This window comes from Spea bombifrons, chromosome 8 (genome assembly GCF_027358695.1).
Source record: "Spea bombifrons isolate aSpeBom1 chromosome 8, aSpeBom1.2.pri, whole genome shotgun sequence".
NCBI classification, from domain to species: Eukaryota; Metazoa; Chordata; class Amphibia; order Anura; family Pelobatidae; genus Spea; species Spea bombifrons.
The window spans coordinates 22,418,990-22,563,168 of NC_071094.1; the positions used below are offsets into that span (position 1 = coordinate 22,418,990).

Below are 144,179 nucleotides of genomic sequence, written 5' to 3' on the forward strand. Positions count from 1 at the left end.
TGTGTGTGTGTCTGAGTGTGTGTGTGTCTGAGTGTGTTTGTGTGTCTCTGAGTGTGTGTGTCTCTGAGTGTGTTTCTGGTGTGTCTGGCTGCATGTATGTCTGAGTGTGTGTGTCTTCGTGTGTGTGTGTGGCTTAGTGTGTGTGTCTGAGTGTGTGTGTCTCAGTGTGTGTGTGTGTCTGAGTGTGTGTGTGTCTGAGTGTGTTTGTGTGTCTCTGAGTGTGTGTGTCTCTGAGTGTGTTTCTGGTGTGTCTGGCTGCATGTATGTCTGAGTGTGTGTGTCTTCGTGTGTGTGTGTGGCTTAGTGTGTGTGTGTGTGTGTGTCTGAGTGTGTGTCTCAGTGTGTGTGTGTGTGTGTGTCTGAGTGTGTCTTACTGTGTGTGTGTCTGAGTGTGTGTGGTTTCCCAGATAGCAGTGATTCTCATGAAGTTTTTTTTTGTGCTTTTTCTTTATTCTTTATTTCTTTTATTACATTATAATAAATGTTATAATGTTATAAACATTATTCCAACATTAAGTTCATAGCTTCCAAGTTTAAATTTATTTTTTCTTACTCAAATTTCCTTGTTAAAATGGGGGTGCGTGTTATACACCAGTGCGTGTTATACGCCGATAAATATGGTAATTAAAAAAATCTAATAAAGGGGGTATTTCTTTCCCAAACATTTATAATTTCCATAAAGCAGCAATGCTAACACATTTTTTAGCATGGGACAAACTATCTAACAATTTCCCGATCTCTACTCTTTATTTTGAGTTAATCTTCATCCGATAAAATAGATAATTAATCTGAATCGCATATTTTATGATACTGCTAGGACTATAGATAAACCTCAAAGGAAATTTAAGATGAATAAATCCCTTTTAGCCTCTATTCCTATTGATGCTATACAATATGCCATTAGATACATGGATTTAACTAAGTGGCAAGATCATGGTATATTACGCCTTGAAAATATTTTAGTTCATGATAATCTTATGTCCTTTCACCAGATTAGAGTTTTTCTTTACCAATCTCTGAAACATTTACTTACTTATTGATTAAGAACTATATCAACCTGAAAAAACAGGGATAAACCTAGATATAGAAGATTTTCTTAATTTACATAAAAAACAAAAACAAATCTCGAGATCTACCAAATTGTTACAAGCTACTATCAGAGATGAGAAAGATCTGCCGTTACTAAAGTGGGAAAGGAACCTGGGCATAGAATATTTGTTGGAGGATTGGCGTCAGGCTCTTCTCCTGACTAAAAAAACATGTACACTGAGTAAATTTAATGGAATTGTATCTTAAGATCATCTATCGCTGGTACTTAGTACCAAGCAGACTTCATAGAATTATGTTCCGCTTCTATTGGAACATTTGCCCACATCTGGTGGGAGTGTCCTCATCTAGATAATTTAAAAACCAACACTTTACAATTGCACAGTTTGCTTTTCCATTATCAGGGCCAACTCCATACGCAGACGTTTTAGTTCCATCTGGGCTTAAAGGGGTCTCAGATATCCTAGAAGAGCCTAATTGTTCACATCTTTCTTGCCGCAAAGATTTGTATAGCTAGGCACTGGAGGAAGATAGGCTGAGTTAGCTGGAGGGAAGTTACTGATCAAATACAATTTCAATGTCTAATGGAAAGAGGAGTATACCTTAAAAACGAGAATCTTGATAAATGTAATAAAATCTGGCAACCTTGGCAACTATATTTAATGAGGCTAATTGGGAAAATGATAACGATGATTGAGCCTAAACTATAGGAATGATTTATTCCCCTTTTAAGAAGGTGGAGTTTAAGATCTGTGCATCACAATAAGCCATAAGTAGTCTTAGCCAGCCTCAACGAGATTTCCTAATTCCTCCGCCAGAGGATTGTATGATGATTGGATGGAGTATGAGAGTTGAACATCTATAGATAATAATATTGAATGATAAGATTTCAATAAATTTGTACAAGCTTCTGTTTGTATATTTAATTTGCGCTAAATTAGGTGATCTTGGGAAGAATGTATTTTCAGTTTACATATTACAAGTGTAATTTCAAATTACATACTTAAAATTATAAAAATCATAAGGAATTGATTTGTTTGTAAAAATATTTTGAATTAATTAATGAAAAAGACAACAAAAAACAAGCTCCCCCCCCCCAAGAACAGACAAAGCTGATCATCTGAAAACACAATAGGGTTTTATTGGCTAAATAGAGAGTTGAGGACATAATTATACTTCCCTGCAGAGCCACCAGTCAACTCCTACGGACATGATCTCATATCCTCTGTTTTGCACTGGCCAGGAGCTGGCTCCTCGCTGGTAGAAACAATAAAAGAGCACTCAAACTGAGTGTTTGTTATGTTGGAAAGGAATCAGCAGTTCTGGCATTCAGCGCTGACACCACAGGAGAGGTCACTCAATATGGGAGAGTCCCTGCTGGGGTAACTGATTATGTCTTTGCTGCTGGTCATACATACTGTGATCAGCTAAGCAGAGCTCTATTTCCTCATCACAGTGTGAACAGCAGAATGAGAAGAGGGGGAACAAAGTCATTCCCCATTAATTTGGCTTACCCCCCTAGTCACAAGAAAAATCTTTGGTCATGTCGCAATACACTCTGAAAGAGCAGTGCAAAAAAAATAGAAAAATTAAAGACCCTGTATCCTGAGCAGAGAAAAGTATTTGTGTGTAAGGGAGCATTTGGTCATATTACTGTACTTGCAAAATGTTGCTGAATATAAATTCAACTCCTCTTCTGCAGTTATACCTATGGATTGGTCGAATTTGTTTTTTTCCATATAAAGTTAAAGCCTTGTTTTGAGATCACATTTTCAGAGACTTTTCACATATTGATTTCACCCTTTTGTAAAGCTCAATTTAACTTTGGCACCTGCACCTGTTGGTCATCACTGGCCAAAGTGAGTTCTACATCCCTTTGATTAGCAAAGACCTAATGGTCTGGCCAGCCTCTTGGCTTTCAAGCCTTGGTATTAGGGTTAGTGAGTTCTGTAGGGGGCCAGCAGGTCTGGGATCAAGTGACTCTGCCAGCACGGCCAGGGGTCTTGAGAGTTTCACCACAAGGTGACAAACACAAACATATGTTACATGTCAGACAAATCTACAGTAATATAGAACTGCTAAAGAGATGCCGTTCTGTAGTATCAATTAGGCTAGAAAGCCTTTAATGTACTTACATTAATAACAGCTATGCCTCATCTTTGGCCTGTCATGCTGGGGGACTCTGAACCACCTCTTTGGAGACAAGAGCAAAGACTAATTGCAGGGTGTTCTTGCATGACCTTCCGATCTCCATTTGAACTCTGTATTTGTGGGGTGCCCTACCTTTTCCCAGTAGAAGCATTTGCTACACAGTTTTTTGTTCATTTTTATAGATTTAAGTGTTTGTAAACTTGTCTTTAAAACACTTTCCTCACTGTTTTTGCCTCTAATACTTCTGCTGGAATGCTGTTCCATTTATCTTCCACCTTCTTTTTAACTCTGTCTTTATTCCCCACATATTGTTTTATTTTTTTTAGTTTGAAGGTGTTTATCTACAAAATGCCAACATTTTCTTGTATTTGTATCTGCTCTTAAAATCTCGCAGCTGTGAAGTTATTACCGCTCTTACATCCTAAGACAATTCTGCTTATTTGTAGTAAACACCTCTTAATAAATCAGGGCACAATTAAATGAAAACAAAACAAACATATAATCATAGTGTAATACAGTAAGAACAGATTACAGTGAATGGAATGTTTCTCTATGCACTCACAGATCGTCAAGATCACAGAAGCTCATCAAAACCAACCCTTTTATTCCTCTGTTAGCGTATATTGCACAATCCCATGTGCAAACAGCGCAAAACTGGAGTAGATGACAGTTCCTCAACACGTTTCCCTGGGTTCTACCCAGCTTCTTTAGGAGGCAAAGAGTGCTGTGCAAAAATATCCAGTTCCTGGTATCTGTATGTCTCTCATTTTGTACAAGCACTTTTGATCTTTGGAATTACTTGAATATTTACCACCTGAAGAAGTTGGGTACAACCCAGGGAAACATGTTGAGGAACTTCAGATGGTTGTCATCTTCTCCAGTTTATCTGTTGGCTGCTAGTTTTGCACTATTTGCACATGGGATTGTGCAATACACACACGCTGTAAGTGCCTCTTCACTGTTTGCAAAGCATACGTTATGATACTGTGCCATCTGGATTTTTTTATTTGTTTTTAGAACCGAGGAATAAATGGATTGGTTTTTATGAGCTTCTGTGATCTTGACAATTTGTGAGTGCATAGAGAAACATTCCATTCTCTTTTTTTTCGTAGAGTATTACACTATGATTATGTGTTTATGTTTTAACACTATTTGAGTCACTTGGGTTGTGGTGTCGCTAACGTTTTGTCAGTTATAATTTATAGTAAAGGCTACAAAGATATGTATTGTAGTATATACCTACAGCACTGCAGAACATAATGCTGTTATATGAATCAATAAATAATGCGTTGGTGATGCTATTATAAATCATGAACATTTGGCCAGAATTAGAGATGGTAGAAAGTACAGTTGTTATGAATTTTTTTTTATTATTTAAATAAATTTTAGTTGTTTTGTTTTATTTCCATTTTATTTAGTTCTTTTAACTTTTTTGTCTTTTGTAGAAGCGACTATTTAAATGTATTTGATGTCCTTGTCTTTCAGAGATCAGATGACCATTTAGTGCCTTCTTCTTGATACACAAGAGGAGGCCATCTCCAGGGTACTGAAAAAATCCCACTTATAGCCAACAGTTTTTCCCTATTTTTGGAAACACAGAGAAGGGCTATGCAATATATATAGTACAAAATTGCATTTCTGCCATATAGAGATTTATTTCAAATTTAGTTTTAAATTAAGCATGTGTATCATAGTGGATAGTACCATATTTTCTTGATTATTAGACGACCCCCCAAATTTTGAATATTAATTTAGGAAATAAAGAAAAGGCTTGATTATAAGACTACCCTATAAGAAAAAAGTTTTACTAGTAAATATTAATTCACATGTAAACTATCTTTTCATAGTTAATAAAAACTATGATTGAGAAAAATGCATTTTTTGTTTTTATTTCCTTTTATTTGCAAACCTGCCCCCATTTATGCCTTATACCCCCTTATATGCCACTCTGCCCACCCAGATATGCCTAATACCCCCTATATGCCACTCTGCCTCCCAGATATGCCTTATACTCCAATATGCCACTCTGCCTCCCTGATATTCCGCTTAACCCACTATATGCCACTCTGCCTTCCTGTTATTCCTTTTAACCCCCTGTATGCCACTCTGCCCCTTGCTAATCCTTTAACCCTCTATATGCCAGTCTGCCTTGATGATATTCCTTTTAACCCCCTTTATGCCACTCTGCCTCCCTGATATTCCTTTGAACCCCCTATATGCAACTCTGCCTGATACTCGTTTTAATCCTCTACATGCCACTCTGCCTCCCTGATATTCTTTTTAACCCCTATATGCACCCCTGTGCTTTAGATCCTTTGGTGTGTATTGGTGGCAGCCAGTGAAGGTCTGCGCGATGTGCGCAGACAACCTCTGCTGCTGCTGCCGGCACTTCCGCCGGGGCTTCTATGAATGAGCACCGTAAGGTCATGTGACGCCGGCGCTCTGCCATAGAAGCCCCGGCAGCAGCAGAGGTTGTCTGCGCGCATCGCACAGATCTCCACCAGCTGCCAGAGAGGAGGATCGGGGTCCCCTGCAGCGCTGTGGGGGATCTTAGTCTTGTAGTCAGGCCTCTATTTGATTATAAGACAATGGTTATTTTTCAGAGCTCTGAAAAAAACTTGTCTTATAATCGAGCAAATATGGTAATAGTGGATATTGTGCAAAGCATTGTAAATTTAGTTTCATAATCATAAGGTTAAAATTGTTATCGCTTCCTTTAAGTTAATCAAATTAGAACTAATTAATATGATCAAGGCTATATTTCATTTTATTAACAGAATTTCAGTGTCTTTTAGTTTACTTCTTCCATTGTGCATTGTTTAATTTAAACACATTTAGGGTTATGTACAAAAACTGATTATGCTGCAAAGTCTGATTAGAGCTTTTATCACCATGGAATGCTGTAGTCAGCAGACATATTCCATTGACTAAGTAAATCTTGTTTTAACATAGTTCTTCATTTACAATAGCTAACATAAGGTATACAGTAATTGAGTATTGAGGGGGTCCCGTGTCTGTTTATATGACAGTTTCTATGGAATGTGGAGAAAATTCTAATACACTGAAGCTGAGTTTTGTTCCACAGAAAGCTCCGCTATAAATGTTACCTGACAGCTGGCATACATGGGCGAGCTGGTGCTAAAGCAAAGTGGAAAAGCAGTCAAGCAAGCACCAGGTCTGATTACTTTGGATAGTAAACAATGATTTTTGATGCAATATTAGCCAATTGTGGGCTGAATTCACCTTTTGTGTCTGATGTAACCTATGCAGGAAGGCACTTTTTGGAAAGGTTTAGGAGGGATTCCTTAAGAAAGAGGAAGCACTGGGCTGTAAGGAATTTACTGTAAATGCCACTTGGTCACATGTGACATTGTTGCTTTGAAGCAGTGTGTTGTTGAGCCAAACTGTAGGAACCATTAAAATGACTTTTGTGAGGAGTTTATAGACACCCTTATAGAATTTATATACTTAAATAGTTAACCGTTATATTTGCAGACTTTGAGCTAAATGATTCAGGTGGTAAGCATGAATTTGCAAGGCTAACTGTTTTGTAATGTAGGTGATATTAAATTGTTTGCAGAGAACCTGTTACGGCATCGCACCGCAACCAGACAAGTAAGACAATGCACCAGAGGAAATGTCAGCAAAGTGCCAAGCTTTGTAAACAGGGAGCGTCATGTCAGGTGCAGGAGAGGAGAAGAAAAAAAAACAGGTGATTGGGACAGGTTATTTCCTCCCCTGACACAGATCAAACGTGCGAGTTTCCCTCATGGCTTTGTTACTGGTAAAGCTTAATTACTCTGCTCCCTGACAATAGCAATGCAGATTAAGTGATGTAGCCTTTTAGATCCTTTGTATGAATTGTTTGGAATGTCACGAAAACACTCTGAATTTGTGCAATAAATGAAAAAAGGCCCCTCTGTAAAGTAGGGCCTCTGTAAAGTAGGGAGTTGATAGGTCAGAGTTAAGGACATTTTGCCCGCAGAAGCATTTGCACTGGTTTAAAAGTTGATCTTCTGTTTTAGCAAGGAAATTAAAAAGGTGCAATTCTTTTTTAAAGCCATGTACCTGTTTTTATCTAAGCTGGCAAATAATTATACATATTTTTTAAAAATTGAAATTCAGTGTTTGCAACCATATGTTACTTTTTTATTTTAGTTGATTTATTGTAAGCAAATAAGTCATCCTTATTTAATGTGTGTTGTGGAGACATCTCCAATGCTCTATGTGGTTTCTTCCTTATTGCCTTTTACCCTCTTTGTTTACTGAATGTTGTGGTTCTAGAACTCTATTGAGTTCTAGAACTCTATTGATGGTCTTTTAGAATTTAGATTTATTGAAAAATGGTAGAATTTTTTTTAAAACAAGCTTTTTTCTCACCCCGAAAGTAATATCCAAATCCTTCGCCACTTACTATAAATCTTTACATAATGTTGCCCAGTCACCTTATGCAACTCTGGAAATAGATAAATCTTTACAAAAATTAAATCTCCCCAAGATCTCAACCGCCCAAAAGGAAATCATAAACTCCTCTCATTAATAGAAATAAATAAAACTATCAAATAATTAAAACCGGGAAAGTGCTCCAGTCCAGATGGTTTTTCATCTTTTTTTTTCTTCATGTCTCCTTTAGATCATCTCCCCGGTACTATTGAGATTATTTTCTTTGATACCATCAATGGAACGGCTTCCACCGGAGTTACTTCAGGCCGGGATCATCCGGATTTTGAAGGATGGCAAGGACCCAAGCTCAACGCTTAATTAAAGACCTATATCTCTCAGAAATCTGGATATGAAAATATACTCGAAAATATTTGCACAAATATTAAAATAGGTTATTCCATACATTATACATAGGGATCAGACCGGGTTGGTTGAGGGCAGGAGCCAGAGGCGTATATAGGGTATGGCAGCCATGGCACGTGCCATGGGCGCCATCTCAAGGGGGCGCCGGTGAGGGGCTTTTTTTTTTATGTGGAGGAGAATGCCCCTCATTCTCCTCCACGAGCCCTCTACCCCCGTCCCCGTGCCGGCATTTCATGCAGAGCATATTGCGGCGCTCTGCATGAAATTCACGCCGCAATATGCCGGCATATTGCGGTGCTCTGCATGAAATGCCGGCACCAGCGAGCGGCTTTTAAACACTGATGTGGAGGAGAGAGAGGGGCGCCTAGCAACCGCTCGGCGCCCCTCGTTCTCCCCCGCATCAAAAAAAAGAAGACAGCGTTTAAAAGCCGCACGCTGGTGCCCGCTGCTTCACTGCTGGGCGCCGAAATATGACGTCATATTACAGCGCTCAGCAGTGAAGCAGCGGGCACCAGCGAGCGGTGCAGGAAGACAGCAGCCTCGTGCTTCCGTCGCTGGACTTCAAGGTGAGAGAGGGGGGGATATATAGTGGGTAGGGAGAGGGGTTAGAAAGTGATAAGGGAGGGGGTTAAAAATTGATAAGGGAGGGAGGGAGGGGTTAAAAATTGATAAGGGAGGGAGGGAGGGGGTTAAAAATTGATAAGGGAGGGAGGGAGGGGGTTAAAAATTGATAAGGGAGGGAGGGAGGGGGTTAAAAAGTGATGAGGGAGGGAGGGGGTTAAAAAGTGATAAGGGAGGGGGTTAAAAAGTGATAGGGGAGGGAGAGGGGGGTAGAAAGTGATAGGGGAGGGAGAGGGGGTAGTAAAGAGTGTGCATTAATGTGTGGATGCATTGAGTGAATGAGAGAGAGCATGAGTTAATATGTGAATGTATTATCTGAATAAGGGAGAGCATGAGTTTATGTGTGGATGAGTTGTCTGAATGAGGGAGAGCATGAGTTAATGTGTGGATGAGTTGTCTGAATGAGGGAGAGCATGAGTTAATATGTGAATGTATTGTCTGAATGAGGGAGAGCATGAGTTAATGTGTGGATGAATTGTCTGAATGAGGGAGAGCATGAGTTAATGTGTGGATGCATTGAGTGAATGAGGGAGTGCATGAGTTAATGTGTGGATGCATTGAGTGAATGAGGGAGTGCATGAGTTAATGTGTGGATGAGTTGTCTGAATTAAAGTGTGAATTAGTGAGTGACTGTAAAAGTGTTTGTGTATCATAGATGTATAATTGTGGAAGGGCAAAGATGGCACTAGCAGGAGGTTTGAGCCTTGGGGACCAAGATGGCACAGGCAGGGTGTATATGGGACAAAGATGGCACTGGCCGGACTGTTTGGGGACAAAGTTGACTTGTGCTGGGCTATTTGGGGACAAAGATTGCAAATCTTATGTGTGTAATCTGGGTGCTGGCCAGGTTCTATGTGGGCAGTGTGGACTCCAGGGCTGGCTTTGAGGTGTGCAACCTGTGATCTATGCCTGTAATTTAGGGGGTTTTAAATATACCTTTTAATGCCGTGTTTTTATGTGAATTCCAATTGATCTTTATCTGCAAAGCTGGGTTTTTGTGTCATTCTGTAGATCCATATCTGCTATGCTATGTTTCCATACATTATTTATGTGTACCTGCAAATACAGGGTTAATATGTCTTATTCAGTTGATCTATACCTGCAATGCTACGTTTCATATATTATGATTGTATACCTGCAAATACAGGATTTGTATGTCTGATTCTGTTTATTTGATATATACCTTCAGTGCTGAGATCACAAGTGAATTTCAATTGATCTGGGTTTGTGTGTTGATCTATACCTGCTATCGGCAGCAGGGTCTAATCAAGAGTGCATCTCCATATTTTAAAGCAGTTTCAACAATAAATTGCTCAATTTGTTTGGCAAAAAAAACAAGAATAGCTCAAAACATACTGATTAAAAAACCTCATAAAGGGGGTATTTCTTACCAAAATATTTATAATTTCCATGAAGCAGCAATGCTAACACATTTTTTAGCATGGGACACACTATCTAACAATCTCCCGATCTCTACACTTTATTTTTGGTTAATCTTCATTCAATAAAGTAAACTAATCTGAATCGCATATTTTATGATACTGCCAGGACTATAGAAAAACTGCTTTGTGTGCCCACTATGTAGGAGGTGAGAGTAGGTTCTCACCCTATTGAGAGTGTGCCTTGACGTGGCGGGTGAGCTTAATTATGCTTTGGCCAATTCATATAACCAAAATCTCTCATTTATATTATGTTTATATATTTGTTGCCAACTTTATTAGGGTAAGAAGCGCAGACAGTTTTTGTTTCTTGTATACATTGTACAGCCAATACACTGTTTCTTGCAGCATGCTTACACCTGTTTGGTAGGCCTCGTATTACATATTTGTATTATTTGAGCCTGTGACTAGCTTAGCGCACCGACATTTTTTCTTTTCCCTATAGATAAACCTCAAAGGAAATTTAGGATTAATAAATCCCTTTTAGCCTCTACTCCTATTGATGCTATACAATATGCCATTAGATACATGGATTTAACTAAGTGGCAAGATCATGGTATATTACGCCATGAAAATATTTTAGTTCATGATAATCTTATGTCCTTTCACCAGATTAGAGAGTTTTCTTTACCAATCTCTGAAACATTTACTTACTTAAGGATTAAGAACTATATCAACCTGAAAAAACAGGGATAAACCTAGATATAGAAGATTTTCTTAATCTACATAAAAGACAAAAACAAATCTCGAGATCTACCAGATTGTTACAAGCTACTATCAAAGAAGAGAAAGATCTGCCGAAAGGAACGTGGGCATAGAATATGTGTTGGAGGATTGGCGTCAGGCTCTTCTCCTGACTAAAAAACATGTACACTGAGTAAATTTAATGGTATTATACCTTAAGATCATCTATCGCTGGTACTTAGTACCAAGCAGACTTCATAGAATTAGTCGCTCAAATTCGGACAGATGTTGGCGTTGTTCTGCTTCTGTTGGAACAGTTGCCCACATCTGGTGGGAGTGTCCTCAAGTAGACAATTTAAGGTGGTCTCATCAACAGTTGTGGCTGTGACCGATGGGTCCGACAACCTGTGGGAGTTTTTCCTTAATTTTTTTTACTCTGGCCAATCAGCATTAAGGACAAGCATTAGGTATATTGGTGTGCTGACACCATTTTAACTTGTCAGGAGCAGCAGTTACAGACTGATGAGAATTGGAGTGTGAGACAGTGACAGCTTAGCAGAGGCTGAGATTGATGCTCATTGAGCATATACAATAGTGCAAGTTTATTAATAAAGTAAAAGTTAATTTTAGTGCAGAAGATTTTCTGTTGTGGGATGGATTGGCGAAGCTATAGTCTACTACTGTAGGGTATGTATATAATTTATATACATACATCTTCATTAATAAATATTGGTGGCAGGACTAGGCATTCCAGTGGCCTTGTGCACAGTGTGACTGTCTTTTAGTTGTTTCAAATTTGAAACCTGTTCCTGAGTAGGTTAACAGTTGTCCAATTACGCTACCAGCTAAACCTCTAATTTGTGGGCAAGTTGATTTCTTAATTTATTTTCATCATATTGTATATTATGAGTCATTATAATATGTATAATATATATTGGGGAAATTCAGTATTGCTCCAAGGGGCTTAATGTGCCTATTATCTGCCAGTGCCTGTTTGCTCAGACCCAGTGCCCTACTGCGGCTCCTCTCTCACCTTTCTTACTCTGGGGAATCAATTCTTATTTTTTCTAATATGGGGTGGCGGGTCAGTCTTGTGTCTGATTGCCAGTGGCTGGCCTGTGCCTTAATGCCCTTCCTTACTTTGGTGGATCAATTCTTGTTCTTGCTTCTAATATGAATTGGGAGAATTCAGTCTGTCTGCCAGTGCCTTCAATGTGCCCTGTCCTGCTCTGCTCTGCTTCCACAACTCAATTTCTTTCCTTACTCTAAAGGATGAATATTTTTCTAATTTTGGGGGAAATTCAGTGTCCTGTATGGTGTGGCTGAATATGTCCCAGTATCAACCTACTACCAGTGCCTTGTTAGTACTACTGCCGCCATATCACCTTCCTTATTATGAGGGATCAATTAATCAAACTGGTGCAATTGTGTTCTCTAGGTCAGCGACGCACACGCACCCGTGCCATCCACTTGATAAAAAAAAACCTGATTCATCAGACCAGGCCACTTTCTTCCATTGGTTCGTGGTCCAGTTCTTATGCTCACGTGCCCCTTGTAGGTGCTTTCAGCACTAGATGGGTCAGCATGGGCACCCTGACTGGTCTGCCCCATATGCAAGAAACTGCCATGCACAGTGTGTTATGAAACCTTTCTATTAGAACCATCATTACCTTTTTCAGCAATTTGAGCTACAGTAGCTTGTTTGTTGTATTGGTCCACTTTTGTGGACATCCCACAAGAGCTGCAGTTTTGGAGATACACTGACCCAGTTGTCTAGCCAACAAGCCATTGTCAAAGTTGCTCAGATCCTTATGCTTACCCATTTTTCCTGCTTTGAAGACAAAAAGGTTCAATTGCTGCCTAATATATCCTACCCACTCACAGGTGCCATAACAACAACAAGTATTATTCACTTCACCTGTCAGTGGTAAAACTGTTATGGCTGATCGGTGTATATATACACACACAGTAGTGTGAAAAAGAAAGTACATCCCTCTTTGAATTCTTTGGTTTTACATATCAGGACATAACAAAACTAAAAATTAGATAAAGACGTCAGATGAAAAACAACATATAACACTGTCATGATTTTTTCAACAAAAATAAAGTCAAAATGCAGAAGCGATGTGTGAAAAACTAAGTAAATATTTACTTGCTTCCGCAGGAATTAAGATGCTAAGTAGCAGACAGGTGCTGCCAATCAAACACCCTTAACATTGATCATCAGCAAGTATGACCACCTCTATAAACGTTTTAGCAGTTTGCTGGTCTGCAGCATTCAGGTGTGTGTTAACATAATGCCATGGAGAAAAGACATCAGCAATCGTTGCTGCCTATCAATCTAGGAAGGGTTATAAGGCCACTTCCAAACAATTTAAAGTCCATCATTCATCATTGAGAATGATTATTCAAAAGTAGAAAACATTCAAGACAGTTGCCAATCTTCCCAGGAGTGGATGTCCCAGCAAATTCACCCCAAGGTCAGAATGTGAAATGCTCAGAGAAATTACAAAAACGTCAAGACTTCCGAAACAATATCCTTTGGACAGAAGAGTCCAAAGTGGAGATATGTGGCCATAATGCACAGCGCCACGTTTGGCGAAAACCAAACACAGCATATCAGCACAAAACCCTATTACCAACTGTCAAGCATGATGATTTGGGCAAGTTTTGCAGCTACAGGACCTAGGAACCTTGCAGTCATGAGCTTCTCCTGTTTATCTGTCATGTTCTACCCAGGCTATGGAGCTGCATATCTCTGTCTTGCTATAGTTTCTCTGTTTTGCTTCAATCCATTCCTGGATTTCCTTATGCTCTGTTCTGACCTTCCATTCCTTGCTTCTAGTTCTGCTCTTTGCTTCTGCTCTGTTTCCTTCATAGGTGTGCCCCACCCGTTATGTTTGTCTCAGTCTGCAGTCTAAAGGTATGGCTCATTGCTATGTGTTTGGATTTCATGTTTGGTTTGTTTAGTACCTCTGTAAGCAGGGTTTAGTGTTAGGACCCACCGTCTTTGGAGTACTTTGGCGTAGTGGTGGGCTAAGCATACTATGGCCATAAGATGTGACGGAATCTCCAATAGTTATCATATAGTCCTAGGCTAGTTCCTGTATTTATGTGTGTCAGTCTGTGATGTAACCTGTGGTGTGTCCTATCCTGTCTTGTATCCCCGGTAGAGAGGTGTCCTGTCTTGTATCACCGGTAGAGAGGTGTCCTGTCTTGTATCACCGGTAGAGAGGTATCCGGTCTTGTATCCTGTCTTGTTCATGTCGGTTATTGAGTATTCCTTGTCTTGTTCCCTGTTGTGCCCTGTATTATGTATATCTTGTCTGGTTATGTTTCTTGCCTGGTCTCCCTGTCCCTTGCTCGCTATGATTCAGCTATTACTCTGCTTAGCTTCCACACTCCCAGCCTGCAGCATCCCGCACAGTATAGTGCTATGTCTCATGCCTGCCCCAGGGTGTCTGCAGGATATATCTTTGCTTCGTTCTGGACTACATTCGCTGCTCTATCAGGGCGCTGGTATGTGGCTGCACAACCCTAGATGCTCACCACCCAGGTGAGTGCAGTCGCCCTGCACCAGGCCCTGTCCTGTGACTCCGCTACTGCATACTGAACTCCTGAACTCCATCTTTGAGCACCCTGGGTCATTACAGTCATCTGTATGGACCCAGTTCCTGACAATACCAAACTATTCTACAATCAAGCATGAGGCCATCTGTCTGACAGATAATGCTTGGCCGAAATTGGGTCATGGATCAGGACAATGATTCCAAGCACACCAGCAAATATACATCAGAATGGCTGAAAAAGAAAATAATAATTGGTGTTGCAATGACCAAGTCAATGTCCAGACCTCAACCCCGATTGAAATGCTGTGGCTGTACCTTAAAAGAGCTGTGCATAAACAACTGAAGCAACATTATAAAGAAGAGTGGGCCAAAATTCCTCCACAACGATGTGAGAGTCAGAGAAAACGATTACTTCAAGTTATTGCTGCTAAAGGTGCTATTGAATCATAAGGTGTACTTAGTTCTTGCTTGCTTCTCCATTTTGCCTTTATTTTGTTTTTAATCATGGCACATTGTAATATATCATGTGTTCATTTGAAGTTTTATTTACCTAATTTTAGACCTGCTAAGGAACAGATGATTGTTATTATTTCCATAGAATTCAAAGAGTGTGTACTTTCTTTTTCACAGGTCTGTGTGTATCTATCTATATATCTCTATATATATATCGTTGTGATCAAAAGTTTGCATACCCTTGGAGAATTGGTAATCAATGAACCATTTTAAAGAGTGAGCAGGCAAAACACATTTCTTTTATATCTTATGGGATTCATATTCAACTGTAGATTATAACAGAACAGCAACAAAGAAAATAAATGAAATGACCCCTGTTCAAAAGTCTGTATACCCTTAGTTCTTAATACTGTGTATTGCTCCCCTTTAGCATCAATGAGAGTGTGCAGTCTTGTTAGGCTAGGTTTCCACTTGGGTTTTTGTCCGGCGTTTTTTTCTTGATGAAAAACGCCAGGAAAACTGCCAAGAAAACTGCCACTGCATTTACCTGCGTTTTGGCGTTTTTTCTGCAGTTTTTTCTGGCGTTTTAGCCTTTCTGTGGAAATTGCTTTTTTTGACCTTAGGCAGTTTTTCCAGCCTTTACAAGTTAGAAGTTTCACCCAGCTAAAAGGGATTAGGATAAATGGCAAGTATCTGCCCTCTCCTGATGTCATTTACTTGGTAGACCCTTTTGTCTCTTTTCTGTGGTTTGTAAGGCATGCTTTATTTCGAATGTCTGCTCCTCTGGGAAGATTGGCCCCAAATGATGGTGCAAATTGTTTGCTGTTGCTTTTGGCACGCAGGATCCGGTCGCGTATGTTTGTTTGTAATGGCATGTTTGTTCCAAATGGTGTAAAATTCAATATGAACCAGTCCAGGACTTTGTTTTGTGTGAAACTGTTTGTTTTCAGCCTATTTCTCGTAGGACACACAGATACTGGGTCCATCCTCTGCATTGTAACTGTGGAAAAAACGCCATAAAAAACGCCAAGGCAATAAACCCACATGGCTTTTTCATGGCGTTTTTTCTCTCCCGTAGACTTCTATTGGAGAAAAAAAGCCAAGATTTCTTGCAAAAAACGCCAGAGTGTCAACATGCTGCAGTTTTGAAAAACTGCCACAGAGCCCAAAAAGGCAGAAAAACGCCAAAGAGGACTGAAAAAACGCCAAACAGAAAAACGCCAAGTGGAAATTGCATTTTGCGATTTCCTATTGAAGAACAGCTAACATCTGGCTGCAGCCGTTTTTCACAAAAAAACGCCAGGTGGCGCTATTGGCGTTTTTATAGGCGTTTTTAGCAAAAAAAAACCCAAATGGAAACCAAGCCTTATAGTTGTCTATGGGCCCCAAATTCTTGCAGGTGGTATAGCTGCCCATTCATCATAGCAAAATGCCTCCAGGCCATGCAAAGTCTTAGGAGACTGATGCAACTCCAGAACCTTCACCTTTTTCTGCTGTAACCACTTGAGGGTCAACTTGGCCTTGTGGTTAGGGTCATTGTAGTGCTGGAAAGTCCAAGATTGTCCCATGTGCAGCTTTCGTGCAGAAGAATTCAAATTGTCTGCCAACATTTTCCGATAGCATTCTGCATTCATATTGCCATAAATTTTCACAATATTCCCTGGCCTTTAGAGCTCACCCCACCCCCCAAAAAAACAGTGAGCCACCACTATGCTTCACAGTGGGGATGGTATTCTTTTTGCTATAGACCTTGTTGACCCCTCTTCAAACATAGCGCTTGTACTTGTGACCATAAAGCTCTATTTTGGTCTTGTCACTCCAAATAACAGTGTGTCAGAAGCTGTGAGGCATGTCAAGGTGTTGTTTAACTGAATATGCTAACTGCAGATAATACTATTCAATAAGCTTTTTTTTTCTTCCAATAAATTAAATAGATTTTATTTAAAAAAAAATAAAAATACACAATATGCAAACAAAAGTAGAAAGAGTGACAGAAGTAGAGTTTATTACAGAAATATCATAAGACTGTATGGGCGAAATAACTATTTTTGCCTTTGGGTTCTATTGTTCTATCCCTAATTAAAAATACTTCTATCCAAATGGAATCAATTCAACCCTTAATCTGGTTCTTTTTGATATCTTAAATTTCGCAGATGGAAGCAGTTAAAGAGATTTCACTAACAACTCCAGAAAAGTCTGTCGAGGAATCGCCCTGGTTTCCTTTCCATGACATTCCTTTCAGTAACACTTATTCATGTGGATGAATAGGGAGAATACAGATTTATTTTGATCCTTAGATAAGGTAATTGATAAAGTTTGGGATTTTAAGATCAGGGGCTGGGATTGACTATTGAATATCTGTAGAAAATAGCCGATTCAAGTGTTTAAAGTGAATAGAAACTGTATTTAAGAATCAATATGCAAGGCTGAATGATACTTCATAGGGAGTATTTCATAAAATAACCTATGAATCCATTTTATGTTTTAGCAACTCCACTAATTATAAAAAGTAGACAATCCATAGAAAAGACAGAAAACTAGAAAATACCAAAATTATGAATGTATTCATAAACTGATTGGAAAGTCTAGGAAAGAACGCATAACTGAAAGATGGAAAATAAATTTGATATCAAACAGTTTAAACTGAAGAAATTTAAAATATCAAAATATTTAAATAAACCTATACATTTTGGAAAATTAAAATCCCCAAATCCAACAAAGGAAGATGTATATGGTGAAAAAAGAAAATGTAGTAAATGTGTGCACAAATAAACACTTGGCTAAAAATAAGAGAAAAAATACTTGTGTTCTGGGGTTTGTAATTAGTCAGATCCTTTCTAGCTTCATGCTTAAAGTGAACAGAGAGTAAAATAGCATGTTATATTTCTACATAACTTATAAACAATAAATGCTGAAAGAAAAAGCATATAGACGTACACCGATACAGAAGATGAACAAGTTTAAACTGAATAAATGTAAGAAAGAAAAATTTTGCAGGAGAATTAAAATACATTTGGAAACAAAATGAACTGTTTCACCACTTTCAAAGTAAAAAAATGATTTTTTTATATAGACCATTAAATTTGTAGCATACTTATTGATGAATGTATTAGTAATCTCATTGACATATTAACATTTTCAGTCATATAATTATTAGAAAGTTTATTTTGAACATACTTCAGTGAGTGAAATCACTTTAACTTTGATTTGTTATTGAGGGTTACCCTTTTGTTCTTATTGAGTGCAATGAGTGCGCAAATTAATCCGTGGATGAAAATTAGAAGTTACTTTACTTTTGCCAGACCTGGATGGACAGGCAACTCTTTTTCAGGTGTAATTCATGAAATGGGCTCTTCAGATATTTCCACCTATTCGACATGCAATACATGCTAGTGGCAACCTCATCAGCAGGTATTCAGCTTTAGATATTTAGGTGCTTTTTTAAATAAATATTTTGCAAGGATTGCAAGTTGTCATTCAACAGTCACACTCCTACTAAAGCAAAATATATATATATACATACATATAAACGAGCCATAGACAGCTACAAATTGGCAGTTTGTCAATAAACACAGATGATTTACAAGCAATTGAGCTGTCTACTTAACATTTTGCTTACAATAATATTTAGAAGAAAATCATAGGGGAACTCTCTTACTGCTGCATAAGATGCTAAATGCCATCTACTGGTAAAGTTCAGAAAAACGTATTCCTTACAAAACTAAATAAAACAATTTAAAACATTTGCTTGCTTAATAACAGAGGGTGGTAGTGCCATCCGACAGTTAAAACTGCTCCACATTTCCTACAAAATTTTACCCTAATATTATGATGCCATCTAGTGGTGAAATAAAGATACAATACAGCGCAATATAGGATTGCATTAAGTAGGTTATCATTAGACTTGGGCACCGGCAAAGTTTTTGCGTTTGTCTTCGTGGGGAAAAAAATCTTCGTATTCTACGAACATTCGCCCGTTCCTGTGTTCGGTTCGGGCGTATATTCGTATAAGTTCTTCGTGTTCATTTTCATCTTCGTTTTCATCAGTTTCCTAGCAGGAGTTAATTTACAGGGTTAACAAACACATTGCCACAGCAGATTTGGCGCCAGGATTTAAAGGTCCGTGTGTGCGACTCTATTGGTCACCAGCAGGGGGCATGTCTGGCATCAACTAATCAAGATGCCAGGCGAGCCCCCTGCCAGCGATCAATAGAGTCACACACACGGACCTTTTAATCCTGGCGTGATCCGAGGTGCTCCAAAATGTACCTTGTCCTAAAATGAAATCCCTGTTCCTCCCAGGCCAAGTTGCTCAGAGCAGTTGTCTGAGACTTAGACAAATGCTCTGAACAACTTGGGCTGGGAGGAACGTGAATTATCATATAACATCAATAGAAGTTGAATAAAAGAATAATAGGGGATTTTAGACCAATTTTACAAACCGTATTTGCTCGATTATAAGACGACCCTGATTATAAGACGACCCCCCAAATCTTAATATTAATTTAGGAAAAAAAGAAAAAGCCTGAATATAAGACGACCCTATAGGAAAAAAGTTTTACCAGTAAATGTTAATTCATTTAAACTATTTTTTTTAATAAAAGCTATGATTGAGAAAAATATTTTGGTTTTATTTCCTTCTATTTTCAGACCTGCCCCCCAGTTATGCACATCTGCCCCAGAAATGCCTTATACCCCCTTATATGCCACTGTGCCCCATGATATGCCTTTTAACCCTCTAAATGCCACTGTGCCCCATGATATGCCTTTTAACCCTATATGCCACTGTGCCCCGTGATATGCCTTTTAACCCTATATGCCACTCTGGCACTTAGAGGGTTAAAAGGGATATTATGGGGAAGAGTGGCATATAGAGAGGTTTAAGGCATTTCAGGAGGCAGAGTGGCGTATAGAGGGTTAAAAAGGCATTTCTGGAGACAGAGTGGCATTAAGGGGGTTAAAAGGCATTTCACAGAGCACCCTGCCTCCAGAAATGCCTTATGCCCCCATTTAACACCCCCCCCCCGCCCCACTTACTGGTACTTCTGAGTTCCGGTGCGGGGAACTCTGATCTTTGACAGCCGGGGAATGTCTGCGCGATGCACGCAGACAACCCCCGTTGCTAGCCACGCCTCCTTCCGGCTGCAGCGTGAGTCTACACGCTGCCCCAGCTACATGACAGCTGCACACCGGGGACTCTGAAGTACCGGTAAGTGGGGCGGGGGGGTTGAGACAGGAGGATCCACATCCCCTGCAGGTGCGGGGGATCTGGATCTTAGTCGTCTCATAGTCAGACTTTGAGGTCTGATTATAAGACGACCCCGATTATAAGACGAGGGGTATTTTTCAGAGCATTTGCTCTGAAAAAAACCTCGTCTTATAATCGAGCAAATACGGTACCTGGCTATAATTTGCAACTTATCTACAATGGCATACTTTCCAACAGCCCGAATATGACAGGACAGGACTGGAAAAAAAACAGTACTGTCCTGGAAAAATAGGGGCTGCTAGGTATGTGGATGGAAGAATGTGGGACAAAAAATCAAAATAAGCGTAGACTTATAGGGTTAATGTAAGGTTAAGAATAGTAGTAGCGCACTGGTTTTGTTAAAGATCTATTATTAATATCTAATTTTAAATTTAATGGGTATTAAAAATAAGGGGGTTAATTTCTTATATTTATTTTATTATATTATAAAAGTTGTTTTATTATATTTATTTGCATACTTACCCACAAGGGCATACTTACTTATCGAAGTTGACAGGATGCAAACAAGTGTACTTTTGGAAAATACGGAACGTTGGAAGGTATTTGATAGAAGAAAGGGGGACAAAAAAACTCCAAATATTATCTTAGAGTTATAGCGTTAATTGTAAACTAGTGAGTGTAGAAGTAACGGGCAGGGCAAATAACAGGAAAGATCCTTGTGAATTGTTTATATGTGTGTTATGTTTGGTTGATTGTGAATCAGATGGAAAAAAATGAAACGAAAGGAAAGAAAAAGGAAGATTTGCAAAGAAAAAGTAGATGATTGAAAAATGGAAAAGGTGAATGAGTGGGTAATTGACCCGCTCACCTGTTTCACCACCAGGGCAAAGCAACCAAACACTGTTAGTCCTTGACGTTTGGGAGCGGACTCAGCCAGGGGGGAGAAACTACCTTTACCATTTGGGACATTTTAGGCATGACTTTAGCCAAGAAGCGAACTGGCTGGCAAGATACACTGGCACCACCACCAGCAGAAGCAGCATTGGAAACGGAAAGGGTGAATCAGTGAGCAATTGATGAACCGCTCACCTGTTTACCCCAGGGCAAAGCATCCAAACACTGTTAGTCCTTGACATTTGGGAGCGGACTTCCAGAGCTCAAACACCAGGCCCAAGCGTAAATTGGCTACACCGGCAGTGGTAGCAGGTGTTGCCACACTGCAAAGAGATGCAGCCGGGGGGGCTACCTTTACCATTTGGGAAAATTAACTTTCCAAGCTAAGAGCTGGGTACCCCAACTTGGGCAGATTGAATTTAAGAAAGGCAATCTGCTCCATCGGATGAAGTGCCATGCGTGAGTGCTGTGGAATGTATATTTCCAGTCATAGAAAACACACGCTCACTTTGAATAGTGGTTGGCGGACATGATAGCAGTAGCAGCACAACCCATGATAGTGCGGGCCACACACTCTTCTTTCCATCCGAGTAGCTAAGAGGATCAACATTAGGCGCAGAAGGAACATCACAGAGGTAAAGTTTGACCATTTCAGTAGCACTCCTCTCCTTTCTACTGCTAGTTCTGTCAGTGGGTCCAACTATACTCCCAAGTGCCTCTTCCCAAAACGCAGCTGCTCCATGACTTTAGCCACAGGCAGCTGTGTTGTGCTGCTTGCGGCACTGCTGCTAATGCTGCTGCTAGGAGTAGCAGACATCATCACTTCTTCCTCCTGCACCTCTCCCTCCTCGGAGAGCATTCACCTTTTACGCTGCCAGTCACACACCTTTTGAATCAATTTTCCCCGGTAGCTACTAAGAACATTCAATTTGATTTCTAGCTTTCCCTTAAACCTTGGATCGCAAAGGCATGCTAGCATCATTTCAGGACTTTCTTCTATTCGTTTGCGAAGGCGTACTTTTAGGATGTAGAGTGCCACCTTGAACAGCCTCACAGTTTTCAAGGAACACATCCATCTTGCTGCCTAGATGGGAGATCACTGGGATTACCTGGCCCAGACTGGCAGTGTTTGAGTTTAAATTTTCAGTGGCATCCCTGAATGGTTTAAGGCAGGGCTCGACAAATCCCAGGCGCCAGGTCGCCATGGCGACAGTGCAGCGTTAACCCCTTCAATTCCACAATTGTGTATAACACACTTGTGGCATTGCAGGGGTTATCAGTCGATGCTGTGCTCCAATGGAACATCAGCATTGAAAGCATTAAAAAAAAATATCAAAAAATAAAAATAAAAAAAACAACAAAAACCAGCACTGACCTGAAAGTCCAGGGTGCTTCCAGGTCAAATGCTGTGAGTTTAGTAAGTGGGCTGATGATGATCAGACCACTCCTAACCAACTGTTAGTTTAAAAAAAAAGCCTGGCTCCTTTTTTAGCTGGCGCCTAGATTCACAACAAATTTGTCAAACCCTGGTTTAAGGACTGCCACTAGCTGACCCATCACTGTCAATCCTCCCTATTCAATGGAGATGTAATCCCAATATTGTGCTCTGATGTAAGATTATGGATTGCTCTCTGCTGCTCCAAAATCCTCTTCAGCATATCTAACGTGGAGTTCCACCGCGTACTCACATCTTGTCTTAGACAGTGTACAGGAAGACCTGCCCTCTCTTGCTCTTGCCTCAAATGTTGGCAAGCCTTAACACTGTGGTGGAAGTGGCGATCTTCCTGCAGCGGGACAGAACTACTGCTGCTACATTACTTCCTTCTGACATTGCTGACTTGACTATAAGATGGATGATGTGGGCTGCACAGTGCACACCAACAATATGACCATCTTGCAGCGCTTTCACCATGTTTGCACCTCCGTCAGTTACCACAAACCCAACTTCAACATTGGTGCCCGCCTCTGCTCCCGCCCACAGGCTGTAACAATCCGACGAGAGACGGGTCCCGTTTGCAGAATGGTGAGCTATCAGGACGAGTAGTTGTAGGAGGAATAGTGGGCCAACAGCAGGAAAGTTCAAACAGCATAAACAGGTTACAGTCCAAGGTCGAGGCAGACAGCAAAGAGGCAAAGTCCAAAATCAATCCGAAGTCAATCCAGGCGGCGATCAGAGAGTAGTCGGGAACAAAGCAGGAGTCAGAAAACCAGTAAATCAGAATATAACACACAGACAGTGATAACGTATGTACCACACAAGGGCTCAGATTAGAGTGAGCAGGGGGTTTAAATTTGGTGCCAAACAGCTGCAGCAAATAATTAGCCAATCAGATAAATAGCGGGAGGACCCGCCACCCTAGCGTGACATACACTGTTGTCGGGTATAGGATTCCCGGCCGCCATGACGACGTGCACGTGTGCGCACTTCCAGCACACCGAGGACGGGAGAAGATCCTCTCCAGGACCCCTGCCGCAGACCCCCGGCAGGAGAGACGGACGCCACGACGGCCGAGGACGCCGAAGAGGGTGGTCCCCGGCAGAGACCAGCACTGGAGGACCCGACGGCGGACACCATAGAAGACGTCCCCACCCGAGGGAGCGGGACGCTCCCCAATAACACAGCGTTGTGTTGAGTGCTGAGGTGAGGCTTCTTGGCAGCACTGGTGAAATGTCCGGATACTCTCCCTTTGCATTTTTGCTTCCCACAATGTTTGCACTTTCCAAAGCGCCCTTCTTCTACAATTTCATAGTGCTCCCAAATTGGGACGCGGAGAGCCTTGGACTGTGCACTTTTGGGTGCTGCTTCTACTGCTCTGGGTGGATTTGCAGGACTGGTTCTGCAAACACTGGGAGATGGCACATTAATCTCATTCTCCGTCTCTAGGCTCTCCACACTGCTACTAACAGTGGTTGTTCTTTTTGGCACAGTTACAGTACTGGTGGTGGCACTGGTAACTGTGCCAGTGCAAACAGGTGTACTGACCATAGAAATGCTAGCGGGATTGCTAATTTCTTTAATTCTACCAGATTTGGTAGGTTTTGCTGTTGGTGGTGATGATGATAGTAGTATCTCCTATTCTCTCCTCTACTTCCTCTGGCTCAGTCAAGTTCTTCATTAGCCAGATAAAATGGAATTCCTGCTGGGCTGGAGCTAAGACTGATATCATGACTAGTTTGACTACTAATACTAGTAGTACTAACAGGAAGAACAGAGAATAGGATAGTGATTGCTGTTAATCATATATACCATATTTGCTCGATTATAAGACAAGGTTTTTTTCAGAGCAAATGCCCTCGTCTTATAATCGGGGTCGTCTTATAATCAGACCTCAAATAGGTCTGACTATGAGACTAGGATCCAGATCCCCCGCAGCGCTGCAGGGGACCTAGATCATCCTGTCTTATGCCCCCTATTTAACCCCCCCAAACTTACCGGTGCTTCTGACTCCCCAGTCATGTAGCCGGGGCAGCGGGTAGACGTCTACGCGATTCGCATAGACAACCTCCGCTGCAACCGGAAGGAGGTGCGGCTGTCAGAGATCAGAGTTCCCCGCGAATCGCGTAGACGTCTACCCGCTGCCCGGACAACACGCACGGGGGAGTCAGAAGCAACGGTAAGTTTTGGGGGGGGTTAAATGGGGGCATAAGGCATTTCTGTAGGCAGAGTGCTCTATGAAATGCCTTTTAACCCCCTTAATGCCACTCTGCCTCCAGAAGTGCCTTTTAACCCTCTATACGCCACTCTGCCTCCTGAAATGCCTTATACCCCCTATATGCCACTCTGCCCCATAATATGCCTTTTAACCCCCTAAATGCCAGAGTGGCATATAGGGGTATAAGGCAGTTCTGGAGGCAGAGTGGCACATAGGGGGTCAAAAGGCATATCATGGGGCTCAGTGGCATATAGAGGGTTAAAAGGCATATCATGGGGCACAGTGGCATTTAGAGGGTTAAAAGGCATATCATGAGGCACAGTGGCCTATAGGGGGTATAAGGCATTTCTGGGGCAGATGTGCATAACTGGGGGGCAGGTTGGAAAATAAAAGGAAATACAAACAAAATATTTTTCTCAATCATAACTTTTATTAAAGAAATAGTTTACATGAATTAACATTTACTGGTAAAACATTTTTCCTAAAGGGTCGTCTTATATTCAGGTTTTTTCTTTTTTCCTAAATTAATATTCAGATTTTGGGGGGTCGTCCTATAATCAGGGTCGTCTTATAATCGAGCAAATATGGTATATACCGTATTGGCTCGGATATAGGCCGCACACGAATATAGGACGCACCCTTAAAGGAAAAATTTTTCTTAGTTAAAAAAAACGTAGAATAGATATGCTGCCACTCTGCACCCCCGAGATATGCTGCCACTCTGCCCTCCACCCGTTATATACTGCCACTCTGCCCCCCCGAGATACGCTGTCACTCTGCCCCCAAGATGTGCTCCCCCCCCACGACTTACCAAAGCAGACTCCCGTGTGTCTTGCGGGGCCGGCAGCACTTCCGCCGGCACGGGAGATTGTCTAAGCGCATCGTGCAGACGTTCACCGGCTGCGGCGATGCGCGTAAACGACCTCCGCTGCCGGCATGTCTGCACGATGTGCTTTAACAATCTCCCTTACCGGGACTCCCCTCGTGGGAATTCCCGGCAAGGGAGAATGTTAAAGCACATCGTGCAGATGTGCTGGCAGCGAAGCTCGTTCACGCTCATCGCCGCTGCCAGTGAACGTCTGCACGATGCGCCTAGACAAGCCGGCAGGGGAGGCTGTCTGAGCGTATCGGAGATTAGGATGCAGGTCCCCTGCACCGCTGCGAGGGATCTGTATCCTAACCCTGCTGCCTGCCCGGCGTGTTGGGTGCTAGACCCCGAATATAGGCCACACCCCCACTTAAAAAACTTAAAGTGGGGGAAAAAAGTTCGGCCTATATTCCAATACGGTATATTTTTATATATATATATATATATATATATATATATTTTGCTATTGCATTTTTTGTCCAATTTTGGTGTGTTACTTACTTTAAATAAAAATTGTTTAACACACCAAAAAACATTAAATAACAATATTATATATATATATATGATGTCGAACAGCATTCACACTCCTATCATGTCCAGGCAGCCAGCACATGCTGGAACCTGGGCATGATAGGAGTGTGATTACAGGCTCTCTATGCCATGCCATCCCACACACACACTCATATACTCATTCATTTACAGATACTCATTCATTACCTTAATCACACATACTTGCTCATACACCCTCCCCCACCCCCTTACCTGAATTGCAGATCTTTCTCAGACTACTGCTGGGGCCCTGCTGCTTCCTCTTGAACAACTTCTCTGGCCACGCCCCCAGGAAAGGAGTGCATTCACGTGACTACGCGAAAACAAAGACGAAGAAACGAAAATTATTTGTTTTGTGCGTCTTTGTCTATGGTTTGCCGCTGCCATGTTCGTTTCTTCATTATTCAGTTTGAGAAACAAAAACGCACTATTCATGTTCGTTTTCATGTCCGCCCAAATACGAATGCACAAGTCTAGTTACCATGTACCTATAGCAAACGTTTTCAATTTCTAAAACACCAGAAGAGCTTATGTGAAGTACTGCAAGAGAAGTGGAATAACAAAAGTCTGTGGTGTAACAAAAAACTCCATTGAAACCAATATAGAATAATGAAATATTATTTCCATGAGCAGAATGATGCTGTAAATCATTTTTAACCTTACCTTTAACTAGATAATACTTGAAATCATGTATGTAAAGGAAATTATTAAAGCTCAAGGAGTGGAGATGGACATATGGAAAAACAGAAAGAATAGATGAGCTGAAAGTCCTTATCTGCCACCAGAATGCTGTGTTTCTGTGTTTAAAATGAATAAACCTGATCTAAATTAAAGAAATGAAGACAAATTTGAATTGCCACGTAGAGGTGCTATTCTATTTAATCTATACATCCATTTTACAGTATGAATGGCACAATTATTGGCACCCCTTTAGTGAACTTTTTGTGTATATTTCAAACAATAAAGACAATTATTCAAAAGCCTTCTTTGCTCATATTTACCAAGGGTGGCAATATTAGTGGAGGGCATTGTAGTTGCAGTTTCAAAAGAAACTGAAAAACAAATCTATAAATCTATTTGTGTAATTAAATTAAATGAAGGTAATTATGATTGAACACAAGATAGGAAAATAGCAAAAACTCAATAATCTGGGGAGGTGTCCATGTAGTTTTGGTCCTATAGTACACATTGAAGAGTTAAAGGAACAGCCATGTAATTACTTTTTTACATGACTGTTTCTTTATATTACCCCCCCTCCCCAATCTTCTCTTTGCTCTGCAGAGAAGTTAAGAGCCACCACTTTTGGCACAATGCATAACAATCTAGCAATCTATTGAACACTGCCACAGAAGATACCATCTAGATCTGCCTCACCCCCAATTTAGCAGCAGCTGGGAAATCCAAATAAAAATATAATTACCTTTCAGTCTATTACAATATACCAAAAGAAGTTTAGATAATGCTTTAATTTATGACGGTCACAGGTGTGTAACTAGGGTAACATTTTTGCAGTTTGGACTTTGCGAGATTTCTTTAAAAAAAACTAATCCTGTTATAAATTTTATGGAAGTGTAACCTAGTATGTGAATAAACTTGGCATGCTTAAAGATCAAAGACATTCAAAGAAAAAACCGTGTAAACCCTGAGGGAACACTTAAATTAGATGTGAATATTATCTGGCAATTACAGCACATATGTCCTAAAGCATGTTATACATACACATACGTCCACAATGTAAGCTGGAGTACTTTGGAACAGACTCTGAGAACGTGACACAATTTCCCAGCCCGAAGCAAGGAATCCATGCAATCTGTGCGATCCCTCTGTAAACAGAAACCTTGCATTAATATGTTGGACACTGGACTTTCATCTTTTTAATTCCATAAGTGGCATCATTTCAACTAATTCTATTAACATTTTATCTGTATTTCTAATGTCCTTTCTCATTACACTGCCTTTCAATGTCCTTCCAAAAAGCCCCTTTAACCCATTAAGGACAGAGCTATTTTTTTTTATTGTTTGTAATCTTCATGACAATGGCGGTTTTAGCATTTCTGTGGTGCTCATGTTTAGCTGTAATTTTCTTTTCTCTCATTTAATATACCCACACAAATTATTTATTGTTTTTTTAGGACAAGAAGGGCTTTCTTTAGATACCATTATTGTGATCATATTTATTTTACTATAGAAGACATATAAAATGATGACAAATAGATTATAATATTTGTTCTGAGTTTAGAAACATCCAAGTTATAGGGCAATAAGTAGAAGTAGCATATTGCTATGTCAAACCTTTAAAAAAAAAATCTAGACATTCTGCCTCCATGCCCTACTTGGGACACCTTTGAAGCTGGTATGTTCAATTTCCACTACTAATCCTACCACCAGCCTTTGTCAAAAATTTTCTGTGTTTCCGCCACACTCATTGTATGTATTTACAGCTCCTGATATATGCCACATATATGGAGTGTATCCACTTGATCCTGGTAGGGTACTCGTACAACACTTTCCCTGCTGCTGTGTACTATACGTCCCATAATTCTCAGCCAGTATCATGGGGGACATTTACCTGGCTGAGCATCAGGGGGACATTAGGTTTTGCATTTTTTTTACCATCCTTTGTTGCTATTAAATTTACTTATGTTAAACCACATTTGAATCATATTTGCATTTTTATAATCAATATGCGTTAGAAAATCAGGAAAAGATGGGCTGATTCGGTGGCACAATGGGCCACTTTACCTGACTTGCCCCCCCAGGCCTCAGGCTGCCAGCCCTCCCCCTGCTTGATAGAGAGGCATTTCAACAACACCATTTGATTGCCTCCTAACTTTTTTAAAGCAGGCTTCTTGCACCATATTTAATATGGCGCACGTTGACATGCCACAATGGTTTGATACAATAGTATACTTTAAGAAACACTTGGACACACAGCATGTGCACCAGTCCCTGCTTTGGCTTGCCTATTAATTATTAACAACACAAATGTATTTTAATTTCCACAAAAATATGAGGCTTCACTCCTAATGTATTACTGAAACACTAAGGAAAATTATTTCAAGAAATGACACACTGCACGTGCACAGCCCCCCCCTTCCTGGCCCGGCTATTTTTTTTTTTAAAGCTTGCAATAGTGAAGTTGACTCTGCTGAACACAAGTACATCTGGAGGACCATTTGAACACACAGCGCATTCGCAAGATCTTTGCTTTGGCTTGCATATTAATAATTATTAAAAACAAACTTATTTTTACAAAAACATTAGGCTATTCTGGCAGTGTAAGTGTATTATTGAAACACAAGCCAGGATCAGTATTTCAAGAAATGACATACTGCGTGTGCACAGTCCCATGCCCTGGCCTGCCTCATTTGTTAACAAAATTATGTTGTTGTTTTTAAAAAAATAGGTTTTGCTAGTAGTGTATTACTGAAACACAACTTACGAACAGAATTCCAAGAAATGGCTTTTAGTTTTAAAATTAAACAGAGTCAAAATAATTATCTAACATAAAATGAAAAAAAAAAGCCTTCGGCTGCATTTCCAGTAGGACAATTTAATGAACTAGTAGTAGGTGTACAGCTTCTAAAATGTACCTCAGTTAATCTGCATTAATACACTGCCTGTAGAATGTGAGATAAGCTTCAGTCTTAGCTAAGTCCAGCACTCTCTGACACTTCTAACTCATCTGTTTCTAGCTGCTACGGAGTTAAAATGGCTTCTGCAAGCTTATATGTCTATGCTTGGCCATTTCCCCTTATTAAATATACTGTTGGATTTAACATTTCTATAAGAAGACAGATTTCGGTAACAAAGCAAATAATGCAAGGTAGAGGCAAAGAAAGGGGGTGGCTATATGTTTTCAAACGGAAATACTGATGGACTTTTTGGAGGAATTAGTAGTAGTGAATGTTTCCTGCATTCTGTTTCACGATTAAAATTACTTGAGCATGGCATGTTTAACTGCTGGGAAACCATTCCAACTATTTTCAACCACCATGTGTAGGCCTGTCAAGAAACCCCTCAAACAAAATATCACAAATTAATTGGCAAATCACAGGATAAATAAGATTTAACAGCGTTTATTAATGCCAGGTTATTCTCACAAATGTACTGAGAGTAATTCTGGTGAGCCACACTACCAATAGCAATTTTTGCATTTAGAGAACATCATCTTTGTACAAAGCTGATGTTCTTATACCAGGGCTCAATGAATCCCAGACGCCAGGTCGACTTAGAATTTTCTCCCGGCGCCTAGGTCAGGGGGGTCCAACGTGCGGCCCTGCTCACAGTGCAGCACGGTGCGTACACCGTGCTTTTGTGACGGGGAACCGTCAGCCAGCACCAATAGAGAGACAGGGGAGGGTTTATCTTGCCATCTACCATCTCTCTCATTCTCCCAGCCACTCCTCCGAGTGTCTCTGTCTTGACATGCCCCTTCCTTGCCATTCCTGGCCTGCTTCCGCTTGTCTGGCCCACCCTGTTTTGCATCTTCTGGAGTTTCTAGCTCTGCTCAAGGTAAGAAGAAGGAGGAGGAAGAAAGAAGCTGTCTGGGAGTGATGGGAATGAGGTGTAACAGCTGGGTACGATGGGCATGATACGTGATGCCTGGGTGTGATAGGAGTGAGTTGGGATGTGTGGCGGCAGGGTGTGATAGGAGTGGGTTGGCATGTGTGGTGGCTGGGTATGATAGGAGCGAGTTGTGATGTGTGGTGGCTGGGTTTAATGGCCATTAGATGTGCTGGCTGTGGGTCGTAGGAGTGGTGTGTGATTGGAATGAGGTATGATTAGAGTGAGGTGTGATAGGAGTAATGAGGTTCGGCAGGTCAATGTACCAGAGAGAACTTTATTAGGGCTGCAACTAACGATTATTTTCATAATTGATTCGTTTTTTTGTTTATTTAAAATAATTTAAATGAATAAATTGGGTGAAAAACAAAGAGCCGAATAAAAAAAAAAAAAAAAACTTTGAGAAAAATTAAATTTCTTGTTTTTATGCACATCTAAGCCCAAGCTTGCAACACTGCCTCCCTGATATGCCTTATTCCCCCCATATATGCCACTCTGCCCTCCAGATATGCCTTATACCAGGGCTCAACAAATCCCAGGTGCCAGGTCGCCCTAGGTCAGGGATGTCCAACGTGCGACCCGCCGGACTTCAGTGTGCGGCCCGCGTGAGCAAGGCCAGACTGGCCCTGCTCACGGTGCACCACGGCGTGTGGCAGCCAGCCGCCTAATAAAATTAAAGTGGTCGGCATGTACACATGGCGGTGTTACCACCTCACCCCGCGGCCGTACCATGTGAACGTTGGTCTGCAGACCCTGTGCCTCAGTGAGGCTCTTCGTCCCGGCGGGGAGAGGGTCATCACGTCGGAGGAGAGCAGGAAAAAAAAGAAAAGCGAAAATGTATTTTAAAAAAAAATAAGGGTTTGAGGTAAGTGGACCTATATTTAAGGGAGAGGGAGAGTACTCCTTGGAGACATCATTAATTTTTGTCTTTGAAAATAAAACTTTGTTAGTTAAAAAAAATCCTGGCTCCTAACTTTTTAGCTGGCTCCTAGATTCAAAACAAATTTGTCAAGCCCTGTCTTATACGTTTATCCATAATGTTCACCTACTAGGAAGTTATCTCTAATCTTGTAATCCATACTGTCCATTGCCCCAGATCTGCAGTGCAGCCAGGCATCACATGGAGTTCAGAAAGTCCACTGTTATCCCAAAGGTCCAAACGCTTGGTATCAACATAGCAAACATCAGAAAGAACAGTATTTACATTTACGTTAAAAATTTACGTAAAGTAAAAATGAACATCTTACGTGTTTATAGAGCATCATCTTTTCAAGATCTGGCTTCCCTAAAATGCATCCAAGACATGTCAGTTTGGCGTATACATTTCAGCATAAAATCACCCTGTCTTGCACAGCTTTTTTAATTTGCATTCTCTTGAGGTTCAATTGTGGCTAAGTTATTGGTATAAAACAGCGTGTGAAGCAGTAATTGATACTACTGGTCCTATACGCACAGAGCAAGGATGGAGACACAAATCTCTGGCTCTGCATTTGCAAGATGACAACTTGGTTATAGAAATCACAGGACAAAAAAGCAAGATGCCAGGGTGATGACTTATTTTGCATTGTAAACTTCTTTCAGAGCTATGCATCAAGGACAACTTGTCCGTAATAACAGGTGTATCAAAATGCTTTTACACCAATCTACACCAATCCCCCCCCAAAATAATCTGGCAGGCTTTTGGTAACGTTGCGTTAATAATATAATAATCAATGAAAGGTATGTGGACACAGACTGACCTTAGAACGTAGTTTGGAATGTTGATGAAAATGAAAGCTTTATTTGCAAGTCAAACACACTCAATTTACATAAACTTACATCCTAGTTTATATACACTATATATATATATTTACAGATGGGTGTCATAATGCTGATTTACAAAACAGCATTACTATAGCTTGTTCAGCCCACGAAAAACACAACACTGGAATATTTCACCTTTGTGGAAAATCACTACAGCCAGGATGAAAATCAAAGTGTAGTATCGTGCATAAAAATACTATAACACTATAACCCTTTATCAGCATGTCTACACAGTGGTACATTACAAGGCAAAGTTATATTGATATTAATATTGATTATACGTTATAATCAGAATTTTGAACTCATGTTGGTTTTGTGTTTTTACCTCTCCAAGTAAATATCAGTCTATTTCAGATGTTTAACTGCCTGTATGGTATCTTACCTGATGCATGGATGTTTTAAACCATATACATAATGTTTAAGGTCAGAAATATGCTTTCCTTGGCCTTGGAAATCATCTTGTAAATTTGTAAAGCTCTCTCAGATCATACATGTAGCAACAATACATTATTTATGTTCAGTCATCATCAACTTATAATAGAAAACATTAGTATTTTTTTGACCATCAATTTGTTTTACAAATTTTACAATTTCTTGTACAATTTAACAATTCAAAATACATTTTAAATGTTTTTTTTGTCATTTAATATGCAAGATGAGAAATACAGAACTGGTATGTAATTTTATCAATGTACTTTGTACAGAATGAGCCAATCAGTCCTTGTTTTGACTTCCCTTATAACAATGCTCTTTTATCACAGTAAAAGCACAATACAACAAACGTCTTTTCTTCAACAGAAATTTCAAGTTTCTAGGACTAAAAGGACACTGTCTTCATTCTTTGTTGCACCCAAAAACTATGTTTATTTTTAATGCAGAGGTTTGGTCCCCTTCAGTTAAAAATCTCTGCTATTACTAGCATTAAGAGCAAAATCAAACTATACGGCAGGATAAACTGTTTAACACTTAGTTCACCTACATTTCTTTATAATATTGTTACTACCACAGTTTGATAGAGACACACGCTTTACTATAGTTCACAGAAAAACCTTGTTTTAACATGCTTGTTAATTTTTAAATTATAATAATTGAAGGGTTAATCATTGGACATTTCAACTTACAGACTTAATTAAGCCCTGTATGATGCAGTCGCTCAAGTATCATTCTGACTTTATGATTTATAGGGGGGCAGGTCAGACCTTACAAGACATGCTGCACTACATTAACACCCACATTTCTTCCTCATCCTTTCACAAAAGGGGTGAAGAGGGGATCCTAACAAACGGAAAACAACCGTTGTCCATATCCAAAATGTGAATATATCTTGCTTTAATCCGCTAAAACATGACGCCTTTCACAAGGACAAAAGGCAGCTCTATCAAATATGTGGGGTTGAATAGCAAAACTTCAGTATTTCAATATACTAATATACAAGTGTAGTCTAGTGCACACACACTTTATTTCTGCTTACTCTTGAGAAGATATTTTAGGTTTCACATTCTAAACCAACCACATTTCATGTTTGTGGAAACACAAAATTGGTTTTCCCATCAAAATGTGTCCCTTTCTGACAGGGAAGAAAACAAAGCGAGATGCAAGACAGAGAGAGAACTGTAGAGGATAATTTAAAGTACCGTATTTGCTCGATTATAAGACTTATAATATATAATAATATAAAGACTTAAGTTTTTTATAAGTCCCCCCCCCCTCGTCTTATAATTTAGGCCGTCTTCTAATCAGACCTCAAATGAGGTCTGACTATGAGACTAAGATCCAGATCCCCCGCAGCACTGCAGGGGACCCGTATCAGGGAGGCAGAGTGGCATATAGGAGGGTATAAGGCATTTCTGGGGGCATATGTGCATAACTGGGAGGGCAGGTTGGCAAATAAAAGGAAATAAAAACAAAAAAATATATTTTTCTCAATCATAGCTTTTATTAAATAAGAAAACATTGTTTACATGAATGAATATTTACTAGTAAAAATATGTTCCAATAGGGTCATCTTATATTCAGGGTTTTCCTTTTTTTTCTAAATTAATATTCAGATTGGGGGGGTCGTCTTATAATCGAACAAATACGGTATATTTTAACAAATTCTATGTAGGTTTAAGTGGAACATCTTTAGTACACAATATGTTCTTTCATGTTCCAGGAAAAGACATTTTTCCTTAAACAAAAGGTCATGTATTTTTCTTACAGTGACGAATGCCATGCTTTTTGGTATGTGCTTTTAAGAGATATAACTGAATGATGCACAATTTATGTTTGATACATATGCCTCCGGGATTGCTAGGCATTTCCATATGACACACCTATATAAACAGGACACAAAATCACTATGTAATCCCTATACATTATTTTTTTTTAATGTTTATCTGATTGTTTATAGAGAAACACCAACGTAAAAACCAAGGGGTTCCATTTATGGTAGTATCTGTGGATAAATATATTTTTAGAAAAGAATAAACATTATTGGACCATTAATAATGGTTGGATGAATGATGTCCACTATACAAAGTATATTCGAATTAAGCACCATAAGAAATATTCTGGTATCGCAGAAAAATTGATTAAAATCAACAAAACCTAGTTATTACTCCAAAGAACATGCATGACCTTTTAAATCTCCTTGTGGAAGGATTTATGCCAAGAACATCTAATACTGCCATTTAATTGTTATTTTATGAGATTGTAACATCACGTGCACATATGTACCCAAGCATCGCTGTTTGGCTTCTTACCAGGCAAGTTTATTCATGTTGGTCCAAATTAAGTTGTTAAAAAAATAAATTAAAAAAAAAGCTGGCAGTCACAAACAAACCTGTCACTAGGAAAAAAATGCTTCTCTGATGGCATCTGAAATAATAATAAAAATAGGATATTTTGAGTTTTGTTAACATCATAGTTAAATGTGGTTCTTAACCCATCTCATAAATGGCAGCAGAAATAATTACAAAAATGTGTGATTACAATTGATAGAGCCTAATTTGATGAGGAGAAAAAAAATAAGACGTTAGGCCCCGTAGTTTATGTTGGGTACTGCCTTAGACTGGGACCTACCACTGCTTTTTACTGAGCACCATTAGACGCAGTGCTCTTCTAAGAAGGTTGAGATAGCGTAAAAGAGGCTGTGTTGGCTAAACAGAGACCTCCATAGTATAAATAGGCCAGTTGGTCGATTGGAGATTTTACCTGTAATTGTCAGTAGCACATCAATACAGTTGATGGCCATGATAGGTCCTGGTTTGGAGGAAGGTCTGCTGTCCTAGACTAGAATGTGCCACTCATTATTCCCCAACACATATAGTGTAAATTCTCATTTCTGTAGTGTATATATTAAGCACTTCAACTAAACATAAATTTAGCTTTTTCCATCTCTTTTTTTTCTTAATAATCACCAGCTTTCATATTCTCTTTGCTGTTGGTGACAGCCAACAAGTGCAAAAACATCCTAGTATGTCTTTCACTAAACAGCCCTGTGTCCACAGGAATAGTTCTGACCCACTGCTTTGAATGATTTCACTGTCATAGTTCAGTTGGAACACTGTAAAATAACCACAACTATCAAGTGTTCCTCTCTGTATCTTTGGCAGGAGTATCTGTATCTTCATATTCATCAACACATCGCACGGCTGTAAGAAGTCGACTGGCATTTCTCCTGCTGCATTTTAGCAAGCTCCAAAAACAACCAATGTGTTTCTAGCAACACAGTGCAGGTCGTAATCGGTATTATGCTTATGAGCCAGGTGCTTCTCCTAAACGGATGACTCCAAAGAATGTTGCATGTTTGTTCATGTTGATGGAGATGTCTGCGTGGACCATCTTCACTGCAATCTTCTGCTTGGCTTTTAAGAGGCAAACCCCGGCTGTGTAGCATGTATTGAAGTTGGTCTTTCCAGGTTCTATGCTTCGTGTGCACTGCAGGAAGGGCTTTTCATCCACAACCACCTCATAGCTGGCAAAATCTGTGAAGTTGATATAGTAAACCTATAAAGGAAAACAAAAAAAAGGCACCATTGAACATGCGTACTCTTGCAAGGCTTAAATGATCCCAGTTAGTATGTGGTATGACATTCATTAGGAAAGATGGTTTCAGATACTGAAGGCTAACATTTGCTAACAGATGAAAAGCCATGCTTGAAATAGAACAATGCTATTCTGTTCTGTTATGACGTGCCTTCACACCTTTATGTAAACTGGGTTGGAAATAAGAAGAAAGGTATCCTGGGTCAATCGTGTCAACTTTTTGATCTTCAGCACTGTGGATGTTCATAGACTCACGTGCCACATAACAAACATTATGAGTCTTTGTGCATATTAAACACAATGTTTAAGTGGATTAAAGAAAAAGGTTTGGAGCAAATGGTGGAACAAACAATATCTGCTACATTCATTGTTGAGGGGAGAAAAAAAACAGTCCAGTTTATCAACACTTTTTTTGTTCTGTGGAGTTACCTCCATGCTTGTAGACCCACAACAGTACAGTAACACCACAGAGCTCACAATACTGTCTTGTTTTTCATCACTTTGTGATGAAATTATGGTATTTGATAGATGTCACTACACAGAGCTATTGTTGTATATTTAAACTTAGACATCTGGTATGCCCTGCTCTTTTCCATTAGGTGGTGCTAAACTTCATGATGTAAATACACCTAAGCAAAGGTGCATTACCAGTCGAAACGTGTGTTTAGAAGCACTTCAAATTAATAATAATACTACTGATAAAAAAGACAAAAGCTTTACTGAACAGATTACCTGACTCTGGATACCATCAACTGAAGAACAAACAGGGGAAACAAAACAGATTTTCTTGATCAGAACTCTGCCTTGAGCTACTCAAAACTGCATCACTGTCACCAATAAAAAGACATGGTAAAAGTGTTCTCATTCACACAAAACAACTTTTCTCACTTTCTCCAAAACATGCTTTATGTATGTGTATCAAAGATGTATCAACTGTGCTGCTTGCGAGACTGACTCTCTAACATAGAGAAACAATGATGTACAACAAGTATGTTGACGTTTCAATTAATACTCTTTGGGCAACCTTTTAGCTGTAGAATGGCTACACTAGAAGTTTTCTTAACCATTACTCTATATTCTCATATTTAATGGTAGCAGAAATAGTTTAACCTGCAGTAAAACATCCATACAGGGAAAGACACACAGGGTTCTCCCAGGATCAGTTATGTGTTCAATAACTACATACAAATAGATCACTAAATGAACAAAAATCTTTAACATAGTTATCTACTAAATCCTACAGCCAAAGCTTCATTACGCATCATCAGAATACTTTTGAAACAGCATTCTTCATTTTATGCATTTATTTGTGTACCACTTGAAAAATCTGCACGGATCAAATAAAAATTGAGAATTTAGGGTATTTAACTGTGTTTAATTTTAATCAAATAAAAACAATGGTAAGGTCTTTCTTTGAACTTCGATTCTCAATGAAACCTTTGCTGTAGTAACCTCTGATTTGGTCTACGCACAATTGATGCAGATGAGGCTCTAAATTAGGGGCGTCCAACGTGCCAACCGGCTGCTTACCTGTGGGAGGGTCTTTTGTACTGCACAGAGGAAACGGAACCCAGCAGAGTTCACGTGTCATCACATGACTCTGCTCCAGTCCTGCTTCCTCTGTGCAGTACAAGAGAACGAAGAGGGAGGCCATGCCCCCTGCTGAAGTCTGTGAGCGGCATTGAGAGAGCTGCAGTGCAGGTAAGGGGGTGGGGGAGGGTGTTTGAATGAGTATGCGTGATTGAGGGAATGAATCAGTGAATGAATGAATTAGTGCGTGTGTGATGTGATAGCATGGATGTGCTATCACATCCATGCTGTTAGCAATCACACTCCTATCATGCCAAGTCAGCCAGTACATGCTGAAACCTGGCTAGCTGCCCCCCTTGTGTATTGATGCTGCCAGCAGTATGGGGTCTGCACATCAGTTACAGCCACCCTGTACCAGCATCTACGGGCTGACTTGGCATGATAGGAGTGTGATTGCTAACAGCAATCACAGTCCCATCATGCCTAGGTTCCAGCATTTACTGGTTGCCTGGGTATAAAAGGAGTGTGATTGTTAACAACCATCACACTCCTATCATGCCAAGTCATATTGTTGAATTTTTTGACCAATTTTGGTGTGTTACTTACTTTTAATAAAAGTGTGGTTAACACACCAAAATTGGACAAAAAATACAATAACAATATTATTTATATATGATTGTTGACAGCAATCACACTCCTATCATGCCCAGCCAACCAGTACATGCTGGAATCTGGGTATGCCTGAGATTGCTGTTAACAATCATAATATATATATATATTAACATTGTTATTAAATTTAAAGGTGGTGGTGGGGGGTCATTTTCAGTTTCGGCTAAGTGAACCCTGAATTTTCGGTTTTGGTCCAGAATTTTCATTTCAGTGTATCCCTAGGATAAATAGAACTATTTAATTTTTACTTATCCAGAATCCTGAATTTGTAGTCACAAAACTTTCTAGGCCCAGACATCAGTGAGAGGAAAAGTAAAGGTTTTGTGTCATTTATTTTACTTTATTTTAATCTGCATATTTTATTAAAGGCCATATTTTCTCACACAGAAAAATGAGTGCAGCCCTCGCACGTATAGAATTCTGATGAAGTGGCCCTGCTCTAAATGGTTTCATGCATTTTCAACTGTCTTTGGTAATAGGTAGATGACATATAATGTAACTTGTTAGAAATCCCAAAAGAGGAAACATTTGCAGCAGCTAAATAATGACACATTAGGTTCACATTTGGTTTAAAATTGTTAATTCAGCTCTCATTTCAAAAATGGTTGATATTAAAATCCTGAGGGGAAACATGCATGTTCTATCGGCCTGCTAAGTAATAATAATGTGATACAAAATTGCAGTATTTTCTGATTATCTTAACCTCCTTCATGACTAAGACTATCTTATATCCTAATGACCAGAGTCTTTTGGCATTTTTACAATGTTTGATTAACCATGAATCTCTCTTTTCATGGTTAAGTGCACCCACAGAACAGGGCAAAAAAGACTCTCCTTCGGTAATACATACATACATACATATATATATATATATACATATATATACATATATATATATATATATATATATATATATATATATATATATATATATATATATATATATATATATATATATATATATATATAACGATATTTAAAGCTGAAGTATACAAGTGGGATAATATAGCACATTTTAAAATTTTGCTCAGAATCTCCACAGTACGGTAATAACTCTCATGCATTTTTTTTAAACGTCCTTACTTTTTGATTGATGGAAGGGTATTTTTTGAAGTTTTTTTTATTATTATTGTATATTTTTGTCTAGATGGGTTATACAATTTTTGTGGAGGGTCTTTTATGCTTAATTTAAACAAGTAAATACAAATTATTATTTTTGAAAGAGATCAGTGCCACATGACTTGAGGTCCCAGGGATCCCTCTGTAAGCAGAGGATGTCATCACTGGGGCTTGTGCAACTACCTTACTCTGGATGCAACAGAACATCACAAGAGTGGGATAGCGTTAATCATGACAACCTTTTGAAAATGCCCTGAAGACATTACTTCAACACCAGGAACAACTAACAAAGATACTACAGTTACGATGGTTAAACAGAGATTTGTAATCAGACAGTGGCCATGTCCAACCAGCAACCAGACATTTGATGTAGGAGTGTGGTCCATTGCTTACATTTTAGAGAGGTTAAGGAATCTATGCAACACACAATCTTTCAACAAGACTGGATCCATGAAGCCTATTTACATGCAGAGAGATTTTGATGACTTTTTAAAAACTTGCTGAACAAATCGAACTAGAAGCAATCTTTAGAGAATATGTTCATATACATCAACAATAGAAAATATATTTTACAATAATTTAAACTAATAGCATAACAAATTAATGACATCAAGGAATCAAAACAAATGGCATAGAGCTGATCACATTTGGAAAATAGGAGCTGGGCCCAAGACCGTACTCACTTCTACCTGACTATAGATGAGGTAGGTACCATCCACTAGCACCTCCAGTTCACCACTGCGTGTATGCAGCTTAAACACCCTGTGATTCATGGCAATCCGGGACCAGTCATGTAGGATTCCACCTGAAAGATCTCAGTGTGAGAGAATGGCAGTCACTCAGTACGTTATCTATAACAGCTGTGATATCATTGCAAATAGGACATCGATGGCAGCACAAATGAGTATACAATTTGTACATGCAACATTAACATTAATGGGTTTTTTGTTGAATATTTGTTTGGCATGTTTGGCATACCTAGGGTGGTGCAGAGTGTGTCTTGAACAAACCCCCTCCCCATCTGACTCTACAGAATACCTACAGTTGTTAAGATGCTTTAATTTTTGACTGGACTGGACCTTTTATGTATACACACAGTCTCCCAAGGGAACACGATTAAAACCCTCATCAAGGCATTACATTAGATATAGTTACAGACACATACACGCAGTACTGTGCAAACGTTTGAAGCAGGTATGAAAGAAATGCTGTAAAGTAACAATGTGTTCAAAATAGACACGTTAATAGTGTCTATTGTAGTGTCTAATGTAATGAGTGAACAGAAAAAAAAAACTAAATCAAAGGAATACTTGATCTGACCATCCTCTGCCTTCAAAACAGCATTAATTCTTCTAGGTACACTTGCACAAAGTCAGGGATTATGTAGGCATTTAGTTTGTATGTATGGTTAAACAACTATACCAAACAGGTGATAATGATCATCAATTTAATATGTCAGTTGAAACATGATGTGTAGGAGGAATAAAACTGGTTGGGGAGCAGCCAAACTCACCAACAAGGTGAGGTTGCTGAAAAATGTCAAAAGTCATACACCATGGCAAGGCTGAGCACAACAACAATACACATACTGCAAGGTCTCTCTCAGACAGAAATTTGAAGGCAGACAGGGTTTCCAGATGTTCTGTCAAGGCTCTTTTAAAGCACAACGGGCAACGGTCAGCCAAGGAAACTTATTGCAATGGATAAAAGACACATCATGCTTACTCTTCGCAATCTGAAGATGTCCAGTAGTGCCATCAACTCAGCATTGGCAGAAAACAGTGGGATCATGGCACACTCATTTACTCTCCGAAGAAGTCTGGTCAGAAGTGGTCTTCATGGAGACTTACGGCCAAAAGGCCATACCTCCAACACAGAAACGAGAGCAAGCGACTTAACTATTCACAAAAACACATGAACTAAGGTGCAGAAAATGGCAGCAAGTGCCCTACACTAAAATTTTAAATAATTGGTTGTAGTAGGAGGCAGTTGGTTCGCCAAAGGGCTGGAGAGCAGTACAAGAATGAGTGTTTGTAGGCAACAGTGAAGCATGATGGAGGTTCCTTGCAAGTTCTGGGCTACATTTCTGCAAATGGAGTTGGGGATTTGGTCAGAATTAATGGATCTCCTCAATGCCGAGAAGTACAGGCAGATACTTATCCCTCATGCAGTACCATCAGGGAGGCATTTGATTGGCTCCAAATTTATTCTGCAGCATGATGACCCCAAACATAAAAAGTCATTAGGAACTATCTTATAAAGATAAAGAAGAACAAGGAGTCCTAGAAGTGTTGGTATGACCCCCACAGAGCCCTGATTTCAAAAATCAAGTCTATCTGGGATAGAGAGAGAAGCAACTGAGGCTGTCTAAATCAACAGAACTGTAGATGTCTGGTACAAGTTACCTGCCGAGTTACTTAATAAAGAATAAGAATTGATGCTATTTTGAGGGTGGTCACACCAAATATTGATTTGATTTAGATTTTTCTTCTGTTCACTCACTTTGCATTTTGTTAAATGATAAAAAAATAAACTATTAATATGTCTATTTGTGAAAGTATTCTTACTTTACGGCATTTTTTTCAAACCTACACAGTATACATATATAGTTTACACAGTTTATATATACTATATATAAATTGTAAGTATATAGAGAATATAGAAATCAAATTGCTTTTTGATTCTTACCATTTTTTACTTGGATTGCAGATCCTTGCCCCTGAAGGTGCACCACAGCAGGCTAAGTGAAACGAAACAAACAAAAAAGCGGAATAAGGTACATACTTTGTAAAGTTTAGCATATATATAGAAACAAAATAAAGTAGTGCATACTCATAAGGGAGCTTTCTATTACAGCACATTATGGATTAGTCCTCAACAATGCTGTTTGTATTAGATTGTTATATATACACACACATATATATTACATTGCCAAAACTATGTAGATGCCTGCTCAAACAGCTCAGTGTAATGTCATGGTCAACAATATGGATTTGTTATTCCTTTGCTGCTTTAACACAGTCCTCTATCCTGGGAAGAATCTCCACTAGATGTTAGATCACTGCTGCAGGGATTTCATTCAGCAACAAGAGCATTAGTGATGTTGGGCAGTTAGGTCTGCTGCACAGAAAACAGCGATGGGTGTGGAAATGGGTAAGTAATTATGGGGATATCATGGTAACTTAAGGGACCTCTCAGCTATCATATGCATTACAGTACATATGATAGGTGAAATTTCCCTTTAAGAGGGGTAGGGTTCACATATTGTGGAGTTCACTTACTGCTCATACACTCTTTATACGAAATCTATATTTTGCATAAAGTTGAATTAGGTATTGATCATGGGTTTGTTTTCTATTCACTATATGAAGATAAAGGAAACTAACCTGAGTTTCTCTGGGACCTGTCTTCTCTGTTGCACCTGAGGGGACAAATAAACTTTAATAAAGTCATAAGTAAGAATTTAACTGCTTGTTTGGTGGTTTTAAGACACGTACCTGTAGGTCCCTGAAGGCCTGGTGGGCCTTGAGGACCTGGCGGTCCAGGAGGACCTGGAGGCCCCATCACAGTTGTTCCTGGTATTCCTGGGATACCTGGAATTCCTGGAGGTCCTGGTGGTCCAGGAGGTCCTGGTGGTCCCGGTGGTCCCAGAGGCCCAGGAGGTCCAACTTTCTTGCCTGAAAAACAAAGGCATCTGTTCTGTGTTGGATACAATTTAAGAAATGAACACAGAAATAGGTTATGACTGAAGGGTGCAATCTAAACATAAAATGCAGTTTAAACCACATACGTTCTAGGGCACAGTTTACAAATTATGAACACATCAATATATCAAAACTTTGTTTTACTCTTTAATCACCAAAACAACATTAACAACTTAAATATTTTAAATATATATAGCATAGTGCTCATAACAACATTTCATTTATGGGACTATACAATCTTTAGCTTATAAAATGGGATTTCCTTCCTATCTACAGTTCCAAAATCTCAAATAGAAAGAAAAGAAAAAAAGGTTTAATAATCATCCTTGGAAAGCTCTAAAATGAGAAGAATTACCTGTACTCACAACTCAAACTGCAACATTTACTTACCTTCATCTCTGATGATATATGGGGATATCTCAATCCCACATTTGGGATTTGGCCTTTTATGCCTCATACCTGAGGCTTGTTTTAATTTTAATGGACACACTATGGTCTGATCATTCTCCAATAACATTAGCTGTTCAGGAACAATACCATACTACCATTACTATTTATTGTTTTATACAGTGCCATCATATTCTGCAGAGCTGTACAATACTAAGGGAAGAGGCCTATGGAAGCTCAATGAAAGCCTATTAACCAATCCTTCTATGAAGTTCTCTATTGAAAACCACCTTATTAATAATTTTAAATAGGAAGTCCCAAAACTTTTTTTTTTGACCTTGAGCATAAAACACTGTGTTGTATATAGGAATGTAGCTTAGCACCTACAAAAACTTGGCTTTTTCTCATTTTGCTTTGACCTGGAGGTTGTCAGAGCAAAATGGATTATCCTCAGTAGTGACATTTTAGGAGCCCTTACCTTTATGTCATTAGTAATGGAGTCCTGTCTGTACAATGAAATTATTTCTTCCATAGACTTTCATAAGTCTGAATGTCAGGATGGGTAAATTAACATTCAGCCATTCTATTTTTTACCACAAGCAATATGGTAAGGAATCCAGATTTAGAAATTCTTTCAGAGCATTAAAGCATTAAAGCCCTAAACCCTATTGAGCATCTGTGGGGCATCCTCAAATGGAAGGTGGGGGAGCGCAAGGTCTCTAACATTCACCAGCTCCGTGATGTCGTCATTGAGTGGAATAGGACTCCAGTTGCAACCTGTGAAGCTCTGGTGAACTCCATGCCCAAGAGGGTTAATGGTGGCCACACAAAATAGACACTTTGGGCCTAATTTGGACATTTCCACTTTAGGGGTGTACTCACTTTTGTTGCCAGGGTTTAGACATTAATGGCTGTGTGTTGAGTTATTTTGAGGGGACAGCAAATTTACACTGTTATACAGGCTGTACACTCACTACTTTACATCGTAGCAGAGTGTCATTTCTTCAGTGTTGTCTAGGGCTGCAACTAACGATTATTTTCATAATCGATTAGTTGGCCGATTATTTTTTCGATTAATCGGAAAAAAAAATGTAAATTTTTAACTTATTTAAAAAAATTTAATAAAGTAACGCAGGATGTTAAAAACAAATGGCAGAATAAAAAAAACTGATAAAAATGCATTTATGCAAATTTGAGCCCAGGCTTGCCACACTGCCCTCCCAGACATGCCACACTGCCCTCCCCACATATGCCTTATATACCACAGTATGTCTTATACCCCCTGATATGTCACTCCATCCTCCCCAGGTAAGCCGTATACCCCCCTGATATGCCATAGTGCACTCAAATATTTGCAGACTCGTTCACAGACACAATACTTTAATAAATAAATACAGGGTTAATCTTCACTACCTCCAGGATTTAGATCCCCCTTAGTTTGTCCTCCTTTACCTCTAACTGCACCTTAAGTTAACCTTATTAAATTAATTAAATTAACCCTCAGTCCTCAGCATTAAAATAATCCTGAAGAGAAGACCCCATCAACCACAACTGCCCCTTAAATTAACCCTGGAGACCCCATCAACCACAACTACCCCTAAATTAACCCATTAACTATAACTGCCCCTAAATTAACCCTGATGCTGTGAGTCACAAACTGATTATAAAACGAGGGGTGCTTTTGTGAAATACTCTATATCGAGTATGTTGGATGAAATTGTGGACACTGTTGGTCCCGAAAATGCGGGCAATGGTTTTTTTTTTTTTTAAAGACTTTATCTCTTTAAGACCAAGGCAATTGTAATATATTGGTGTCGTAGTAAATCACCTTATCCAAGTTGAGATGATATGAATAGAAATAAAAACTGTGTTGTGATGTATAAATAGTTCCGATATTTAAAATAGATCATGTAAAACAATAGATGGTCATGTGCCTTTCCTTTACATTCAACCCCCCCATACTCCGCAAAGCTTGCCTGCATAAAATACTAGGCAGAACAACAGGGTTCCCTCTCTATTGGCTTGATGACACATTGGTCAGATTAGCAGGCTATGGTAACAATGCACTGGGAGTCTATGAATGTGCAGGCAGTGATGGTGCATTGAAATTAGCCAGTACACATTTGTCATTTAAATAATGTTTAGATTCACTTATGAATCCCCAAAAATAAAACCCTTTCAGAGAAAGAAATATTTCTTTGAAGTTTTTTCTTAGCTGTTATTTTCACCTCTGTCTCGCTTGTTTTAATATAGATGTTTACAACTGCAATGCTCAGTAACTCAAGTAACAGCAGTTATATTGCCAACATCCCACCAAAAAGCAGTGTTTTGTTTTATGCAGTTATTTTGACTGTGATGGGGTCTGTGATACATTTCAGTTGCAAGTTAAACTGTAGGGCACCTCCTAGCAAACACTTTCTAATATTTCGCTTTTGGCATGAAATTAAATAAAAACCCATCAACCACAGACACGGACGATTCCACAATTATGACTACTTTTGAACACATGTTTTCTGCAGATTGTTATTTCTGAAAAGAAATATTGAATCTGACAAGTTCCAGTTGGGTTGCATCATTGACAATGCAGATGGGAAACATACTGATAATATCTAAACAACAGAATCATTTCCATTCAAAGAGGACTCTATCAGTGCAATTATATAGGGGAAGGGGACAGCAGGTCCACCTACAGCTTCAGGGATTTCAGCCTAAAAGAGTTTTAACCTAAGTATGCAGAAGCACAGTACGAGGCTTAAGATTTGAGTTTAATGAGTGCCAAAGTGTTTACAGGTAGACTCATCAGAGGAGGAATTTCACAACATCTGGAGGGCTGTTACGCTGGCCTGCCTGGAATTTGGACCACCTCCAGATTTTAATGTTCGCAAATACATGGCATTCTTGGCAATAATTAATTCATAACAAGGCAAGTATCACAGCAAACTAAGGCTGCAACTATTCATTAAAATATAAAGAAAAGTATAGTTAACTATACTTTTCTCATGTTTTCTCAACGGCTAACACGGTACCCTTTTATTAATTTTAAAATATAAAAAAAAATCAAAGCTGTTTAACCCCTTCAAATCCCCTATGGACGTACCAGTGCGTCCAAAAAACGCATTCCAAGAATCCCCTATGGACGCACCGGTACGTCCGGCCCTTCATGCAGCGTCAGGGACACATCCCTGCCGCTGCACAGGAGATCAGGCTGTCCTTTGACAGCCTGGACTCCCCCCTGACAGCAGAAGCCGGCATCGCCGGCTTTCTGCTGTCTGATCTGATGTAAGAGCTTCCGGCATGAAAGCCGGAAAGCTGTTACATAGTTATATAGGCTGAAAAAAGACATGCGTCCATCAAGTTCAGCCTTTCCTATATCTGTTAATTTGTTGCTGTTGATCCAAAAGAAGGCAAAAAACCCCAGTTTGGCTCTTTCCAATTTTGCACTAACCAGGGAAAAAATTCCTTCTTGACCCCAAAATGGCAGTCAGATTTCTCCTTGGATCAATAAGCCGTTTCCTCATAATTAAAGATTATATCCCTGAATATTATGTTTTTCTAAGTATCCATCCAGTTGCAGTTTAAACGTCTGTACAGACTCAGATAAAACTACCTCTGCAGGCAGAGAATTCCACATCCTTATTGTCGTAACTGTAAAAAATCCTTTCCTCTGCCTTAGACTAAATCTCCTTTCTTCCAGTCTGAACGCATGACCACGTGTCCTATGCATAGTCCCGTTTATGAACAGATTTCCACACGATGGTTTGTATTGGCCCCGAATATATTTATATAATGCTATCATATCCCCTCTGAGGCGCCGTTTTTCTAAACTAAACATATTTAAATTTGTTAACCTTTCTTCATAATTATAATGATCCATTCCTTTTATTAATTTTGTAGCCCAAATGTAGTTACACTTCAAACTGCCCGAGCGCGAGATTAGGCATTCCCTGCAGGGGATATCCTGTCCTCTGATGAGGCACAGACGCTGCGATCTCTATGCACGGCTTCTCATAGAGGACCTGCATAGAGATCACAGTGTGATCGGTGCAGGGGGATCACGGGGAGGGGAGTGAGAAACCATGTCTCTCACCCCCCCTCCCGTCCTGAAGGAGAAAAAAAAACGTTATTTATTTAAAAAAATAAAAAAATCATTAAAATAATAATAATATAAATAATAAAAAAAAATGATAATGTGAGCTAAGTGATGTCATTGTGACATCACTGGCATGTTCAGGCCAGGGGCGTAACTAGAAACCTCAGGGCCCCGGTGCGAGAATCTGTTAATTTGTTTAAACATTATCTCCCTTTCACTTGTTTATTACTATTTTATATTGCACCACCATATTCTGTAGCACTGTACAATGGGTAGACAAGACATAGAAATTTGACTTACAAAAATAAGTGAGGAGGGCCCTGCTCAAACAAGTTTAAAATCTGGGATTAGACTTCCCACATTTACATTTTTTTTTTTAAAGAAATCATACTTTTTGATTTTGTTCCATTTTTTCCTCACTATAATTTGGAAGCCAGAGACTCCAGTGGGGTCTTTCTTTTACTGACTGACTTTTTTTATGTCAGCTTTCATTTAAGTGCTGTCAACGTAAGGGCACTTGGGATGTCCAGCCTCAGCTTGTGGATGTCATCTTCAGGTCATGTTATTTGTATTATATTTAAAATAATTCCTTTCATGTGTATTTGAATATTTACATTAGTCTTTTGTTTAACATTTGTCATTTTACAATTAATTTTAAGAATATAAAGGCATAGCTAAAACTTACCTTTCTTTTTATTTCTGCTAGAACTTGGACCTGCAAAAACGAAAAAAGAAATGAAATTAGAAAATGTCATTAAGCTAGCTCACCCGCTATCAAATTTGCGAAGGCATCATTTAGGATTGAGGCATGCTATACATCTAAGTGAAAATTTCAATGAAATACTAATGTAAAGAGTTAATTTGGCTTGTTAAAAAATAAAAAATGTAACCACTAAGCCATTCGACCAATAAATCTAACAAAATTAAACAATTGCAGTAACTGTTCTTTGTTGCATACAAACAAAATTATATCAGTTAAACATTACATTATAATGGTCCATGTTTTGGGTTTACTACTTCATGACAATTTCATAACCCAAAAATCAAAGCTTTCATGATGTTTTTTTGTTTGTTTGCGGTGTGTTTGTTCAATTATATTTTCCTCCATCTGCTGTACTATATCCACACAAAACAAGGAGGGGTATTTTGATGCTACATTGCTATATGTATGTAACCTATAATTTAGTTTAAATAAAACAAAGTATACATTAAAGATTGGTAAACTGGCACTGTTACACAAATGGTGGTCTCAAAACTAAACATATTTTTCATAGCAACAACACCTCAGTACACCAATGCCCCACATGCACCACCTCTGACGTTTTAGGGAAGGTATGGGCTCTAGGTTGCAACCTACCAACCTAGACAGCAGATCAGTTGGGGGGCACCTCCTCTGTGGTGGACTACCGGCTGCTGGAGGAACAGGGCCAGTTGGGGATATCATGGATCTTCCTCTAACGAGTGGTCCACCTAACCACACTGCGGAGCACTGGGATAGAACATATGTCAGCACTCAGTGTTAATCACAGGCAGCTTTACTCCCTCGCGATGCTGCCAGAGATTAATGCTAAGCACTAGGATATGATATCATAACCAGACGCTCAGCAGTGAGGTCCGGCGCACCACGATGGAGCCTGCAAGAAATAGACATCCTCCAACCACAAGAAATTTTAATTTTTGCCCATTCCTCCAGTAGAGCATTTCTGAGGTTGGGCACTGATATTGGAGGAGAAGGCCTGGCTCCCAATCTCTGTTATTATTATCTTTTATTTATATAGCGCCAACAATTTACGCAGCGCTTAATACAATACATATATTCAAGGGGTATGTCAGACTACGACAAACCGATACATTAGGTGGAGAGGGCCCTGCTCAGAAGCTTACAGTCTTGAGGGATTGGGGTGACAAACATAAGGCCCAGAGAAAGGGTGAGAGGTAGCGTGGGGTTTTATCAGAGATACAACTTAAATATTGGGAGGAAGGGTGAATGCTGAAGGTTCGGTGGAAGTAGATTCTAGAGATACGCGGCAACCCAGAGTGAAATCTTGTAGACGGGAAGAGGAAGAGGAGAGCCTTAGCCCATGAGAAGAACATAAGGATCGAGTAGGAGAGTATTTGCTTTTGAGGGCAGAAATGTATGGAACAGCAGTATTATGAAGGGCCTTATATGTCAGTACCAGGATTTTAAATTTAATTCTAAAGGTAATAGGGAGCCAGTGGAGGGTTTCACAGAGTAGGGAAGCAGAAGAGGAGCGGCATGCAAGGAAGATCAGCCTAGCAGCAGCATTTAGGACAGACTGCAGAGGAGGAGAAGAGAGTCGAGCCAGTGGAATGCCAACCACACGAGTGTCGCAGTAGTCAAGATGGGAAATAAGTGAATGAACCAGAGTTTTTGTGGATTCTTGGGTGAGGAATTCCAGCATACAAGACATTTTGGACAATGTTATGCTTCCAACTTTGTGGGAACAGTTTCTATTCCAGCATGACTATAAAGCAAGGTCCATAAAGCCAAGGTTAGATGAACTTGAATGGCCTGCACAGAGTGCTGACCTCAAACTCATCGAACACCTTTGGGGTGAACTGAAATGGAGATTGCGAGCCAGGCCTTCTTGTCCAACATTTTGCCCACTCCAAAATCTTGTGGAAAGTCTTCCCAGAAGAGTGGAAGCTATTAAAGCTGCAAAGGGGGGGCCGAGTTCCTTAATGTCTATGTATTTAGAATGCAATGTCATAAAAGTCTGTGTTAGTGTAATGTTCAAGCGCCCCAATACTTTTGTCCATATATTGTTAGTGTTTATAGGCAGTGTGTTTATGGGCAAGCATTTATAAGGGTTGTATATAGTTGTTTAATCTGGACAGTCTATCCATTATTGTTACTCTTTTGGGCCTAAAGGGTATAGAATGAATAAAGGGTGCGCCTGAGGCAGACAGAGGAGACGTGAGCTTTGGCTATTCTTGTAAAACATTATGCAACCAAATACTTATTTTTATTTGTATAAACTAGCATTTAAAGGCTATGTAAAGCATTTTGAAACTGGAAGTGATTATAACGATATAGCAAATTATTTTTTTATGCTTAGAGCAAATCCACAAACACAGTTTTAGAGGTGCAAGAGGCCCTTTTTTAGTTGGAATCACAGATGCCACACCTAAAGAACACAAACTGTAAAATACAATGTTCAGAATTCTTGGTGCCCGATGATTGCTTTATCACCCTCAAGAGTACTATTCTGAAGTCACTTATTGAGGAAACAACATGCTTGTATAGTTTTTAAATCACAAAATATAACATTTTCATCAACAAAAATGTGTTTTTGTTTGAAATTCCAGCATATTTTCCTTTTTATGACTGGATTTAATTTATGGGAAAATTCTCTAGATAATACTAAGCTTCCAATAAAGTAACTAAAAAGCAGAATAAATTATACAATAATTCTTAAAATCCAAAGAATTTTTCCAAATAAATAATTTCGGGAAAACAGCAATCTAAACCATTTAGAAATAATTTAGTAGAAATTGTAAGTAGAAAATCTCAACCGTTTTTACTGGCCTGAAAAGATCTGTGCATGGTTGGGGGGGGGGGCTGAAAAATATTATGCTTAGCTGGGAAGAAAATGTCATACAGCTAGAAAAAGACTAGGTCATACATATAGACCAAACATTCTTACTACTTGCATGCAGCACTGTCTGCATAATATATATATCGGGACATTAGATCAGCAAACACTGCACAGAAATAATAACTTTCCGAAGCAAACATGTGTGAAATGGATGGAACCAATTAGCTTCAAAGACCAAACAATTAGGATGAAAAACAAATGACAAGTCACTGTTTATTGGTAACAATTCAGCTGTTGTGTGCTATGGGGGCAAGAAACAGTAAAAATAAATATAAGCATTGAAAGCAGAATGAATGTGAGTAATAGATGTGCTGTTTGGTTAAAATAACATTTGGCATAGAAAGTCAGCATTTTGGTCTTGATGCTCAAACCTTTATGTCTTTGGAAATGCAGCAGGCTTTACAACTACATGTTCACGTTATATGTTGCACGTTAATTATTTGATTTAGACTCCCTTTAATCAATATAGGATAGGGGCAGATTTTTATGACAATACTGAAGTAACAGACACAAAGAAAATTAAGATCTATGCCCCAAGTAAAGTATAGTATAGGAAGGGATCAGAGGCCCCATCAGCTTCCCTGAGAAGGTTCTTGTAATGCAATTTTGGCTGTGTGTGTTCTTCAGAAAATTAACTTCCCGCTGGGGAAGGTGGGCTGATTTTCAAAAGACATGCGCATATTATTTAAAAAGGCCCACAACTCTGTTGGTCACAGGATTGGACTTGGTGGACACACAAGTTGCCCTCCTCCATCAACATACAGTACTATGAAAAAGTATTTGCCCTTTCCCAATTTCTTCTACTTTTGCATGTTTTTCCACACTTACATTTTTCAGATCAAACTAATTTTATTATTATACCAAGAAACCCCAAGTAAACACAAAATGGAACTTGGATTTCATGTACAGAATAAAAAAAAAAACAGTAAAACCGACTATCTAGAAATGGAGAAAACTTGGAACAGTGGTGAACATTCCCAAAAGTGGCTGGGCTACCAAAAGTCCTCCAAGAGTGCATCAACAACTAATTCAGGAGGTCGCAAAATAACCCAGACTAACATGTTAAGAACTTCAGGCCTCAGTTGCCTCAGTTAAGGTCAGTATGATCCAACAATAAGAAAGACTTTACAAAAATTATATCTATGGGAGAATTGCAAGATGAAAACCACTGCTGACCAAAAACACAATGCCTCGTCTCACTTTACATGTGTCGTAAAGCTAACACAGTTTTCCTAAAGAACAACATCATACCAACAGTCAGACACGGTGATGGTAGAGTGATGGTCTTGGGCTGCTTTGCTGATTCGGGACCTGGGTAACTTGTCAAAATTGATTGATTGAGTGAAGAGTTCCCAAATACCCCTGATTCGATAGTCTGGGTTGTCTGCTTTACAGAAATATACACGTTTGTTTTTTTTTGGTTTATTTGTGTAAAATTAGAGTCCCATCACCTAATGTAAAAATTCTACGGCTTTGTAAAGAATAATGAACACCTTATAGTATGTTCCCTATAAGTGCTGGGAAAGTATAGAAATTCTATATAAATTAGGTATTTCAGGACACCTAAATTGATAAACCTGGAGGGAATTTTCCATCACTTTACCTAATCTTGTGAGGATTCAGAGGGGAAAACATATAAAAAAAATTAGTTCTCTTTCCTACTTTTCGCTAGTTTTTACTAAATTTCTCATCCTAAATCTTCAGCTGATTATCTAACGATGGTATCAAAAGAAAGCCATTTATCTCCTTGAAAAAAAAACAATATATAGCTTACATGGGTACACTATTCGCAGGAAAGGGGAATAATTGCTGAACCGACATACCACAGAAATGGCAAAATTGCTCCGGGACATGAGGTACCAAAAACCCCTGGGACTGAAGGGGTTAAAATAAGTTAGCTTATGTGAAACATTTAAATGTAACAAGGAAAAACAGTAAGGGGGAAATACTTTTCCACAGCATTGTGCAAGACTGAAGTGGATCAGAGGCCCCATGACAAGGTCCCAAAGTGTGATCTTGTAATCCAATATTGGTTTGTGTGTTCTCCAGGATCCAATGCTGAGCTCAGTCAAAGCATTCACTTCTTGCTGCAGTAATCATGTGCAGACCATTCACCAGAAAAGAGGTCTGGAAAGTGGGCTTAGCTGATTTTTCTAAAGACCTGTACATATTTAAAAGACCCACAACTCTGGTGGCCACAGTATTCAACTCCAGCACATTATTAGTTTAAAGGCATGTCTGCTGGAATTAAGGAGGAACTACCTTAAAGAGGACTCAAGAGAACTTCATTGCCCAGGTCAGATTGCCAGTCTCCTTGTACAGCAATTTCATTAGGGACTTTACAAAAAATTAACCACCTACACGCCAGCTGCCCTCTGTGACGGGACGCCCTATAATGCGACTGGTACTCCCACCAAACGTTGCTTCCTTCTGCTGGGACACCAGCGTTTAACCCCTTCAGCACCAGACAGAACCAGCGTTGTAGAGAGAAGGGGTGATGTAGTTGTATCAGAGCTGCATTAGCACTGTGGCTAGCCGAAGCTTAGCTACACAATGTCACTATTGTCCTAAAAAAGTACCATAAAGTGCCATAGCTGTCCAACCCAAGCATTAGACAACAAATTAGACTCATGTTGACGTGAAAACAGGACTTTATTAGGATTAGGGGTTTAATCCCATCAAGAGCCTGGCGCCTCCATACAGTTCTATGGCCAGCAATGTCCACCCGACAATGAGTCACTATTTTGGGGTGATCCCGAGTGAGCAGCGTCAATCCCGGCTTACCAATGAGAGCTCAGGGTCCAAGGATGTTCTGATCCAAAACCGACTTGAAATGTCCCCGGGAATAGTCCGCTCGGTAACCGGGCCAGAGTTCCATAGCCGTGGCTGGGTAAACCCTGGTCCTAAAGATTGGTAATAAAACCAGGGTTCCCAAATGAGCTCCCTCTCTGTAACCACCGAGTGTTGCCCACCACAAGCATAGTGTCACACCACGTCGCTCTTTTGTAGTTACAACAGGTGTCTGTAGCGACACGGTTCTAATTGTCGGTGGAAATCAGGCGTATGGAGCGTTTCCGGCCATGTAGAGCCTTCATAGCCGGCTAGCTCATGAAAGTCTGGTTATGGCAGACCAGATGAGGTTTCCCGTTTCTCCCCAATGAGCACCAAAGAGAATGCTAAGCGGGCAGGCAGGCGAGTCTCTGGAGAAATCCATCAGTATCCACCTCCCAAACTCAAATCTACCCCCATGTGTCCTCAGCCTCAGGGGGTAACCGTGACAAACTCCACACTAGCAAGTTGTGTATGACCTATGCCCCCCCAACAGGCACCTTCTACAATGCTGCCAGAATCATAGGGCTCTTCAACCCTTACATTTTTCACAAGGCCTGCATGTGAGTGAGTAACAAATAACCACATGCACATTAGAAGCTTGAAATAAAGGTCACAAACTTGTGGTTGAAAAACTAGGCTGGAGAATGTAACTATAAATTACATGAGTAGGCAAATTATTTGGTCCAGTAGGATGAAAGTCTTTTCCTACTCATGTCATCAAAAATCAACAGCCAATAATCTTGATTCTTCCTTGGCAAATAGGCTGCTTCCTAAAACTGTTAGTACCGCTCCTGATTCACTTAGAAATGTTGAGGGTTGAGTTATAATGTAACTAGTGGAAATTCACTCTGTGAATGTAACTAGTGGAAAGTCTTCGCCTTTTTTTTTTATATATATACACTATATAATAATAGCCATTTGTGTTTCCAGAAAATCAAGCTCTTGGCAGAAGACTGGAATTCTTGTCTTCACAGTTGCTTCCTACATTGCTTTGTGATCAAACTTTTCCTGATGAGCACGGGAATAACATATCTATGTTAAAAATGTGGGGAAACAAAAAATATCTGTCAGATGGTACCTAGACAGTGTGGAGCATCAATTTTGAATTTGTCAGAGCCCTTAAAACACTGAAAGTGTACAGGTGTGTGTGAACAACGGGAGTAGTTCACACACACACTACTCTTCAACCATGTCATGTATAGAGGGTCTCTTAATTGCTAACAATCTTGAACCCATGGAAACCTCCTTCTGCTAAACAGGGCATTTAGAGGATATTAAGATCCTTCCTAATCAAAAGTTTGCACTTTTTCATTAAGTACAATATAAGCCCTTACAAACCTAGCCAATTCACTGCCCACCCGACAGGAGAACTCCAATGCACTTAACATTTGTAGTGTTCATAGAGGGGATGAGCTACTCATGGTCACTTTCTCATCTATATGAATAGTAAATTCTCTATGACTTGAGCATTAAACACCTAAAGCAGGGAATAAGAGTTTGCTATTTTACATTGCTGATTGATGCAAACCACCAAAGCTCAAAAAAGCAACTAGATCAAAACATTTCCTGATGAGCACGGGAATAACATCTCTATGTTAACAATTTGGAGAAACAAAAAATATCTGTCAGATGGTACCTAGACAGTGTGGAGCATCAATAAATATGCGTTACACATGGTGGGCTTGTCCTAAGTTGCAGCCGATGTAGCATATGGAATCTGCTAATATGTTGGATCTTGTCCAAACAAGACCAATCCCAGAAATAGTTCTGCTATATATGTTCCCGGATACTTTACTACCAGCAACTTTGCCTGCTTAGATAATAAGTACCAGAACCCTTATAAATTTACTCACAGTGAAATATACAATCCCATCAATGACAAAGGTGGATGGAACATGTGTTTCATGTACTAAATAGCCTGAAGAACTGCAACGTTCTTTCCTTCTGTTACTTACAAATCATTATGACATCTTCTAAACCAAATAAAGTAAAAATCACTTCCTGGGGCCTGGGAGATACGCCTGGTACAGTGGGCAAATTACCCCCCGACAGATGACGATACACTGTGTAGGGATAAAGAGGTAGAGTCCCGACACCTGAACTTACCTCTATCTCCTTAATTTCAAAGAATTGTTGGGGTTGAGCTGGGGTCACGTAGCATCACTGTGGGAGTAGCTAAGGCCTTGCAGGGTGAGTTAGTTTCATGTGTGTGGGCATGTAAATGTTATTAATGTGCCTCGGTGTATTAGTGTGTGTGGGTATGTCTGGGTATGCGTATGGGAACATGCGTATTCAGGTATGTTAGAGTATGTCTAAGTATGTTAGGGAAAGTGTGTGTGGGCATGTCAGTGTGTGAACTTTGGCCAGGCTAGCATGTGTAATTTAGTGAAAGTGTGTGCCAGTGTTAGTGTGACTGCCTGGTATGTTAGTGTGAACATATCTTTGGGTATGTTCATGAGCGTGTGAACATGTGTCTTTGGTTATGTTAGCCACACACGTTCACACACACTGTGTATGATGGTGTCTGGTTGTGTTAGTGTTGAATGTCTAGTTGTTTTAGTGTCAGTGCGAGTATCTGGATATGTATTGGTGTGAGTACCCCCTTCCTGAGATCAGACTCTGGTGTATCAGGCTCATCTGGGCTCCCCTGCTTGGCTATAGGGGGATGCTGAAGCAAGTGCAGTGACCGTACAGCACCTGGGTGAATAACGCGACCTCCAGAGGCGGCTGTCGATTAGCTTGCACGCAGACAAGACTACTGTCCAGTTTCCCTTCTCCTCTTGGCATCCAAAATGCTGGAACTATTTCCTTATAGTCAACTAAGTTTCTCCCACCAATTCCTGAAAACCAATTCCTAAAACATCTCCCAAACTTGGCCATTCCTCTCACAAACAGCCAAAATACTAATCCACTCCCGTGTGATATCTCGTCTGGATTATTGCAACTCCATACTAATTGGTCTCCCCTTCCCCTGCCTTTCACTAATTCAATCCATCCTCAACAATGCAGCTAGATGAATCTCTCCGTCACTGTTCCTCATTTGCTGCTCCACTGTGCCAATCGCTCATTTGGTTCCCCATACCTTCCAGAATCAAATACAACTTTTGATCCTGACCCAGACAGCCCTTAACAACTTCGCACCTCGCTATATCTCTACCCTCCTATGCCACCCTATTCGTTCCACAAACGACCTGTGTCTTCTACCATTATTACCTCTTCCCACTTACGCATTCAGGATTTTACCCGTGTTGTACCTCCTTCTCTGGAATTCACTTCTGGAATACTCCTTCTGTCAGCCTTTTTCCCTCGTATACCACTCAAAAGCTCTCTGAAAACTCACTTTTTTTCAAGAAGCGTACAACAACAAGCCATCTCAACAACCAACAACCTCTACAGATCATCCTGACTTCACCAACTCATCCCCATCCAAGCAGTCCTCAAGTAGATTGGAACCTCCTAAGAGCAGGGCCCTCTTCTCCTTTTGTACCAGTTTGTTATTGTGTGTGTGATTTTAAAATATTCTACTGACTCTGTAACATCTACTGACTCTGTAACCACATAAAATGTGGTGTTTATGTGTACGAGTATGATGTTGTGTGTGTTATTATGTATATAGTGTTAGAGTGTGTATTAGTATATGGTATTAACACACGTGTGCATTATTGTCTGTTACTGTATGGTAATATATGGTAAGGCATTATTTATTACTGGTCTGATATAAGCCATTATTTATATTGTTTCCTTAAATTTCCATGTTGCTATGAGCTCACAACTAGACTACTTCATGGTATAATATATAAGGTTGAGAAAAGTGACTCATATTATAGAAATTACAAAGATGCACACCTCCCAAATGTGGCCTTTAAGCCCCCAAATAACCAGACAAACCAATGCATGGGTGGTATCACCGTTCTCAGGAGATGTTGACATATGTGATGCGACATATACCAGGAGCTGTAAATTTATACCCGAAGTACAATTAGTGTGAAAATAATAAACTACTACCACAAAGTTTGACAAAGCCTTGTAGTAGAATTAGTGCATGGAAAGTGTTGGGGTGTCTAGTTTCCAAAAACATATATGGCAAAACACTACTTATTGCCCTATGATTTGCAAAAAAAACACATTAGGTATTTCTAAACTCAGGACAAACAGAATCTATTTAGCAGGATTTTCTATTGGCTTTTGTTGATGAGAAAAGGTACTTTAAAAAAAAATAAAAAATTATGAGATATGACCAGAAAATTGTATCTAAAGAAATCTTGTCTTGTTCTGAAAAAATATATATATTGCGTATATACACTAAATGAGAGAGAAGAAAATCAGACACATCATTAGCCTTTTATACTTCTCCAAAGCAGAAGTAACCAGACCCTCATCAACTCCTAATATTTTAAAAACAGTATGAGACAAGGATGCCCATTGGCAGAAAAAATAAAATCAAGAAAATAAAGTTACTCTATAAGCTGATGGTGTGCTAACAATTATACTGGGATTTGGTTGTTTTTTCAAATTATAGTAAAATAGTAAAATTAAGTAAAATATTGCTAAAACCCAGGTGATTTTTTTTTTATTTAACCCCTAAACAATATGACCTACTTTAAACCGATTACCAATTTGACTGGTCAAAACCAAAAAATGATGGAGTACTTAGGCATAAGAATTATGTTTGATAGGCAGTATAAATATAACTAGGGCCTACCTTATCCCTAAAACTTTATATTTGTTTAGAGTATTATCTCCTATTCCAAGTCTCTCGGGGAATATTAAATAACTAGAACTTATGGGCATCAAAGAAGCCAAGACTAGCAAGAAATAGCATTCGAAACCTACTAAGCAAGTTAGTTGGTTTAGGTCTTGCTGATTTGGATTTGTTACATGAGGTGGTAATGTTTTCTCACGTATTAGCTTGGGATGTTTAATATAAAATATAAACCAACCTGTTTTAGAGTTTCTACGAATTTCAACAAAGTAAAAATCTACACCTTTTTCTTCTTACTTTGGGTCAACCCTATCAGGATTAGATCTTTAGATATTACAAGCCTGATTACATGAGACCGTTTACATTTAGTTATATTACAGTTGGCACTCCATTAGAAGCCCTCCAGATACATATTAAAGATTCAAATGTAAGTACTTGGTCCGTATATAGGATTAGTATTATTGTAGACCTTACTAAGGATTGCTCGATCTTATCCTTTAGAGAAACCAGCGAGAAAACGTGCCCTCCCAGTTCAACAGGTATATTCATATATTAGAATTAGAAATGTCTTTAATGCTTAGCCAGATATTGGAAATCCCACAAAACTCCATGTTGGGTAGAAATGTATTATCACTTCTCTTATCAGACACAAATGGATTTTTTTTTAAATCAATTATTTTAATTTATGGCTCCATTTCTAGATGGAATCCCTGGTTAACAAATGAGAACCTAATATTCCCCCCTTAATGGGATGTCTCATTCTCTCCAATTATATATTAAATCACTTTGTAGACTGTAAGTTGCTTATTTATTATATATGGGGTTTTTTTTGTCGTACGATATGAGTGTGATACTCTTATATAGATAGATAGATAGATCCTTTAATGTTTGATGATTAAGTAATTGTAATCTAACTTGTATATCAGTATACTGGAAATTAATGCCCTTTCCTGGAATTTTGTCTGTTTTCCTTTTATAAATATTGATCTCAATTATTAAATAAAATACATTAAAAAAGGAAGGGGCAGACCAGTCCTTAACAGGTTAATATTTATGTTTTAATATAGCTGTATGGTTTTTTCTGGTCTTCATCTATATCAAACTTTTTTTTTGTTGCTATAATGACATATTACTGCCTCTGATTTGTGCTTACCTTGTGATATGTCACAATTCGATTGCTCCCACAAAAACAAACATTTATTATAAACATTCCCGCGAGTCTCTAGGTGAAGTCCTGTTTCTTTGGGTCAGTTTCCTTTTTCCCTGACAACTCCATGCTTACCCACCACACTATAAAGGCTGTCTGGGGCTAGTCAATGCCCTATGCAACACTTTTATAGCCTTTATAGTACTAATATTGTATTTTGTGTAGGGATATGGTTTCAAAAGAAGGCCATAAAGTAGGCTAAATATGGAATAGGGGAATGATTGTTTAAAACATGGTAAAAGCTGTGGCATTTGGGATATGGAAAATCCTTGGTGACTGAGGGGTTAACTATACTAGTACATTAAGCAACATTTAAGGTGCATTTTCAGGTTCTACGGCAACCTATCAGTGCCTTATTTGGCGTCACATGAGAATCGTTCCTTGCGAAATAATGAATCTGGGGAATTACCATGTCCATGTGTTTACTTCAGCAGAATAGGTAGAATTTAACATTTAAAATTTAACACTACAAAATATAAATATTTGGAATGCATGCACACAGACGTACTATTCAAATGAATCAGAACATATTTTGGAGCTGTTTTATATCTAAATTCGCATAAAATTTGTTTTTTTTCTTAAAAATGTACCCTTTAGCAGTTACTCAGTTTGGCATCAACCGAACAAAAAATAAACTCATGTGAGTCTGTAAGCAAGTGCTGCACAGCTTTTATTACATCTGTGCTTGCATCAATCCATGTAGACAGACCTTCAAAGAGGTCACTTGTGAAAGAACATCTTTATCATATAAAGTCAAGAAATGGACTTGCTTTAGCTTAAAATAGTATTACTGTTTACATTTTAATTTAAACAGAATGTGCAAGTTCTTTTGTTTCTGGAAAATAAAAAATAAAACAACATAAAGTAATGGTATTTTGGCCTGATCTGATAGAATACAAGGTCCAGCTGATGCTTTTAAAATCACCAGTGCTGTGCTGAAACGCTCCCACCAATGAACCAGGAACTAGAGGACTGCACTGGGAGGCAGTACCCGCCAAAAAACTTGCGGGCGCGGGCAGGCTTGCTGGGGCTGCGGGAGGGAGGGGGCGGTCAGGCACTGTACCTGCGGGTCCCGGTAATCCCGCGCAGTCTCGCAAGGCTGCCTTCTTGCCGCTCCCTTACAGCGTCTCCTAGCTTGCTCCGCCCCGGAAAAAAACGGAGTCACGTGATGCGACGTCACTTCCTGTGACTCCGCCTTGTTCCTGGGCGGAGCAAGAGAGGAGACGCCGTAAGGGAACAACTCGAGGGCAGCCGCGCGTGACTGCGCGGGAAATCAGGTAAGGAGGCGGGCATGATTGGCCACAAATGTGGCGGGAGCGGGCAGGAGCGGAACACCCACATTGCGGGAGCGGGCGGGAGCGGGATTAAAAAAGTAGTCCCGCGCAGGGCTCTACACATCGGCTAATTAACTACCAATACAGGTTACAACTGTAATAAAACATCACTAGAGTCAAGCCAAAGAAAACTAGCCATGATATTGTATCGCTGGCTCTTTCCTCTGCAGCCGTATTGGTTGTCTATGTTGTAGCCATTTTTCCCGAAATATCTCATTTTTACATGTTGTCCACCATGTAAAATTTCCGTATCTGAATTACGTGGGATGTAGACACTTGATTGTGATTGTGATTGTTTTCCCTCTGTGAGTTTATATATTCCACAGGCAAGGACGCGATCATTGTGTGTCCTGAACTTATTGTCAATATAACAAACCCATAATAGAGATTTTTTTTGTTACATGCAGTTATTACTTCTTTTTCACACAGATGCTGCTGATCAGTATGTAGAATGCACAAACTGGCAGAAGGAAACCAGTTACTAGGTGGCATTTTACATGAGCTGGTCAGCAGAATTTGAAATTAACCCCTTAATGACAAAGCCCGTACATGTACGGGCTCAAAATGCATTGTTTTCAATGGGTTTAGGGACCGCCCATTGTCCTTAAGGGGTTAATGCGAGTCCTGTAAACATGGCTGATGTTGTCACTTTATAGCAGTAAGATCAAAGGCTTTATCAAAGGTGATACTATTTATTGGCCCAACAAAGATGATTGGAAGGTTTCAGAGCCTTAGAGGTCTCTACTTCAGATGAAAGCTCAACCAGAAGAAAAGACCCATGAGGTCAACATGCAATAAAAATAGTTTTATTTTATTTGTAGCTAGCTAACGCTGTAAAATACAATAAAAAATGATCAACCAAGAGCCTGCACATTTAAATTCTATTTACACTTGTGATTAACAGGCACAAAACGTATCCCAAATTGCCTGGGAAGTAGAGATATGCAACATATAACATTACATCTGTTCTTCCCTTTGTTCTGAAAATAGAAATATTTGATATAAAACTTTTTGGGAAATTGTGGAGCAAAATCAGATGCATTGATGGAACGGAATTCCTGTTTAACGTAATAAATCAAAGCAAGATGCTAGTATTTCATCTTTTACTGACTAATTTATAAGTATTTTATTTCAGAGATGTAATGCTATTCGCTATTTTTGGATATTAGACGTTGGAAGGATCATAGCACATTCAAACACCTCATCTCCTTTAAAAAGCGCAGTTTGTACCGGTATTATGGTTAATACAGTCCAATAAATAATGAATTCGTTTGCATACAATAGTGCCAATGGTTCTCTCATTCTTTATTCTGGTGACAGCATTAGAACGCAAGCAGTAAGAATCTCTGTAACAGCAACAAATGTAACCATTATTCCAGTTTCTATTTTGCTCACACAGAAAATGCTAAATGTCTCAAGAAAATTACCCTGAAAGGTCTTGGTTGGGTTATAGCTATCACCACCATAACGCCTCAGCCATCACACTAGATACATTTTGACAAATTTTAGGGTAATAGTATTAAGCTATATAGTATTTAGGAGAAGTGTTAGGACACTTTACTGTATGTTGTAAACAACTTGCAATAAATGGCACACAAAAATGAAGTGGACCTTTCCATAACATGCTTTAGGTGTAGCTGAGCATAGTGACAAACGCTGGAGAAATTTCACAACACAGAGGAATTGTCCCCAGCTATTTGCCATGAAAGATCTCCCCGCACGTGATATACCTACCGCCAGTCATCTCCAGTGCTACTGTACCTTTGCGAACGCTTTCAATGGGAGGACACTGCCACTGATTGGCTGCTCCAAGCCAAATCCATTTTAAATACCTTTGCCAAACTCATCTTTTCCCATCACCCTTCTACAGCCCCACTGGGAAAGCCCTTCCTTTAGCAGATCATCCCCATTAAGATAAAATCTAACACCTATAGTAACTTCTAAAAGTGGTCATGATAAAAGAAAGCCATGTGGCAGAAATGCAAAACTAAAAACTTACACAGCAGCAAGTGGAAGAGGTCAGCTATATTTCTCATTAGTCATAAGCATGCTGGAAATTACGTTTTTTTAGTGGTAAATACTAAGTTAGGTAAGTTATAAGGGTCTGGCAAAAAAACCTCAGGATCTCAACAAACCTTAAAGAGGGTGGCTCAACTTAAAGGGACACTGTGTGGCCCCATTGAATCGTATGGTGTCCCCTTTACAAATGCATTTGTTCCTTCCCCCATCCGTCAGCTAGTTGCAGTGGAGGAGCTACAGCGCCGGCCCGGTGAACACTCTAGGCAGGGGTCTATTCTTCAGGGGATGCTGAAGCAGCCAGTCAGTGGCAAAAATCTTCTGCCACTTATTGCCTGCATTCTCCAAAATGTGTGAAAGAGGCAAAAATGTACATACCCACCTGAACTTGTATGAAGCATTGGTTTGATGTTAACCATTTCAGAAGTATTTGGTCTGGCTAAATCGAACAATGGGAAAATGAATTAAATTCAAGTAAACTTTATATTGCAGCAAAGCAAAAGATGACTGATATTATATCTTGGTTAGAACCAGATACATCATTCGCTTTCACGGACACGGGTTCACAGATTCAAACATCATGTTTGCAATTAAATGAACAAATGGATAATGCACATTTGATGGACACTGCACCAGTTAGGAGTAATCATTTCCAGAAAGTTTGAGTTGATTTAGTCTTTTGGATTTACTGATCTTAGAATTAAATATGTAATAAAACTAATTTGGACTAATTTCTGGAGAAAGATTATAGCCACATGTTTGCTTGCATATATCATTCCTATGTAAATGTTTGTCTGGTAAAAAGCCAACTATAATTGCAATGGATACGCCAGATAACCATTTTTCAAAATGAGTAATGTCAGTCTTTAACTGATTGCAATATAAGTGCAGTCTGGTGGATTCAGAGCATTCTTCAAATTCTATCATCAATTTAACATTTTATCATGTGATAAAAAACAATGACATTACTAGTTAAGATACTTAAAAGTATATCATTGTAATGCTGTTCCACTGATTACCACATCATTCCCGTTAAGCAGGATGAAAATGAAGATATTTGCAATGTATTAAAATCCCTAAGTAATAAGGATCAAAGTTCAAATAGAACAAATAAGCACAGAGTTGTATTTTCTTTGCAGAGCCTAGCGTATCAGGAAACCAGGGCTAGAGCCGCTGGCTTTAAGCCAGGCAGAGCTATCTCAGAAATATCATAATGAAACAATTAGCTTTAATTAAATACACCTCACAATATGATCAATGGGTCCATGACCTAGACCATGGGTCTTCCCATCATATTGCCGCAGCCAGATGCTTGCCACCCATTTCAGTTACAAATACAAATATCGCACATCTGTTCCTAGACCTGGATTTTTTCCAAGGTCCAGGTTTTTATTGGCAATGATCTGTTGCAGCCATTAGCAGCTTAGACTGACCTAATTAATCACACCCATAAGTCAGGGCTAGTGGAGGATCCCTTTTGGCTTCAGAGCTAAAAGAGCTCTTTAGGTTTAGGTTAAAACCAGAAGGTTTCACTTAGACAAAACATTAATTGGACCCTCTAAAAGATTAAGCAAATAAACCCTTAAGAGATCTGTTATTTTATTCTCTCCTGTTAAAGTTTTATCACATAAAAACACAAGCCTGTAAAAGCTAATTCATTTTTATGGCAACAATTTAGGGACTCTCCAGCCATTTACATGTACTTTAAAGCATATGATAGGTGCGTGATCCCTTAAAATATTCATATGTTTTATTTCGCAAATGCATTGGGGAATTCTGCAGAATCCCACCAAATGCATATGCCCTTCCCCCCCCATCAAAATGCCCTGCAAAGATTCATTTGGTGGAATGAGTCTCCCCGCACGTGATGCACTCACCTCCAGGGCTAGCTCTGCCGACCACTGGGCACAGGGCCTGTTTATGCCCCGGCACGCATGCGTAAAGTCTTTCCGCTGATTTAAGTGCGAGCACCTCACTGCCACTGATTGGCTGCTTAAGCTGTCAATCAATGACTGGCCATACTCCCATCGATGTCATTGAAAATACTTTATTGCTACTGACTGAGAGCTTAACCCCTTAAGGACCAGGCTGTGTTTTACCTTTTGTACCATTGGGACCGAGGCTGTTTTAACACTTTTGCGGTGTTCGTGTTTAGATGTAATTTTCTCTTCACTCATTTAGTGAACCCACACAAATTATATGTTGTTTTTTCAGGACAAGAAGGGCTTTCTTCAGATACCATTGTTTTAATCATATTATCTAATTTCCCATAAAAAAATAATAAAATATGATGAAAAATGTAAAAAAAACCCCACATTTTCTAACTTTTACCCCAAAAATATTTTACTCATCCAAAAAAGCTAATGAAAAAACCTACTAAATATATTCTACTATTTGTCCTGAGTTTAGAAATACCCAATGTTTTTCTGTTTTTTTTGCTTTTTTTCTGCACGTTATGGAGCATTAAGTACAAGTAGCGTTTTGCTATTTCAAAATCATTTTTTACAAATCTGGTAATTCTTCCCCCCATGTGCCATTTCGGGTATCTTTGAAGCCGGCCAATGCAATTTACCCCATCAAATCATATATTTTTGAAAACTAGACAACCCAAGGTATTTCAAATGCTAGAATTTTAACTCTTTCCATGCACTAATTCTACCACCAGTCTTTGTCAAACTTTGTGGTAGTAATTTATTTTGTGTTTTTTATCGCTAAAATTACTCTTCAGGTATGGATTTACAGCTCCTGGTATACATCACTTTCAAACAACACCCCAATATGTGTTCAGCAACATCTCCCGAGTACAGTCATACCCCCCATGCATGGGTTTGTCTGGTTGTTTGGGAGGTAAAACGCCACATTTAGGAAGTGCACATTTTTTAACTTGGAACTTTTACATCTGGTCATTCTGCCCCCATGTCCTAATAGGACCATCTTTGAAGCCAGCTAATTCAATTTACCCCATCAAACCATATATTTTTGAAAACTAGACACCCCAAGGTATTTCAAATGCTAGTATTTTAACCCTTTCCATGCATGAGATTCTACCACCTTTGCCACACTTTGTGTTAGTATTTTTTTGGTATTTTTTTTTTTTTACACAAATTGTACTTTGGGTATACATTTATAGCTCCAGGTATACGTCACTATCAAACAACACCCTAATATGTGTTCAACAACATCTCTCGAGTACAGTGATACCACCCATGCATGGGTTTGACTGCTGTTTGGGGTTAAAATGCCACATTTTGGAAGTGCGCTTTTTTTTCCCCATTTCGGTCAGTCTGTGCCTATGCCCTATCTTTGAGCCTGGCCACTCCAATTTACCCCATCAAACCATTCATTTTTTTAAATTAGACACCCCTTGGGTATTTGAAATGCTTTTATTTAAATTTTTCCATGTCAGGATTTTTGGGAAGATACAGCGCTAATTTTAGCACTTGCTCATAATAATAAACTTTATTTTTTTATTTTATTTATTTTACTTTTGGACTTTTTTTTTACATTTTGCTTGAACTGGATAGTTCCTATAAAGCATAATAATTTTTAAATGTTACCATGTTTTTTTTAAGCTTTTTCTTTTTTTTTTTTAAATTTTTTTTTTATTTAATATTTTACTAATCACAAAGTGATTAGAAAGCTGGGCTCCATTGACTTGTATGGTTGAATGCAGTACCTGTATTCAACCTGCAAGTGGAGCCAGAGTTCTAGAGGGTCTGGAGACCGTCTAGCAAACTTTTTCAACTTTATTATTTTTTTTCCCGGGCCGCCGCCATCTTGCGGATGGCGAAGACTGCGTGTAGCTGCGGCTGTGACCGCTCTCCGGAGCGGTGACCGCTGTCCGGAGCGGTCACAGCCCGCCCTGGGGTAAGTATTTGGTGTCGCTGGATGCCTCCTGATCGAGGCATTCCAGCGACACCATTGAAGTTTAGGAGGTGATCGTTGATCGCCTCCTAAACGCTTTTAAAACGGGCGTCCGCCGCCATACACTGTATGGCGGATGTTGACGCCCCGGGGAGGGGCCAGAAATGGCCCATCATGCCGATCTCGGTGTTGCTGAATGCCTCGACATCGAGGCATTACAGCAACACCGTTTAAGCTTAGAAAGTGATCGTTGATCACTTTCTAAGCTTGTTTAAGTCTCATGACGTGTCAGGCACGTCATAGGTCGTTAAGTGACCGTTTTGCATGACGTGCCTGACCCGGCAATGGACGTTAAGGGGTTAAGCAACCAAGCAGCGGCAAGAAATCTTGGATGATGGAGCAATAAAGTAGTTTCTGCAGCAAGGCTATATGTATTTTTTGCCCCATTTTGGAAGAATGTCTATTAAAGTACTCACAGATAATTTAGCATTATTATTTTGACGGGAGTCAGGGTTGCAAAAATCTTACTTCCAGGGTCCCAGAGATGTGCTCCTGGGATTAGTCCATTCAGACTTCACTCTACCGCAAACCAACAGATAGACCAACCTATCTGAAACACAACAGCTTCCATCCCAGACATACCAAAAACTCAATCATATACAGTCAAGCTATTCGATATAACCGCATCTGTTTGGATCCTACGGACAGAGATAAACACCTCCAGAAACTCAGGGAGGAATTTAACAACCATGGGTACAGTATAAAAATCACAGACTCCCAAATACAGAAAGCTATCAATATAGCTGTCAGTACTGATGGGATCGTTCCACACCAAGAGAGAGAGAAAAATATAGGAGATCAAACTAATATACCGTTTTAATACCCTACTTACTGGCCTTAACAGAGACAGATAATTCATCTCCCATTATAACATTACAAACCATTAATCCTCTCACAATTCGGAATTAACTACAAACAACTTACTCCTGGGAACATTTGACACCTTCATGGATCTGGCATCTGTCAAATGGTTTTATGGCCTCTCTAACCAGGGAGTGAACTGACCAAGGATGCTTTGATTGAACCATATCTGTCCATTGGATCTCTGCTAGTCCAACTAATTTACTGCTGAACAAATTCCCCAATACCTCTGTGTTTATCCAAAGTCTTTGTTAATGTGTGAATTGTGCTTTTGTATTTAGAAAAGTCTGTTTTAGCTTCATTAATGCCTGAGGAAGAGAACTTGGTCTCGAAAGCTCTCTATTAAACTCTCAGTTAGCCAATAAATGGTATCATTTTAACCCCTTAATCACAAAGCCCGTACATGTACGAGCTCAAAATGCATTGTTTTCAATGGGTTTAGGGACCGCCCATTGTCCTTAAGGGGTTAACTATACTTTTCTCCTGTTATCCCAGACAAACTCTTTATTAGGGGAAAAGCCCAGCTTATTATCTGGTAGAGATCAAATGAGGCCCAGAAAACAGACACCTATTTCAAATGTGTTATTATTATTATTATTATTAAGAGAGAAGCATCATCAACCATATTTGCTTGGGACCGACAGAGGCAGGACGGCTTAACCGTTTTTTATCACAATCCAAGGGACACCATCACTACAACACTCACTGCACCCCAATTACATCACCTTGCCACATTTTTACCAACAACAAATGAAATACATTGTAATTATTCTAGTTATTGCATAATATATTGTTTTCAGGTAGCTTCTTTGGAGATGTATAATTCCCAGAAAGTCACAGGGGGGGGGGTCTCGGGGAGGAATCCCCCAAAAAATTTAGATGGAGCAGCACCTGTGTCAGATCAGAATCACTGTAATCTTCTTCAAAGATAAGCACATTTTGTCCTCTTTTAAAAAGAATTCATGACTGGAGCTCACAACAGTGTAGCATTTGAATGGTGGTGGAATATTTGAGCTGAATACCAGAAAAGTTGATCGAAACAATCTATGTAACCGTTGATTACTCACATATTTGAATCTGATACAAAAATATTTGGTGGGAAAGGTAACGAAAAACAACAGTCTACCGTATCACATCAATCATAGTATTCCGATAAGCATTTTAAAAGTACCCAAAACAGACAAATTCACACAATAAACATAATTTTAGGATCATACAGCATGAAACATAAACAACCCGAACAGGGAACCCCATTTGACATCACAGATTTAAAATTAGGAACGAGATCAATGTGCTGGTCAAAAATGTCATCTCATATTCATAATTTCAAATACCGCAAATGTTTAACAAGGTTCTACATGCATAAACTCAACATTTTGTTAATGCTGCCAACTTGGGCAGAAGCTTGTGCGCTAAAAGTAGACCGCATTCTAGCAAAACTATGTCTATGGGTACATTTAAACGGCATTAGCCAGCTGTGGCTCTCTAGCCTCCATATGGTGTTATAAACGCCCTCTTATTGTTAAGCTAATAACTTGTAGTGAACCTCATAGTTTGAATTCCTGATCACATAGTACAAGAAAAAGAACACAATACGTTACCACACTTTCTGTAATGCATATTCCTCGCGCTCAACTTCAAAACAAAGAAGCCATATGCTTTGAATCTAAAATTACAATCTTTTAAGTAAAAGCAGCATTATCAGAAGTAATGCCAATATTTGTCCCTTAAAACCCTCTCAAAATCTCAAATCTCAAAATGGAAAACAAAAATATGCATCCTTTATATTATCTCTATTAGTGATTAAAAAAAAACAACTTTAGTGGAGCCGTTAAAAACATTCATAGAACTATATAGGGCCAGAACAGCTTGTTGATCTTGACATTCGCCAAGGAGAATGTGTAGCTTTACAGTTTTAATTTTCAGGATAGCTTCATTGTTTTTAGTAGCAGGAACAAGACCACCTAAATATTTTGACTAGTCCCTGTCATAAGCTGCTTAGTAATAAAGGTTCCGGCAGGCCAAAACACTGCCTATCATGTACAGCCATCATGGAAATAAAATTTTTATATCTTTGGTCAATTATTTACTCTATATATAATTTATATCGATGCAACACAATGCAAGGTTTAGTCTCCTTTTGCATCTATGCATTATCTCTTGCCTGATATTATCCATATTTATAAACTCTCATTGAGAGGACTTTCCAGTGGTTCATTATAGATTCTTTTGGTGCGGTGCCTCTGCCCCTTGCCTCTATAACAAGCTGCATGCCCAGTGTCTCCCTCGTTGAGACCATCCCTACCTTCCAAGATAACCATACAGGAATAATGTGTTTAGTTATTCATGAACACCAAATAATTTTCCCCAGTGGAAGATGTTAAATATAAAGTTGGTCATTATAGGTTTTCATCAGCAGGCTCCTTCCCTTTCTCATTTTATCACGAATGCAGCATGGAAATAATGAAACTGTGTTTGTAAACCAAAACAGCTGTCGCTAGTAAATAATTTAAGATCCCTGTATAATTTGAGATGAATCATTAATCTTGGGCTCAATAAATAGGCTCAATGCATGAATGAAAGTTCTAAATTCTACATTTTAGAAACTCAGTACAGAATCTGAAGACAAAAAGGCAAATTATCTGCCAGCCAGCTGAAATATAACCATATACCTTTTTATTGATCTCATCAAAGCCACAACACAAAAAGAAAGGCAAAATGAGAATGTTTTCCTTGCTGCATACATTCTGAGCAGGGCTCCTAACTGACTACATAGGTTGACTATTATCTTTTAACATGAACGATAAGAAGGAAGTGACTCCATCTTACCTAAAGCGTGATGTATCTTTAGAAATCACCCTTAACCATTCCCCGTCTTCTTTTAAAATTATTGAGCTAAAACATTCCATGTTCATCCCTATCAAATTATGTTCGGGTCATGACAGCATGAAAGCCCCGGAGTAAAAGCAATACTTACTCTCAGATGCTTCACTGCCTTTGTTCCGTTTTGTTCTCCGTAAATCCCTGCTTTCTTCTTCCAGATGTGATCTGTCTTCGGTGTTTAACGTATTTAAAAGGGCCATCTGGAGGAAAATGAAAAGTGTTAAGAACTTTTTCTACTATTTCAGACAAGGTGTCTACTTTGCGATCTGAGAAATATGATTCTGTGTACCTCTATGCATACCTAATGACGTTCAAAGGTATCATTTTCAGGGTGCATTACGTTCATAAAGAGAGATGACATGGAACATCATGCCTTAAATGTGCAGTATGCGGCTGCCAGTCGGTTCCGAGTGTAGGGGACTCCAGGCAGTCCTGCTGGAACCAAAAGAGCTACTCTTGCTCAAGTGATTTCCATGATTAGCAATCACACTGATTAGTGTTCATGGGCGCTCCCTTTTTCCTTCCCTCGCACTGATCGTGAAGCAGAGCATTTTTTTATAGTTTTGGGCTTATTGGCTTATAGGTTGAGGGTTAGTTCGCACAAATATCAAAAAAACAAAAACAAAAAAACCCATACCGATCACAGTATTACATGGTTACATTGTTAGTGAGAATTAAGAGACCTAAAAAAGTCAACCGTTTCAAGATATCCTAATTGCATTGACCTAGGTGAACACAAAAATACATACCTGTACTTACAGAATTAGCAACCTACAGATTTTCACAGGTTGTAAATCAATTTAACACACAATATGTGAACATATTAATCAGTGCTTTTCAAAGGGTTTTTATAGCTTAAATGAATTACGGGTGTTCTATTTACTTCATAAACCTTTAGTTATTACATATGACATTCATTTGAAATGATTCATTGCTTCTGGAATACATAGGTATGGGAAGGGGTTAGATAAGGTTACAAAAAAAAAGTGGATACAAGCAAGAGTGCCTTGATCTAGTAATAATTACATAATTCCTGATATTCACTCACAGACCTACCTGCAAACAATACACATTAAATATTCCCAAAGCATACTGTGCAATTCAGTGATAACCACATGTATAAGTTTAGACTATGCACCGTGATATAAGGATTTAATATAATCCTTGGGTGTTGTGTAGAGGACTGCATTGGGAGGCAGGTCCCGCGGGACCCGCCAAGAAAGTTGCAGGCGCGGGCGGTCAGGCACTGTACCTGTGGGTCCCGGTAATCCCGCGCAGTCCCCTCAAGGCTGCCTTCTCGCTGCTCCCTTACAGGGTCTCCTCTCTTGCTCCGCCCAGGAACAAAACGGAGTCACGTGATGTGACGTCACTTCCCATGACTCCACCTTGTTCCTGGGCGGAGCAAGAGAAGAGATGCTGTGAGGGAGCAACTCGAGGGCAGCCTTGCGGGACTGCTTGGGATATCTGCAGTTCAGGTAAGGAGGTGGGCTTAATTGGCCACAAATGTGGCGGGAGCAGGCGGGATTGGCCACAAATGTGGCGGGAGTGGGACACCCACATTGCAGAAGCGGACGGGATTGGTCAGAAAATCAGCGGGAGCCCGTGCAGGGCTCTAGTGTTATGTATACCCTATATCAGTGTAGCTTGTCTGATGTTGAATACAGCATTAAAAGCCTATTTGGTAAGGGGGGGTTCCCCCAAAACATTTGTGGCATTCTAAATTTAGAATTTTGGTATTTATTGGGTATATTTTGGATGTTTACCCAGATTTCAGGGTTAATGGACCTGTTTTGCATTCTTCTTCACTGGGGCTGCCAGGGACATAAAACGGTTAGCTTAATGCACCTCTCCTATCACATGGATGCCTTCTTAATGGGTCTCTCTGTGTTAAAAGGCAATGTAGTTCCACTGATTTAGCTCCATGGTTTGCAATACAGCCATTTCAGGATTAGATAAGACTCAAAGTTGGCGTACTTTCTAATTGCAGAGTGTGGTACCATTATTTATTGATTATGTTAATTGGCATTTGGTCCCCCATATAACAGCACAGATTGGGTGTTATGGGAACACTGTCAAAATTGAATATAAAATACATCACAACCTATAGGTCAGAGTGCACCAGTTAAAAAAAAAGCCATTCCTGTAGGGCAGCTCACCCATTTTTAGCTGTGGGCCATCAGTAACTGAAATCCTCTGACACGGCAGAGATTTAACATCTTACAGGGAGAAGTAACACAAAGGGTGGTCACATTAAATACTGACTTTTTTTCTTCTGTTCACTCACTCTGCAGTTGTTAAATGATACAAATAAACGATTAACATGTCATTATACGGTGGTATTATTTCACACCTGCCAAAAAACACGTGGATATGAATTATATAAGAAGCCTGTTGGGATGTACCAGTACTTTGTTGCAGCACTACACAGGAGATCAGACTGTCTACTGACTGTAACACCGCGAGGGCCAGTATACCATCATTCAAAGAATCCCCAATCGCATGCTTTCCCTTTCCAGTAGATATCACTACGGATGCTCACGGAAGGTTCACTTGAGAAAAGGGCTATGGAGCCCTGCTTGCTGATCACAATGTGATCAGCACAGACAGATCAGAAGGAGGAGAGGGAGAAAAATTGTTTCTCACCTTGACATCAAAAAATGTATGAGAGATGCCGAAAGGGATCTCAAACCATGGTGCATAAGAGAAAGTGCCCAAAAAATTAATATAAATTAAAAAAAAAAAAACGCCCTTAGCGCTTACACAATTATAAATAAGTAAAATACATTTCTACTAATAATTATGTTTTTGTATTAGTTTTCCTGAACAAAATGATGTATAGTTCATCAAATATAGGAAAAGGAAATCAAAGTTTAGCTAACGTATGCTAAAAATGACAAACATATTTTGGTCCTTAGGTTACAAAAACCCCAGACCTGACCTTAAGGCGACACTATCGAATTTTATAAAAAAGAAAAAACTCTGGTCCGAATGGTAGAAGATAACTTTGGTCATGAAGGGTGTAATAAACTTGTGGGTCAAAAAAGCTGTCCCATCAAAAGCAGTAAGGATGATATGTAAATTTTATTCATTTGAATTCCAATCTAACATAATGAAATCATGGAAAATTAAAAAGGGTTGAACACTTTTGGGATGGCTATGCATTGTACAGCGCTTTGGTATACAACCTGTCTGTGGTGAGCTATTAAGTTTGTGGTCAGCAAGGTTTTGGCTCCGTTGTAAGATATTGCGAAAGATAAGAACATGAAGCATCCTACTTGTTCTGTCCTGTCTACCCATTGTACAGCGCTATGGAATATGAAGGCATACATAAAACAATATTAATAATAATTACAGCCAGCCATTACTCAACATTTCAAATTACTCCTATAATTGTTCAGGTCTACAATAAAGAACTTATGAAGAGGGTGACCCCTTGTGGTTGAATATAGTTAAACACTTTGTACGTATCTGTATACAAATCTAAAACAGTTTAAGCTGTGTGTGTCTATAATTCGAAAGCATACTAATGCAGAGGAAGCTATATTTTCTCAGGCAGAGTAATGCAACACAGATGTTTTTCAGTGTTTTAAGGAACAAATCTATATTTCAATAGTAATCTGGAAAAAAGAAGAACCAGTTATTACCCAGTATTACAGTACAACTAGATTTTGGAAAATGCAAGGGTTAAATCGTCAACATTTGCACATGAGCCAATAAACCATCAGTGGAAAACTAGATTTCTTTTTTTTTCTCAAAAGGCAAATGAGCAGAGTCTCTGTCCAAACTTGAATCATTTAAAGACTGGGAGCAGCTTGTTGTTTTAATGACTTACCAGCACAGAACTAACATGGTGCCGTGGGCAGAACTGTACCCTGGATGTACGCAACTAAACACACAAAATACTACATTATCGAAAGCCCATGCCTCTTTTCGGTTTGGTGAGCAGTTTAAATATCATAGAGCCTTTTAGGAGTCAGCTTGATTTTATCCTTGAACATAGGTAATAAACAATAACAGCTCAGTCTTGATCATCTAGCCAGACGCACCAACTAATGAGTCTTTGAAAGAACATACGTCATTAGCATTCCCAAAAAGAATCAGCCCAGAGTGGTTTTTGGGCAGGAAAAGGCATCTAAAATTTCACATCACTGATAATAATGGAAGCCTCTATGTGTGCAGGTAAAGGATGTATACTAAACAATCCACGTCAAACCTAACATTACTATTTACAATATTTTATGCCTAAAGATAATACAACTTTCCATGGGATTGCCCCTTGGAAACAGCACCAAATGCTAGGCAAGTTGCAGTAGAATTTAAAGATATTTGTGATTTGCCCTATCAAGTATATGGTTCTCATAGTTTTAATAAAAAAGACTCCTCTAATTGAAACTATTTACTTCATTCTTTCACACTATCCACTACTTATTCTACTAAAACCCACCTGATCAGGGAATCATATAATCTGCCCTCCTAATACCACACATATGCATTCTGGAAGGGAAAAAAAACCCCATGGACTTCTCTTCCCTGCCGGTCCCAGTATATTGTCAATGCTGTCCCTATTGTAATGGAACCACAGAATCTGCTGGTGATCTCTAAATAAAATGTAGTTTAAATGAAATCTCTGGGCACCTGTCCATCAACAGGTGTCTACAGAAATACATGCTTCAGTTCTTAATATTCACACAAATGTTATATTATTTATTAGTGATAATACTAGCAGATTGTAAGATTTGGCAAGTAGAATTTTAAATTACTTCAGACTCAATTATAATGTTATGTTATAACACAAGCACAGTGAAGCAAAAGTGTTGGAGTCTACGGGAGATAGGACAGTATTATTATTGTTTGACTAAAATTTCAAGGCATACTTGGATTTACTCAGTAAGAGTTGGTAGATTACATTTATTCTCATAAGAATACCACCAAGTTTCTCTAGCACAATTGATCATAATAAGGGCATAGTTGAACCATAATTATGCATACATAGCTAATGTAGTTCACTGTTAAAAACCATATAACTAATTAATGGCATGGTACTTAAACCATAATACTTTAGTGGTAAAACTTGACGTGAATGCATATCATTTTAGGAATTCTCCTTGTTGGACAAACTAAGCGGCTCTATACCGAGCTCATTTTCCATCCTATGCCGGCCAGGAGCTCTACAAGGAAGTACAGCAGCAGCTTTTGTGTTTTGTGACCGACTCTTGAAATCTTTGACAAGCACCGCCATACATCTTTTTCTGTCCCCTCTCCCTCTCCCTTTACTTTCCCCCTTACAGTATTCGCAATTCTGTTTTGACCACTTCCTCCTTAGTGGAGCTTACCTCTTTCTAAAAAGGTAAGAGATGAATAAAAAAGTACAGGCCACTGCATAGTCAATTGTATAATGTGGGAGTCATGCAACACAGAAAGTCTATACATATTCACCTTGCAGGGTTCTTGAGTATTACCTGCATGTAATGGGGGTGGGCGTTTAGCTCTACCCATGTAGAGACTACACAGCCTATGCATAACGTTGTATTCTTAGATTTTTGGTAATCCTGGAATTATAGCTCCAATACCTGACAGTCCCTAAGAGTATCATTGCAGAGCCCAACAATCCAGAACGTGTGGCCGCTGTAGATTATGAGTTAACAAGACTTCACTGGGAATGCACTTCAAATGTGCGGTTTGCCAAGCATCTCCCAGCTTCCATGTATTGTTCCAGAGTTTGTTTGTTTTTTGATTCGTAGCTCCAAAGGAAAACATCCAGCATGTTAGGCAACTCTTTATAACCACACATCACCTCCAACAGAGGCTGTCGAGATCTGTGCCAGCAAGCTGTCCCCAACCACCCCAAGCTAACCCATAATTTACTGAGTAGCCAAAAGATGAAACTGTCTTCTCGAGGCAATTCACAGTCCAAAACAGTCCATAGTAAGTAGTAACTAGTAGTACTATGTAACATTTTAAGGTACCTTGAACATATACTACTAATACACAGCACAACAGTCTGTTTATGTTGACATTTATCAGAAAAATGTAGCAGACTGCATTAACAAATTAGAAATGTTTAATCAATCGGTGGTTATGTGTCGTATATAACATTTGCATTTCTGACATTTGTAGCCTTGTACAACTAAAACATGTTTAAAACTGCCACCATGGATAAGTATCGTATTTCATAGGAATTTATTAAGCTATATGTAATGAAATAAAAGATATACCAAAGTAAATTTCATTACTAATATAATATTAGCCTTAGGACACATGATTGTGTTAAACAGTTTCCAAGTCCATGTGATTCAATAACCTTCATTGCCTGCAGTGGAAGTGTTGCAATCTTCATCAGAGTACAGAGGGTGCGCCTCATCCCGGGATGAGTTAATGCTTGAGGTGAGCAGCGAGGTCAAGGAGTAATGTTGTATCATGCCATGATTTCACTAAATATGACATGCGCCTCTTAAGCACAATTTTAATGCCCATTTAAAGAGGGCTAAGAGTGACAAGACTAAATTTGAATTTAATCCAAAATTATCCATGCATTGCAAAGGCATAACCCAGATTGATTTCACCTGAAAGAAAGGCCATGGTGGTTCTTAATACACAGATAATCTCACAAATCAAAGGGTTTCTGTCAGTGGAGTTAATTCAGAGACATCACGATACAGCAACACAATAAAACAGCACACAAAAGCAAACATGCAGACTCACTGGCAGGCAGGCAAATTACAGCCAAGTGTCCTGGGATTCCATTGTCTCAAATAAATGTGATACCATCAAGAGTACTTCTATTGTCCTGTCCATTAAAGCCATTTTAATTTGATCTGCCAAAACACAACTGATGTAGATTTTAAGATATGGCATATGTTATTTGGTGATATCTCATGTTTAAGTCCAGCTAACATTTCAGCATTGTTTTTCCTTTGGAATACCCAGCAGTACAACAAACGAGACCTCTCCTCCGGGACGAGGGCAAAACTACAAAAGTTCTCCAACTCTATCTGGTAAGGAGTAGTCATATTTAGCAGTCATCACCAACAAGTGATCCACCTTCCCTGTTCTTCTTAGAGGTGACAGCACTGGTTAAACTAGTTGGATATTAAATGCTGCGTTCTTATTTGCCGGGACAGGACTAGATTGTGGTACAAGGACGCCAATCTTTTTGGTAGCTTCTGCACGAGCAACAAAGGGTGGTCAGATTGCGCCCAGATTTATGTTTGCTTGATGGAACAGGCCTTCTCTGATGCTTATACACCCGGGAGCCAATTCTACTAGATCAGGGTCTGGAAGAGCCTACATACCTTCAGATGAACAGTCTTAACACTAATTCTACAAAGCAAAAAAAAATTGTTTTGTGCCCCCTCCCTTTTAAATGGCTGTTTTCATTTACTGCCAGGGATGACAATAGAAAGGATAAATTTTACTTACCAGGAATTCCTCTCATCTTATGTTCATCGTAGGTTTATTAAGAGTAGCAGATCTTATTAATATACACAATTTATAGTGTTCATGACTCCATATTTATTTCTAGTTTAGTGAAGTTAATAATACTGTTTCAGATGTATATTGTAACATCAAATTTTCTTAAATTGTGACAAAGTAACGCAGTAAATGTTTATATATATACACACACACACACTATATATATATATATACACACACACAGACACATATACATATATACACACACACATGCATATACATACAAATACATATACACACACACACACACACACACTGTATATTTACACACACACACATATATATATCCAATGGGAAAAATACTCAAAGTACATTAACCCCTTAAGGACCGGGCTCATTTTTCGTTTTCTACCCTGTGGGACCGAGGCTGTTTTGACACTTTTGTGGTGCTTGTGTTCAGGTATAATTTTCTCCTCACCCATTTAGTGTACCCACATAAGTTATATATTGTTTTTTTCAGGACAAGATGGGCTTTCTTCAGATACCATTATTTTGATCGTATCATCTTATTTACTATAAAAAAAATAAAAAAAACATGGTGAAAAATTGAAAAAAAAGACATTTTATGACTTTTATTTGAAAAATCTTTTACTCACCTAAAAAAGCAAGTAAAAAAACTAGCTAAATAGATTCTACTACTTGTCCTGAGTTTAGAGATACCCAATGTTTTTATGTTTTTTTGCTGTTTTTTGTATGTTATAGGGCAATAAGTACAAGCAGCGTTTTATGATTTCCAAATCTTTTTTAACAAATCTGGTCAGTCTGCCTCCATCTCCTCTTTGGAACATCTTTGAAGCCGGTTAACTCAATTTAACCCCCTCAAACCATATATTTTTGAAAACTAGACACCCCAGGGTATTCCAAATGCTGTTATTTTAACCCTTTCCATGCACCAATTATACAACTACACTTTGTCAAAATTTGTAATAGTAATTTTTTTAAATTTTTTTTCCACACAAATTGTACTTTAGTTATAGATATACAGGTTCTGGTATATGTCACTATCAAACAACACCCCAATGTGTGTTCAGCAACATCTCCTGAGTACAGCGATACCCCACATGCATGGGTTTGTCAGATTGTTTGGCTGGTAAAAGGCTACTTTTGGGGCATGCGTAATCCAGGTGGTCATTTGGTCATTCTGCCTCCATCTCTTCTTTGGAATATCTTTGAAGCCGGTTAACTCAATTTAACCCATTCAAACCATATATTTTGGAAAACTAGACACCCCAGGGTATTCCGAATGCTGTTATTTTAACCCTTTCCATGCACCAATTATAGAACTACACTTTGTCAAACTTTGTAATAGTAATTTTTTTTCACACAAATTGTACTTTAGTTATAGATATACAGGTTCTGGTATATGTCACTGTCAAACAACCCCCCAATATGTGTTCAGGAACATCTCCTGAGTGCAGTGATACCCGACATGCATGGGTTTGTTGGGTTGTTTCAGATTTAAAATGCCACATTTGGGAAGTGCGCTTTTTTTCTCCATTTTGGTCAGTCTGTACCTATGCCCTATCTGTGAGCTAGGCCACTCCAATTTACCCCATCAGCCATTTTTTTTATATATTAGACACCCCTTGGGTATTTGAAGTGCTTTTATTTTAACTCTGAGATTTTTGAGAAATTTTAGCACTTGCTCAAAATAATAAACTTTATTTTTTTATTTTTTTTATTTTTTTAATACTTTTTTTATATTTTTTTTACACATTGTGCTGGTACTGGATGGTTCATCTAGTGACATCACTGCATAATTATTTTTAAATGTTAGCACATTTTTTTTTTCCATTTTTTTATTTTTTATTTTTTTTTTGAATATTTTACTAATCACATAGTGATTAGAAAGCTGGGCTCCATTGACTTGCATGGTTGAATGCAGTACCTGTTTTCAACCAGCAAGTGGAGCCAGTTCTCTAGAGGGTCTGGAGACCCTCTAGCGAACTTTTTCGTCTTTATTGTTGTAGTTCCCGGGCCGCCGCCATCTTACTTGATGGCGAAGATCACCGGCAGCTGCGGCTGTGACCGCTCTCCGGAGCGGTCACAGCCCACCTAAAGGTAAGTGTTTGGTGTCGCTGGATGCCTCCTGATCGAGGCATTCCAGCGACACCATTTAAGTTTAGGAGGCGATCGTTGATCGCCTCCTAAACGCTTTTAAAACGGGCGTCCGCCGCCATACAATGTATGGCGGCTGTTGACGCCCCGGGGAGGGGCCAGACATGGCCCCCGATGCCGATCTCGGCCTTGCTGAATGCCTCGACATCGAGGCATTGCAGCAAGGCCGTTTAAGCGAAGAAAGTGATCCTTGATCACTTTCTAAGCTTATTTAACTTTTTGACGGTTCAGGACCGTCAAAGGTCATTTAGTGACCTTCTTGTCATGACGGTCCTGAACCGGCAAAGGTCGCGAAGGGGTTAAATTACATGGCCCTGATTTTAAATCTATCCTATATGCCCAGGATTTTCATCTATTTTGTAGCATATAACATAAGAACTTGACTTACAGAAAAAGGTGAGGAGGGCCCTGCTCAAATGATTATTCAAAATCTATTTTTCTCTTTTTATTTTTTTATTATTATTTAGCCTGGTGGGACTCTTAACTTCAATAGTGGTCAAATATCTTGAAACCATTCCATAAAAGTATACGTTTCTCCAAAGAAAACCCAGGGCATTTACTAGGGCCTGTTGCATCAAGAGGTTTTCCTGGCAAATCGATCTGACTGCTCGGGGCCAGAAATTTTGTCCCCAGCTGTCAGAGCGGAGACCAGAGCCTGAACTAAGCACTGAGTAAATTGTTGGCGCTTTATAAATAAAAGATAATAATAATATTATTATTAACTCCCGCTCACAGGCAGGGAATTAACCCTGCCAGTGCCAAAATCCCATGATGCAAGCAATACGTTTTTCATGACTTATCCCCTACTTCAGTGGTCGTTAATAGGTTAACATGTATTACTTAATGATCCTATGGAGAGAATAAAGTCCCCTTGAGCATGAAATACAGTGCTTTATACAATGATGTAGGTCAGCATTTTGAAAAAAACCTGGTTTTATCTTATTTTGCTCCAATGAACATCTACTATCTGCAGACCCAGAGTTGGCCATTGTTGGTATTTTGGTTTACTTTTACTGACTGTCTTCAGTCAGAGTGTCAGACTATATTAAAGCTGTTCTATATTAAAGATTAAAACTGTTCTATTATTTGCCACAAGGCAGTACCATAAGGAGTCGTCTGTTTGTCTCTTAAGAAAACAAGGCTTTAAGAAATACAATAAATATGTAGTCTTAAAACAATACATTAAAGAAAAAACTAGAAGTGTCAAAAAATAAAACTTCAAAAGAAAACCATGTAATACTAATTTGATATTAGTAAGTAAAAAAAGGTGTGGGTTCCCTATTAATTCACAATTAAATGAAACAAGGAAATAGAATTTTATGAAAAACACAAAGAATTACAGACACTGAAAAGCTATAAGTAATAGCAGGAGGCCACGTTGCTGTTTTCTACAATTTTGGTCTTGTTCAGTGAACTTAGTTGCTGGCGTGAGAATACAGTCTCCTCTTTAAAAACATACCAGAAGACCTACAGAAATACAATCTCAACAAAAAGACATTTAAAAAAGTTGTTTGAGGAAAAAAAAAAAAAAGGGTAATTGCATAGAAAATTATTAAAACTAATAAAACCTCTTCTTTTGAGACATGTGGCGGTTAACAGTATATGCGAGACTATTATAACTTTATAAAGGTCTACATACACCGATCAGCCACAACATTAGCACCACCTGCCTAATATTGCGTAGGACCCCTTTTTGCCGCCAAAACCATCGAGGCATGGAATCCACTAGACCTCTGAAGGTGTGCGGTGGTATCTGGCAGGAAGATGTTAGCAGCAAGGTGGGGCCTCTATAGAAGCATCCTGGTTCCATGTGTTCTCCAGGTATGGGCCACGCACACACCCAGCCATCCACCGATGTAAAAGAAAACGTGATTCATTAGACTAGTCTACCTTCTTCAATTGCCCATGACTCCATCACTGGTTTACAGCTTTCCCTTCCCTACATCCTTGGTACTGACCACTAGCAGACCAAGAACACTCCCCAAGAGCTGCTCTGACTTATGTCAAAGTCGCTCAGATCCTTATGTTTGCCCGTTTTTCCTGCTTCTAATACATAAACTTCAAGCACAAAATGTTCACTTGCTGCCTAAGATATCCCACTCACCGACAGGTGCAATGTCCCTTTACAAGGGACACTGAAAATAAGACACTTACCTGACAAAGAATTTTCAGCAACGCTGCAATAAAATATTCTTGCTTGATGATCAAATTTGGCCGCTCGCTGGCTGTTTCAGCTGTTAATCAGTGTCAGTATAGTACTTCCAATCAGTGGCAGGTAAGTGCGCCCATGGAAACCAATAGGAAGACTCTGCGCACAGTGGTCAGCAGAGCTAGCGCTCCATCTGACTAAGGAGAGTACATTATGTGCAGGGAGACACAGTCATATGCCTCTCCCGCAGGGCATCACGCTGGAGTGCGTGGAAAGAGGCAAAAGCATTTCTTCAGAATTCCCCCAAAACAGACTACACAAAAATGCATTAAAGTGCATTTCATGACTCCAGTGTCCCTTTAAATCCAAATCAATGGCACAAACATTGTAGCGCAAGAACGTGCATTGTTAAAGCAACTGTAGAGCACCATGCAACCTTAATCTCCACCTTCCATTACACACTAACAATTAGGTCAATGACTATTCCCCGGTGAACAATGGAAACATCAACAAGAAAGAGTAATATCTACGTTCGAGAAACCCGAACAATAGCAAACTGAAAGAAAAGTTCACCGATACACAAACATGGCTTTATAAAAACATGCATGTCGTATTTAAACAATTTCTAACATTTGTAAACGTGTTGGAATATTTTAAGTAGTTGGTCTACAAATGACAAAACATCTTTCTATAATACATATGTTTTGATATATATATATATTAAAATATGCAATGCATGCAACAAATAATATATAAGGAAAAGGAGGTTAAGCCAGGGCTCGACAAATCCCAGGCGCCAGGTCGCCATGGCGACTCAGAATTTTGTCCTGGCGCCTAGGTGTTTGTCAGCCTGTGATCGCGGGGGGCGCTGCTGCTGTCTTCCCAGGAGTCTGGGCAGACAGCACAGCCACTCAGAGCCCGCCCCCGAGCCTGAGATCACTCCCACGGAGTGATTCTGTAGGCTGAAAACACGGTTGCTGGAAAACCAGCAATCACATTTTCAGCTGCCACAGGCAGCTTCAGGAAAGGGGGTTCAGTGTTGATTGGGTCCCCACACAAGTGTGGGGACCTGACACAACATCCCCCTGCTGCCTGATCGCATGGAAGCCTACAGCAGTCATCACAGAGACTCCCCCCGCAATGGCTGGTCTATAGACCAGCAATTGCATCCCAGCTGCCAGAGGCAGCTTCAGGGACAGGGTTCTTTGGTCTCCACATGAGTGTGGACACCAGCCCCAACCCTCCCCTGCTGCCCGATCGCTCCATGAGAGCGACAGTGCAGTGTTAACCCCTTCAATGCCACAATTGTGTATGACACATTCGTGGCATTGCAGGGGTTAACATTTGTCCCCACAAGCTTGTGGGGACTTAATATCAGTCAATGCTGTGCTCCAATGGAACATCAGCATCGAAAGCAAAATAAAAAAAAAACAAAAAAAAAAAAAAAAACAGCACTGACCTGAAAGTCCAGGGTGCTTCCAGGTCAAATGCTGTGAGTTTAGTAAGTGGGCTGATAATGATCAGATCACTCCTAACTAGAGCTGAAACAACGAATCGATAAAATCGATAATAATCGATAACGGAAATCATCGATAACGATTTCCGTTATCGATTAATCGAGTGATCAATTCGTTGTTGGAGCACTCGGCTCCTTTTACTTACCTCCGCGAGCGTTCCCCGCTTCTGCTACACGCTCTGCAGTCTCCGCCTTCTTTTAGCTACGTGACGGATGTGACGCGTTCCGGAGGTAAGTATTCTTCATGTCTATGTGCACGGATCGCACAGAGCCACTCGCACAGAGCGAATCGCTCTGTGCGAATGGAGCCACTCGCACAGAGCGGTTCGCTCTGTGCGAGTGGCTCCACTCGCACAGAGCGGTTCGCTCTGTGCGAGTGGCTCCATTCGCACAGAGCGGTTCGCTCTGTGCGAGTGGCTCCATTCGCACAGAGCGGTTCGCTCTGTGCGAGTGGCTCCATTCGCACAGAGCGGTTCGCTCTGTGCGAGTGGCTCCATTCGCACAGAGCGGTTCGCTCTGTGCGAGTGGCTCCATTCGCACAGAGCGGTTCGCTCTGTGCGAGTGGCTCCATTCGCACAGAGCGGTTCGCTCTGTGCGAGTGGCTCCATTCGCACAGAGCGGTTCGCTCTGTGCGAGTGGCTCCATTCGCACAGAGCGGTTCGTGAGTGTGGGTGCAGGGCAGAGTGGGGGTGGGGGTGCAGGGCAGAGTGGGGGTGCAGGGCAGAGTGGGGGTGGGGGGTGCAGGGCAGGAGACTGGGTGCAGGGCAGAGTGGGGGTGGGGATGCAGGGTGTGAGTGTGGGTGCAGAGCAGAGTGGGAGACTGGGTGCAGGGCAGAGTGGGGGTGGGGATGCAGGGCAGGGTGTGAGTGTGGGTGCAGGGCAGAGTGGGTGCAGGGCAGAGTGTGAGTGTGGGGGCAGGGCAGAATGTGGGGGCAGGGCTGGGTGCAGGGCAGAGTTAGAGACTGGGTGCAGGGGCACAGTGCAAAGTGCTGGGTGCAAAGTGCCAGTGTTGGGTGCAAAGTGCCAGGGCTGGGTGCAAAGTGCTGGGTGCAAAGTGCCAGGGCTGGGTGCAAAGTGCAAAGTGCTGGTGCAAAGTGCTGAATGCTGGGTGCAAAGTGCTGGATGCAAAGTGCCAGGGCTGGGGCAAAGTGCTGGGTGCAAAGTGCTGGGTGCAAAGTGCCAGGGCTGGGTGCAAAGTGCTGGGTGCAAAGTGCTGGGTGCAAAGTGCTGGGTGCAAAGTGCAAAGTGCTGGGGCAAAGTTTCTTGAACAGTAATAGTCCACCTCTTTTCAGAATGTTTGGGGTTATTTTGTTTCATAAATATTGTGTTTGGGTTCTTGTACTTTGAAAATATTGTTTTTTATTACATCATAACAAAATAAGAATGTTAATGTAAATTTTAAGTTGTTTTTTAACATCCAGTTCATTAAATTCTTTTAAATAAACGAAAAATTTGCATATTGTTTTTTTTATCCGATTAATCGATTAATCGAAAAAATAATCGGCCAACTAATCGATTATTAAAATAATCGTTAGTTGCAGCCCTACTCCTAACCAACTGTTGGTGTAAAAAAAAAAAAACCCTGGCTCCTAACTTTTTTAGCTGGCGCCTAGATTCACAACAAATTTGTCAAGCCCTGGGTTAAGCACATATAGATCTAGAAAATTAAAACAAAACAAACTGAAATTATTATTTTCCATATCTCAGGTGTAAAGTATTCAGCTGCTAAAGGTTTTCTTGCTCATCTTACTTTGATCGCTAGATATGTTATACATTATATAGAACCAAAGCACAAATGCATAAATTAAAGAAGAATCCAAACACCTCAGCTGGGCGGCAATTCCATGAACATGCCAAGCATTTTGAAAGGTGATGGTTAATCAAACAGCATGAATTAATTATCTACAATGTGAAATTTGAATGCTTCGTCTTACCAGTGACTATGCATTTCATAACTGTACTTTACAGCATGGTAATCTATTCCAATTCTCATTCATACTTTCTATACAAGTGTGCTTAGAAAAAGCTAAAAAGGACATCATTAGAACCTTATGAAGGAGTTAAAAACCAGATGTATCTACAGGATATGTCTCCATGGTAAACTGCCATAACAGTCTCCATTTGTGGCAGAACTGAATTTAAAGGGACGCTACCACGTTCCAGGAAACACCATAGAACAATTGAACAATGTGACAGCATGTGACATGCCTATTTTCACTCTTTAAACTAAATGAACACTTTGCTCTAAAGGCTTGTGATAACCCCATTGTTCACTGAGGAACATGCAAGCAGTCTAAACACATTTATATCCTTATGTTAAAGGAGATTTAAATATTGAGTAAGCATTCCACGAGAAACACATATATTGACACCTTTTCATCACTAGCAGGCTAGCATAATGATACAGATAAGCGAAATTAGCATGCAAAATAAAGGGACAGTGGGCAGTCTAGTAGAACAGCAGTAGGGCAGAACAGCATCATGACATAGAGCCCTCACTGGGTGGATTTAGGATCCACGTTCTTTTAGAAACAGCAACATCTGATATCCTGTGGCATTACATTTTATGGAATATAACCAGCGTTCAACAAATTCAATTTAGGTATTAATATGCAGCTACACCAAAAAGGGCAATGGATTAGAAGGCACTAATGAAGATAACAGAACTTTACTGTATGTATGATACTCATCTTTAGGGTTTTAAGCATTTTAGCATATCAAACTTATCTAGAGATTATAGAGATCATTTACTTGACAGTACAATTTTCCAATGCAATTCATTACATTTACATTAGCTTATATTAATCTATAAACACTAGCAATCTGCACTAAAACTTCAACTTAAAGCTGCAGACTGAACACATTAATTTCTTTAGCCAACAATGGAAACCAGATGGTTCCAATTGCTGATTAAAACCAATTAAATCCAATATCTTAGTTCCCCTTTTTCATGTTTAGTGTACCCACACAAATTATTTACCGTATTTTCTCGATTATAAGACGACCCTGATTATAAGACGACCCCCCAAAATCTGAATATTAATTTAGGAAAAAAAGAAAAAGTCTGATTATAAGACGACCCTATAGGAAAAAAGTTTTACTAGTAAATAATAATTCTGCCGCACATCTGCCGCCAGTTATGCACATCTGCCCCCAGGCATGCCTTATACCCTCCTATATGCCACTCTGCCCCATGTTATGCCTTTTAACCCCCTATATGCCACTCTGGCATATAGGGGGTTAAAAGGCATATCATGGGGCAGAGTGGCATATAGGGGGACACTTACATACCCAGACACTAATATACCCACCCAGACACTTACCTACCCACTCTGACACTTACCTACCTACCCAGACACTAATAGACCCACTCAGGCACTTACCTACCCACTGAGACACTTCCCACCCAGACACTTACCTACCCACCCTGACACTAATATACTCAGGCACTTCACTCACCATGATGCCTCAGCAGGCGCTTGCTGCAGCTCCCACAGGATTTCAGCATGACGCTGTGTGACCCCGCTAGGCCCCGCCTCCTCCCGGAAATTGAAGAGGTCTACCGGATCTGCTTTGGGACGGCACAGTGCCGTCGGGTCCCGGTCCTGCAGCAATCTCCCCAACCGGCTCTGCTTCCCCGCAGTGGGCAGGCTATCCCGGGAGCAGGAAGGTACGTGTGTATGCAACCTCGGCTGCTGCCGGCACTTTCGCCAGTGCTCGGTGAGCAGCTGAGGTTACCGCACAGGAGGATCCAGGTCCGCTGCAGCGATGCGGGGGATCTGGATCTTAGTCTAATAGTCAGACCTCATTTGAGGTCTGATTAGAAGACGACCCCAATTACAAGACGAGGGGTATTTTTCAGAGCATTTGCTCTGAAAAAAAACCTCGTCTTATAATCGAGCAAATACGGTATTGTTTTTTTCAAGGACAACTAGTGCTTCCTCTTAATACCATTTTTTAAAGTCTCTCATTTACCGTGAAGATGTTGAAAAGCAGCATGAAAGCTAGCTTCCACAAGCTAGCTGCCAGCTATTCTACATTCTGAGTAGAAAATCCCACATGGATAAGTTTTTAATTTTAAAATGCCCCCTAATATCCTACATTAGTTTTACATAATTGTGTTTTGGGGAGAGGGTTACTAGTATGAGGGCCACCTATTTTTATTTTTAATGTGGACTTTTGTTTGACTGGAGACACATTTGAGGTCTTTATATACCTCAGAAATCTCTCTTGAAACTGGATGGTACCTCTTATGATGTCAAGGTGACATCAAAGGAGTCTGTTTGCTAATTTTTTAATTTGTTTAATTTTTTAACTATTTAAATTTTTTAAGAGGAAGAAAAAGTATGCTACTGTTGCTGATTAGAGTAATCAGTAAGCAGGGTTTCACTGTCCTATATTGCTGATCACAGTACCTGGCTTGAGATGGTAGTAAGCAGATGGTTATGATACAAGAAGGCTAGAGGAGGAGAACGAGAGAGATAATTGAGAGAAAAGGTTTAAAGTTAAACCTGGGCTGTAGGAGGTCGGGGGGGGGGATCAGGACAAAAGAATTTACAAATAAGTAAATCCCAAACTTGGGCCAACAAAAAGAAGCAATCGCCCCAAAATACATATTTAGTACATATACAGGAAAACATGCATAATTATACAAAATATGAATTGAGCAATTTGCTTGCAGATCTGGCATAGTGGTCCAAATGAGTTTAAATAACTTTTCTATCTTGCAAGTTTGGCTTGAGATGGTAGCAAGCAAGCTGTTTATTATGATGCAGGAAGGCTACAAGAGGAGAAACCACTAGCAGGAACAATTGGGGTTTCTTCCTCCATTATATTAAAATCTACATATAGGTACTGTATGTCTGCATGAAATGCTTAATGGTCTGACCAATCTGACTGTCTTTCTACTCAATTTACTTTTTACATTGAACAAAAACAGTCAACCTTGGAGTGTAGGGTTACCAATGGAACAGAGTCATCCATCGCAAATGTTTTTGTCATTTGAATGAAATATAATTTTTAAAATGGACAGGTCTCTACCAATCTGTTTCCCTATCAATTGGCTCTAAGCATTTCAAACCAATGTTGAAGGGTCTCAGAAAGCCTCCTAAACAAAATGCATTTAAACATGGATAATTTTATTTTCTGGACAGTTAAAACACTGGTTTAAATTTACCGTATTTGCTCGATTATAAGACGAGGTTTTTTTCAGAGCAAATGCTCTGAAAAATACCCCTCGTCTTATAATCGGGGTCGACTTATAATCAGACCTCAAATAGGTCTGACTATGAGACTAAGATCCAGATCTCCCGCAGCTGCAGGGGACCTGGATCCTCCGGTGCGGGGAACTCTGATCTCTGACAGTCGGCGATGGACGCAGACAACCCCCGCTGCTAGCCACGCCTCCTTCCGGCTGCAGCGTAAGTGCGTGGGATCTACACGCTGCCCCGGCTACATGACAGGGAAGTCAGAAGCCCCGGTAAGTTTGGGGGGGGGAGTGTTAAATGGGGGGCATAAGGCATTTCTGGAGGCAGAGTGCTCTGTGAAATGCAATTTAACCCCCTTAATGCCACTCTGCCTCCAGAAATGCCTTTTTAACCCTCTATACGCCACTCTGCCTCCTGAATGCCTTAAACCTCCCTATATGCCACTCTTCCCCATAATATGCCTTTTAACCCTCTAAATGCCAGAGTGGCATATAGGGGTATTAGGGATTTCTGGAGGCAGAGTGGCACATAGGGTTAAAAGGCATATCATGGGGCACAGTGGCATTTAGAGGGTTAAAAGGCATTTCATGGGGCGCAGGTTGGAAAATAGAAGGAAATAAAACCAAAATATTTTTCTCAATCATAGCTTTTATAAAAAAAAAAAAAAAAAAAAAAAAAAAGTTTAGATGAATTAACATTTACTGGTAAAACTTTTCCTATAGGGTCATCTTATATTCAGGCTTTTTCTTTTTTTCCTAAATTAATATTCAGATTTGGGGGGTCGTCTTATAATCAGGGTCGTCTTATAATCGAGCAAATACGGTACATGTGTAATCAAATAAACATTTCATGTAGAGAGAGATCCAGCTGTCCAACAAAAACAAGCACTGCTTTGAACGGTTTTGTGAAGATTTTGCCACTCGCAAAATGGCGGAGCGTCCTTTAAAAAAATAAACGAAAGTTGCGAAGGTTTCAAAAAGGGTCCCTCCAGACCCTCTTGAGAACTCTGGCTCCCTTTGCAGGTTGAATACAGGTACTGCATTTAACCATGCAAGTCAAGGGTCTTTCTAATCACAAAGTGATTAGTAAAATATTTTAAAAATAAAAGTAGCTAAAAGAATATAAAACAAAATGTGGTAACATTTAAAAATAATCATGCAGTGATGTCACCATCAGGGGAACCATCCAGTTCTAGCAAAATGTAAAAAAAGTCAAAAAAATAAAGTTTATTATGAACAAGTGCTAAAATTAGTGCTGTATCTTCCCAAAAATCGTGACATGGAAAGAGTTAAAGTAAAAGCATTTCAAATACCCAAGGGGTGTCTACTGGAGAAAAAAAGCACACTTCCCTAATGTGGCCTTTTAGCTCTCAAACACCAGACAAACACATGCATGGGCGGAATCACTGTAATCAAAAATGTTGCTGAACACATATTGGGGTGGTTGACAGTGACATATACCATGGGCTGTACATTTATACCTTAAGTACAATGTGTGTGATGAAAAACACAAACTAAATCACTACCAGCAAAGGCCGGTGGTAAAATTAGTGCATGGAAAGGGTTAAAATATTGCCATCTGAAATATCCTGGGGTGTCTAGTTTTCAAAAATATATGGTTTGATGGGGTAAATTGAATTAGCCGACTTCAAAGATAGGACACGGGGGCAATAGGACCAGATGTCAAAATTTCAAGTAAAAAAAAAAAACATACACTTCTTAAATGTGGCATTTTACCTCTCAAACAAACCGACAAACCCATGCATGGGTGGTACTCGGGAGATGTTGCTGGACACATATTGGGGTGTTTGACAGTGACATAAACCAGGAGCTGTAAATCCATACCTGAAGTGCAATTTTTGTTATGGAAAAACACAAAATAAATTACTACCACAGTGTTTGACAGGGTGGTGATAGAATTACTGCATGGAATGGGTTAAAATACCAGCATTTGAAATACCTTAAGGTGTCTAGTTTTCAAAAATATATGGTTTGATGGGGTAAATTGCATCGGCCAGCTTTAAAAATACCTGAAATAGCACATGGGGCAGAATGACCAGAAATAGCAAAACACTACTTGTACTTATTGCCCAATAACTTGCAGAAAAAAGCAAAAAAAAAAACCATTTCTAAACGCAGGACAAATAGAATCAGTTTTTTTCTAATATTTCTTTTTTTTTTTTTGATAGGAAATTAGATGATATGATCAAAAAATGGTATCTGAAGAAAGCCCTTCTTGCCCTGAAAAAAAACAACTTGTGTGGGTACACTAAATGGGAGAGGAGAAAATTACAGCTAAACACGAGCACCGCAAAAGTGTTAAAACAGCCTTGTGCCCAAAGGATACAAAAACTAAAAAAAAACAGTCCACTCCTTAAGGGGTTAATAATGCACTTTCAACACAGTCTTGTGACTGTGGCTGAAATTTCTGTATTAATTTCTACATATCATAATAGGCTATTAAAAGGAAGAACAAACAATTCCTAACCCACAAGGGTTTTACAATTCTGATCATTCTTAATGAAAGCCTTAGTTTTGTATCCATTAAAATCCACAGGCAGAATAAGACAGACAGCAGGCACCACAATCAATTAAAACAAGCAGCTCCATACACATTGTGGCATTGCATGCACGCTAAGCCATCTAAGTGCCTAATATAAAATAAGATATACCGTGCAGGGGTCAGCCTTAGAATTATAACCCAATAGAACCAAGAACAGGGGTAGAAAAAAGGCAATCTTAATTATAAACTATACAGTTAAAAGGGAAACACTCCAAAAAGTTTGGATGGAACAAAAGAAAAGCCACCGAGGCTAGAAATTACAAGAAAAATAAAATGCTTTGGTGACTCATTCCAAAATGTTTTAATTATTTAGATCTTGCCAGTTATTTTTCAATCCTTCTTTTTCGTGGTACTATCCTCAAGTTCAGATGTACATGATCGCTTCGCATGATACCAGTCCTCATCATTAAAACGTGAAAATTATGTAACTGAATAGATAGAAACATTTTATGAGTAAACAAACAAATGCAAGAAGACTTTCCCTAGTCTCCAAGTCAACAAAGAAACAGCAGATAAGAACCATTGCCCATTTTTTCCTGATACGAAGACTCAATCAGTCCCTGGTCTTGGCTTAAATTCAGGATAGCTTTATGTCTCCCCGCTGCATGTTTAAATTCACTCACTGAATTAGCCTCTATCATACTAGCAGTGAACTTATCACAAAAACTGCTTGAATAATCATATGTATTCCACTTTGCAAGTTTTATTTCTGGATTTCTCCAGGTACCATGTACTTCGTAAATCCCGATGTCACATAGTAAATGAGTCTGAAAAGTCTGTCATGACAAACATAATATCGCAGAGGACGAATTGAGAAAACAAGGCTGAAACCCGAGTAAATGCGGCAGCCTTAAAATAGCAAGACCTGAAATCTGCCTTAACAGTTTTCACTCCAATTCCACCAAAGAATGGGCATGATGCATTGAAAAGGTCCAGCTATCTGAAAGCACTCAGTCTACGATCACACTCCCATCAGTACACATCACTCAACTATGCAGTCGTAGCAAGGAGCGCTCCCTCACCCAGGTACAGTACTATGAGAAAGTATTTGCCCCATCCCCAGTTTATTCTAGTTTTTGCTTTTGTCACACTTAAATGTTTTAATTCATCCAACTAAAGACAACATGAATAAACACATAATGCAGCGGTTAGATGATCATTTAATTTTTGAAGGTATAGCATTAATCAAAACCTCTCTCACCCATGTGAAAAAGGAATTTGCCCCTAAACTTAAAAACTGGTTCTGTCACCCTTGGTGACCACTGCAATCAAACTTTTGCGATAACTGGCAATGACTCCATTACATCAGTGTGGAGGAATTTTGGCCCTTCCTCTTGGCAGAATTGTTTTCATTCAGCCACATTGGAAGCTTTGAGGATGAACTGCTTTTTAAGGTCATGCCACAGCATCCCAAATCAGATTCAAGTTAGGAATTTGGCTAGGCCACTCCACAACCGTCTCTGTTTCTTTTGAGCCATTCAGGGGTGGACTTTCTTGTGTGCGTCGTGTCATTGACCCCACTGCATAACAAGTCGCTCAGGTCCTGAAGCAAGAAAGGATCCCCTGACCAGCTGCCTATAAGAATGGGGCTGCCTCCCAGCTATCTCCCATGTCTTCGATATACTACAGTATGTGGCTCGCGAACACTGTGGGTGGGTGTCAGTACCTTGTGCTCTTCCATTAATTTCATTCACTTTAGGCAGGCAATGAGTGACAAGAATCAGACTATGGAGGAAGCGAGCAGCTGGAGAGCTTCTATCTTGGTTTTTTAAAGAATACTTTAGAAGGGCTCTCTGGGACATGAAACAATCCCTTTAATTAATCAACTACACATTATTTAATGTTAATGGTTTGTAATCAGTCCAATTGTTTAGCACCTCAGAAACTTGAGGCTTTACTATAAAAACATTTACTGTTTTTGTTGCAAACCCATTGGGGGTATTAAGTTTTTTCCAATGTGCATTTGCATGCTCCCCAGCTATTTTCTGCAACGTTGATATACTTCAGAAGCGGTCTCCAAGGCATCGCCACAGATGTCAAAGGTCACTGATTTGGGGGTACAGTGTGGACAATGGGAATTATGCCCCAGTCATTTTCCCCATTTAGCATGATCACGTGAAGCAAGAGAGGAGGTGACAGGGCATGGTAACTCCACACATGCACCAGTGTTCTACATACCACTCCTGGGTGGAGGCAGCTATAGGCTTATGGAATGAAGAACTGTAAATCTCAAACCATCATTTGCAAAAGGCACAGACAAACACAAGACTTCTAAATAAGTCACCATGGTCAGGAAGCACTATACTATAAGAGCAAAATCAACAATTTAATCAAATAAAATGTCAGTTTTTCTGTGGTATGTAAATGCCTCCTCCAATGTAGATTAATATCATTACATAATATGCAGCATATAAATTGTTTATTCACAAATATTTAATGCTACATTTTACAAGTGCATCAGTGAATTTTGTGTTGTTGATGCCAGATGGCATATAGATTAATTAATTGCTCACATTTTTCATGTGCTTTTACTGATGTTTTTATTACATTGCTTTGACAGCTTCTTTACGATCAGGGCTCAAAACACACTAGACATCAGTCACCTAAAAATGACATCCTGATGTACCAACTACAATCTCAACATACACAAGGCCAGCTGCGTTGCACACTCCACTTCCAGTCTATTTCTGTATCTTCTGCCAGGTTTAGTGTTAACACAAACACATAATTCCTCCATACTTGTGATATACATGCAAGCTGACAGATCCTACAAATGAATAGACACAAGATGCCTCATATACATTACAGTTCAGTTTTTAGAACTTTTTATAACATTCATAACATTCAAGCTATTAAGAAACTCATACTTTGGGCACTGCAAGCATCCACATTGCCATGATAATGTGTCGTATTTCCATTAAAAATAAATAAATATTTTATTAACACTTGTTAAATGAACAACCAATGAAGGGAAGGAGAAGAAGATGATGAAAAATATAACCATTCCAAATCAAACTCTTCCAGCCACGAAATTAGCCTGAGGACTGACAGCAGCTTATATTGAGGATTCCCTTTTGACTCATCTGAAGTGTCTCCGACTATCTCAGATAATGAGATTCCCTTTAATTATAGGAAACCATCAACATGGAACTAAGAAATCTGAAACTCATTCACCATGAAAGGACAGAAATTAAGAAACAGGTTAAACAAAGAAAATCCATCCATAATTTTTGTATTTTTAATTTAGTTTTTTTTAAGAAAATGTGAGGGAGGAAAAATTGTGTTGTCTGTAATGGGTGGGTTCAAAGTTTGTATGATGCAAGTCAGAAATTGTTGATGCTATATAAATATAAATAATACATAATAAGCCACATCTCATTCCTCTTAAAATAAAAAGTTAACCACTAGAGTGTCAGCTACACAGATAGCTCCTACACTCCGAGTCTGAACCTTATATTAAGCAAACCGTCTTCTGGAGTGTAGTGATGTCTGTTAAGGAGAGAAAAGGTGCTTTTGATTGCTCTGTGACTTACTTCTCCGACAATAAAGAAAAAAAATCTGATAGCTGCCTTTAGCCCATAGTCAGGTCCATGGAGCTCGCTGCCATGGTAACCAATAAAAAAAATTCAAGCATGTCAATGCACTTCCATTATGAGATCAGTTGGCAGGCATGCAGGAAATAACCCCAGTTGTAAAGTCATTGGTGCCCCCGCCACTCCTTTAATATAAAATAACAGAGACAAGGGCAAATTATTTAAGTTCATTTTTGTATATATATATATATATATATATATATATATATATATATATATATATATATATATATATATATATATATATATATAAAAAAAAAAATTGACAGATGAACTTTTGTGGGCTAGAACCTCCATCAACTCCAGCCAGTATGAAGAAGACGATGATATCTGTAGCCTTCAAAAGCAGGTGGATGTGCAATCAGTACAGTTGTTTGCTGTAGTTGTATGTAACTTTTCCTAGACTGACTTCGGATATTAAGAGGCGACACAAGGCTGAGCTAACATGAGAAGAGCCATTTATGAAGCCAAAGTATTATAACAAACGCAAGGGCATTCCCGCATTTTGTATCAATATGTGGCTTGGGTATGGACATTTATGCGATTACATTGCCCCCAGGCATCAAGTGTCATGCAATCAGCGCTATGTTCTCAAAAAGGCATCCAGGGCATTTCTACGAAGGTCAGTTTAATAGAGCCCTACAGAATATATGCAGGAAGATGGGTAGTAAGAATAACATTTTTGGTTTTCCTTTTTTCACTTAAAATACCTGAATAATGTTGTGTCACACTTCCGGGTTACCTTTTAATTCTTCCTTACCTCTACACTTCTGGTAATTTGGTTTTAGGCTGTCCTACAGAACTATATAGGCTTTTCCTGTTATGAACGTGTATGACAATGTGGTTAAATTCCATGTTAACATTAAATTCTTGTTGTCAGAAATCCGCCTAACATGTACACATTTGAATGTGGTTAACCTTTGCATCTTCCAAAATACTAATCTGCGCCGGATGATTGCTGTAGGTTTTCATTGTATCCCTATTTGCAAACGTCAAATCTAATATCGGTTCCCAATTAACTGGTATAGCAATGAACTCAAAAATAAACCACCTTCTTGCTAACACAACAGAAGGGCCCCTCTAATGCACATCTGGCTTATCGAAGTGACCCCTAACCCATGACATCACCTCTTCTACTAGATCCTCCTAAACAGCATATTAGTCCAACAACCTATAGTGTCTTTTATACATTCCATATGATGTTCAGCAACATATACATACATTTTTTTTTAAATGTATTTGTATACAAACCACAGAACATTTGTGGCATACTTGCCCATTCTAATTTTACCCAAAAAAGCTACAGAGGTTCTTCAATTTATCATGAAATGTTACAATCTACACCATCTTCTCCATCAGTTTACAGACCGTATACAGTATTGAAGGATTAATGAATGAACACACTATTACAAACAAATAAAACATCAAAGTCTAAGGTATAATAGAACAATAATGTTTTACAATATGTAACCAAGTATATTATACAAAAGCGAAAAAAAAAATATAAAACAAATGTATCCCTGTGACACTGAGTGTAAGCAAGTGTTAACACACGCCACATTCCCAGTACCCGAAGCCGCTCAGAACTATTGTTTTTAATGGTCAGACAGGGGGACTTGTTTAGGGGGTGTTGAGAGAAGCATGCACTTTCTTCTTAAAATACCGTAACTGCCGCCTAATTATAACTATTTTTGTAACAGAGGCATGTATTAGTGTTATGTATTTATGCACATTTGTACCTGCGATACACTTAGACCCACTGAATAGTCGGATTTTTCTTAGAAAGAAAGAAAAATGGCCATCGGGCAAGAAGAGAGACAGAAGGATTTGGGTAGCAAACAGCCTGCCCATACACTTTGGAGGTGGTTTTCTGTTTGTGATGTAAACCTGCTGTGGTACAAACATTTAGACAAGCTTAGTCAAAAGGATGTTGGAAATGAATACTTGTGGTTAAAAAAGCCATAATAAATTGGCTCTTTACCATTATTTTGAATAGAGTCCTATGGGTGGTGTAGTGCGTTTGGTCCTTTCGCATTCCAAAACCCTTTACATATAAGTTATTTTTCATTTTAAGTTAATATTTAATACTTGCTTGAATAACAGTTGGCATGTTTATATATGGATATTCAGTTTGTAATAATAAAAAATAATTGGTTCACATTTGAAACAATTTGAGATGTAAGCTTGGAAAACATAAATTAGGAAACGGCAGCGATCATTCCAATGTGTTTGTTATATGTGGACGTATATGAATTAGGATGTAGAGTCACATAAGCCTCTGTGATCTCAGAGGCCAGCGGTGTATAGGCTGTCCCGTTAAAGCGGTACTACCAACCCGTACAGAACATGTCCTTACCAACACGTATATGACATTTTTAATGAACCCCACTGTAATGAAGAACCAAACTACTTATGAATGAAAGTGCAGGTTCATTGGTAAACAAAACCTACCTCAAACAGATACTTACAACATGCGTTACTTGATTTGATTGATTTAGAACTACAATAGTTTTATTTGTAATACACACTGTTGTTCTGATGTTGTAACAAAACATGTATTCATTCATTCATGGACAGAAAACAAAAAATGTAAATACACTGTTGGGACCTCACCAACTCACTGCCTAGAGGCATGATCAGGTTAATCTATGTAGAACCTTTGAGTAAGACTGAAGAGTATTTAAGTAGCCAGAAATTAAACATCCATATAAAGTAGAATATAAAGTGGCATAAAACAATAATAATCGCCATCATTCCATAAGTGCATAAAGCTAGACTTATTGGCTTAGGGACAAAACATTTTCAACAAAATATTTTAAAATTACGACTATGCCTTCATGTACCACCGTCCCTATAAAAAGAACAGCGAGATGACAAGAGATGCAACTACTTTTCATTTCATGGCACATTTAACGCCGCCATCTGGTTACTTATCTGTCAATCATGATAACAGCAGTAGTACTATCCCTTCTGCATCCACAACTTAATGGAGTTACGCCAAGAGGCTTTAGGTCCCTGGAAATCACTGCTGAAACATTTAGTTGTTTAGGAATTACCTAAATGTACAGATTCCAGAATTTATCCTCTGAGCAGACAGAAGATTTGCTTGTATTAGTTTTACATCAGGAAGGGCTTAGATCTAGCTGAAGTTTGTATATATACACATATATAATGGGTGGGCAAGATGTAGCAAAATGCGGTCATCTAGAAAGATAAGTATCCAGAGCGGTTTTATCCTGTAAATAAACAGTTTGTGTAAAACCCTTCATAAGGTGTTTGTCCCGTTGCTTTAAGGCACTTCTTCACAGCAGGGACCAAAATGTGACAGCTTCACGAGCAGCTCACACCCGGGACAGCACCTCCAGGGGCAAATACAAGGATGCTGGAGCGCTACAACAGCACACATCAGCTCGCGGCCAAATCCACCCAAAGGAATGTGTCAATAAATGGAGGAATCCGCGTGCGATTACATAAGAAAACTCTCAGAACATTCATCAATTACAATCCTGTACTCAAAGGAACTGCCTCCCGCGCCAGATGATCATCACCATGTCATGTGGAGCCAGCCTTAGAGGGATGCTTTACCCCTTCAGGAGACGCATCAAACCCCGCAATGTACACACCATCAGGTGGGGTACACATGCGTATGCACAGACTGCAACTCCCATCATGCTCAGCTGACATGTGCCACTGAGAATAGAGCGTAACGTATAGGTTGCTGGGGTGACAGTTCGGATCATGCCCATTAATCTGTCGAGTGAGGATGATGCGAGTTGCAGTTCCAGATTACGCCTTTAATTTAGTTGACATTATAGGGAGGACATAAGGCACTGACCTGACGCCCCTGTGAAGTTGCCGATAGCTGCATGTCACTAAGACGAAGTGCCGTCATACTCAGTTGGCTGATGCCCACTTCAGCGTCCCTTGTCCCTGGGCCAGAGCCCGTATCACTCCGCAGCTCAGAGCGGAGCTCCAGATAGCAGCAGATAGTCACCAAGTGCAGCGACAGAGATAGGGCGAACAGTGCCAAAAAGAGCCGGCAGCCACCGCAAACCTTCGGACAGCCGCATCCCGAGTGCGGTGGCGGCGTCAGAGAGGTGGAGCCGGTGTCCAAGGAAAGGGAGGGGTCCGTCCCAGGCTGCTTCTCGGACAGGCTTCGAGGTGCCATGCTCGCAACGGGTTAAGGAGCGGTCAAGACACCGACGAAGGAAGTTGCAGCCCGGCCCCGGGACTGTTACGGTCCCTCAGGAGCACTTTTGGCTGGTAAATACAACACCGGCTACAGAGCCATGAGCGGTGCAGAGACTGTAAGTGACCGACACGGCTCGGCGGCGAACACCACATCAAGTAACTCTTCACAGCAGGGCAAAGAGGAGGCGCGGGACACAGCACAGACTTCCAACACATAGCCACGCCCATTCCCCACCAGGCCCTCCCCTCAAAGCCTTGGCACAAAGCTTACACGCCTCAATCGCCCTCACATCAAGCCCCGCCCATACGCAGTATCATACCTCCCACAGAGAAAATGTTTGCCCAATCGCAGAAACGCCTTGTAAGTACACACACATCCTCAAAGTGAGCTCCTCCCACACGTAACAGAAACAAGGTCGCCACCTGTGGGCCACTGGGGCGCACTGCAGGTACACTGACGCAATGCTTATGTGGAACAAGACAGTGAGCACAAAAAATACAGTAGGGATAGTCCACAAAACATTAACTGTCCCTACCCGGATTTTAAGAAATTAAACCGTAGTAGATCTGTCAATTTATTCTTCCCTCTGAAAGCTTCATCACATAAAGACGACACAGACACGTCTGTGAACTTTTTGTTTATCTGTTTCTATGGTAACAACCCATCAATGCCTTTATTTGGGTCACATAAAATGTTACTGTTCCAAGCAAAGATTACAGAATTATTTCTTGGTAAGGTAAGAGCATATAAAAGTACCAAAACTGATGTTTGTCGTTGTATAATGCATATTAATGCACATTTATGAATTCACAGAAAAGTTGTTTTAAACTGTTTTTATTTTAACATACACTATATGACCAATAGGATGTGGACACCCCTCTAATTATTGAGTTTAGGTGTTTCAGCAACATCCATTGCTAACAGGTGTATAAAATCAAGCATATAGGGAGCCATCTCCGTAGAAAAACATTGGCTTTAGAATGGGTCATGCTGAAGAGGTCATTGACTTTAAACGTGGCACTGTCAGAGGATGCCACCTTTGCCACAAGTCAGTTTGTGAAGCTTCTACCATGCTTGATCTGCCCCGATCCACTGTAAGTGTTGTTATTGTGAAGCGGAAGCATCTAGGAGTAACAGCAGCTCAGCCATGAAGCAGTAGACCTCTCACACTTACAGAGCAGGACTGCTGAGTGCTGAAGAGCATAGAGCGTAAAAATCACCTGTTACACTCACTACAGACAACTCTGGAAGCAACATCAGCACAAGCACTGTCCGCCAGGAGCCATGAAATGGGTTTTTATGGCTAAGGAATGAAATAGGTTTCCATGGCCGAAGATCACTATGCGCATTGCCAAGTGTCAGCTGGAGGGGTGTAAAGCACACTGCTACTGGACTCTGGAGCAGTGGAAACATGTACTTTAGAGTGATGAATCACACTTCACTATCAGGAAGTCTGATGGATGAATCTGTTTTTGGTGGATGCCAGGAGAATGCCACCTACCAGAATACATAGTGCCTACTGTAAAGTTTGGTGGAGGAGGGATAATGGTCTGGGGTTTGGGCTAAGCCCCTTAGTTCTAGTGAAAGGTGATATTAATGCTACAGCATGCAAATACGCTTTAGACAACTGTATGCTTCCACCTTTAGGGCACCAGATTAGAGAAAGTCCTTTCCTGTTCCGGCACGGCTGTACCCCTGTGCGGAAAACAAGGTCCATAAATACACACAAGGACTTGAGCAGCCTGCAGAGAGGCCTAAAGAATTAATGTAATAAAATTTCAAATCATGCACAGGTCACTGACCTTAACCATATTGAACACCTTTGGGATTAATATTGGTATCCAAGGCTTTAGAATGGGATATCTAACCAGCTTATATGGGAGTGTTGGTCCACATATTTTTGATCATGTAGTGTAAGTTTATTAGATTTTGCTTGCTTTAGTATATTAGATATTTTACCTTTGTTCTTTCAAGCATGAAGAGAAATTCATATTTGTTGTCATATTTCACGTAAACCTTGCAACTTCTGAAGCATAACAAAACGGTGGGCCCCTTACTAGTTTATTTGCAATCCTGTATTAGTTGTAAATGGCTTTGTCCTGACATATGTCACTGTGCATAGGTGAAATCCGTTATAAATCTGGTAATAAATAATTACAGAATTAGTTACATTGTTAATGACAACTTCAAAGGGTCCACAAGTGCTACAAAATAACCATGGAAACCCCCTGACCCTGCCTACTTATGTAAATGCCTATGTATTACGCCTATGTAGATAGATAGATTATAGAAGATAGACAGACAGATAGACATGTATAGAAAGAAAGAAAGAAAGAAAGAAAGAAAACCACATTTTTCACTTACTGCGTTCTGTCTGTTTGCAGGATTCCAGCTTTTAAGGGCCACTGGATTACTGGGACACTTGGTGAGCTTGGTTTACAAACAGTGTCATGAGCATGTGGAAATCATACACGGGAATATTCAGGCTTTAATAAAGTGCTTTAATCTGCAGCAAGTTGCCAATAGTAATGCTTACATCAGGAAAAAAAGAAAAAGGCTAAACTACCGTTGCCTTTTTGAGATGTGGGGTGGTCTGCTGACATCATTGGGTGGTCCACTGGAGACCCACAGGCAGAAAAAAAAGTAGTGGCATGGTGGACCCCCCGCTCCCACGACCTGTAGATTCTCCATGGTGACCTGGACACCCAAAGAAGTGATGCTTCACCCGGAGTCTATGAGCAAAACCAGGAGCGTTCCCAGGTATGATGATACTACTACATTAGTAGTTACACTATTTAATAGATAAACACATTTCCTTGAATGCTTGCACGCAGGGCTCTCTCCACCTAATGTTTGTCTTGGTCTGTCAATTCTCCTCTTGTCATACCCCTTGAATAAATGTACTGTGTTAAGCGCTGCGTAGATTGTTGGCGTTATATAAATAAAAGATAATAATAATTTCTGGTTTTCTATACAGATTATTGGGCTTTTAGGCCTTAGGGTAATAGGACATTCATATCCACCAAATGTTCCAAGCTTCTTGAAAAAAGGGACATCAGGGGAAGGAATGTTGCTGTCCCTCATAAAGAAGGACCCCATGGGGTGTATGGGTACTCTTTGTTAACAATTAGCATTTCCACAGGATAAAATGATGGGTAGGTGGGGGGAGAATCAAGTCTGGACCACTCAGTGGGTTGTAACCCCTGTTGTCACAAAGAAACCCCCTTTATGATGTATACTAGAGGAAGTAAAATATCCATCTCAATGGGTATTCAAATCCATTAAATGCAGGATTATGTAGCATGATCATCCTATTTTTCTTACCAGCAGGTAGTGCAGTAGAGGGTTCAGCTTTTTTAACAAAATTGGGGAAAAAAGGAAAGCCCTGAAGCTACAAGGGCAGCACGACTAGGGATCCGAAACTATGCTTACATCACCCTTGTAAGCAGATGTAACAATCCATAGAAAAGGAAAGCATAACGAATGAATGATGTAGGGGCAAATTATGTCAGAAGAAATTAACAGTTTAGAGTCCCTGACCAGACCAGGTTTTATCCCACCCTTATTTTAATAATTTTGTCCCTTTTTGTTGATAGGGTTTAGTAGAAGGTATTTTATAGCACTCTTGATTGCATTTGTCACTCAAGATGTTGTAAACGGGTTCTGTCCCTAAATTTGTATGTTAAAAAATTGAATAAATAGAGATTTCTCATAAAGTAATTCACCACCTCATTTGGGCATGAGTGGCTATGGCTGGAAATGGGGTGTGCGGGTTGCCTTCATCTGGGTAAATCCTAAGTAATTTCTTGGATTGGTTGAAGTTAATATTATTTTCCAAACCTGTATCACTATGTAACATTTCATGTACCTATAGTACATTTCTGATGTTTTGCTTTTATATTTAATGTCAGGCAGCGGTAGGACCTTGAAAGAAAATGAGAAGATCAGATTAGCAGTTGGAGAAAGGAGTCTATCCACCATTTTTATATGGTTGATTGAGAGAAATTGCCATCTCATTGTGACACAACGCAACCATGATGGATGGCTGGGCTTGTAGAGATTGAACAGCCCAGGCTTATGGTTTGGTGTTTGGGGCTGTGTTCTCTCATGGATAGATGCAGCCCTGCTACTCACCAGTGGATGTGAGGGCATGGTGCTGCCCTCACACGATGGTACAAGTGGCAAAAACCTTAACTGGAAAACGTCAGCGCCAAGTAGTGTATCTCACAAATAATTAATTTTGATATTTGTAATATGCTGATAAAGTCTTATTATTTTGTGTATTATGAATCAATGCTGTGGTCATTATTATCCGCATTTTGAGTAATTTATGCATAAATGTATCAAGTGAATTTCAGAGGAGTGTGGCCTCAAAGCGGAAGGGAGGTTGAGGATTCAACTAGTCACGAAAGAGGGTGAATGGATAAGTTTATTTTCTAAAGGATGTACATGAAGAGCTGATATAAATCTCAGTTCCAGTGGTTGGTCATTTATTTAAATGGACTCTCCAGCCATCATATGGACTTTAATGCAACAGTTGAGTGTCTCCAGTAAATCCTCATTGAGTCCCCCTTGCAAATGCATCAATGGATTCTGCAGGAAGGCAGTATTTGTCTCTTTGATGAGTTGATGAGAGGCAGCAAACAGTAAAAAAAAAAAAAACATTATAACCGTATATTACAGAGACCTTCATCAGGATCATGTCAGCTCTGCTTGTTGCATAGGTTCACAGATATCAGCTATACATTTCCTGATCTACTTTACTATCAAGTAATCTATGGTTTTCATATTCCATGTGCTGTTTATTTAATTCAGCAAAGGATTACACTGTGCACCAATTGTAGCTTTCCTGACCATGGCATACCATACCCCAACACCCTCAACTGACTAGGCTAAGGAGCAACGTTAGTGCTTTACATTGTAAAAATGCAGGTAGATGGGAAGGTGGATTTCTAACAAATTATTAAATAAACTAGTTTATTTTATGTATAAACTGTACTTCTTGTTTGTGAATGTACTGAAAAGTCATGGGTATAACACTAGTGCAGACTGTGCATGCATAATGCAGACTACAAGTAGTACGAAAATTAGTTTATTCCATGTTTTTTTACATTTATAATAGTAAAATATGTATCTTAAAATGTCATATACTTAAGACTTTGCAGTACTGACGCCCAGTGGGCAAACAGAGGAACAGCAATTTACTTGTTAAGTCTACTTACTGGAAATGGGTTTCAACAGGAACAGTTACCAATTCCGCAGAGAACGATTCCCCAGAGAACGATTCCCCTGGAGCTTGATGATCTGCTAAGGGTAATGCATCAAACTTTTAGCAAGTTCTTTAGGAAGTTAAGCTTGGTTTTGTTTGTGTTAACAAAAAAAAAAACCCAGCCCAGCCCAAAATCTGTATGCATATGTGGCCTTATTACCATAGAAACCATGGAATGGTTTTATTGTCAACAACATTTCATAAGTTGGTGAAACAATGGTGAAAGGACCACATTTCAGGTGTTCACTCCTTATACATAATCCTCCAATGACCTTTAGTTAATGGATATTATGTAAAAAGCAAAGTTTTTTTTATCATCATAACAACCAAGAGATTGGCCCTGCCGATCGGATGATTCCATTGGTTGTTATGGCATTAAGACCACTTTATAAACTTTGTCTCTATCATCTTTCGTACATAATGCCCAATATATTAACGAGAGGGTCCAAAGAATACCATAAGGCTTTCATTTTACTTTTCTACCCATAGGGAACTTATCTAGGACTATCAAAGGCACATTACAAGGTTTCAATATTTCATTAATCACAAGACTGTGATAAGTTGTTTTGAGTCACAATTTAGATCGAACACTGTGGTTCTCATGACAGATTTGTGTATTTTCTCTATTGTACATAAGCACAGAACTGTCATTGTTCAAACAAGAATAAAAGTATAGGTAAGTATAACGTTATACATTATTGATATAAGATATATAGTCCCATCATTTCTTTTTTGTAATGAAATAATCAGTGTTGCCATTTAGGGAACGATGTGATGCTTTTAAGAACTAATATCCTTTATGGAAAGGATGTCAAGGTAAATATCTGGGTGAGATATTGTGAACACTTAGAGAAGTGTACTGTATGAGGATAATTCATAGTTCACTATGGAAACCAAACGAATAGAACAGTAATAAGACAGCAAGTACCAGTAACCCAGGCAAGTGAATGAAGGCAGAGTATAAGGATTCACTAAAAGCCAAATAGAATAATGTAAAAAGGTGTTCTATCTGCTTAATACATATAAATAAATAAAATCTATATAAAAATATAAATAAAATCTCTATCTGAATGTTAACATTTTAAATGGTTAATTGCATTAAAGCTAAATTTATGTTACAACTGGGCAAAAGTAAGCATGGGGACTTTGCAAGTCAAATTGTTACGTTACATACTACTTGTTATGTCCTGTCCACCCATTGTACTGCGCTATGGAATTTGATGGCGCTATATAAAACAATAAATAATAATAATTCCCCCCAAAATGCCAATGAATGAGAAAATACTTTTATACAATATGCGTGAAATGAATGCTACCTGAGATACCTGAAATAAACCTCGCAGATGTAAAAAATTTTTTTTAGAAGTTTCGGTTATATCCACATATGTCCATCAGATATAGGAGTTTCAGGACTTATTTATGACAAGTTATTCTATAGCAATTAAGTTTGATCCAGTAGTTAGTAAAGCCAGAACAGACTATATAGCCAGCATCCCAGGAGGCAGTGAAACACAAGAATTATTGTGGTTTGAAGGGTAATATTGTGTTTCAGGGCTCTTTTTTTTTTTCTCCAAGCATCTTTTGAGGCTATGCTCAATGTTATGCTTCCAACTTTGTGGGAACAGTTTGAGGAAGGCACTGCCCGAGTGCACAAAGCAAGGTCCATAAATGTAAGGTTGGAGGAGATGCAGGAAAAACACAGAGGCGAGGTGCAGGAACAAGTGAACTGAAAGCAGCGAAAACTGTACACGGAGCCGGGACGGGTTAACGGAGAGCAGCGTAGTGCAGTATACAAGCCGGGTTCGGGTTCACGGAGAGCAGCGTAGTGCAGTATACAAGCCGGGTTCGGGTTCACGGAGAGCAGCGTAGTCAAAAACAAACCCAAGGTCGATACACAGGAAATCGGGAAAGCCGTTAAGTAGACAAGGGTCGGGACAATAGAAGGCAGCAATGTCAGAGGAATAGCCAGGATCGGTAACAGTAGTCAGGAGAAAATCACAAGGAACGCTATACTCGGCAAAATAACTGGGCGTGCTGGGTTTTAAACTTGCCGTCATTCAGGCGCGTTCCCCGACTTCTCCACTCGGGGACGCATAAAGTTTGTTGAAGGCGCACGCGCCCGAAGCTCGGACCCTAACAATAAAAATATGGTTGGTGACCTCAACTCCATCGAATACCTGTGGAATGAACTGGAACAACTGGACAAGTGAGAGATGTTATAGCTGCAAAGGCAGGACCAACTACGTATTAATGTCTATGTATTTACAACATGATGTCCATACCTGGGAACTTGTGGTTTCGGACTGCCCAGAGACTACCCTTGCAGGACACGGCCAGGACTGCCCACTGACCCCCATGGGTGGGGAGTGGGGCGTGTCAAGACCCCTGGAGGATTCGGGTGTTGACAAACTCGGAGTTCCCATGTATGGTGATGTTATAAAAGTCTCTGTTGGTGAAATGGTCAGATGTCCAAAAACTTTTGTCCATATAGTGTACATTGAAAAAAATGGTACGATGGACAGACATAAGGATCGCCAAATCAATGCGAATAAAGTGTGTAGTTTGTTGTCTTTTGACAAACACTAATGCCTGTCCCTGATATGGCTAGTACATTTCTTTTAAATGTATCATTTGGAAAGGCGGACACACACCATGCATGCAGGATGGGAGCATTACATTATAGCGCATTGGGTTTCACTTGATATATCATGTACATGGGAAATCTGTATGCATTTTTAACATTTTTCTCTAATTGCTTTTTTGCAGGTGCCAAACGCTAGCATCTGGTACTGCATACAAAATAGTTTCATCCAAACTATAGTTCTGTAAAATCTGCTTTACCCTGCATGAAACTACCAGATGTGTTTATACCTTGTCAGCTGTCTGAGCAGATAAGGCCTCATTCCAGAAACCATAAAGAAACCACAATTAACAATTAAGCAAATTAGAGGCACTATTAAATAAAATGCAATTTTGTGGCATGCCTATCACCCAAAAGCATGGTAAGTAACTACTTCTAACTCACTTTTCAGTCTTACCATTGTAAAAAGAACATGCCAGTGGCCACATAAACCAAAAAGTCAGCAGGGTAGTTCTAGGATTTGAAGGGTCCAAGGGAAAAACATTTATGGGGTCCATGTCTAACTGATAAAACTAAACAATTCAATACACATGTTCAAGCTGTTAGTTCTTGAAGATTTTTTAAAGAAATATAAAATATAGTGATATAGTAATATGATATATCTGTGTCACACTTTTGTAAGCCTTCTCCTCTATATTCTGATGGAGCCCCATAAGACAATGGGTTGACTAAGCAGCTATGTACGGTAATCTTCTTATATTGTAGCGCCACTTACAGTACCGTCCATGGTGTTAAGGGGAGAGATAAGGGATTATGAGCAGCACGGAGCAAGAAGTTCAATTCTTCTAAATGTGGGAATAGGCTGACCAAGATGCCAGACCAATGTTGCTTCTTTACAATCAGATTTCATACCCAGTCATGAATGTCCATCCCCTTGGAGTCTGTATGAGAAGAAAAGCTTCCACTGTTAACAAAAATTCATTAAGAACATCATTAAAAACTCTAGGGGCAAATAACAAATGAGAGAAGCAACTCTAAAACAGCCCATGCAACCCACTAGAGAAGGTTAAAGGGGTACTTTAGTGTCCCGGGCCCCCCTACTATAAGGAGGATGCATATAAGACTACTCTGAGTATTTCTATTCACTACACTGTATTTCAGATCCATCTGATGGCATTTTAATGGACAAAATTTACCTTTTCAAAAAGGGAATTTCTAAGTGACCCCAAAGGCTTTTCTGCAATCGTGTATATTTGTGTAGGTAATATAAAAATAAAACAGTGTAATGTAGGGGTTCTCTGTGGCTATTCAAAACATAACAGACCTACAGTTGTGCTCAAAAATTTGCATACCCTGGCAGAAATTGTGAAATTTTGGCATTGATTGATCATGACTGATCATGCATCTTTTAATCAAGGCTAGTGATCATATGAAGCCATTTATTATCACATAGTAGTCTGGCTCCTTTTTAACTCATAATGATAGATTATTATTACTTATTGTTCTATATATAGCGCCATCAAATTCCGTAGCTCTGTATATCCCCCAAATGGTCCTGATCAAAAGTTTACATACCCTTGAATGTTTGGCCTTGTTACAGACACACAGGGTGACACACAGGTTAATGACAATTAAAGGTTAATTCCCCACACCTGTGGCTTTTTAAATTGCAGTAAGTGCCTGTATATAAATACTCAGTGAGTTTGTTAGCTCTCACGTGGATGCACTGAGCAGGCTAGATACTGAGTCATGAGGAGCAGAAAAGAACTGTCAAAAAACCTGCGAAACAAGGCAATGGAACTTTATAAAGATGGAAAAGGATATAAAAAGATATCCAAAGCCTTGAAAATGCCAGTCAGTATTGTTCAATCGCTTATTAAGAAGTGAGAAGTTTGGGGATCCCCTGTGCAATTGGTTGATGCCAGAGGAGGTCCCTGCAGGTGACCAATAGAATCGTTTGCACGGCCCTTTAACTCCTGACGCCGAACCTACGGATTCCCGCTTCCGTCAACCCCTGCGATGCTGAGTAGATAAGGTAGGCTAGATGGGGAAGGGACCAGGCAGATTAGTAGACGAAGACAAACACGAAGATTCTTCATGTTGTGTGTCTTCGTCTTCGTATACGTTTTACCGCCACCATGTTCGTATGTTCAGTATTCAGGCTGAATAACGAAAACGCACCCTTTGTTCATGTTCGCCCAAATACAAATGCACAAGTCTAGTTCTGGTAATACTAAAAAATTATTGTAACAGAATCACCTGTCATACAGGGCCCCAAGGTAGTCAGAGATGGCTCCAGCCTGGCTGTCAAACAAAGAAAGCACAGCTAGGAACTCCATTGTTTAATTAATCCCATCAATAGGATTGCTGTTAGGGGATTAAAAATTGGGTTGTATACATCTACCTGTTTGTTAATGTTAATTTATGTTAATGAAGTTCTGTGGATATATCAGTCTATGTTTTACAACAACTGTTCATTCCTGCTGTACTCAATTCAAGGTAGTTGTGTCTACTTATTGGGTACACATAGCAGGGTTCCAAGGTGCGCATGCTGACTGGTGCTGGAAGTGATTTCGGGGACAACAGGAGGATACCGGGTGATCTCTGGGAGTTACTACAGCTCTATTGGTGAACCTGTTACAGTTATATTTTCTTTAGATTTAAACTGCCAATAATTTGTGGAACTGGGAAATGCATAATGAAAAAATGACCACTTAAAGAATAACTCATCAAGCTGCAGTCCATTTTTTAAGCAGGTATTCTTTGCTTACCTAACTTAGCAAATTAGACTTCTCATTTCCTCCTGCCCAGGTTGCCTCTACAGAAACCAAGAAGCTTACTCACGTACCCTCCTGTATGTAGCACTCTCACTAAAGTCAATGTATACGGGAATTACATGTATAAAAGCTGAACATTGGTGTTTAACTAGCATACATGCACTTTCCTGCCACTACCACTATTGTTTTTCATTGGGAGCAAACTGTAGAGCATGTGCAGGAAAGTTACAATGGCATTTTGTTCCCCTTGAGCATAGAAAACAGTGATGTATACATTAAAATATGTTAGGATTGACTAAAAATGGTTTTATCTCATTTTGTTCCAATAAACTTCCTTTATCTGCAGACATGGATGCTGCCATTATTCTTAGTCATGTAATACTTTTGATGGCTTTCCCTGCTCAGCACTACTTTGAATTGATTCTTTTCGGCAATGCTATGGCTTCATATCCCAACAATCCATCGCAGGAGTAAATTATGAGAAAATTAATGTATGTATATCTTTTTATTTTATTAATCAGAATAATTAACCCTTGCATGCTGGTTCTTTTGATGTATTTTTTCTTTTTTTTTTTTTACTGTAGATTTTACCATTGTAGCAAAGAGCCATATTAGAGTACTTGCTCCATGGACCAATCCCCAAATATCTGGAACGTTCTTTATATGAACCACCGTAATAAAGTCCACAAAGCAAAAGCTATCATCAATTGGTAACATTTTATTTCTTTACTGGGTTAAACAGGGAGCAGAAAGTGTCTGCTCAAAATACAACAGAACAGAAAGCATTACAGGTACAGATAAGGACCATTGAAACACAGACAGTATTAGTATAATTTTTTTTAAATACAACTCAATTATAGCATCTTTATTTTTAAACCATCTCAGAAAATAAAAAGAGGATCTAGTGCAAAAAGGTTCTAGAACATTAAGCACAGTGTATAAAATGTCATAAGAACAAGTTCCTCAGAAAGAGGACACACCATCCTCATCCTTATGAAATTATAAGAAAACAAAGAGTGAAATAGGGAAATACAGTTTAGGACCGACAAAGATAAAAGGAGGGGAAAGGGGCAAAAAAGTAGAAAGACCTTTTTTTTTTAACCCCTTCCAAGTTGGTTGGGGCAGCTTCATTGCATTGCCCTGCAATGTATTTCAAGCCTGCATCCAACAGGGAAAAGGTTAAATTCCGCATTGCATTTGCAGTTTTATTTTTCTTAGCTTTTCACTTTGTGAAAAGATTTTTCTTCTCCCATGTCTGACATCTACTATCCTCACAACATCTTGAGAAGGGTTCAGGCATATACAGCCTTAAAAACAGCGCATGGTGTGCATTTATGTGGAATTAACAGCATCATTCCATCATTCCCCCCCATATACTCCAAATGTGACATTTTTGGAGGGGGGCGTGGAATTTGAATGCTGCCCCATTTTATTTTTGCATTGCGCAATTATACTGAGTTGTCCCTACACACTTGTAACCTTATATCACCGCTTTTTTTCCCCCCAACCAAAATCTTAACCCTTTCACTTACAAAAAGCATAACAATACATTTAAGCACTATGCACTGTGTGCCTGGAAGTGAAAGAGTTAATGCACAATCCGTAAAGTGACAGTATTATTGTAATACTTTTTACACGTGTTGTGTGTGCAGTTAAACTCAGTATTGCTTCGTGTAACTTCTCAGGAGAGAAAGCAGTTGCTTGTGTTAATGCACTTTAACCCTTAGTACCCCCAGGCCTCTCCCTGACACAGCAGGGGATATGTATTCACACCAAAATAACTTTGGTTTCATTTGTATATCCTTTGTGCACACTGGTGGCTCGAGAGGCCTTTTTTGCATACGTAGAAAATATACACTTTATGCTCTCTGACTATATAAGATGCATTGTTCCTATTATTAAGTTACTTTCTGCATTGGCAGGACGATATATTACTCCAAATTATCACACGTTTAGAGACAGTATTGCATCACAATTGTATGGTACAGACTGGCCTAATATGAGTTCAGTATCCCTCAAAAGTGCTATTATGTTTTCAGTGTTCTCTGAGATATGGAAAATGATGACATCCTCAATATGTTGTTGGTTGTTTGGTGTTTGTATGGAAGTTGAGTTCAGCTGGAACTGCAGCTCAATTTAATCTTAAAAAATGAGCCACCAGGGTCACAGCAGAACTGCAACCAGATAGGCTGAAGGCATCTCTCTTTCTTCTCACTTTACCAACCATGGCTGCCATTATCAATCAGGGGAAATGGATATAGGCAGCTTGGCTTAAGAGAACATTGAGTATTTAGTGGATGTTGATACATTTTACTCGGCCAACATAAGTTACATGCGATTTAAAGACCTCCACCTGAAGTAGTGACCTCTGAAGTCCTGAATGTAACTTGGCATCTTTTCTATATGTTGGTCCAGTAAAAGCAACCAACTTCACCTGCAGACCAACTGGAAGAAATAAGAAAAGTTAATGAACTGCACAATTCCTGAGAATGGGATGCTAATATGGTTGTTCTCATCAAAAATTGAGATGTAGGGAAGCCTTTTTCTGGGACAAGTCCCTCCAAAACAAAATTAGAATGTTAATATGGTATATTCTGCAGGGTTTAACTAGATGTTAGAGCAAATAAAATAAGAGAGATTATTCACAAAGTAATATTATTAGTTCATTGTTTCATAGGATGTTCTTTTGAGGGCCAGAAAACTTTAATTTGGGGTAAAACATGGGTTATATAGAATACCGATTCTAGCGTTAAAATAGAACATTGATTATGAAGTCTTTAACATGTCGATTGCACATAAAATGTAGTCGTTTTCGTTGAGTGGCTATGACCTGGGGATAATATATTTCAAAATCTGGGTTAAAAGGATAATAATAATAAAGGGAATATTACCAAAGCAATCTTGAACGAGTATACCTAGCAGGACGGGTGTGTTTAAAGTATTTTTCTAATGGTTGGTGCCATTATATCCATTTAACATTAAACCTAAAAAGCAGTAAAAAAAATATGATATATTAGTCTCTTAATTATTGCTGTTTTTTTTCCCCCATAATTTCCTCAATCAATACAATGATTTTCCAAGTTTCAAATGATTTGAAATGAATTTTAGCTGGCTAGTTTAAACACATTTAGAGTTTGGCAAATGGAGATTTTCCATTTTTTTAACGCGAGTTATCTTTGTATACTATATTAAAAGATGTAGACATGTTTCTCTTAACAGCATCTTCAAAAGAAATGTATCTCTGTACGTTGTGTGATTTTTCATTGGAAACTAGCCATGGTAAAATTGATACGAAGTGAAACGAAACAGTATTGCGCACACAATGCATATTGTATTGGCACCTAAAACCCCCCCAGAAAAACACAAATATACTAAAAATGCCCTTACATTTCCAGTCTGAGAAGAGGATCACAGTATATATTTGGCCTATGCTTTCATATAGGAGTGAGTTTAACATGGTTTGCAATATTTGTGATGTATTTTAGAACCGGTACCGAAAATAGGATATTTAGATGAATGCCCAGAGAGCTCCGTGCCCCAGAACAAGTATGATAAAAACTGCACTATGACATTAACACAACACATAGCTAAATGTTATCGGCTATTGATAAATACCAATAACTCAAGAAAGATTAGAGGTTACGTATATAGACAATACTTAATAAGTAGAAAATTGGCTCTTGGCCCATAATAAGCATGTATAACCCTAATTAGTAACCTAGAAACTTATTAAAGAGTGTAGTAGGATAAGGGCTTGTTTATTTCAAACAGCACAATGAGATTAAAGTGTTCAAATGCACGTAAATAAAGAAAAAAAGTGTTAGATGTTGATGTGGTTGTAAATATTGTTTATTTCATGCACAATCCTGACAATTTTTTACAGACTGGATATGCCCCCTTTTATGAAAGATTTTGCAAGTTTTTAGTCAAATGTACTTTTTGTTCATAGATTTACCTACAATACTCTAGAAAATATTGTCAAAATTCTATTTTATACAGTGGCGCAATTTTCCTTGTCTGGTGTGTTTTTTGTACCCGCTACAACCCTTATATCATTTTATTAATCCCAAGCATTTGCGCTGCAAGGTTATTCTGCACACCCACAGCCCTATCGGAGGTAATCCTTTCTTTCATTACATCCGACAGGGCCCTTCTAAATGATATGGCTGCCAAAACAGACTGCTAATTGTTTACAGTAACAATCATTCTCTTAGGTTTAGATAAATAAATCTTTGGGCGCAGTTCAAAGAAACATATTCTGTACGTAATAGACTGTTATTTTTATGGGTTGGGTCTCTAATTGGTTGGCGTTTAGATGGAGGAAACATTCAGTCTATGCGAACCTCCTGTCGCTGGGCCCCAGTTCGCTAATTGCCCAATACGTTTTGTTTGCAAGGGAGGCCATAATTAACAAAAAATGAGACAGCCAATTTAGGTATAATTAGGACCCTGTTTAAGCAATTGCAGTGGTTGTTAATCTAAAGTAGTCTTTTAATGGGATCAGTTATGGTGCTAGCTATTAAAGAAGCACCCCATGGTGTTCTATGTTACTTTAATACGCACTGTACAGTCACTTCTAACAATCTATCATTATTTAATCTTTAGCTATTTTATGTCTTTCCATTCCGTTGTTAACGGCTGACGGGGATACAGAAAAAAACCATCACGAAAAGTCAGTCTGGAATCATAAAGAAAAGTAACAGGTAAGACAGAGGAGGTGTTCTCCTGCAGCTGTGGCACTGCAGCTTCTACTAAAGTTTAGTGATATACAGAGTATGGATATAACAGCACCTACAGTTGACTTTAACATGCATTCTTTGTTGGGGAGGCTGTCTGGGACACTGTAATGATTCTTTAATAGTGCTGAAGTTTGTTATTCAGATTCCAGTGAAATTGGTTATGTTTTAGAAACATTTAGTGCTCTCCTTGTAGCTATTTTTAGATGTTCCTCTTACAGTGTTACTTAATGTCCCTGACCCTCTTACTTTTAATAATCAAAGTCTTCCAGGTAAAAAGTGGATGCGCTGTATGTTTAAGGCATAGTTGAGTATTTAAAGGGGAAGGCCATAAAATAATCTTTCAGGAATGTGGTGTAGAGATGCGTAACATGGAATGAATATGCTTATTTCTTTTTTTTTATCTTCATGTTGTGTTGAAGATACAAAGTTATTGTTTACAAACCCAGGCAGCATTGTCGGAAAGCCATGGTGCGACTAAAGAATTCAGTGGGATAAGAGCATGTTTATTTTACACATCACAATGAGATTAAAGTGATAAATGCAAGTAAAATCAACTCTAGCACAGTCACAAACACTGGAATTAATAAGAATCAGCACTATATTTTAACAAAAAAAATAATTTACAGGCAGTTTGTAAGAAGGCACCACTAACATAGAACGTGACATCCCCTTTAAAGTTGTGTCTCCACCAAGAACATAAATGAGACAAACAAAAGTAAAGATGGAGTGAGAATGAATACACGCGGATGAATAACGTAATAGGCTACTCAAGAACAGGTTCCAACTTTAAATCTGCTCTTGCCCACATACTTATTTACCAACACTTTGCCTCAATATTAGGCGTCACACGCATGCATATGGATTACCCATAGCTGATTACCCAGATGATTTCACAAATGTTAAGCACTCTTTACACTGTCCCAAAGTAGAGAAAAATGTCATATATATATACATATATATATAATATATATATATTTAGTGTATGTATGTATATATATATATATATTTATATGTCGCCATCCCCATTGGAGAATGATGCTGGCGCAGTTTCATTCCCAGATGTTTGGGTCATTTGAAGGCAGCTGTAATTCAAGCTTGTTATGAAGCCTCATTCTAGGAGTCATGGAGAGCAGCAGCAGCAAGGAGATCTGGGAAATACCAATAGTCACAGACGTCAAGAACAGGAAAGTGTGCAGCTGAGCGGGAGACGCTCAATGAGCATTGTGTATAGTGGTTTAGAAAGCAGGGGCTACGGAGCTGCTGCCATATTCTGGATATCACTCATCCTTAACCTCACAAACCATGACTAGGTTTTGTGTTCTCAGGGGAGAGGCTTAACTTGACAGAAAATCATATGTAAAGCAATGCTTGTGTGACTGCCCTATATGGATTACATCTGTAAACTGTAAGGCACATGCACGCAGCTGTCTGTACACCTAAATCCCTCCTTTAACTGGAAGTACATTAAAACACGATTCCTGTGAATACACCCTGAAGTTAAGCAACTGTTTGGGTGAAATATTAGAATTCCAAAATGTGCTGGATGAATAACACCCCTCCACAATGGTTTAGTCACCCATATGCCACATCGGACGATTTGACATTTATACTTTACTAAAAAAGTAATGGTCCTTTTAAGAAGAGAATAAAATGTATCATGCAGCGTAGTGATTGTAATTGCATCCCTGCCGTGTTTACTCTATATAACCTGAAGGGACAGTTGTAATGGTATATATATATATATATATATATATATATATATATATATATATATATATGTGTGTGTGGTCATTGAGAATCCTCACACTTAGGGCTGGATCCTTAACCTAAGATATATTTCTTGTTTTATAATTATAGATTGTAAGGTTGCTCGCAGGGCCCTCTTTACCTAATGTATCGGGTTTGTCATACACTTTGAATATATGTACTATAAGAAGCTCTACATAAAATGTTGGTGCTATATAAATAAATGAAAATGATAACAATACATCCTCTAACAGACTGGAAAAAAAATCTTAGAAGTGAAAAACAGTCCTGAATGTTATCTCGGTTATCTCCTTACATTCCATCCTTAGGAAGAACGTTCTAATACACGTCTACAGCTGGGATGCTCAAGCCAACTTTTGGAAAAATGGTCTCTATTTTACTCCTATAGGTGGATGACGCTTGCGTATGTTGAATGTAGATAATTTAGTGAATGTCTATCACTTTTCCAACAGTAATTTGGGGCTGATCCTAGTTATATCACCTTGAATACTTTTCTGTTTTTTTTTTTTACTGATGGCACTTAATAAAACTTAATGCACTGTGATTACCCTGCCTTGGACATAATTCAATATATATAAATATATATATTTGTTCGAAAGCTAGGCTTTTAAAATAGGACACAGTGAAGGACTATCTTGGACAGATGCAATCCTACAATTTGTAGAATTCACACAGAGGATTAATTAATATAAATTCTACAAACATTCTTCATTGACCAAACATAGTTATTCAGACTTACAGCAGGTCTCCATTTTAACCATGATCCCACGTTACATCATGACCGCTTAAGACAAAATCATATGGCTGCCCCATACTGTACTGTTCTGTATACTGCATATGATTTGTGCTGTTAATATAGCCGAGTAAACATCATTTCTCTAGAAGGAAACTGAATCAGACATTCAAGTCGAGTACATGACATCATTTATATTTCAATGTAAAAATCACACAACTTACAGTTTATATCACCTTTTAGTGTTTCAGTTTGTATCAGCTTTTTTTGGAAACTAACATGATATAGGTGTGAGGACCCCCTTTCTTAAGATAGTCCTCCATCATGCAGAATTCATTGGTGTTCTCTTACAAATAGTCAATATGGTAAATTTTCATCAATGGTGTATCAATGGTGGGCTTAAATATTTTAAAGCGTACTTGGAAGCTAGATCGCCTCGCTGTTGTTTAACCATACTATATCATCCCCAAGACTGCATCGGGGGTCCTCTCCAGCACTTAACAAGGTAAATGAGACATTACATATAACCTATTTGTATGTATTATATTATTGGATTTCCTGCTGCTATCAAATCAATCGTTACTTATTTGGGATAATCCGGCAGGCACAACAGACATACCCTGGGCTGTATTTTCGTTTAACAGATTCGTGGCAGACATTTTTCTTAAGTAAACATAAAAAACAAAATACAAAATGTGAGATTGCAGCCCTTTAAACCTTAAAAAAAAATACGCAAACAACCCTCAGTTATTGTATCTACAGTTCATCTGTATTTCCCCTTTAGATTTATTTTTATATGCAATATCTCTTTCTGCAAATTAGAAACATAGTAAATGTCACGGGGCTTATTAAATGGCATCTAGGTAAATGCATCCAGTGCCTAAGTATAGGGGTAGTTTGCAGCTACCACTGAACTACGAATCCCATTATCCTTTGAAGCTGTGCACAAACGGTATACTGAAATGCAGAAAACAATGCAAGGACAATACTTATTTTTGGATTTAGTTTTACAAAATTTAAATAAAAATAGGGTCGCGTAACACATGAAACGAACCAGGTTATGCTAAGCTACGCTTCGTTTGCATCTGAAATGTTACCCAAGAAACTATCTTCGTGTTCCCAAGTCCTCACCTTGTTGGCAACACTCTTAAGGTGATGTTCCTTATAACGCAGGGTGTTCTAAATACACTGTAAAATGAATTCATCTCTGAAGTATACATGCGTCACACTGCTTGCAAAAGAACAATAATGCAACAAAATAAACCACTGAATATTAATGATGACAATTTGCATACAAATAAAACCACCAAGTTTATTTCTTCGAAATGTAGGTTTGATGCTGTTAAAAACTCTTTCCATCTTTACGATGACATCATGTTTTAGCCATGTTTCCTGCACTCTATTGTGTTGTATGATTAATAACGAACAGCAGTATAACAAAAAGTAAGAGGAGACTCAGATGTGACCGGACTCCAATCAACAGACAGAACCCCCTAATTCTGTTTGATGGTAGTCCACCTATTGTAAGTGACATAGTGGGCCCAAAACTGTTTAATCCCCAGAGCCATCTTTACTTTAGGGATGTATTTACAAGCCAGGAGTCATGCTTTACAAAGACTATATGACTTTGTGACCTTTTGGTATTTCTTTACGCATATTATGCTTTTTAGGTCTGTGAAAAACTGTGTTGTACTCATACTGAGCACCTGGAACAGACAGATTTAAGTCCAAACGAGGGACTGTCTTTTGTAAACAGGGACACTTGAGCAGTATGCATGTGAATGGATTTAAGGGAACAGATGAAAAGAGAGAAATTACTCATTTGTATTAAAGACCACTAGGGGTTTAGAAATGCAATACTGGACTCGTGGAAAATTGTAGATTTTAACTTCTATTAATATAATAATTTCCCATTCATCTGGGGCTAAAAAAAATTGGGCTGTATTTTATTAATTTACTAATTACTGTCAGACAAACATTTCTAACACATTTTAAGAGAATAAAGGCCTTTGTAGATGCAACAGTATCCAATGGATTGCTTTTACGGAAAATGATCTGTATTCGGAAGTTTGTCTGTGGACGTTTTTATCTAAAGTGTAAGCATTTCACTGTTTTGGGAGAATTTTTATTGGGAAGCATGTTAATTTTCAGGGGAGCACAATTCTCCAGCATACGCTGCAGCTGTGTAACTGCTAAACAACATCCAGCTGACGGGGAAATCCATGTGCATTCTCATTCCTCTGGCAGCTGAGAGCTACTTAGAAAACCCTGCTGTGTGTTACAAGTTCAATTAAATGTGTGACACATAATAATACACAAAGGAAGTTCACACTGTCTCCAAAATGCCATTACATGTTTATCATCAACTCAAACCCAAGGTGATTTGGCCTGCCAGACTAGGTATTTTCAAGCAGAACATATATGAATTCCACATGTGTGGTGCTGGCATAAGACATGAGCTGTATGTCAATAAATTTAGACAGTACCTATGACATTCTAGTTGCTTGCCAATGACTGGGTAGCACTTGTATCATCCTTAATCCAACATATATGGTAACCCTGATAACCACAGTAAAAAGGCATATAGGAGCTAGATGTTTTGTTCATTTAGAACTCTTCAATCCTCATAGGGAGACTGTGTGATTTGTAGAAGTAGGTCTTAACCTACTAGTTAATTCCCATCTTCCCATTTCAACCACTTTTTGCCTCTAGAACATTATAATAAATGACAGAATCTACCTGTGTGCTGTCAAAAGCCAGAAGTGTGTTTAAAACTAGGGTGTCAAACTCCAGACCTAGGGGCCATATTTTCTGAATCATCCAGCATGAGCACTGGCAGCTCAATCAAAACGATTGGAACTGATTAAAGCACTTGTACTCAAAGAAGGATTTACCAAAACCGTGGTCTTTTTAGGCCCTAGAGGTTAAAACCCCTGGTTAAAAACATTGTGTCTCATAAAAATGAATGTTGGCAAAATAAATTGGAAATAGCACAGACCTGAAGTGCACCGTGCACTCAGAGGATGTCTGGGCATCTCATACTATGATGAACATTTCCTCTAAAGATGTAAAAGGTAATATGTAATTCCACTTTCGCTGTCTTCTTCACAACCGTTGGTCTTGTTTTTCCTACTAATGAGGTGGCCTTAGACTGTAAGGCCGTGCTAGTTTCCTAAAAATATTTTTTTTCATTACAATTATTTTTGCCATGTCAAAATAAAATTCATTCATTCATTCTTTTTTTTTTTTTTTTTTGCAAATCTGGTGGGTTTTGTAAGTGGCTTATCTGCCTGAAAATTTGCAGGATTTATTTATAATTTCTTTAATTAAATACAAACTAATATCATCTTTTCCAGAATTGCCTAATCATTAGTTCTCTTACATGTATAAGCATTGCTTGGTGGTAACGTTTAATTTTCATATTCATTTTCGAAGTACAGCTGCCACTTGGCCATTTCCGTTGTTAGCTAATTGAGCTAGTGTTTAACCACCATGACCAAGAATACATTCAGGGCAGCACTAAAGCACTTAGCATTTATTCAGCATTCAAAATTGGCAAGTTTGACCATCTGTTAATTTGAATTAACCATAGAGTGCCATACATGATATATTTTTGGCCAAACATTCTTTCCAGATTTCAAATTGATACCGGACCACCCCAATCTTACTCTGCCTCACATTACCTGTGCTTAACACAAGCATTACTTCAAGACCACTGACACAGAACCCTTCTCGAAGTTGTGTCTCACAGGCCCTCTAACCCACAGAACTCATTCTCCGTTATAACCAGGCTGAGCCATGGTTAACTGCTTCTGAGGGCGGTCTACCTGTGCCTCCAGGTCAAACAAAAGGGCGAACCCTTTGGGAGGAATGTATTCCAACCTTCTGAATTTTCAGAAAGTGCTTCCATATACTCATTCTTCACGGGCCGATGTCTCATCCATGGCAGTCATGGGTTCCAAGCGCACCCCGTTCTGCACAGCCGAGAAGGAGGCCATGGTGTGGAGTAGCATAAACACCAGCACGCACAGCCTTAGTCTGGTGTTTCCGAGGCGGGATCCCGCTGAGACCGGCAGCAGAGATGGGTGATGGTGATGATAGGGATGCAAGTGATGGTGTCGATGGTGATGGTGATGATGACCGTGGGGTTGATAGTATATGGACTGGGAGTTCGAAGATTTGGTTGATGAGTTGTGGTTGCTGCTCCCTGGTGTGTTACAGGAATGCCATCGGACATCACAACACTCCGCCTCTGTGTTAGACATATGGTTTTCTAGCAATTCCGCTGTAAAGAAAAGCACAGAATAGCATAAGATTTTGAGATATAGATGTTGAACAGTACTGAAAAGTTATGAAAATATCATTTTTGTACAAAAAGAGAAAAGGACACAATGCAAAAGAAATATGAGTAGACAACCAGGGTTACACACTAGGCTTTCCATGTTTAGACCCAATGCTGGATCTTTACTACCAGGTACATATTGGTATTGGTTAAGTTTTCCTTTTCTTATAGTCATATTGCTAGATTAATGGGAAATCTCCCCAGATGTGTCCTAAGGAAGGTGTCACACTTCTGCCTGCTGCCCCGGAACATTAATTCCTAGAGTCTAGAATGCATGACATGGAAACCAGTATGACATTAAGTTCAGGCGTTGACTAATTTGGTATGGATCTATGAGCCAGCCCAAAAAGTTAGGAGCCAGTTTTTTGTTTTTTTCTTCCCCAATCATGTTTTTATCTTCCAGGGTTTGTCCAGCCTTGCCATACATTTACACACTATAACACCATATAGTAACAGACACAGTCTGACATCTTATGCTCACAAAAACAAACACCTTACAGTAACATGCTAACATTCTACACTCACGTTTACACTTTAACACTATACACTAATATGCATTCGTATTCGGGCGAACATGAAAACGAACACGAAGAAACTAAGAAGCGAAGATAACGGCGGTAAAACGTACACGAAAACGAAGACGCACAAAACTAAGAATCTTGGTGTTCGTCTTCGTCTACTAATCTCCCTGATCCCTTCCCCATCTAGCCTACCTTATGTACGCAGCATCGCAGGGGCTGACGGAAGCAGAAATTCATAGGTTCGCCGTCAGGGGTTAAGGAGCTGTGCGAACGACTCTATTGACCAATAGGCTTACTCGCACGGCCTTTTTAACTCGTAGGTTCGCTGTCAGGGGTGTCAGGTTAACTTGGTGCAACTTGGCCTGCAGAGACCACTGGTATCCCTGCTCCAACAGTTAAAAGTCTGTATGAACGACCAATAAAGTCGCTTGTACAGACCTTTAACCGTTGGAGCAGGGAGACCAGTGGTCTCTGACGGTCAAGTTGCTGGACAAGGATTTTAAACGTCTGTCCAAGCGACTCTATTGGTCGCCAGCAGGGGGCTCGTCTGCCATTAACCAATGAAGTACAGGTGTACAGGTGTACTTGGTTGATAGCAAAAAACAAAACCTACAAGAAACGAAGAAAAAAACGAACACGAAGAATGTACACGAATATTCGCCCGAACCGAACACAGGAACGGGCGGATATTCGCGGAATATGAAGATCCCCCCCCCACGAAGACGAACACGAAGAGTTGGCTGGCACCCAAGTCTAATACAAACACACTACTATATATACACTCACTCTAGCACTAAACACACACATATACTCTGACACTATAATATACACACTCACATACACTACTCCTCGACACTCCCCCTCACCTCCTGATGACCTGCCACGCTGCTGCCTATCCTGAATCCGGCACCATATGCGAGTGCCTTACTGGACTCACGGCACCCACTACACCATGGCCCCGCAGGAAAACATATGGTACCGGATTCATGATGGTAGCCCTGCAAAACCCTGGGTGAAAGGAAGTGGTTACTAGTTGCCATGACGACCTGGAGCACGGGGTTTCTCAAACTCTGCATTAAGTGAATAGATGCAAAAGGAACTGTATCAAATGCCATATGAAAGAGCTGTAGTTTTGAATAAAAAACACATTTTAAGAGGAGGTTCACTAAAATACAGCCAAATTAACAAATCACCAAGCATCTTAAACAGCAGCTATCTGCTTTAACATCAGGACTGCAATGATCTCTGTGGGCATCAAAACTGTGATTGTAAGCATTAGCCGCCATTATTTTTATTTTTCATTTTTACTTTACAGTTTCTCGGGATAAGAAAACAAAAAAACTATTCACTGTTTTAATGTCAAACTGTAAACATACCGTATGCAAAAGATACAATCTCTTGGAAACCTTTGCACTGGAATAATATACAGTTCCCAAAGATTTTGTGTGATACCTCCAGCTGGAGGGGGTGGGGGGGCTTAACTTTTACAACAATATTACACTTTGACACTGTACAGCCCCTCCAGCACTGAAAGGGTCAAACAGATGTTTGACCTTGGAAATATGATGATTTGGGATTTAAGGAAACGTAAATATTACTTTTTAGACAAATGGTTTTCCTTTAATGGTCACAAGGGAGGAATAGCAGAAAACCAAGAACAATCTGTGCAATACTGACCACGGTACAACGGCCCTCACTGTACTACTTAAATAATCCGCACACATGTATATTCATTTCAAATATCATATAAGGAGCACACACGACATAAGTTGTGGTGAGGTAAAATTGATGAAAAAACCCTCCACTTAAAGTAGGCAGCAGAGGAAAGTGCTTGAACCAGAAGAATGTCTGTTATACCCCTCAACATTTCAGGCCGAAGGATGGGCTAGAGGTGGAGAGGGCCAGGGCTGAAGGCAGGAATGAGTATGGTCGGACAGACCCCTTTCTCCTTTTCAGAAGAGCAACCATATCAGAGCCACTTCTCTTTATTGGAAGAGCCACCTTATGGCGCTTAGAAGTAGTGTGTCACAAGGTGGCCACCTAAAAGCTGTGATGGAGGTGTGTGTGCTGCATTAACACAAACCTCCAAAGATCTTCCACCTTTTGGGCCAGTAAGGGGAGGCCAGAAGATCTCCCCAACCGGCCCGTGATCCCAATGGGACACTTGGGATGTATGTAAAAGGGCGATAAGGGCACTAAATTTAACCCATGTAATGTTTTTGCAAACCTAAAAAAACATGTATTTGTGTCAATTGTGACCCTTCTTTTCCAAATTATTAGGATTTGCATGATTATTCCTTCAATTTTTCATTATTCCAAAAACTCTGACAGTAGGAAGGGAGGAGGGGGCGTTTAGGAAGAATTAATTAGTAAAGTAGGGCTTGACTGTGTTACCAGCACTGTCAGAAAAGGTGGTTTGCTGGTTTTAAGTGTCTTTTAAGCATTTTTTGACGCGCTTGAAGATTTCTTCCCCAGAAAAGGTTCCATGCCAGTACTCACGTTTACAGATGAAGCCAGGTAACCCTCCGTAGATAAATTCGTCGTTGTCAGGTAACATGAAGGGGCAGCGTGTTTGCACCTCCAGGCAGTACTGCTTGCAGGGAATATGGTGGCGGCACTGCCGCTGGGTCACGTTGAAATACTCCGAGCACAGCCAGGCTTTGTACACTGCCTACAGAAGGGAGAGGTCACATTCAGTTAGACAGGAGACGGCTGCAGAGTCCAAGGTAACTTTTAAACTTAATACCGTATCATTTGATTTTATCATTTCATAAAATTACTAAACAATTGTCAGACTATTGAAATACTTCGGGGTAGCGAATGCACAAGCAACCTACACCCTAAACGGTAGTGAATTAGGGGTAATGACAAATGAGAAGGATTTGGGAATTGTTATAGACAACAAACTAGGCAACAATGTGCAGTGTCAGTCTGCGGTTGCTAAGGCCAGTAAGGTATTGTCGTGTATAAAAAGGGGCATCAAGTCGCGGAATAAAGATATAATTTTGCCTCTGTATAAATCAATGGTAAGGCCGCACCTTGAGTATGCTGTGCAATTTTGGGCACCTTTTCTAAAGAAGGATATTATAGCACTAGAAAGGGTGCAGAGGCGGGCTACAAAATTAATAAAAGGAATGGAGCACTATAGTTATGAAGAAAGGTTACCTAATTTAAATCTGTTTAGTTTAGAAAAACGTCGCCTCAGAGGGGATATGATAACGTTATATAAATATATTCGGGGCCAATACAAACCATTGTGTGGAAATCTGTTCATAAACAGGACTATGCATAGGACACGAGGTCATGCATTTAGACTGGAAGAAAGGAGATTTAGACTAAAGCAGAGGAAAGGGTTTTTTACAGTAAGGACAATAAGGATGTGGAATTCTCTGCCTGCAGAGGTAGTTTTATCAGAGTCTGTACAGACGTTTAAACTGCAACTGGATGGATACCTGGAAAAACATAATATTCGGGGATATAATCTTTAATTATGAGGAAACGGCTTATTGATCCAAGGAGAAATCTGACTGCCATTTTGGGGTCAAGAAATAATTTTTTCCCTGGTTAGTGCAAAATTGGAAAGAGCGAAGCCGGGGGTTTTTGCCTTCTTTTGGATCAAACAGCAACAAATTAACAAATATAGGAAAGGCTGAACTTGATGGACGCATGTCTTTTTTCAGCCTATGTAACTATGTAACTATGTAACTGTGGTTTTCCTATTGAGGTAACTGGAGCAATACTTAATTTTATGTAATTTAAGCACAATTCTTCATCAGTACAATAATACAATGTATCAAGCCCTGTGACCACTATCTGACACTAAATTTACAAAATAAGTTTAATTCAATATGCTGAGCAAAGGAGATGTTTCTCACATAGTCACTTCAATACTTTCCCTTTCCCTACGTGTAGGATCTTAAGTGAATATATGGAAATATCGCAAACTATCTAGGGTATTTGTATCAAGTGATTAATTATCTCTGGAGCATATGTTAAGTGGAAACAAAAGTAACTTCTATATGTCATCACAAAAGTTTTAAAAGATAAAAAGTGCCATCTAGTGGAAATATGTTGTACTGCATAAAATGCATGAGTAACCAACTGGAGTACTTGGAACATTGAAACATTTAATGCCAACCATTCAGTCCATCTAGACTGCCCATTAATTATGACTTAAACCTTAACTAGTTCTTAGTCTTGTCTATACCTTGATAAATTCCTTTATGTATTTAATGAGACATGCATCACCAGATCACGTTGCCCCAATATTTGCAATTCTGATCCTACATTTTACTGCTTAGTATAGTTAATAAATCTATGTAATGGCTTTCGGGACCAAAATAACCATTTCATGTGCATTACAGGTGTGCTGGTTATGCAGGATGCCCACAAGAGCAGATCACATGATTTGCATGATTATTCCTATACATTAAGGTCTGCCTCTCTTTTGGTAGAAGCTGGCATGTTCCGGCAGCCTTAGAAGAAGTGAATTCAGGGCAGTATTATGCTGGCTTGACAACATGTCACTGAATATAATTCTGTGAAAGTAAAATAGGATGTACTATTGAATCCAAATATCTCTGAAAAAGCTTAAACAGACTAGATAACAGATATTTTGAATGAATAGTTTTAACATTTGGATGTAAATAACGCTAGAATCCGTTCAACAAGATGTCTTATTCTCCAACTTAAAATGGAAACTTTCATGTGAAAACAAGGATTTGTAGACAATGTACATTTGCTCAATGATGTCATGTGTGACCCTTAACAGACCTTGACTTTTACATGTGCCTAAAGTTAGGGAAAAAAACATGTTAAATGTGTACATCCTCTTGAAAAAATGGCACATTAAGCCACCAGTCTCTGCAAAACTAAATGAGATGTGTCAAAATAAAACCACTTGTTTAGCCGAATGAAGGGCATCATTGGGGCAAATGCTGTTTGCTTTACTGGTGCCCAAAAATATGGGCATTATGTCGCCTTTAAGTACAATACATTTGCAAGATGTTAATTTGTATTTTTTCTGTTGTGATACCCATAAGATGCATTTAAATTAGACTTGGGCACCAGGGGCCTCTTCGTGTTCGTCTTCGGGGAAAAAAAAATCTTCGTATTCCGCGAATATTCGCCTGTTCCTGTCTTCTCTTCGGGCGAATATTCGTGGACATTCTTCATGTTCGTTTTTTCTTCGTTTTTTTTCCGCTTAAGGGGTTAATACGGGGTTAACGCGTACCGCAGCAGCTCTGGCGCCAGGAGTTTAAATGTCCGTATGAGCAACTCTATTGGTCGTCAGCAGGGGGCTTGTCTGCCAATGGTTGATGGCAGACGAGCCCCATGCTGGCGACCAATAGGGTCGCTCGTACAGACTGTTAAACTCCTGGTGCCGTAACTTGTCCGGCAGATACCATTGGTCTCCCTGTTCTATCATTTATTAACTGATAGAACAGGGAGACCAGTGGGATCTGCCGGGTAAGTTGCAGCATTGGGGTTTTAAAAGTCTGTACAGACTTTTAGGCTCCTGGTGCACTTGTTGCACCTTAAGGGGTTAAGGGGCCGTGCGAGTGAGCCTATTGGTCGCTTGCACGGCCCTTTGACCTACGGATTTCCGCTCCCGTTATCTAACGCAGCATCAAAGGGGTTAACGGGAGCGGAAATCCATAGGTTCGCTGTCAGGGGTTACAAAGGCCGTGCGAGTGAGCCTATTGGTCACCTGCAGGGTCTTCCTCTGGCATCAACCAATTGGTTGATGCCAGAGGAGGTCCCTGTAGGCGACCAATAGGCTCATTCGCACTGCCCTGTAACCCGTGACGGCGAACCTGCGGATTTCCGCTTCCATGAACTGCCGCGATGCCAAGGTAAGTTAGAAGGGGAAGGAACAGGGGAGAGTGGTAGACGAAGACGATCACGAAGATCTCCGTGGTGTGTGTCTTCTTCTTCGCCTATGTTTTACCGCCGCTGTCTTCTCTTCGGCGTGTCTTCGGAACGAACACGAAAACGCACTCTTTTTTTTTGTTTTCATGTTCGCCCGAAGACGAATGCACAAGTCTAATTTAAATACACCCTGATCATCTTCTCTACATTCTCCAAGGGGCTGAAAAAAAATATATTCTACCAGCAAAAAGAGGGATAATAACTGTATTGATTATATAATAAGAAACAAAAGCATTATTGTTTGTGTCACTTTTCACTCAACTATATTCCCAAATGAAAGCTTAGTGTACATGTCTAGAAGATCTTAAGAAATAAGTCCATGTCCCATCAGCATGCCAAGGACCAAGGCAAATACAACGAGAAATTCATACAAAAGGAACACGAGCAACAATATGTGTTTAGAAAAACTGGTTAACATATGTTCTTAGGCAGGAGTGTAACTGCTTGTAAGGCAATAAATCAACTGAAAAAAAATGTAAAAGTAAAAAATCTTTCTACATTTCAATGTAAAACTGCTAACAATGAATTAAGATGGATGGCTCTTCTAAACCCCCTTCGGGATATGCACATTTGTTTAGTTGTTATGGTTTTCCATTGAACTCTTTAGGGGGATTTTGAGATATGAAGTGATAATAGACACCTGCCCTTAGTTGGAAGAGACATTTGTTCCTGAGAACTAATTTGCGCTATTCTAGCAAAAAAAACCCCCAGAATATCCATAGTATAAATAGTTGTCTGCTGCGAGGGCATGCATCCTTAATATCTTCCACAAATATGCAGAAATAGCACTCTTCATACAGTCGTAATCAAACCCTGTCCTAATGCAATATTATCTAGGTTCAAAATGTTTTAACATGTAGCACAAACCAATCAGATCATAATAGATTTACTGAAAAATAACATTAGTTTTTTTTTGTTTTAATTTATTGTTATTCATACATTCAACTGGGAAACACTATGGCATGCGCTGTAAAGCTCAGGAGGGTTAAGGAAAATATTGTGTGTGGAGGGGGAGGAAAGGCAGAGACATTGTACAGAACAGAGTGGGTGTGTAGGGGGGTGTATTTGGAAATGCGATATGTGACAGAGATGTACTGAGTCATAGACACCAAGACATGAAGCTTACAAACCGGGGAGACAACCAACTTATGGAGAGCGCAAAACAAAAAGAAATATTCTTGGATGGAATCTGAAAAACAAAAAGAAATATTCTACGGCTGTTTTCAACTGGGTTTCTAGTAGGCTCAGGGATCTAGAGTAAGACTACATAATGCTCTAGGTAGGATACCCAACTAAACCAACCTCCTCCCCACAAGTCCAATATTTAATGTATATACACTTCAGTTTGTAGTACTGGGAGGTTTCTTTGGTACCCCATATACTCCTTGTTACGGCCTATGGTCAATATTCTGACATTGAAACAGGACTGACAGCCAATACCTATGGCGTGTTTTTCAATACTGGGGGGTGTTAAGGTCTTCTAGAACAGTACTTTATCTTGGTGAATATTAATATTAATATTTCCCGCTCAAAAAAAAAAAAACATTGTATCCAGGAAAACTCCTTCAGCATTAAGTCCTGCTCCAAGGACAACTAGATAAACAAGTGTTCTGATCAGGTCAGTGCGGACAAAGAAGCAAGGAAAATGAACAAGTGACCGGGGCAGATGAAAGAGCTGCTAAACTAAAAGCTAAATTATTTTATGTAGCCCACGGTCTTAATAACAGGGCATGTGTCTTAAATTACGTACGGTTTCCTTCTTTTATTGGTCATAGATAAGTAAAAGGTTATTAGTGGCTATGAACTCATTTTTGTAGTGACCCTTTTTGGTTGGCTATCACACAAATAAATAAAACTGTGGATAACATCTGCTATTAAGATGTCAAAGAAATAACCTCTTCTTATGATGTAAAGCACTATCCATCTTGCAAAAGGGCACATTAAGTATCTGGTCGTTCTGGAGATATTTATTCCTGGGTCTCTTTTTGCCCACAGTGACCTTCTGGAAGGAAATGCCTGACCTGGTGAAAATTTTTGACCCCAAGTCAATTTGCAAATCCAGGGGATTTAAATGTCTGAACTTTCATTGATGTCACTGGGAGATCCTCTTAGTCTGAAGAAGACCCAAAAGGATCTGTATACACGTCGATTAGGTTCCGTAGTAAGTTTTCTTGCTGCTGGTCACACTTTTCAGTAGACCGGTGCATGTTCTGTGACACGTTGTCACAGCAGCTTCCATTGTTAAGGAAATGGAGAAAAAAAAGTACATACACAGTGTTCTATGAGGTAGAAATGGAAACCCCTCTAGTGATGTCATTATGACATCACAAGGGTTCCCTTGCTTCAAAAGAAATCCCTGTGATCTTTTAGTGAGCAGTGGAAAAAAATATTTAAAACTTATTAAAAATTAATATTAAAAATAATTGTAAATCCCTAAACAAAATAAATTAAAGACTCAGAATGCCACATTCCAAAATACAACAATTTACAGAAATTATGACATAACTGCCTAGGCATATGAAATTAATTCAAACTCTAGACAGGTGTTTTTATCTCTCATTTGCACTAAATGTGTACAATTTATAACAGATACAAATGTTAAACTTTTTTTTCATACTAAATGAGAATTTATCAATAAAAAAAGATATGTATACTTTGTGTAGGTAGGCTTAATGAGAAAGAAGGAAATTACAGGAAGGAAAGGATGTAGAAAAAAAATGTTGAAAATGATGTTATGGGTAAATTATACAAGGTACTTGCATTTCATTCTATTCTCACTAGGGGGCATACTTGAACAAAACATTGCTCTTATGCAGCAAAGATGGTGATAATTTATATCTCATTGATAAATTTGTATTAATGCCTGATGTTTCATTTACAAAGATAATCCAACATTATCTTAATAATCAAATATTAATTATAGGTTGATTAGGATTTCAGTATTCTGAATGCCAGCCGCCTTAATTGTGCAATAGTGTTCACAGATATACACAGATTACTGGAAAAAAATGAAACAAAAAAGTGATGAAAAGATGGACTATAAATATATAAATGCGGACTATATATATTAATTATAAGACTACCACACACAATTCACTTTATGACCAACAGCTGAGGTAATGCCATGTGATATTATGGTCTGCCTCAACACAGACCGGTGAACATAATATATTCTGTAATTTATGTTATTACACTGAATAACCAAAACATTTTCTACAATATTTAACATCTGAAATATAAAAAACATTAACTTCAGATCTAGTAATCTACTGGAATTTAAAAGGAGAAACATAACTTTTTGACCTTCTTAGCATAACCAGATTTATGAAATTTACAAGCAGCTCATGATTTGTGTTTTTAAATCAGTGTAATTGTTGAAATTAGAGTGTCATCCAAAAAAGGTCACTGCAGGCAAGTGTGACTGTATCAGATGTGCTTCAGTAGTACTCAATAATAATAACAGACTACACAGTAAACCCATGCACACAGGTAAGTGCGTACACAAGACTTGTGTATAATTATGGGACTTTAAAGGACTCAATTAATTTCAGTACTAATTCTGTATCTGCCCTGACAGCATAAAGTCTATAATTCACATAAAAATGTATATGAAGCTGAAATCTATGCGTCCTTTTAAAGGGACAGTTTACTGCCCTACTACAGAAGAATGGATATAAAAGCCCACTGTGAGTAGAATTCAAAAGCCTGCTACAGAATGGACAACAAAAATAAAACAAGAAATATATTCAGCATAAAGCTAACTGTACAAATACATCTATATAGCAACTGTGGGGGAGTATGGGACTGCCAATGGCCATGGGGAGGGGGCATATTCATGCACTTTTAAAGGCCCTCTAGGAAGACCTCTAGAAAAGATGTTGACCAGGAATATTACTGTAGATATAAAGTTCGTAAGTGAATAAGGTAACAAAATATGTAAGTAAATCACTGTACCTATACATTCTAGCTTAAAAGTGTACTTGAGAGGAATCCAGCAGACCAGAATTGTTATAGGATATACTGGAGTAGTGTAGGATCATTCAGAATGTCCATGCTACGTTTCAGATCGGCCACATCAGATTAATTAAATGCAAGGGTTTGGTGGTGTATTAACAACCAGTAGTACAGTGGGCTTAGCTGGTGCCCATGCGGTAGGTACAAGATTCAAGCTAAAAATATCTTCAAGTAAAAAGTGATCAGCCCAAAAATATGTTTTGGTGAGGACATGTAGTGAATTGAGGAGAGAAAGTTGCTGAGAATTCCCAACAATGTCCAGGACAATACAGTCAAGGTGTATTGTTCATCCCTAAATTCCCAGTAGAACTTACATTCAGACACTCCTACTACATGGTGTGAAGATATTTTGTATCCTACACAAGACTGGAATGTACTCATATCTTCCGCTCATCGGCATCATGACAATTGTCACTGCAACTTAATTTAGGGGATGAGGTAGTATGTGTATATCCTGTTAATCATGACAATTCTCTGGAGCCTCAAGGCAGTGGAGCTCTGGGCCTTGGACTTTGGAGTTGAGTCCTGGGGTGCTAGGTCCCGAATATGGAGGAGCTGTCAGTGTTCCTTGACTGAAGCAAGCACTTTAGTATAGACATTTCTTCACTAGGAATTCCCACCTGTAGAGTATGTGATTTCCCCGGAGACTCATCTTAACTAAACATTTGAAAACAATCTACATAGAGGTTATGTTATTTTGTACTTCTGCATAATGTGCTACCCTCAGGGTATCCTAAAAGGTGAGATGTATTATGCATGAAATGTTACAGTATACTTTTTTTAAGTATGTTAAAGAAACAGAGATCTTCCAGAATGACAACAGAGACACTTGACAATGTTTCCCCATTTAGTTACGGGGCATGTCTCATTGCTTTCCAACTTGCACTGCTTGGGTACGTCAGAGCTCTGGAGTTCCATAAACGTCTCCTCTAACCTATTCCCACTGAACATTCACCTGCTTGGTAATGCAACCATCATGACATCACTTTTTGCGGCTTTGGAATTGCAGAGCTCAAAATATCCTTTGAAACGAATGGTCTTGTCATTTTTGCAAGTAACTGTTCCCTTAAAATAAGTATATTATCACTGCAGAGTGCTGTCATGTGAAATGCTCTGCAGAACTGCTGTCTACATCTATTTCAGCTTGTCGATATGATAGTCTTGTAGGCACATGTGCCATTGGTATGGATGACGGCTGGCATCATTTTGCATTCTCCCCTTTGATGACAGCACTCTATAAATTTAATGAAATGTCATTTTGTTCCTGTAAAAAAACAGAATTATGCTTTGGGGAAAAAAGAAAGAAAATAAACTTTTCTTCTCATTTCAGTTGTACATTTGGGTCCCTTTAAAGCTCTAATTATTATTATTATTTATTGTCTTATATTGCACCATCAAATTCCGTAATGTCTATATGTCCCGTTTTGTGTTCCATTCTTGTAACTACTGAGCTCCTGCTTTCTGTTTTTTAATTCACTATTTGTAGCTTGCACAGTTTGTGTCATTTGTAATGCTTTTCAGTGTGAATGTGCTGCATTGAGTTGTTTAATGTAAACCTTTACTTTTGAACTGCGAACGCACAGTTAAAAAGCCATGCGCCCCCGGAGTACATGCGCTCAGGTTGAAACTGAGAACAATGTGTTACATTAAATAGATATTTTTAAAACCATATTATTATTTTTATACAATGCTGTTATTTAATCTAATAGGCACATGTATGCCGCAATTTATTTAACAGAAAGCCATGTAAGAATGCATTCATATAGCATGCTGTGCCCTACTGCAGCAACCCTGATAGAGACAGCCACTAAATATAATTTCATCATATTTAATCAACAAGATCTGGGCTGTGATGATGTCCATATCTTTAGAGCAGCGGTAGATTCAGTAAATGCTGTCTTTTTACATTTTAAACATTTGGTGTACTATATTAAAAGTTCTAAGCAGGGGCGTAACTAGAAGCCTCAGGGTCCCGGTGCAAGAATCTGTTAAGGGCCCCCCTCTCACACTATCTACCACCTTCTCCCTCCCTTCTCACTATCTACCCTCTCCCTACCCCCCTTCTCACTATCTACCATCTCCCTACCCCCCTTCTCACTATTTACTCTCTCCCTACCCCCTTCTCACTATCTACCCTCTCCCTACCCCCTTCTCACTATCTACCCTTTCCCTACCCCCCTTCTCACTTCCTACCCTCTCCTTACCCCCTTCTCACTATCTACCCTCTCCCTAGCCCCCTTCTCACTATCTACCCTCTCCCTACCCCCCCTTCTCACTATCTACCCTACCTTCTCACTATGTACCCTCCCCTTACCTCCCTTTGTAGTTTACTTACCTGAATCTTCAGTGCATATGTGCTAAACTCATCCATAATATTGAGATAAATATCTTAAATAAAACATTGTGTGGTGAAAATAATGTGCAAAAGTGTACTGCGTGAGGGCAGGGAAACAAAAAAGCGGTATTTCTGCCCCAGCCCTTGGCTGCCATTATAAAATGTACCCTCTACTTGCCAGCCACAAGGCTACAACTGGTGCGGTAAAGATAAAACGTGCAAGGGCAGGTCCATAAGTATAGACACGCATACAGTTTTCTGTAACCAGAGGACAGAATGTAAAGATAGCTTTAAAATCATTCATAACAAAATATGCAAAATACCAAGTTATTGTGTAACTTATTAAGCGCCAAGTTATTAAGTGGCACTAGACACGTGGAAATGATGCAAAATTACATTTTACTCTATGTGTCACCAGGAGGTTGAATAAGGCACTTCCACTTGGATTGCCAATAGTGCAAAGCCTTGGGCTTGCTATGAAAGCTTACATCTATTAAACTGCGCTGTGTTGTTAATGTAAAAGCTGCTATCAGTAACTGACTATGACAACATTTACCAACAAAGGAAGAAGGGAATGTTTTTCTTCCTGTGTGTTTGCATTTATCTCACTCTTATTCTGTATATGCTTTGTACTGATACGTGGATACTTATGACTCCATCACTCACTCCCTTTCATACTCTTTTTGTGTAGTTGTGGATTTGGCATCTCTCATACCCTCCATTAGATTCTGCCACATTCACACTTAACACTCTTGCAAACAGATTGATATATAGGATAGTTCTTTGACACACACTCCATAAGAGAACTCCATAAGATAAGAAATTGCGGGGGCACATTGTGACTGAAATTATATCCACAGTGCTGCCATATTTGCCCCTTCCTAATTTCTTACATTTTTGCATATTAGTCACAATTAAATGTTTCACATCATCAAATTAATTTAAATATCCATCACAAATAACCTGAGCTTTAAATGATGATTTCATGTATAGAAGGAAAAAAGCTACTTGGCCCTATGTGAAAAAGTAATCGACCCCTTAGCTACTATTTTTAACCAATTAACCAAATGTAATTGATAACTGGATTCAGTTTCACTAGACACAATCAGGCATGATTACTGCCAGCCTTCTTAAATCTGAACATCAATTAAATGGAACATTTCTTGCAAAGTGAAATAGGCTAAAAGGTCTAAAAAAAAGCAGCACATGATGTTGTGACCTAAAGAAATAAAAAAACAGAAACAATGTCATTGACATCTATCAGTCTGGAAAGGGTTACAAAACCATTTCTAAGGCCCTGGGACTCCAGTGAACCGGGGTGAGAGCCATTATCTACAAATGGAGAGAACTTGGAACAGTGGTGAACCTTTCTCCAAGAGCGCATCCATGACTCACCCAGGAGGTCACAAAACCCATACTAACATGTAAAGGGCTGCATGACTCACTAGCCTCAGTTAAGGTCAGTGTTCACAATTCTATAATAACAAAGAGACTGCCATCCATGCAAGGGGAAAACCTCTGCTAACTGAAAAGAACACAAAAGCTTGTCTCACATTTGCCAAAAACCACCTTGATGACCCCAAAGACTTTTAGGATAATATTCTGTGGACTGATGAGTCAAAAGTGGAGCTTTTTTGAAGTCAGAGGTCCTGTTACATCTGGCATAAAACCAACACTGCATTCCACAAGAAGAACATCATACCGACAGTCAAACACGGTGGTGGTAGCGTGATGGTCTGAGGCTGCTTTGCTGCTTCAGGACCTGGGTGACTTGCCATAATTGATGAAACCATGAATTCTACTCTCTAGCAGAAAATCCTGAGGACAATGATCCGAAGCACAGAAGCAAGCCCACCTCTGATTAGCTCACAGGTATGCTGCTAGTCTACTTTAAAATAACTGGATGTCTATTATGTGTACAACATAGTTGCTACTAGTTGTTTCTTTTGGTTTCAGAATGATGCTGCAATCAACATTTGTGTATTTTGAACTTGCTGCTATAAGTGGACTGACTAATGAGATAGTGGGAGTGACACCCCACTTGGTCATCTAGTCCCTATGCGGATTGGCTTTTGTCAGCTCTTCTATGCAGCTTCATTATTGGACATTTACTCACTTTGCGGGCCAATGGATTCTTTTAGATTTGATTGTTAGGTATATATACCGTATTTGCTCGATTATAAGACGACCCTGATTATAAGACGACCCCCCAAAATCTGAATATTAACTTAGGAAAAAAAGAAAAAGCCTGAATATAAGACGACCCTAAAGGAAAAAAGTTTTACCAGTAAATGTTAATTCATGTAAACTATTTTTTTTAATAAAAGCTATGATTGAGAAAAATATTTTTTTTTTGTTTTTATTTCTTGTATTTTCCAACCTGTCCCCCAGTTACGCACATCTGCCCCCAGGCTTGCCACACCAATATGGCACTGTGGCCCATGATATGCCTTTTAACCCTCTATATGCCACTGTGCCCCATGGTATGCCTTTTGACCCCCTATGTGCCACTCTGCCTCCAGAAATGCCTTATACCCCTATATCCCATTCTGGCATTTAGGGGGTTAAAATGCATATTATGGGGCAGAGTGGCATATAGGGAGGTATAAGGCATTCCAGGAGGCAGAGTGGCATTAAGGGAGTTAAAAGGCATTATATAGAGCACTCTGCCTCCAGAAATGCCTTATACCCCTATATGCCACTCTGGCATTTAGGGGGTTAAAAGGCATATTATGGGGCAGAGTGGCATATAGGGAGGTATAAGGCATTTCAGGAGGCAGAGTGCACTATTAAATGCCCCCTTAACGCCACTCTGCCTCCTGAAATGCCTTATACCTCCCTATATGCCACTCTGCCCCATAATATGCCTTTTAACCCCCTAAGTGCCAGAGTGGCATATAGGGGTGTAAGGCATTCCAGAAATGCCCTACACACACACACACACACACTTACTTACTTACCGGTGCTTCCAATTTCCTGCTGTATTGCCGGGGCAGCGGGTTGACGTCTCATTCCGCGGCAGCCGGAAGGAGGTGGAGTTGGCAGCGGGGGTTTGTATGCGTCCGTCGCAAATACCTTCCCCGGCTGTCAGAGATCAGGAACTCTTGAACTCTGATCTCTGACAGTCGGGGAAGGTATTTGAGACGGACGCATACAAACCCCCGCTGCCAACTTCACCTCCGGAAGCACCGGTAAGTGTGTGTGTGTGTGGGGGGGGGCGACGACAGGAGGATCCAGGTCCCCTGCAGCGGTGCGGGGGATCTGGATCTTAGTCTCCTAATCAGACCTCTATTTGAGGTCTGATTAGAAGACGACCCCGATTATAAGACGAGGGGTATTTTTCAGAGCATTTGCTCTGAAAAAAACCTCGTCTTATAATCGAGCAAATACGGTATATATAGTTAGTTGATATCTGTATCAGTCTAGACACTTTTGTTTTATTAAGAGATTGGTTAAAGTAAAGCACCTAGAGATGCATAGGGCTAGCCTTCAAATTTTATTTTATTCCCCAGGAACCTGTTGGTGGATCATCTTGCCTCGCTGGGCGTTTAGTTTGTGTGGATTTAGCGATAAGTGGCATACATAAACACCTAGATGCTGGCAGTATGCATTCACTATAGTGAGGGAGGGCGGTGACATCCCTCAGGCTCTTGAGGAGTTTTGTTCTAGGCGCTATATGAGCATTTTCTTTCTGACAGGCATCTTACTTGAGAGATGTTCCAATAAATCGTGTGTGGTTTTATACGTTAACGGTGTTGCACTATTGTTTTGAATGTTTTCTTCTTAAATGTGTGGAGCCCAATAAACTCTTGTATCCATATTCCACTGTCTCTACTGTCGACAGTTAAGCCACAGCAAACAATTGCAGAACCGTTGGACAGTGGATAAAATTTCCTATAGGAAAGTATCGCTCTCTCACTTTTAAGTTTTATTTTTGCTAGGTGTTTTGTATCTGCAAGTATAAACCATTGAAAGATTATTTAGTTTTTTTTTTATGTGTTCTAGCTTTAGCCCATCAATGCTTAGCACTTGAGTTTAATACAACATGTGACATACAAAGTCCTGTTATGAAAAGAACAACCTGGAAAGCCAGTGAGTAATCCAACAGAACTCTCCAGAGGATAGTACATTAATAATGACATCATTTCATACAGTAGGAGGTACTGGAATCAGGAAAAAGGAGGTGTGTTGTTCTGCTGTTCACTGCTGAGAATTCACCTTGATTGTTGTACATTGCTCTCAACATATTGTCTTCAGCAAAATATTAAGAAATATAACTGTTGTAGTGAAGCAAATCTTCTTATATATTCTCTAACCCTGTTGCAGTTGTGAATTAACTTGCCAACTTTTTTTGGGGGGAAATATACTATAAACCTTTTGCAGGCCATCTCTCTATAAATAATTGTATTGGCATCCAGGCAATGTTTGGCTACAATCCATAGAGCTTACAGTTAAGACCAAAAATGCATACAAGGGCTCTGCAGGATCGTGTTCTGTACAGTAATGGAGTGATCGCCAGATTGCGTTGTGTGCCGGACAGAGGAAGGGCCTATTGATTGTTTTGTTTGCAGAGAAGGAGGTGGACCTATCAGATCATGTGTGGATGGAAGCCTGCCAGACAATGTTGTACATGGGGTGGGAGCTTCCCAACAGTGTTGTGTGCACGGTTATAGTCAGTGAGCCAGGAGGAGAGGATTCTAGACAGTATTGTGTGGTGGGAGGCTGTTTGACAGCGTTGTTTGTGGATGGGGAGAAATAGCTGGCCAATGTTATGTGCAAGGTGAGGAAGGGACTGCTGAACAGTATTATGGGGGCTTTAGTGGCTTCTGGATACTGTTGTGGGGGTGTCAAAGAACAAACAGGAAAGAAAGGGAGAATAAACCAGGGAAGATGGGGGAGAGAGATGAAAAGAGGATAAAAAGAAGAAAATAGGATAGAAAGAAAGCAAGGGAGAGAAGAAAAGAGGAGGGCAAGAGAAGAAAGGAAAGGAGAACAGAAAAAAGCTGCATGTCATTTTAATGATGGACACATAAGCTAGAATAATATTTTTTCACCCTACAGGTGTGGTTATCATCTATGTGAACCCCTACATAGGAAGGAGTCATAGGTTGCCCGTCCATATCTTTATTATGCTTCTTTGTGGTCCTCACACAAAATAACGAAGCAGAGCACCTGATAATAATGTTAGAAGCTTAGTAAGTGGCAGTTCTTCTCGATGTAGCATTTGTTTTATAAAATGTGTGGTTCATTGCTCATAGTCATACAGAAAGGTTGTGTTATACTGAAATGTACTGTTGTAACAGTGACTAATTAGGAACAATTTAAAATGTCTTTTCTTCCTGGTGACCTGTGGAATGCCCCTCATATATTCCCATTTAGAATCTATAATCACGGGGACATCATCCGTGTTGTAAAACACTGCAGTGTTTAACGCTATCCTAGCAGCCAAAGCATCAAATGATGTTTTGTTTCTGTCTCAATAAGACGTTTGGTTAATCTTGGCCCTGTTACATAAGCTGTTTTCATTGAAATATCTTTCAAGATTAAATACAGGTTCATAAATATTACTGTCATGCCTATGACAAGCAAAGATAATTAGTAGGTCACAGGTGTGGCTCCTAAGTATCCCATGAACCACCTTACATGTCAAATGGTGTAAACTGAAGTAATGCCGTGACTTGACTTAGATCAATGTGATATTTTTTATCTGGGCATATCAGTAAGTTCAGCTCATGTTACATACACAGTTTAAGGAAACAAATTTTAAGCAGATATGCAATTCCAGGCACAATTCCAGGCTCCTACAGGTACTAATAATTTACATTTAAACAAACCTTTCACCTAAAATCACGTTTATGGTAATAACAAGAGCATCTGCAATGTCCCCCTTAAATAGGGGTACAGTTGGGCTACATGGGCACATATAAATATACACTATATGGACAAAAGTATCGTGACACCTGACCATTACACCCACAGGGACTTTTATGACATTGCTTTCTAAATACATAGACATACACATTAAGTTGGTCCCCCCTTTGCAGCTATAACAACGTCCACTCTTCTGGGAAGGCTTTCTACTAGATTATGCAGTGTTTCTGTGGGAAGTTTTGCCCTTTCATTCAGTAGAGTATTTGTGAGGTTAGGACTGATGTTGGACAAGAAGGCCTGGCCCACAATCTCCATTCCATTTCATCCCAAAGGTGCTCGATGGGATTGAGGTCAGGGGTTTGTGGGGGCCAGTCAAGTTCTTCCATACTGAACGTATCCAACCATGTCTTTCTGGACCTTGCTTTGTTCACTGGGGCACAGTCATGCTGGAGTAGAAAAGGACATTCCCAAAACTGTTCCCACAAAGTTGGAAGTATAATATTAAACAACATGTCTTGGTATGCGGAAGCATTACGATTTCCCTTCATTGTAAGCCCAACCCCTGAAAAACCGCCCCAGACCATTATCCTCCTCCATCAAACTTTACAGTTGGCACAATGCAGTCAGACAGGTAATGCTCTCCTGGCATCCACCACACCCAGACTCACCCTTCAGATTGCTGAACAGAGAAGTGTGACTCCACAGGACGTTTCCACTGCTCCTAAGTCCAGTGGCGGCATGCTTTACACTACTCGATCCAACGCGTGCCCCAATACTTGTGTGCATATAGTGTGGGGGTTTCCCCCTGAATCATCTGGAACTGATCTGTGCCTACCAAGGGTTTTGGCACACATGTTGTGATTTTAATGTTGCAAATTCCACCACTAGGTCAAAAAACTAAATAAACCACTGTTGTCCCATATACCATCTATGTGTTAGAAACTGCTCTTATTGGATAAGACTTACAGTAACTTCTTGTTATCAATATCTGCATGATTATTCCAACCCTTCAAATCACTCCTCACTTGTTCTGTTACTCCTCAACTTTGTAGGGTTTCCATATCCTTTGTAGGAGTGGTGTAGGGGAAAGAACATGAATTCAGAAGACTTAACTGACACAATAGTTCTACCACTTTTAAGCACTTATATCTAAAGGAGTTATACTAACTTAAAACAAAAAAAATCACAAGCTACATTAAGTTTGAATTAATTCACATATGCAGATAAGTCTTTGGAGGTCCCTTTTTGATACCTTAAGCACATATTTGGCATACGCTCAGCATAGATACACAATAAATAAAAACTATTTCCATACCAACCCTAGATGTTACTGCATGCAAATTTAAGCATGCATTGTTTAGTTATTGGAGTTAGAAAAGGAGACTGCCTCACTTAAGTCCTCTCCTGGCTACAGAAACCAGGAAGCATTCGTATGTAAACTTCTTCAAGATGCCCAATAGCACACTAATTGAAGCCAATATATGCTAGTGTTCAGACAGCATATATATGCCTGGCAGCTGGTACTTCCATTGAGCTCCCTTTGACAATAATGGAAGTTCTGCTGAGCATATGCAAGAAGCATACTGTGGTATGCTCCCTGATTTCAGTATGAGGAGTTAAACAAGACAGAAGAAACATAGTAACTATAGAATGCCTGCACCAATCAACTTGGAAATAGGACTACAATGCTTTAAGAGTTAAGTCCAGGCTGTGCTGTAATATACATCTTCTAAAAGGGGTAAAAAATACAACCCTTAAGGGTATAAGAGACATTTTTATCCTCCGCGTTGATTCTAGTTTTGTGTTTCATTACAAGCTTTATATCATATAATGTTTTGTGATGATTTTGTGTGGATAGAACTTTATCTCATCTATATCTTCATGTTTTGTAACAGGGGCTTTTCATGAGCACACATATACATACATCTTGATCCAGAGCCACAAGCGGCCACCTCTGTGGCTCAGTGCCGGGATACAACATCATATGGCGCCACTCTGTGCAGTGCCTGTTGGTGCCTACTGTGGAGGCTGTGCCCACTCAGCAAACTCAGCGACATGTATACTAACATCTGCTATATGAATTTGGGAAATAAAACAGAATCTTCTCTCCCTGCTATTCAGTTAAACAAACATATTAACCCCGCTAATTCAATTAACTGCTAATCAGAAACAGGACTGAAATATTAACATGAACTTGTCATGAAATATGATATGGTTGCAACTGATGCTGTTTTTGTTCAGCAGAGAAAGGACACCCAGGGCCACAACCATCACCAGTTTACGGATTGACGTCCCTGGATTGACGACACTGTCCCCGGACAAATTATGTTCCCGGATTAAGGTTCACTTCCACAGGGGCCTTGCTTCTTCCCTCGGTGTTGCTCGTACTCTGTGCAAGCAACATCTCTTGTACCGCCCAGAGGAAGTAGGAACCCAGTGGAGTTGAGTCAATTAACGTCACGTCACGTGACTCTGCTCTGTTCCTGCTTCCCCTGGGTGGTACAAGAGAAGTTGCTTGCAACACAGAGGGAAGCAGCGGTCCCTGCGGAAGTGTGCGAGCGGAACCAAGAGACCTGCAGTTCAGGTAAGGGGGTGGGGGAAGTTGTATGAACGAGTATGCGTGATTGAAGGAATGCATGAGTATCTGTGAATGAGGGAATGAGTATCTGAGAATGAATGAGTATATATGAATGAGTGAATGAATATCTTTAAATTAGTATATGAATGAGTGACTGAAGTTTGTGAATGAGTAAATGAATTAATGTGTGTGTGTGTGATAGCATAGATGTGTAAGCTAGGTGGGGAGCATGGCACAGGGAGGCTGTTTGGGTGCAAAGATGGCAAGTCATATGCTTCCAATCTGGGTGTTGGACTGGTCCTGTGGGTGCAATCTGGGTGTCAGGGCTGACATGATACTAAAGGAGAGGCAATATGCAAGGGTGTGGGTGCATTCATTCACAAGGGGGTGCTGGCTGAGGGCATCACATATATCAATACAAAGGCAGGGCTAGGTGGTGGGATAAATATACGATTTGTGGCTAGCTAGGGGCAATACACAATAGTGTGGGGTCATTAGGGTGTCCCGTTGCACATGTTTTCAAGGACACATGTAACTTTTACATATTGCTGACCAGCCACGTTAAAATGCTGCCCTGAGGATGTATAGACTCATAGAAGGGAACCAATTAATCAGATATACATCCTCCATACTGCAGGGCAGCATTTTATCCGGCCTGGCAACATCACTGTTGAAAATACAATATGGAAAAT

At 39.5% G+C, this 144,179-nt stretch overlaps 2 protein-coding genes and 1 long non-coding RNA gene across 5 annotated transcripts; all 3 read right to left on the bottom strand.

Moving 5' to 3' along the window:
• Positions 1-35,680: 35,680 nt before the first annotated feature.
• EDA (ectodysplasin A) lies at positions 35,681-100,502 on the bottom strand. 3 transcript variants are annotated; one of them, XM_053473967.1, is made up of 8 exons: positions 99,673-100,502; positions 71,314-71,419; positions 48,526-48,555; positions 43,157-43,336; positions 43,046-43,080; positions 42,348-42,399; positions 40,343-40,464; positions 35,681-36,302 (listed from the first exon to the last, which is right to left on the bottom strand). In XM_053473967.1, the coding sequence occupies exons 1-8, from the start codon at positions 100,003-100,005 to the stop codon at positions 36,051-36,053; spliced, it is 1,110 nt and encodes a 369-aa protein (XP_053329942.1). In that variant the 5' UTR covers positions 100,006-100,502; the 3' UTR covers positions 35,681-36,050. The 3 variants fall into 3 exon arrangements, with proteins under 3 accessions (XP_053329942.1, XP_053329941.1, XP_053329940.1); XM_053473966.1 differs by having other exon boundaries at positions 40,349-40,473; XM_053473965.1 differs by having other exon boundaries at positions 40,343-40,473.
• A 17,572-nt stretch (positions 100,503-118,074) lies between these two features.
• Positions 118,075-118,728, bottom strand: LOC128503779 (uncharacterized). The gene is made up of 2 exons (XR_008355298.1): positions 118,628-118,728; positions 118,075-118,313 (listed from the first exon to the last, which is right to left on the bottom strand). It is a non-coding gene; the product is annotated as an uncharacterized LOC128503779 (long non-coding RNA).
• A 2,436-nt stretch (positions 118,729-121,164) lies between these two features.
• Positions 121,165-125,485, bottom strand: LOC128503778 (NALCN channel auxiliary factor 2-like). Its single transcript, XM_053473969.1, has 2 exons — positions 125,258-125,485; positions 121,165-122,180 (listed from the first exon to the last, which is right to left on the bottom strand). Exons 1-2 carry the CDS (start codon positions 125,313-125,315, stop codon positions 121,810-121,812), a joined length of 429 nt encoding a protein of 142 aa, XP_053329944.1. The 5' UTR covers positions 125,316-125,485; the 3' UTR covers positions 121,165-121,809.
• Between the last annotated feature and the right edge of the window lie 18,694 nt (positions 125,486-144,179).

Excerpts from the sequence above, each read along its gene's own strand:
- EDA (XM_053473965.1), bottom strand. The coding sequence starts at position 100,005 with ATGGCACCTCGAAGCCTGTCCGAGAAGCAGCCTGGGACGGACCCCTCC. Across the intron at positions 42,400-43,045 it reads CAGGTCCCAGAGAAACTCAG|CCTGCTGTGGTGCACCTTCA; the intron begins GTTAGTTTCCTT and ends CGTTTCACTTAG. Across the intron at positions 40,474-42,347 it reads TGCAATCCAAGTAAAAAATG|ATCTTTCAGGTGGAATCCTA; the intron begins GTAAGAATCAAA and ends TCTCACACTGAG.
- LOC128503778 (XM_053473969.1), bottom strand. The coding sequence starts at position 125,315 with ATGTTACCTGACAACGACGAATTTATCTACGGAGGGTTACCTGGCTTC. Across the intron at positions 122,181-125,257 it reads ACCTGGCTTCATCTGTAAAC|CGGAATTGCTAGAAAACCAT; the intron begins GTGAGTACTGGC and ends TTTTCTTTACAG.